Source organism: Phyllobates terribilis, unplaced genomic scaffold, assembly GCF_046119375.1.
Source record: "Phyllobates terribilis strain yellow unplaced genomic scaffold, ASM4611937v1 Scaffold_11__3_contigs__length_659146591, whole genome shotgun sequence".
NCBI lineage: Eukaryota > Metazoa > Chordata > Amphibia > Anura > Dendrobatidae > Phyllobates > Phyllobates terribilis.
Genome location: NW_027362771.1, coordinates 345735391 through 345857286, shown reverse-complemented (window position 1 = coordinate 345857286; position 121896 = coordinate 345735391). Strand labels below are relative to the sequence as shown.

At 41.9% G+C, this 121896-nt stretch overlaps 1 protein-coding gene across 1 annotated transcript; it reads left to right on the top strand.

Annotated features, from left to right (window-relative positions):
- Positions 1 to 4119: 4119 nt before the first annotated feature.
- On the top strand, positions 4120 to 77955 carry SNX1 (sorting nexin 1). Its single transcript, XM_073652840.1, has 15 exons — positions 4120 to 4332; positions 33901 to 34003; positions 37376 to 37497; positions 38010 to 38076; positions 38656 to 38699; positions 41016 to 41157; positions 41632 to 41710; positions 42100 to 42175; positions 57106 to 57219; positions 59077 to 59170; positions 61641 to 61846; positions 68766 to 68909; positions 71712 to 71792; positions 74181 to 74252; positions 77278 to 77955. Exons 1-15 carry the CDS (start codon positions 4222 to 4224, stop codon positions 77326 to 77328), a joined length of 1506 nt encoding a protein of 501 aa, XP_073508941.1. The 5' UTR covers positions 4120 to 4221; the 3' UTR covers positions 77329 to 77955.
- The last annotated feature ends 43941 nt before the right edge of the window (positions 77956 to 121896 follow it).

Sequence of the window (121896 nt, the reverse complement as noted above, 5' to 3'; positions counted from 1 at the left end):
TTCAGTGATTCTTAATACAGACTTATGGTCTATGTGAGATTGCAGCTTGCACTTGCCAGGTACAGATCGCACTAGTGCATGTCACTGGCAGCCGCTGTGCACACGACTTGTGGATATGTGACCGGCACTTTCCGCAGGTGACCACTGCTGCCAACATGTTCATATAGACATTTTTGATTTCTTTAAAACAATACTATTCCAGAACTTCCATGGGAGAGACTGGATGTCTTACCATCCTATCAGTTTGGGCCACAGTCGTCTTCTGCGGAAGCTACCCGCTCCAAGCTGTGACTCTAGGGCACCGAGGACACAGGGATAGTAGCATTCTCTGTCAGCCAATCACAGATGTGCTTATAAAGCAAATTCTGTTTTTGGCTGACAGGCAATGAGGCACAAATGTCACTGTGTGCAGTGCCTATAACTTTATAATAGCGTATGAAGGGGTGCTCTGGAGACCCCTCTTATAGTGATCAGAACATGATTAATGTCCTGCTTCAGCGATCTCCTCTCCCTCCCATAACCCGAGCATTCTCACCGAAAGGGTTAACAACACACGCTCGCTCATCACTACCGCAGAGTTCAAAGATGTGAATTAGAGCAGAGTTTAGAGTTGCACAGTCTAAATATATATATCAGACAAAATAAGTATGGACCGTCCATGCTACAACCCACTCGCTAGATATATATATAGATGGCCAATCGTTGAAAAACTATACATAAAGGAGTGCCGAAGCAGAAAACAACGATCACATTGCCATAATGTGAAAAATGTGTATAAACTTTATTGAAAAATTCTTTACATACAAAGTAGAAAATGGAGCAAAATGTCCAGGGAGACAAATGAGTACCAAATCAACATACAAATCGTTAAAACATAAGTAAAAACAGGCAGGCGGCATAAGAAATGCAGGAATCTCGTCTCACAACTACCATACTCCCCATTATCATATGCTTAGGAGACTCTAGCAAATATGAAGGGACACCATGGCGAAACATCAATATATATTATAAATAGCCATGTCCCAGGGGTAAACATTTCTATCCTCACATAATCAAAAGGTCATGCATAATTACCTAGGTGGGAGACGGAGAGCCTGCACGATGCGTGCTTCCCCGACGCGCGTTTCGGCGCTATTGCCTTTCTCAAGGGGACTGCTGTGGCTCAATAGACAATCATTTAAATATATAGCGCGAAAAAGGGCTGGCCAATAAGACGGCACACCGCCCACACCGGAAATAGCAACTCACGTGTGTGTAGTCATAGTGATGAGTGACGCTACCCAGTCAAGCCCTGCGACTTACCGGAAGTGACGCAGGGAGCAACGCCGTAACCAGGACACCAGGCTCCCTCGGCATCGCGGCAGGAAACTACCCAAGGATGCCGAAAGAAGTCAGGTATGTAGGGACGGCGATGCCCCTGCGTACCAAGACGCGGGCATGTGTGCATGTCGCACAATCTAGCAATGTAAACATGTTTGTATATGCACCGAAAGAAGGAAGGAGAGCCCATACCTTACGGAAAAGAGCTGCGGACACCAGAATGCCACCCCCCATGGAGCTAAACCATACTGTAACAATGAACATAGATAGAAGTGGATACATTATGGTAACAGGGATGTAAATATACAGGATATTTGTATATATTACGATACAATAATCAATGAATAGCACATATTGAATAAATATACAGATTGACACTTTTAAATGTGGCCACCACTCACATAATGTAAATGGTCAACAGCCATATAATTATAAAGTCAAAACCCCATAGATATACATCATCATAGGTCATAAATAATTCACATATACAGACCTACTTTAGAAGAGAGGGAGTGCCACATACAGTGTATAACTATAACATACGATGTAAAAATACAAATATATGAAATACAAGGTATAACAATTACATGGTATGCATTCAACTGTTTCCACAGTCATCTTGTCCCAAATGGAGTCTCCCGACACGGATGGCAACCTTGTTTTATATAGATGTGCACAAATGATGGCCACATAAATAATACATATAAATGATCAAATATTCAGCCTCAGCCAAAGTCAATAAGCCTGCTAAAGAAAAATAAAAAATAAGAAACTTAAAAAATAAGAAACTAGTTAAAAATAAGTATTGTATGAATACATGGTACAGCAGAGTTCAGCAGCGTCTGCAGACGCTTCTATGTGGAGCCTAAAAAAAACTCAAATACCTCATTAAGTGCAAAATCAAAGCTTTTCTGCACTACAAAAAGCACCTTTAAAAACGAGGCTTCACATCTGCACCAAAACACGCCAAATAAAGGGGAGAAGATTGTTCTTGTGTAGTTTGGTGCGAACATCTGCAGGATGCACAGATGACGTCGCGCCGGAAAATAAGAGAATTGCAGCCTCTCTCCAGCCGCCAGTTAGCACTGATCTGGACACTGGGGCAGAGACCTGGGAATCGATCTGCTCATCTCTAGTCCCAACTGTCCGGGATACAGTGGACAGTCCTGGATTTGGATCTGCACCCTGCAGTCTCTGGACTTTGCTGAATTTCCCTCACTACCAGCGCCCCTCTAACAACTCCTCCTGCCAGGGGAAAAAGATAATGGTAAATGTGTGTGGATTGGCGTGTGGCCAGGGGCGTGGACAAAATTTGCCGTGCCACCCTACGCGCGCCGCATAGTTTGTCCCTCTTTCTGTTCTACAAAAGTTGGGAAGTATGCATACAGGATAACACTACACACTTATTATATACAGGCTAACACTACACACATGTACTGTATACAGGCTAACACTACACACATGTACTGTATACAGGCTAGCACTACACACATGTACTGTATACAGGCTAACACTACACACATGTACTGTATATAGGCTAACACTACATACATGTACTGTATACAGGCTAACACTACACACATGTACTGTATACAGGATGACACTATATACATGTACTGTATACAGGATAACACTACATACATGTACTGTATACAGGCTAACACTACACACACGTACTGTATACAGGATAACACTACATACATGTACTGTATACAGGCTAACACTACACACACGTACTGTATACAGGATAACACTACATACATGTACTGTATACAGGATAACACTATATACATGTACTGTATACAGGATAACACTACACACATGTACTGTATACAGGCTAACACTACACACATGTACTGTATACAGGATGACACTACACACATGTACTGTATACAGGATAACACTACACACATGTACTGTATACAGGATGACACTATACACATGTACTGTATACAGGATAACTCTACATACATGTACTGTATACAGGATGACACTATACACATGTACTGTATACAGGATAACACTACACACATGTACTGTATACAGGATGACACAACTACACACGTGTACTGTATACAGGATAACACTACACACATGTACTGTATACAGGATAACACTACACACATGTACTGTATACAGGATGACACTATACACATGTACTGTATACAGGATAACTCTACATACATGTACTGTATACAGGATAACACTACACACATGTACTGTATACAGGATGACACAACTACACACGTGTACTGTATACAGGATAACACTACACACATGTACTGTATACAGGCTAACATTACACACATGTACTGTATACAGGATAACACTACACACATGTACTGTATACAGGCTAGCACTACACACATGTACTGTATACAGGCTAACACTACACACATGTACTGTATACAGGCTAGCACTACACACATGTACTGTATACAGGCTAACACTACACACATGTACTGTATACAGGATGACACTATATACATGTACTGTATACAGGCTAACACTACACACATGTACTGTATACAGGATGACACAACTACACACATGTACTGTATACAGGATGACACAACTACACACATGTACTGTATACAGGCTAACACTACACACATGTACTGTATACAGGATGACACTACACACATGTACTGTATACAGGATAACACTACACACATGTACTGTATACAGGATGACACAACTACACACGTGTATTTATATACTGGATAACAAGCTGCACATTTCCTGTTCCCTCACACTGTCAGTACCCGGTTTCCACCACACGAGGGCGCCGCTTCGCATGTGTTATGTTTTCCTCTGGTCCTGACGTCAGCTCGCCATCGCCCTCAGTCCGCCGCTGTCCGGAGTTCCTGTGTGATCCCCCCGCTTCCGGCAGTTCCAGTGATGGCGGATGAAAGTGGAGTTTTACAGCACGGTCCCCCGGAACTGGATGAAGATGAGGAAGCACCGGGCGCTGACAGTGACACAGAGGGAGAGGACATCTTCACCGGGGCGGTGAGTAACACTGAGAAGTGACAGTTGCAGTAAAGTAGCGGCGCAGGTAGTGGTGTCATGTCCTCTGATCTCACCCCATGTCTGTAGTGTGGGCTGTGCCGCCATGGTCCGCTCTCATGTCTCCGCTCTTCATGTTTCACATTAGTCTGTAGCCTAAGCCCACAATATCAGCGGACTCCGTATATAAAGGCAGGGCGCCGCCATATGTCTACATACAGACCCCCGTGTGTGAGGAGGGGAGCATCGCTGCCACAGACCCCCCCCCCCCCGTGTGTGAGGAGGGGAGCATCGCTGCCACAGACCCCCGTGTGTGAGGAGGGGAGCATCGCTGCCACAGACCCCCGTGTGTGAGGAGGGGAGCATCGCTGCCACAGACCCCCGTGTGTGAGGAGGGGGCATCGCTGCCACAGACCCCCGTGTGTGAGGAGGGGAGCATCGCTGCCACAAACCCCCCCCCCCCCTGTGTGTGAGGAGGGGAGCATCGCTGCCACAGACCCCCGTGTGTGAGGAGGGGAGCATCGCTGCCACAGACCCCCGTGTGTGAGGAGGGGAGCATCGCTGCCACAGACCCCCGTGTGTGAGGAGGGGAGCATCGCTGCCACAGACCCCCCCCCCCTGTGTGTGAGGAAGGGGCATCGCTGCCACAAACGCCCCCCCCCCCGTGTGTGAGGAGGGGGCATCGCTGCCACAGACCCCCGTGTGTGAGGAGGGGGCATCGCTGCCACAGACCCCCGTGTGTGAGGAGGGGGCATCGCTGCCACAGACCCCCGTGTGTGAGGAGGGGGCATCGCTGCCACAGACCCCCGTGTGTGAGGAGGGGGCATCGCTGCCACAGACCCCCGTGTGTGAGGAGGGGGCATCGCTGCCACAGACCCCCGTGTGTGAGGAGGGGGCATCGCTCGCTGCCACAGCGCCCCCCCCGTTTGTGAGGAGGGGGCATCGCTCGCTGCCACAGGGCCCCCCCCCGTTTGTGAGGAGGGGGCATCGCTCGCTGCCACAGCGCCCCCCCCCCCGTGTTTGAGGAGGGGGCATCGCTTGCTGCCACAGCCCCAATGTAGTGCTTAGTGCCTACTCACCTAAAAGCCTGAGTACCCCACCACACTGCACGGTGAATTAGCTCGGTGCCTATGTAGCTTTACCATCTGAAGACAAAAAGTTTCTGAGGCCAAGCGGGTTTGCTCTGTTTCAAGCCACAATGGTTTCCTTGCTGTGAAAGCTCGTATGCCATGCAGGTCTTACCCTGAAAAATGCAACCTTGCTCGTCAAAGGAGTTCAGTGGTCGCACAGGTCTATACCGTGAAGAAGCCTCAAGGGCCACTCAGCTCTGCACACACAAAGAGCTCAGGGGCCATGCAACTTTGCATTTGGGAAAAAAGCTCTGCTCCCCCCCCCCCCCCCGCCCTCTCTGCTCCCCCCCCCCCCGCCCTCTCTGCTCCCCCCCCCCCGCCCTCTCTGCTCCCCCCCCGCCCTCTCTGCTCCCCCCCCGCCCTCTCTGCTCCCCCCCCGCCCTCTCTGCTCCCCCCCCCCCGCCCTCTCTGCTCCCCCCCGCCCTCTCTGCTCCCCCCCCGCCCTCTCTGCTCCCCCCCCCGCCCTCTCTGCTCCCCCCCCCGCCCTCTCTGCTCCCCCCCCCGCCCTCTCTGCTCCCCCCCCCGCCCTCTCTGCTCCCCCCCCGCCCTCTCTGCTCCCCCCCCGCCCTCTCTGCCCCCCCCCGCCCTCTCTGCCCCCCCCCGCCCTCTCTGCCCCCCCCCGCCCTCTCTGCTCCCCCCCCGCCCTCTCTGCCCCCCCCTCTCTGCTCCCCCCCTTCTCTGCGCCCTGCTCCCCCCCCTTCTCTGCGCCCTGCTCCCCCCCCTTCTCTGCGCCCTGCTCCCCCCCCTCTCTGCGCCCTGCCCCCCCCTCTCTGCGCCCTGCCCCCCCCCTCTCTGCGCCCTGCCCCCCCCCCTCTCTGCGCCCTGCTCCCCCCCCTCTCTGCGCCCTGCTCCCCCCCCTCTCTGCGCCCTGCTCCCCCCCCCCTCTCTGCGCCCTGCTCCCCCCCCTCTCTGCGCCCTGCTCCCCCCCCTCTCTGCGCCCTGCTCCCCCCCCTCTCTGCGCCCTGCTCCCCCCCCCTCTCTGCGCCCTGCTCCCCCCCCCTCTCTGCGCCCTGCTCCCCCCCCCTCTCTGCGCCCTGCTCCCCCCCCCTCTCTGCGCCCTGCTCCCCCCCCTCTCTGCGCCCTGCTCCCCCCCCCCTCTCTGCGCCCTGCTCCCCCCCCCTCTCTGCGCCCTGCTCCCCCCCCCCCTCTCTGCGCCCTGCTCCCCCCCCTCTCTGCGCCCTGCTCCCCCCCCTCTCTGCGCCCTGCTCCCCCCCCTCTCTGCGCCCTGCTCCCCCCCCCTCTCTGCGCCCTGCTCCCCCCCCCTCTCTGCGCCCTGCTCCCCCCCCCTCTCTGCGCCCTGCTCCCCCCCCCTCTCTGCGCCCTGCTCCCCCCCCCTCTCTGCGCCCTGCTCCCCCCCCCCTCTCTGCGCCCTGCCCCCCCCCCCTGCTCCCCCTCCCCATCTCTGCGCCCTGCTCCCCCTCCCCCCATCTCTGCGCCCTGCTCCCTGCTCCCTTGCAAGTCTGCGCTTACTTAGGGCTCAGCACATTCCTTACACGTAGAGCCACTATGTGCTCTGCAGATTGTTGTGTCAGCATGTTTCTGGTTATTTGTACGTGTCTCCTACTTTTTCGGGTATGTAAATACATGAGTAGGAAGCAGCGATTTCATTTATAACACCTGGCAGAACTTATCTCCTCGCTGTCTGATTTCTGGTTTTTAGATGCAAGATATGGTCATAAGGATTGTGTTTGGGTTCCTGGTGAATATGAGCCATCTGTTTATGAGAAGTTAGAGATGATATTGTCCCAAGCCCTTGTGTGTAATTAATCTACAGACTTGTTGATAACAGATTCCTCAAAGGGGTTGTCCATTACTTTAAACTTAACTTTAATCAACCCAGGGTAGTGTAAGAAATTGAAAAATTAAATTAAAAATAAATAAATATATATATACACATACTCACATTTACAAATTTTTTCTTTTTAAACTATACTCACTGGGCTGGTGCCACATATCCACATTTGGTACGTTGTGCCCCGCCGGTCCAGAGAGAGGACGTTTTCTAGTAAGATGCAGCACGGGTCTGTCTGTGCCTCTGCTTCTCCGCCTGCCAATCTCCATAGTCTTCAGTAGGCAGCTGTAATCCTATCACTCAGTGTGCTGGTGGTTTGTTTTGATCTATTTGAGCTGCATTTCAGAATGAGTAATGAGTTTATGGGGCAAAAGAAGCATGGTAGACTTTGTTGATATTTTATGAAGTTTTTACACTTGTACTATTGATTTATGCTAAATGTGTTAAAATGACAGTGACCATTTATTGTAAAGCACTGTAGTAAATATTGGTGCCAAATAAAGGTTATTGCTATTTCAATATACTGTTTGCCATAAAACGCTATGTTGCTTAAAGGGTTCCTAGGATTTGAAAAGTGAGTTTACTTCTCTATGGGCTGTGTATAATGTAGCCTAGCGCAGTGTATGCATATATTCAGAATACATTTTCACCTTCATCAGATCATTACATGGGGAGGGGGTCAACAACCACATCTATGATTTGCTAGAATAAAACAGCCCATGGTAGTCCATCGACTGATACTCCTATTCTGCTTTTGGCTAGAACTGTATGATCTCTAATTTTGTAAGCTTGCTCAGATGATTTCTTCAAAATGTGCCCACCTGGTTGATCCCATCATGATCATGAGTCCTGCTCTCTGCCCCTAACCCCCCCACCAACAAATGGCTGATTCTGCGATAGGAAGCTGCTGTCAGCCGGGCATGTGAATATTGCGTGTGGAAAAAAGTTTCAACTGTTTCCATCAGTTCTGGAAACGTTACATCATTCTTAAAACCTGTAACTCAAAGGGGTTGTCCAGGTATTAGGCTCAAGACTGCAGTCACTCTGTGACTGTAGACTTGCGAATCCTCACAGTCCTGCTCTCAGGATTTGCCGGCAGCGGGCAGACATGTGAACGCAAGTATGTGATTTGCATTCTTCCATCCACATTTCAACTAGACTTGTTCAGCAGTGCTCAATTCATTGGTATTGAGCGAGGCCGAGCATGTGGGATGTGTGCAAATCGCATATGTGTGGCAACACATCCACCCGCTCAAGGAACCAGCACTAGGGAGTCCTGACAGCGCGTAGTGTGCGTGCTGTGAGGATTCTTAAAGGGAACCTGTCACGTCCTAGCTGCCCTCTAGACTGCCCCCATAGCGTTGTTCGTGATGCATTGTGCATCACTAACCAGCTGTTTTCATGAAAATTGTTGCAGCTATAATGATTTTATAACGTTTAATATACTTACACTACCGTTCAAAAGTTTGGGGTCATTTAGAAATTTAATTATTTTTGAAAGAAAAGCACTTTTTTTTTTCAATGAAGCTAACATTAAATGAATCAGAAATACACTCTATACATTGTTAATGTGGTAAATGAATATTCTAGCTGCAAACATGTTTTTATTGCAATATCTACATAGGTGTATAGAGGCCCATTTCCAACAACAACCACTCCAGTGTTTTAACTTTTAATGGTACATTGTGTTTGCTAACTGTGTAAGAAGGCTAATGGATGTTTAGAAAACCCTTGCACAAGTATGTTAGCCCAGCTGAAAACGGTTTGACTGATTTGAGAAGCTATAAAATTGACCTTCCTTTGAGCTAGTTGAGAATCTGGAGCATTACATTTGTTTGTTATATGAAACTCTCAAAATGGCCAGAAAAAGAGAACTTTCATGTGAAACTCGACGGTCTATTCTTGTTCTTAGAAATTAGGGCTATTCCATGCGAGAGATTGCCAAGAAACTGAAGATTTCCTACAACGGTGTGTACTACTCCCTTCAGAGGAGAGCACAAACAGGCTCTAACCAGAGTAGAAAGAGAAGTGGGAGGCCCCACGACACAACTGAGCAACAAGACTAGTACATTAGCGTCTCTAGTTTAAATAGTACACGCAAAACGCCAGTGTCAACGTCTACAGTGAAGGGGCGACTCCGGGATGCTGGCCTTCAGGGCAAAGTGGCAAAGAAAAAGCCATATCTGAGACTGGCTAATAAACGGAAAAGATTAATGTGGGCAAAAGAACACAGACATTGGACAGAGAAAGATTGGAAAAAAGTTTTATGGACAGACGAATCAAAGTTTGAGGTGTTTGGATCACACAGAAGAACATTTGTGAGAAGCAGAACAACTGAAAAGATGCTGGAAGAGTGCCTGACGCCATCTGTCAAGCATGGAGGAGGTAATGTGATGGTCTGGGGTTGCTTTGGTGCTGGTAAAGTGGGAGATTTGTACAAGGTAAATGGGATTTTGAATAAGGAAAGCTATCACTCCATTTTGCAACGCCATGCCATACCCTGTGGACAGCGCTTGATTGCAGCCAATTTCATCCTACAACAGGACAATGACACAAAGCACACCTCCAAATTGTGCATGAACTATTTAGGGAAGAAGCTGGCAGCTGGTATTCTATCTGTAATGGAGTGGCCAGCGCAGTCACCAGATCTCAACCCCATTGAGCTGTTGTGGGAGCAGCTTGACCGTATGGTACGCAAAAAGTGCCCATCAAGCCAATCCAACTTGTGGGAGGGGATTCAGGAAGCATGGGGTGAAGTTCCTCAAGATTACCTCAGCAAATTAACAACTAGAATGCCAAAGGTCTGCAATGCTGGAATTGCTGCAAAGGGAGCATTCTGTGATGAAAGCATTGCGCAGGGAATATAGTGCGTCATAGCGCAGTGAAGCTGGTAATCACACAGCCTCACTGCGCAGGCGGCCGGACATATACAAGTGCGCCTGCGCCCCACAATATCAGCGTTCGCCGGGAGCCGGATTCAAATACATGGGAGGCACCAGCAGTGAGTGAATGCTACGCCCGCTCATGACTGAATATGACAAGCACTCCCCTATGACTGAAAACTCATGTAGGATCGAAGTATATTAAACGTTCTAAAATCATTAGAGCTGCAACAATTTTCATGAAAACAGCTTGTTAGTGATGCACATTGCTTTACTCTGGAGACTGGTCACAAAACTGATGAGCAGGTGAACATGAGATTTCTAAAAGATTGACTGTTTTAGGTTCATACTGAAAATGCTGCAGACTAAGGCTAGGAACTGACAGGTGTAGTTCAAGGTCCATATGCAAACCGCAGTGTCTTGCTGGCCCTAACTTACAACCTCATATTCGTCTACAAGGCTGTAAGTTTGGGTCGGGAAACCCGTGATTAATCCGAGCATTGCAGTCCGTAAATGAACTATAAAAAAAAAAAAAAAAAAAAGCCGAGCTGAACCCGGACTAATAAAAAGTGAAGTTTTTTTGCTCACGTGACCTCCACAGGTTGGAAAAATTCTCTGCAGATCTGGGAATTTGTGGCTGAATTCACATGATTAGAACTAAAATTTACACTGGTGTTTCCATGTACAAAACTGTAGCATTCCCGGCCATTTGGATGTACCCTAAGCCCAGATTTGGAGGGTGTGTTGTAAACTTTCAGGGCATATTAAAAAATGTAAGCAGTGATGTGATCAATGGCTATGGGCAGCCGCTCCGATTTTATCATTTGTATTGGGGACAGTGCCTGTAAGAAACACATACACCGCCTCACCTTCTGACTATTTGTGGACTGTACACATCTCTATTGTTTCTATATAATCTGTATTTTGGCAAGGTGACAGGATATTTTGCTGATGGAAAACATTTCAGTAGGCTGCAGGAATTATCCGACAAGCTCCACATTCACCATCTGAACCGAATAGTCAGCTTTTCATTCACCTCCCACAACACATGACTTGTGTGCAGCATCCAAATATGACTCAGGAGCCAGGAACTCTGATGGAAACTGGAGACATCTCAGTAGGTTCTCATGAGGAAACTGCAGTTATAGTTCCGATTGTCAGGAAACAATTTTGTGGGATGACCTGTGCGTTCCTTAGAAATGTCAGCCCCCAATTTATCCTTTAAACGCTATCATGTGATGAAGAACAGGAAAGGGGTTATTGTGAAACATCAGCCTGTCTGAATGCTAGGCATGGTAAATGATAAATAAGATTGTCTATTTGTGGTTCAACCTGAGAGAGAGGTTGTAAGGAATGACCAGAAAGGGTAGCACTTGTCTTTTGTGTCCTTTAGATTCTCAGCAAGGTAAATTTCATCATACATGGTGCTAATACACAGCAGATTTTTCCCTTCCCTATGACTTCACCATAGAGAGTTCATCCGCCCCCAAGGACCGGAAACCTACAGATTTAACCCCTTTACCCCCGAGGGTGGTTTGCACGTTAATGACCAGGCCAATTTTTACAATTCTGACCACTGTCACTTTGAGGTAATTACTCTGGAACGCTTCAACGGATCCCCCTGATTCTGAGATTATTTTTTCGTGACATATTGTACTTCATGATTGTGGTAAAATTTCTTCGATATCACTTGCGTTTATTTGTGAAAAAAACGGAAATGTGGCAAAAATTTTGAAAATTTAGCAATTTTCAAAATTTGAATTTTTATGCCCTTAAATCAGAGAGATATGTCACACAAAAGAGTTCATAAATAACATTTCCCACATGTCTACTTTACATCAGCACAATTTTGGAACCAAAATTTTTTTTTGTTAGGGAGCTATAAGGGTTAAAAGTTGACCAGCGATTTCTCATTTTTCCAACAAAATTTACAAAACCATTTTTTTAGGGACCACATCACATTTGAAGTCACTTTGAGGGGCCTTTATGACAGAAAATACCCAAAAGTGACACCATTCTAAAAACTGCACCCCTCAAGGTGCTCAAAACTACATTTAAGAACTTTATTAACCCTTCAGGTACTTCACAGGAATTTTTGGAATGTGGAAGAAAAAAATGAACATTTAACTTTTTTCACAAAACTTTAGACCCAATTTTTTTTTATTTTCGCAGGGGTAACAGGAAAAAATGGACCCCAAAATTTGTTGAGCAATTTCCCCTGGGCACGCAGATGCATCTAAATAGGTTCCTTGAGGAGTATAGTTTCCAAAATGGGGTCACTTGTAGGGGAGCTCCACTGTTTAGGCACATCAGGGGCTCTCCAAACACGACATGGTGTCCGCTAACAAATTGAATGGAAAATCGGCTCAAATTGTTAGCGGACACCATGTTGCCTTTGGAGAGCCCCTGTGTGCCTAAACAGTGGAAACCCCCCACAAGTGACCCCATTTTGGAAACTAGACCCCCCAAGGCACCTATCTAGATGCATAGTGAGAACTTGGATCCCCCAGGTGCTTCACAAATTGATTCGTAAAAATGAAAAAGTGGAAAAAAAACACTTTTTCATTTTTACGAATCAATTTGTGAAGCACTTGCATAGTGAACACTTGGAACCCCCAAGTGCTTCACAAATTGATTCGTAAAAATGAAAAAGTGTTATTGGTGCCATTTTCAGGCACGTGACATTTTTTGATCGCTTTCTATTCCTATTTTTGGGAGGCAGAATAAACAAAAACCAACAATTCAGGAATTGTGTTTTTTTTACATTTTTTTATTCTGCTCCGGGTGTGGTAAAATTGATAAGGTAGCTTTATTCTTCGGGTCAGTGCGTTTACAGCGGTACCACATTTATATCGTTTTTTATGTTTTGGCGCTTTTACACAGTAAAAGCTATTTTATAGAAAAAATTATTCTTTTGCATCGCTTTATTCTGAGAGCTGTAACTTTTTGATTTTTCGGATGATGGAGCTTTATGGTGGCTTGTTTTTTTGCGGGACGAGATGACGTTTTCAGCGATACCATTTTTATTTATATTCGTCTTTTTGATCGCGTGTTATTCCATTTTTTGTTTGGCGGTATGATGATAAAGCATTGTTTTTTGCTTTGTTTTTTATTTTATTTTTTTACCGTATTCACTGAAGGGGTTAACTAGTGGAACAGTTTTATAGGCCAGGTCGTTATGGACGCGGCGATACCAAATATGTGTACTTCTATTGTTTTGTTTTTTTCATAATAATATTTATTGATGGGTACATTATATTTTTATTTTTAGTGGATTATTTTTTTTTTTTTTTATATTTTTACAATTTTTTTTTTTTTTTTCACTTTTTGGGAGTTTGTTTACTTTGTCCCACTATGGGACTTTCACTTTTTTTTTATTCTGATCGCCTGCACAGCATAGGGATGGAGCACCATCCCTGTGCCATGCAGGCAGTCAGCACTGGACAGGGAGAAGATAGTTTGGAGATGCACTACGCATGTCCAAACAATCTTCCTGCTGTCTGGTGACCCGGATGTTGTCATGACGACATCGGGTCGTCATGGCAACACCCGGGAAGCCGCGGCAGACAACGCTGGAGGCCGGAAGAGGAGGTGAGCATTGCGATCACCTCCCCTTGCCTCCGCAATGCTGTGATCGACTTCGATCGCAGCATTGCGGGGGTTAATGTGCTGGGAGCGGTGAGGGATCGCTCCCTGCACATAGTACCGGGTGTCAGCTGTGACGTACTAATACGGGTCAGGCTCTTAAAGCCCAGGGCACTGACGCGTATTAGTACGTCATGGGCTTTAAAGGAGTTAAAAGGCAGAACCTCTTTTCCAACTGCAGTGGTTTATAGAGCATGAGAGGACCTCCTTTAAAGGGGTTGTCCACTACTTTCACATTTATGCCCTATCTATAGAATAGGGCATCAATGTATGATCAGCCTAGGTCCCGCATGCGGCACCCCCGCCGATCAGCTGTTATCGGTGCAGGTGGCGGCCGCCGGAAGTCCTTACATGCGGTGCTTGGCCGTCAAGTTGTAGTGGCTGGCGCAGTGTACTGCACATCTGCTTCCCATTCAATTGAAGGGCATCAGTAGTACGCACCACTTCGGAAAGGCCGGTTCAGCGGGGGCTCCGGCGCTGAGCCCACACTGAACCAAGCACATGTCAGCTGATTATTACAGCTGACATGTGCCCGCAACAGCCACGGGTGGAATCGCGATCCACCCGCGGCTGTTAACTAGTTAAATGCCGCTGTCAATCTCTGACAGCGCCATTTAATAGCGCCGCGCCGGAAGCGCGTCACTTACCCCGCCCATCGGTGACCCAGTCACATGATAGCGGGTCACTGATGGGTGGGCATGACAACCCTGGGTCTGCAGCAGACTCCAGTGGTTGTCATGTAAAGATTGCTCTGAACGCCACCTAGTGGTCAGCACTCATAGCACAGGAGCATTTCTGCTACATAGAGGTGATCTGCTGATCACCTCTATGTAGCAGAGGCAATCGAACAGTTGCTGCTTCAAGTCTCCTATGGAGACTATTGAAGCATGCAAAAAGTGAAAAAAAAAAAAAAGTTTTAAAAAAATCACCCCCCTTTTGCCCCATTCAAAATAAAATAATATTAAAAAAAGAACCCCACATACACACATTTGGTATCGCCGCGTTCAGAATCCCCCGATCTATCAATATAAAAAAAATAATTAATCCGATCCTTAAACGGCGTAATGAGAAAAAAATTCCAAACGCCAGAATTCCTATTTTTGGTCACTGCAACATTGCAATAAAATGCAATAACGGGCGATCAAAACATCGGATCTACCCCAATATGGTATCAATAAAAACGTCAGCCCGGCGCGCAAAAAATAAGCCCTCACCCGGCCCCAGATCCCAAAAAATGGAGACACTGCGGGTCTCGGAAAATGGCGCCATTTATTTATTTATTTTAGCAAACTTTGGAATTTTTTTTCACCACTTAAATAAAATAGAACCTATACATGTTTGGTGTCTACGAACTCATAATGACCTGGAGAATAATAATGGCAGGTCAGTTTTAGCATTCAGTGAACGTGTAAAGAAAAAAAAACATCTGTGGAATTGCATTTTTTTTTTTTTTTTTTTGATATTTCACCTCACTTGGAATTTTTTTCCCGTTTTCCAGTACACGATATGGCAAAACTAGTAATGGCGTTTAAAAGTACAACTCGTCCCGCAAAAAATAAGCCCTCACACTGCCATATTGACCGAAAAATAAAGAGTCTTTGGCTCTGGGAAGAAGGGGAGCAAAAAGCGAAAACGCAAAAAAGCGGAAAATGCTCCGGTCATGAAGTGGTTAATTAGTCAGGCAGAGAACACATATATAATATGTTATATGAATAATACTTCTCTTCCCTCTTCAGTGGTTTCCTGTCTTTGGAGGGAGAGCTAGGGTCCCTGATGATGCCAGGGATGTTCGGGAAGGGGAGGATTCTATAGGCTGGAGCAGTCGTAGGGATTCTCTGCAGAACGCCCAGCTGAAATGATGCAGCCTGCAGACTGTCAAGACAGTGTCCAGTGGTTCCCTGGCTCAGCAAGATATGGTGAAGTCACCCCTTCCTTTCCCGACTACCGCAGTGGTGGTTTTCGGGGTAATTTGTTTGCAGATGAGAGAAGATAGTGACCCGGAGAATCTGATGTTGTGTCCGATGGACGCAGCCTAGTGGGTGCGGCCATCCAAGCGGCGGGAGATTTGAAGAAGGGCACCTCCGGTATTATAAGAAGTTCACTCCCTATACCGTTTATCGCCTGCAGAATGGAGGAAGAAAGCCAAACCAAGAATCCTGTGGAGGAACCAGCCCCTCCGTGTGTGGTAGTTTCTGCTACTGGCGTGTGTAAGTCAAATACCCTTTCTACTTCAGGGCTAATTCTGTCTCCCCTTGAATGTGTTTTGTTATAGGACAGACCTAGGAAACCACAGAATAAAACAAAGAATGTGCACTTTGAGAGCCAAATTATTGTAGTCATATGATAAAAGGTTGTGCCAACATTGCATTGAAAAAACATTGGCAGAAGAATCATCCCTTATGAAGAACCTGAAAGCGATAGTTATAACAGAAGTTTGGAATTCACTTAAAGGGAACCTGTTATGTCCTTTTGTAGTATCTAAACTGCCCCCATTGCGTAAACTGCCCCCATTGCGTTGTTAGTGATGCAATGTGCATCACTAACAAGTTTTTTTTTTCATTAAAATCGGCGCTATAATCGTGTATAAAGCACATATTCATCGCATTTAGTCAGGGTTGGCGTAACCCACGCCATTTGCATTCTGGTGCCTGGATGTCACCAGTATGCAGTCCTTGCGCAGTGTGTATACCGGCCAGCCACGCTTGTTGATCTGGGAGCCGCGCATGCGCCATGACGAGCGGCTCCGGCTGCCCACAGTGAAGCTGGGAACTACACATAGCTTTACTGTGCACGAGCGGCTCCCAGATCAGCAAGCGTGGTTGGCCTTGACATACTGCACAAGCGCGACATACTGCACAAGCGTGGCATACTGGTGATGTCACTGCAAACCAGGCACCAGAATGCGAATGGCGTGGGCGGCACCATCCCTGACTAAATGCGATGAATCACACCCCTATGACTAAACGAGCAGGTATGATATAAGTGTATAAAGTGCTTTATACACATGTGCCAATTTTAATGAAAAAAATGTTGCATCACTAACAATGCAATGGGGGCAGTTTAGATAGTACAAAGGCTATGACAGGTTCCTATAAGAAATTTAAGAATAGGACCCCTTATGTTCTTACTGATAAGCAGGATACAAGTTCCGACGAGGACTTGGAAGATGGAAATTAGAAGGATTCTATTCAGATGTTTCTTCTTCATCTTCCTCCTTAGATGATAATGAAGGTCATCCTTGTTTTCCAGCATAAATTCGTGAAGGCAGTTGGGGCTAGTGTTGAGCCTTGTTATCTGCTTGACACTGTGGCAAATCAGGGATGTTCATGGGCGGAGCCGATTTTTTTTTTTTTTTTTTTTTTTGGGGGGGGGGAGCGAACAAGCTGGAACCCCAAACACGAATTTGAAATGCCGAACAAATTTGCTCAACACTAGTTGGGGCCACAATGAAAATTGAGGACGTTAAGGATCCCAAAACAATACAGGATGTGATGTTTGGAGTTGAGGAGAAAGCAGAAATGCTTTCCAGTGCATAAAAAAATGTTTCCTCCCTAGTAAAGGAAGAGTGGAAGAAGCCTGATAAAAAAAGGGTTAAAAGAAAATACCCCTTTGAATCCGGTATTTGTGAGTGGGGAAAATGCCCCCAAAATCGATCCAGCCAGTTCACATGTATCCTGCAAATCTGCTTAGCCCTTTGATAACCAGGACCTCCTGAAAGATCCCTTGGGTAAAAAGCCAGAAAGTTTCTTCAAAAGGGCCTATGAGTTGGGACAACAGCATTTAAGCCAAACATTGCTGCAACATGCACAGAGAGATCTCTAATTGTTTGGTTAGATCAGCTGCAATTAGATTAAAAATAAATGTCCATGGGATTCGATTTTAGCCAGTTTTCCAACCATCCAAAAAGCAGCTGATTTTTAGCTGATGCTGGTGTAGTAAGGCTCACAAACTGCTCATACTCTTTATCTAACCTGCACTCGCCAGGCTCTTTGGTTGAAGATTTGGTCAAGGGATCTTCGTTCCAAAAGTAGTCTGTGCAGCATTCCATGTCGGGGAGAATTCCTTTTCGGACCAGTTCTGAATGAGATCCTGGAAAGGCTTCCCTGCTAATTCCTTTCGTCCTTCTGGGAAGAGACACCTGCTAATTCCTTTCGTCCTTCTGGGAAGAGACAGTTTGTGTCCAGAAGGACCAGAGATCCAAGATGGAAGGTCACAAGAGCTAAGGGGAAAAGCTTCAATTATGACCCCTTTCCCACTGATCCTCCAAAATGATCCAGAAGACAATGACGCCAGGCCCCCCCGGGTAGGTGGAAGGCTAAAAAAGGTTTCTTCCTGACGGCTTAGAAATCTCAAGAGGTACCGTAAATTCAATTTAAAATACCATAGATCATGGTTTGAAGCTAAAATTCAGCTCCCGGCCTCCAGAAAGATTCTTAGTTACAGAAATAGAGTCCTCGAAAGCAGGGCAACAGGCCTTCGAACAGGAAGTCTTGTCCGGGTCATTCCATAATTCTATGTCTAGTGAACCAATGAATTTTCCCTTTTATATTTTTAATTCTTTTGAGATTTTATTCTCTGGTAATATTGTTAGAGAATGCAAAATGTGAAGAAAAAAAATATATATATATATAAAGTCTGATGACTTGTTCTGATCTTAAACCAGGCAAATCATTAGATAAATCTATAGTGGATACAGTGAAAGTTTTTTTTTTTAGTGATGAAGTGAGCCTAATTATACCTGGCAAGAATACTCATGTCTATAAGCGGCTGGTACTTGCCAATTTGAAAGAAACCTATGAATTTGTTTTTTTTTTTTTAAATTCAACTTCTACCAAAATGTTCTGACCTGCGACCTAAGAATTGTGTCCTGGCTCGTGGTAGTGGTGCACACTCAGTATGCATATATACAGCACACCAGAACACTAAGCTTAGGATTGAAGAAGCTAAGCTAAAAGATACTCAGATTGGCGAGTCCAACCTTGGTGATTACAAAGTATGTGTCTCAAATAATGTGTCCAGAAAAGAGTTCAAACTATTACCAAATATCTGAAAAAAATGACCTCCAGTAACTGCTCTCCAAGAAAAAATATGACCTCATCTCGAAGAGGCTATGGTAGATGGCATAACTTATAAACAGTGGATATCTGAAAGATGGACTTTTGACAAGGTTTCTAAAAGTGCAGAACACTTTGTAGAATGTTTTTGTGACCAAACGTCACAAAAGGGTTAGTCTGAAACCCAAAAGAAAATTCCAATTGATACATTTTTAAAAACTTTTGTAATTCAAGTCATGGTAAAATTCTCTACCATTCACTCTGTACTGCAACTTAGGGTTCTGTGTATATTACCCACTTCCTATGACGATTCGTTTGAGAATCCGAGTGCATGATGGGATACTCGACTGTCATCTGCTGGCACAAACTGCTGTCACTCCCCTTTCCGCCTTGAAATGAAGCGTCATCGAAGGGAGGGGGCTGGGACATCCCAACACTCCCCTTGCTTTGTTTGCCGCCCTAAAACGAAGCGTCATCAGTGACGCTAGTTTCAGGGTCTCCCTTGTGCATTGTGTTCCCCAGCGCGCCCTGTGCGATGAGCTCAGTGTCCGATTTGCTGTCTGCTTAGCTGAATAGTAATAAGCCTCCTTTGCTTACAGTCAGAAATAAAATACAAGTGTAGTTCTGATATCTGAGTGCTTACTTCATGATTCAATAGCTGTTCATTTGTTCCAAAAAACATGATTTCAATGAAAAACTTACCTCCTACCAAGTTTTAGCAAGGTCTACTTCTTCTCGGATGGCTCTTCTGAACAGTATAGAAATAGGAAAAACTTTATAAATGTATGCCATTATGATAAAGATTTTGGAGTGGAACCTGAATGGCACTTAAGGTTTAGGAGTCATTGTGAAACGCCTTGAAGCTCGAGCTAGCATCCATAAGCCATATTCACACCAAATCTTAACACCCAAGCTTTTCAACTGGGACTATGAAGAAGAGGAGAGTTTGTTAAAACATGGGTTTCTGGAAGCAGAACCCATCAAAGGGACTCTGCAATACCACATTTCATTCCATGTTATGAAACAGAAATAAAAACAAGATTTTTTTTTATTCAGCAACGACAGTGAGCTTATGAAGTGATTGAAGGTGGCACAAGATTGGCAACAGATAACATAACTGGTTATGTGACCTGTGAATATGATCGGCACTGGTGGCCGGCTAATGGGCTCTCCAAAGATTATGATAATGAAGAAGTAGATGTGACTTTTTTTTGCACCTTCTGGTTCTTCACCGTCCTTTGTGTATCCAAGAAAAGCCGACATTATAAAAGTAACGAAAAATCAGATATTAACCCCATAACAGCCGTACCTACTGACACAAGGGAACAGCCATTGTTAGTAAGAGATTGTGGACAAGATTACATTTCACCCAGTAGAAGGGACAAATTGATGATAAAAGGTCTGTGTAAAGACTTGCTGTTGATTGTTTGACTAGTTCATATTGTTTTATAACTTGATGATTTAACTACTGTACTATTTTTAAAAGCTTGAAAAAGGACATGTCTAGTGACCTAATAGTAAAAAAATTTTGTTACATGTATATTTAAAAAGGTGTTACAAATATGGATTCTTTTTAATTTAGCATGAGACTGTATTTAAAAAAATCATGTTTCAAAATATGATCCTATGGAGATCCCAACTTGAATCCCTGAACAAATGTAACCAAGAACACAAGTAACACACATGCATTTTTTGAAAAATTTAACATATAGTTTTTCCGAAATCGCCCATCAAAATTTAGAATTTGACTCCTCGAAAACACTATCAACAAATATAGTCTTGAGACATATCAAATTAAAACCTGTACAATTCTGAACAAAGTGATGCCTCTCCCATCTCTGTCTTAATTTTAGCTCGAGATATGATAAGTGTAAAGTCATACAAGTCCAAAATTCAGTTTTTTTCAAAACTTTAGAAATCTCTAAAACATTAACTAATGAAGATAAAACTTCAAAACTTTTTTTTTTTAATTCACTAAATGAGCACTTGAAAAACACCAAACAAAATAAATATCCTAAGATATCAGGTAAAAAAATATTCAAATTTGGATCACTTGAAATGGAATTACCGTCCTTGGTGCAGAAGGGGGTCCTTACTCAGTTTCCGGAATCCGAAGAAGGGAGAGGATTCTATAGTCTTCTCTTTTTACTGAAAAAAAAGACCTACCCTTGAGAACTTTTGTGAACCTAAAAGATTTAAATCTGTTTAACCCCTTACTTACCGGGGACGTATTAGTACGCATATTTGCGATCCCCCGGTTCAGTGAGGGCTGCTGCGCTGAGCCCTCACTGAACGGAGCACATGTCAGCTGATTCTTACAGCTGACATGTGCCCGCAACAGCCGCGGGTGGAATCGCGATCCACCCGCGGCTGTTAACATGTTAAATGCCGCTGTCAATCTCCGACAGCAGCATTTAACGCGCGCTTCCGGGTAGCGCGTCATAAGCCCCGCCCACCGGCGACCCCGTCACGTGATCGCGCATGACAACCCAGGGTCTGCAGCAGACGCCTGTGGTTGTCATGATCTTGTCGCTATGAGCGCCACCTAGTGGTCGGCGCTCATAGCACAGGACCATTTCTGCTGCATGCAGGAGACCTGCTCGTCCCCTGTATGTAGCAGAGGCGATCGGATAGTTGCTGCTTCTAGTCTCCTATGGAGACTATAGAAGCAAGCAAAAAGTAAAAAAAAAAAAAAGTTTTTAAAAATATAAAAAAAAATATAAAAGTTTAAATCACCCCCCTTTCGCCCCATTCAAAATAAAATATATATAAAAAAAAAAACCCCACATACACATATTTGGTATCGCCGCGTTCAGAATCGCTCGATCTATCAATATAAAAAAAGAATTAATCCGATCGGTAAACGGCGTAACGAGAAAAAAATTCTACACGGCAGAATTACGTTTTTTGGTCGCCGCAAAATTGCAATAAAATGCAATAACGGGCGATCAAAACATTGGATCTACCCCAAATGTTATCAATAAAAACGTCAGCCCGGCGCGCAAAAAATAAGCCATCAACCAGCCCCAGATCACGAAAAATGGAGACGCTACGGGTCTTAGAAAATGGTGCTTATTTTTTTTTTTTTTTTACCAAATTTTGGAATTTTTTTTCACCACTTAAATATAAAAGAACCTATAGATGTTTGGTGTCTATGAACTCGTAATGACCTGGAGAATAAGAATGGCAGGTCAGTTTTAGCATTCAGTGAACGTGGTAAAAAAAATAAATAAAAAAACAACTGTGGTATTGCACTTTTTTTGCAATTTTACCGCACTTGGAATTTTTTTCCCGTTTTACCATACAGGATATGGTAAAACTAGTAATGGCGTTGAAAAGTACAACTCGTCCCGCAAAAAATAAGCCCTCACATGGCCATATTGACCAAAAAATAAAAACGCTATGGCTCTGGGAACAAGGGGAGCAAAAACGAAAATGCAAAAACGGAAAATGCACCGGGGCTTAAGGGGTTAAAAGGCAAACATTTCAAAGTGGAAACAATAGGAATAAAGGTAAAACTTATTTTTCCAAAATACTACATGACAATATTAGATCTTCAGGATGCATATTACCACTTAACTATCCTTCAGAAATTTGTGGTGGCAGTAAATATCCAGTGAGGCTATCATCAGTTTCAGACTCTTCCCTTCTGGTTGTCCATGGCCCCAAGAGTGTTCACAAAGATAATTGAGAGATGTCGGCCCATATCAGAGAAAGAGACGTATTGTTCATCCCATATTTAGATAACTTCCTGATAGTTGGAAAGACCAGGCTGGACTGCAGTCAGGCGGTAAAACACGTATCCAGTATCCTAGCTTCCTTTTAGGATGGCTGGTAAATGCGAAAAAATCAAAGGTGATTCCGGAGCAGAGACAAGTTTTTTGGGGAAGTCTTCTGGATTAGTGTAGAGATCTTTTCTTCCAGAAGCAAAAGTAGACAAAATAACTGGCATTGTTTCCAGTCTGATCGGGAATCCAATAATCTCGCTGAGGGGAGTTTTGTGCATTCTGGCACTTGTATGAGACAAGCTCATTTCAGAACGCTTCAGTGGGAGGTTCTGGAAGCAGAAAAAAGATGCAGGCGACGCCTAGACAAGAGAATTAAAAAAACACTCGGGAGTCCCTAGTTTGGCTCTGTCAGGAGAATCTCTTACAAGGAGTTCCTGGGAAATCTTGAATCTATCAGTTATCACCACAGATGCGAGTCCTTTCGCTTGGGGGGCACATCTGGAGGACAGAACTTTTCAAGGTTATTGGTCACTGGCTCTGAGACAAGCATCCTAAAATCTGAAGGAACTAACCACTGTTAGGTTGGCTCTGGTAGAAGCCCTACCTGGACTAGAATGTGAAAATTCTTTCAGACAACAGGACCCGTAATGTTCTATATAAACAAGCAATGGTCACATGGTTCAGGTCTCTGATGACCGAAACAGGGAAACTCATGGCGGTGGCAGAGGAAAATCTTCTATCGCTATCAGCAGATTATCTAAAGGGAAAGGACAATATCAAAGCAAACTATCTAAGCTGCCTCCAGTTAAGTCAGGATAAATGGTCATTGAACCATGCAATAGTTAAGAAAATAGTCTAATTATGGGGTCAGTCTCTGATAAACCTTTTTGCAACCATAGACGGCCATCGGAAGGTGCCAACGTTTTTTCCCTAGATCCTAAGGAATCCCCCTGTGGGTAAAATGCTTTTCTACTCAAATGGTTTCAGGGCTTAGCTTATGCCTTCCTGCCAATCTCCCTGATTCCATTAGTTTTAAGGAAGATTTGGTCGGACCAAGCCGAAGTAATCTTAATGGCACCCTTTTGGCCCAAGGGAACATGGCCGTGGGAGATTCATAGGTTCTGGAAATTCCTGGCCTCCTTTCTCAGGGTCCAGTCTTATACCCCGTTATAAGAAATTTACAACTGACAGCGTGGCATTTGAGTGGCAGCTCCCTAAATCAAAAGCATTTTCCAAAAATCTATTTTCTACCCTCATGGGGTATAGGAAGACGTTAACAAAAAATATGCAAGAGTCTGGAAAAGGTTTTTAAATTTCTCAAATGTAAATCCCTTTGTGAATGACCCAATATCATGGACTAGGATTTTTGAATTCTTCCAGAAAGTCCTGAAATTATGACGGTCTTTAACACCTTTTAAGGTACAGATATCAGCCTTGTGCATTCTTTTTGACCAGAAAATTGCTGACCACCCATGGGTAGTGAGGCTCATACTGTCAGTGGACAGGTGTAGACCCGTGGTTCCACCATGGGACCCCAAGTTAGTCTTAGATGTTCTAACTAGATTCCCATTGAAGCCGCTAGCCGAAACACAGCTTAAAGTTCTAACCTTTAAAACTATCCAGAGTGGTGATTAGACCGGCCTCAGCTTTTCTCTCTAAGGTGTCCTCAACCTTTCATAGGTCTCGAGATTATATTACCCTCTTTTTGTAATGACCCCAAGAATGAGAAGGAGGAGAAGAAAAAAGGACACTATGGTTGGTGTTTACGATAGGCCACCTGGACAGACTGAAGATATGGATGAACTCTTTTTTTACATCAGATGTATTTGTTCTCAAAAAATAAGTATGATGTAGTGATCATGGGAGATTTTAACTATCCAGATATTTGTTGGGAATTTCTCTCAGGCAAAATAAATGGTTCCAGAAAATTATCTTCTCTCGCTAACAACTTTATATTTCAAGGAGTAGAAGAGAGAACAAGAGGATTGGCCATCTTGGATCTAATCCTTATAAACAGGGAGTAAATAATTGAGGAAGTAAAGGTGGCTGGGAATTTAGGAGGCAGCGATCATGCTGTCCTCGAATTTTGGATTACAAGAGGAAGAAGACCAACGAGGACTCAGACTCTAAGGTTGGACTACAGAAAGGCAGATTTTAATGCACTCCGAAAGAGGGTATGAAAGGTCCAATGGCTAAATGCTCTAAAGGACAGAAATGTTCAAGAAAGGGGGAGATTTTGCTAAATGAAATTCTCAATTTCACAGTCAGTAACAATCCTGAAAAGAACGAATCGGAAGCATTTAAAGAGACCAGGATGGATGACCACAGAAGTTAAACACTTGTTAAAAAGGAAAAAAGAAATGTATATTAAATGGAAAGAGAGGGGCATATCTAAAGAAGAATATAATGCTGTCTGCAGGGAATGCAGGGCAAGCGTTGGCAAGAGCTAAAGGCTGTAATGAAGTGAGGCTTGCAAGGGAGACCAGAAGCAATAAAGGATTTTAGGGGTATGTCAAAAGCAAAAGAAAAGTCAAAAATGCTATAGGATTTTTACAGGATGAAAAGGTTGAAGTGGTCAAAAATGATGAGAAGGCCAAACTTCCTATTTTGCATCTGTGTTTTCTAATAAAGCAATTATAACATCAACTGATCTTCATGGTGCTATCGAATAAATAAAAGCATCCACAATATCTATAAACTGAAAGAGGGTGACTGAACACTTAGCTAATTAAATGAATTTGAATCTCCTGGTACAGATGAATTACATCCTAGGGTACTGAAAGATATAGCTGAGGAAATTGCAGAACCACTAGCCAGAATGTTTGAAAAATCCTGGAGAACAGGAGAAGTCCCAGAAGATTGGAGAAGGGCAAATGTCCCTATCTTCAAAAAAGAAAAGAAGATGGAGCCAGAAAATTACAAGCCAGTAAGCCTTGCTTCTATGCCAGGCAAATCTTTAAACAAATTATTAAACAGCATGTGTGTAAGTACTTGTTTTAAGAATACAGTAATTAACCAGAGCCAGCATGGGTTTGTAACAAACAAGTCATGCCAGACTAATCTAATTTCCTTGTATGATGGAATCACTGACTGGGTGGATCAGGGAAATGCCGTAGATATACTATATCTCGACTTCAGGAAAGCATTTGATAAAGTATTTGACAAGGCTACGTTAGGTGGATTCATAACTGGCTCAGTGATCGTACTCAGAGTGGTAATAAATGGTTGCTCATCCAATTGGAAGACTTTTTCAAGTGGGGTACACAAGACTCTGTCCTGGCCCCAGTGTGGTTCAATATTTTTATAAATTATCTAGATAAGGAAACTGAAGGTAAACAAATCAAATTTGCAGACGAAGCAAAGCTAGGACAGATAGCTAACACTAGAGAAGACAGAGAAAGGATTCAGAAGGATCTAGATAAGCTTGAACAATGGACAGTGACTAATAGAATGGTATTTAACAGGGAGAAATGCAAAATACTACATTTGGGCAAGAAAAACGAAAATTACATTTACAGAATACAGCTAAGCAACAGCACTTATGAAAAAAGACTTTGGTATACTAATAGATCACAGACTGCACATGAGTCAACAGTGTGATGCAGCAGCAAAAAAGGCAAACACAGTTGTGGGATGCCTAAAGAGAAGCATAGAGTCTAGATCACATGAAGAAATTATTCCCCTCTAATAATCCTTGGCCAGGCCTCATCTGGAATACTATGTCCAGTTCTGGGCACCACATTTAAAAAAAAAGACATTGAAAAACTGGAGCAAGTTAAAGTGGTATTCCCATCTCCAAGATCCTATCCCAATATGTCGTAGGTGTAATAATAATATTTGCAAATATCTCCAATTAGAAATGTAGTATTTTATTTTTGATTCGCTATCTCTTACCTCATGTGCAGGCATCACAGGACCTTAGGCATCCATGGTTATGTCCACTGATAGTTAGCTAATTGCTAGTGGTCGTAACCATGGATACCTAAGGTCCTGCAATGCCTGCACATGAGGTAAGAGATAGTGAATCAAAAATACTATACTACATTTCTAATTGGAGATATTTGCTAATATTTTTATTACACCTACTGCACATTGAGAGAGGATCTTTGAGATGGGAATACCCCTTTTAAGAGAAACTATGCCCTACAAGGAACGGTTAAAGGATCTGGGAAAAAGAAAGCTAAGAGGAGACTTAATAGCTGTCTACAAATATCTGAAGGGCTGTCACATTGTAGAGGGATCATCATTATTCTCATTTGCACATGAAAACACGAGAAGCAATAGAATAAAACTGAAAGGGAGAATAAACAGATTAGATATTAGAAAAAACTTTTTGACCAGTGAGGGTGATTAGTGAGTGGAACAGGCTGCCATGAGAGGTGGTGAGTTCTCCTTCAATGGACATCTTCAAACAGAGGCTGGACAGACATCTGTCTGGGATGGTTTAGTGAATCCTGCACTGAGCAGGAGGTTGGACACTATGACCCTGGAGGCTCCTTCCAACTCTTAACATTCTATGATTCTAAGGAGGCTAGATTCTATTCTTTAGATGTCAGTAGGTGTTTGATTCAATGCTTAAAAACATGTCTATATGGTGGAAAACTGCCTCTTTTTTCTTTTTCAGTGTCCAAAAAAAAAAAAGTCCAGATGGCATCTAAAGGGACCCTGGCTAGATGGGTTAGATCGGTTAGATCGGCAGTTTCATTAGCCTATTCTTAAGGCTCCTGAAAATTTAAAAGCTCATGCTACAAGAGCGGTATCTACCTCATGGGCAGAAAGGGCCAATACCTCTCTCTTGAACAAATTTGGACGGCGGCAATTGGTCTTCACCATCCACCTTTTTTAAACACTACCGGTTGGATTTGGGTGCTTCTGATCCTTCCTTTGGGAGAAAGGTTCTTCAAGCAGTGGTCCCTCCCTAAGGACTTCTTTGTTATCTCTTTATTTGGTGCTGTCATGGGGATGGGAAAAATGATAATTACTTACCGGTAATATAATTTTACGCAACCCACATTTGCACCCTTCCTTATTCCCCCTTCTATAGGTTTTGGGGTTTCGTTTATTCTTCCCACTTCACTGGGAAGAATAAATGAAATGATCATTTTCCACATGCAGCTCCACGACAAAGTCTGCATGTTCGGTCAATGGAAATACCCTTAGGTTAGATTCACATGACAGTATAATGGCCATCATTTATGATTCATGGGGAATGCTATCATCATAATATGAACCATTTAAATAAGTTTGAGTTTTTGTTTTTTTTTTTTCCTTGTTTTGTTTTTTAGGTCACAATCTTTATAGAAATGCAAAATTAGTAATCGAGCATTTCAACTTGTGAAGAGGAATGTCCCTACACACATTCTGTTCAATCAGTGCTGCCAGTGTCACACTGTAGGGACATTCACGATTGACAAGAGTACAGCAAAACACAGTTGTCCAAATCATATATACAGTTCCCGATTACAAATTTTTGCTCTATAGCCTTTTATGGGGAGCCTGAACGAAATGCATGTGAAAAGAATTCGATTGCATTTTCAAGTGCCGAGTCAAAGATTTTCTGTAATAAAAACACATTAAAAATGCTTCTTCAAATCTGCATCCAAAGCGCATCAAAGGGGAAAATGCTGCAACAGCACATTAATCAGAGAAGATTGTTGTTGCATATTCTAGTACGGAAACCTGCAGCAGATAAAGTGCAGTATTTACCTTGCGTATGAACATGGCTTTTGGCTTGATATAGACGTCAGAATAATGCAGGTGATCTTCTTTATATGGAGACCTTCTGGCTGTCCCTCAACTCCAGTCTGGTCGGAGGTAGATGGATTGGACATGTTGATTTTTACCATGTCCATTTTTTCTGGCAATACAGGTCTCTCTTTTTCCTTTAGGAAAGGTGAAGAAGAAAATGATGAGAGTACTGAATACATTTTTGTTTTATTTTTGCATCCACAAGGGTAATGCAACATCTTGTACGTCTGATTTTTTTTCTTCCTTCTGTTGGAAATGCTATATAAGCTCTGTGGGGACATGCGCATCAATAGCTAGCAGATTAAAATTACATTTTTTCCCCCATAAAAAATAAATAAAAGCTTTCCTTACAACATAAAGTAAAAAAAATCTCTACCATAATTGTAAAAAGTTTTTTAGAACGTTATTTTAAAACCACGAGCTTGAATGGGAACTACTGGAGATTGAACATCTGATGTTCATGACATTTGTGTTTGCAGTTTTACCAGATCTGTCAGAATATTTGTCTTTAGTACACAGCAAGGTTTATTTTTCCTCCTGTCTTTATAGGCTAAACGAACCATGCAGGCATCTCCGGTGGACTATGAGAGGGCGTTCACACTGTGTGGGGGAGATTTGTAAAACTGGTATAAAGAAAAACTGTCTTTCAAGAGCAAAATCAAAATAGAAACCTGTGCTGTGCTAAGGGCAACATAGAAAGCTTTCTTTTCACCAGTGTTATAAGTTTCCCCAATTCTATAGTGTGCACTCCCTCATAGTCCACAAAGATACTTGCAGTTTTGATAAATCTTCCCCATTTTTCTACATCCTTTCAGTCAGTGGTTCTCTAGGGGGTCAGAGTCTTGGAGTCCCTCATTTAGCTCCAATCCCTTTAAAAAAATATATGTATCCCCCAATTCATCAAAGTGTTTACACCAGAAATTTGGTGTAAAACTCTTAGAAAAGTTGAAATATTTTTGCCTAATATGACGTTGTGCCCAAATTTTTGCGACTTTTGGAGTTTTTGTGCCAGTTTCAGCCAGCTTAGCTACGCCAAGTGGTGGAGCTGGGACGGGGCTTGGCGACATCCACTTGCTGTAGGCTACGTTCACATGTTGAGTATTTGGTGAGGTTTTTTTTCACCTTAGTATTTGTAAGCAAAAACCAGGAGGGGAACAGTCAGAGGAAAAGTATAATAGAAACACGTCCCCACTTCTGTATTTATCACCCACTCCTGGTTTTGGCTTACAAATACTGATGTAAAATACTGAATAAATACTGAACGTGTGAACATGGCCTAATTCATGATAGGCTGTGGCGTGCTTTACACCTCAAGTCTGACTGGAGCAAGATTTGTGGCAAGGCGCTCGCCACTTTTAAGATGTGCCTGATTCGTTCAGAGTTGTGATTAATGAATCAAGTGCCTCTAATTTCACAACACCGCCTCACCAAGCTCAAATGTTGTGTTTTTGCTTTGTGTTTTTTTGCATTCTGTGCAAACCTGGATGTGGCCTCCCTTCCTAGAGCTGGATAATACATTTAGAAAGCTTTCCTAGGCTGGTGTTCATAGTTCGGGACCCAGTCCTTTGTATGCCCTTATTCACACGGAGGTCAACTTTGACATATGGTAAGGTTTTTAATATTAGACAGTGTAGGACCATCCCGAACGGGTTCACCTTGTCGATGGTGGGATGGCTTTTATACTATTTTTGATCAAAAACAGTGTTACTACTTATTAAGAACCCTATTTTATTTAAATGCACTTGCTTTTTATTTTTTTACAGCAGGGCTTATCTTCATTTTGCTTCTTGTAGGATTTTCTGAATCATGGCCATTGTGAAACATGCATTTATGTGCTGCATGTATACCAACTTTAAACCAAGCTCAAATTTTGTGTTTTTTCTCATCAAGACCGTAGTGCCATTTCTGTGACCACTCAAAAACTCTTCTGATCTTCAACAATTAATAAAATGAAATGGGAAAAAGTTGATGCTCCCTATTGAGGAAGGATAAGGCCACAGTGACTTTTCTTTCACGACATTTCATTTAACGAAATGAACATCCCAACACAGCTGTTAGATGCTATGATCCAGAGGTTTCAGCATTATGTGCCTGTTGTCACTATGGTCTATTTGGTGCATTTAAACATGGCAGACCATAGAACGGAGACCCATGAGAAATTTATAGCAAGGCTGTATGACACAGTATTTGAGGAGTCTTTTGGAGCAGGTCCACTCAAAAAAATACCTGACAAATTGCTCAAAAACGCCTGAAAGACTTCCGATTCATCTCTAAAAAATTAATTGCTGTTCATTAGTGATGAGCGAGCATGCTCTCCACTGCTCGGTACTCGCCCGAGCATCTCCGTACTCGAGATGCTCGGAGCTCACCGAGTACTTTCGAGATGCTCGGGCGGGGGCTCGGGTCCCCGTCCTGCATGTTTGCCACTATTTAGAGCACCAATCATGCAGGGATTGTCTGCCACTCACTGTAATGTCACAGCCATGGTGGTTGTGGCATTACAGTGATTGCTCAAATTGATGGGAACAGTGCTCACAGTGAAACATGAAAAGCCGGCAATTCATCAGCGACATACACCGGTACCCGACAATTTAGAACAGAAAGAATAGAGCATCACACATAGCTTAGATAGATAGAAACATGTCGGTCACATATATAATAAGTACAGTGACAGTGTTGGTTACTGTACTTGTCATTTAGTGTTAAAATAAAGGATTTATAAAAAAAAAAAAAAATTGGCGTGGGGTTCCCCCTAATTTTAGTCTCTAGCGGAGGTTAAGCAGACGGCTGGGGCAGATGTTTGAAGCCTGGGAAGGCGGCCGGCTTTTTTAAAGAGACTGGTGCATGAAAATCGGAGGGCACTAGTGTGTTCCAAGTGCCCTGCTATGTTTTTCATGCACCCTCCTATATACCCTGTCTGCCTATATATTCTGCCTGCCTGACGTTTAATTGAGCACCGTTCCCATCGATTTGGGCAATTTTTGACCTTCTGCAGACCGCAGGGGGGGACCGCCAGAAAAATGCTCGAGTTTCCCATAGACTTACATTGGGCTCGTTGCTCGGGTCGAGCACCCGAGTATTCCAATGTGCTCGACCCAAGCTTCGAGCACCCGAGCATTTGTGCCCGCTCATCACTACTGTTCATACGTTCAGTTTTCTGAAATTTTTTTTTTATTAGCTTCATGTTTTTTAAAAATGCCAAGTTATAAAGGAAGTGAACATTCATCAGGCGTTTTCCATTATGGATCCACGCCATGCTGTACAATAGAAGTAAATGAGAAGACTGGAAGGACACCACAAAGTTAGTATCTTTGAGTGTTTTGCTTAATGGGTTTAAATAAAATATGATAAAATTGCTCATGTGAAAAAGCGTTAAAATGTTTACAAAACATTTACAGATAGCGCTTCGGAAAATGTTAATCAAACCCTTCAAGAAGCGATACCAAAAAAACGCTTCTGGTTAGAAAAAAAGCTACATGGAAGGAGCATTTTTTTTAAAACCGTTTTTGTATGGAAACACTCATTGTTTTTGAGTGCCTCAAAAAAACTGAGGGTTACAAACACAAAGAGAATTAGGCCTCATTTGGAAGCCTGCGTTTCACTTGCTTCTTCTAGGGCTGTTTTTCATGGATGGATCACGGAACCATTATATTCTATAGGGCTGTTGACATGACTCTGTTTTGCGGATTGAATATGTGCCCAAAAAAAAAGAAATCAGACGTGTCCAATTTTAATTTGATTCACAGGTCAAAATCACGCGTTCAAATCTAAGGGGCCATGAAAAACCTGGACAGCACATGGATGGCATCCTAGTAGAAGCCTAATGCTATGCGTTTTTCACTAACTGATAGCAGAAGATTGAGAAACAGCATGAGAGAAAAACTGATTAATAGTGAGTGGATGTCAGAGGCCTAAAACAATCTAGTGGCCAGTGTGTGTCTCTTTAGAGACAGTGCCTTATAGCAAGGCTGTGGAGGCGGTAAGCCAAGCCACCGACTCTTCAATTTCCCTGACTCCGACTCCACAGCCTCACTGCTGAGCGTGTACATAAAGTGCAGCACGGATTCATCTCAACTAAAAGCCGAGATCCTTAGATCAGAAACAGAACAGACATTTATAGAACATTTCATAATTTTCCCAAATTCTTATGAAAACATTTACATCACATACTGCATTGTACTAATAAACCCAATGTATTATATATTTTAGGAGTCTGAGTCGATCCATTTTATACCGACTACCAAAATGGACACAGACTCTCTGACTCCACAACCCTGCCTGATAGAAAAAATAAAATATATAGATTAAAAACTCTTTTTGAATTAAAATGGATCATGAAAAAGTAATCAAGTATTAAAAAAGACCTAACAAAACACATGTATTGTGAGTATCTGTGACCAATATTGCCAATTAGGTTTTGTCACTCTTTGCTTTTCGGGGTATGTACACGTGGTGTGTTATAAATGCCAGTCTACCAGCAGAGGTTCTGAAACAGAAGATGCTTCAGGAGAATGCCAGCTTTTTTTTCTTGTGTGCACATACCCTTTTTTAGCAAATTATAATTTATTGTCCTGCAATTGTATAGGTCTTTGTCATCCAGATATTAAAGGGGTTGTCCGGGACTTTTATATTGCAGCTTCGCAACTCAGCACATCCCAACGGTATCGGGAACAGTTGATATGAGAAGGTGCTGGGTGTCGCGACCCCCACCAATAAAATATTGATGACCTATCCTATAGATAAGCCATCCATAAAAAAATGTTATATAACCCCTTTAACTTTTTCCTTCTCGTTTCCCAGCCTTACATTTATTCATGTCATGTGGTGTTTTTAAAGTTAAATATAATTAATTATTTATATTTTCCGCTGCTTTCCTAATAATCAAGTACTGTATGTCAAAGCCACATGCATTTTGCCGTGCATTGTTGCTCTTCCGTAAAATGTTTTAGCTTTTTCTTTTTTTTTTTTTTTTTTTTTTTTTTTTTTATATAAACGGCAGTTAAAAAATGATGGAAATTTACAATAAAGAGTCTGTATGTAAATATGGTATGTTTTGGATCCGTATTTCATCAGTGTTTGGCCAGTGTTTCAGTAATTCATCAGTGTTATTTTTTTTTGTCTCGTATTCAAAAAGTAAAATTGCAAAGATTCTTCTATCCATTATAATGTTAAAAACAGACTTCACGTGGATGGGACCCATAGACTTGTATGGGGGATTTTGATCTGTGTCTCGGATCAAAAATAGACTTGTTTCCATGATTTTTTTTTTCTTTTGTGGACACAGAGCCTGAAAAAAACACTGACCTAGAAAAGCACGGTTTGAATGCGTACATGAAAATCAGACATCTAAATGAGCTTTTAATCCATCTACTTGGTACTTGTGGTTGTATTTGGTGAGCACTTAGCTGTTTTAGTTCTTTAGTAAAGCGTGCTTCTTCCTCGTTGGCTTGTCTAACCAGTATAACTGAAATGTAATACTGGATACATCCTAGAGCTAATATGGAAAACCTGCTACTCAGATCCTGTTTGTAACCTTTGTGTCTATAAACGTGATACCTTCCTTTATTTGGTCTGTTTCCTTCAATGTTTTAGAGCAAAGAAGTGATTACTCCAGTCCCCCAGAAGGAGGTGGTCCAAGAAATGTCAAAAGAAAATGGACTGTTCCTGGATGATGAGGACCAGGATTTGTTTGCAGGTATACATACGAGTTTTGTAGTACTATAGCACTATACTGTATATTCCTGAAAAGGGATAGTACTGCACATTGCTTTCTTATATCTGCTAGTTGGCCTGGTATGGGTGCAGAATGAGGGAATTTCAGTCTATCATCTGAATATGGCAGTTTATGGTCAAGTAAAGGTGGCCTTACTTTTGTCCCCCACCCGTCTGACCAGCTTATTAGTGGCGCACCAAGTTGTGTACCGCCCTGATGTAGACAAGAAATTCTGCGCAAACCTTTATCGCACCAGAAGCCACAAAAATACCCAGATTATATTATATGTGCTGTTCTTGGACCAGTGAGAGATTTCCCATGAATAAATATGCAATTACAAACTTGTGATGCTTTTGGAAGATTGCTACTAGCATTGAAAAATGTTTCAGCATTACAATAATACTGCTATTTTCCATTATAAATTCAGTTGTAGAAGTGCACTACAATAGGAAATACTGAAAAACGGACATTTAACAATTCTCCATTTCATGCAAGACCCCCTCCCCATACAGGCACTGTACAGGGAATTTCTGTGACCTCTCTGTGGGGCCACAGCGCTAAATCTGAAATTGGACCCCTTTCAATCATTAGTGATTGCATAGTAATAAACCTTCCCTTTATAAGACTGGAATACTCCTATTAAGGGAATCTGACATCTGATAACAGCACTATATAAAGAACAATGAGAGCAGTGTAAATGTTTGTAGGGTGATTGCAAAACAAGTGACAGATCAAGCACTCAATCAGGAGACCAATAGAGCCATTGCTGAGCAGATGGATAGGCACTGCCCATGAAGAGGCTGCCTTCTGGGCACTCAGGGCTGCTGTGCCTTTGTCATTAAAGAGGCATTCTCAAGTTGTCTCATGAGCAGTTCAGAGCAATGCAATTTCCTTTTCTTAGCAGGGCAGCTCTCCTTCTTGAGTGACCGCTCTGGTGAATAGAACTGTAGTATTGGTAGAGCTATAAAGCCCAATACAAGTTCTACTATAACACCTTCAGCTATCATTGGTTTGTTCTGAGTCTACACGGTTATACCTGTATTTACACAGAGATTAAAAAAGCATTTGAACAAGCATATAGGTCAGACTGCAAGAGCAGTGATTAGGAGACCAGCTTCCAGGGAGGTGATTTAGAACTGCATCTCTTCAGATGAAAGGGAGAGGAGGGATGAGGGGAATGAGCTGCTTACTGCTGCATAGAAATCAAGATACTTGAGAGCGCTAACTGGGATGCTAAGAGTTAACCCCTGTCCTGAAATGTAACTACTGCATGCACTTGGCCAGGGTCTGGAAGCCATGCTCCATGGAAACCAGCTGTACACTATATAAAAGATTAAATCAATCCCTCATTGCAGGAGAACAACAGCAGATAGAATAAGCAAGTCCATTGTAAACCTGCTTATTTTCATGGTTTCTAACTAATTAAAGCAATTTAAGAACTTGATAACACCCCTCTAAAACATAATTACTTGGTCCTGCAACCTACATGACCATCTCCCCAGATATGTTTACACTGCTCTCCCTGCACTGTGGGGTCACTGCCTTAAAGTTGTGTTGTTGCCAATTTCTTCCTATTGAATAAGGTGACTGCTATTTATACAGGAAACTATCCTGGAAGAGCGCACAGAGCAGTGATGTGTTTTGTTGTGTTGCCCGTAGGTGATAGATATTTTTCTGAGTCCTTTAATCAATCTAACTTCTATTGGCTTTCCTTCAACATCTGCTGTTGTGGAAACCCATGGACCCATAGACTTTCATAGATCCATTTATCCGATCCGTAAGACTCAGGGCATGTCCTTTCCTCATCCATTTGGCGGATTAGACTCCTCCATTAAAGTCTATAGAGATCCACATAAAATGGATAAAAAATTGAAGGCACTGAACTTCAGAGTTCCATCTAAGTTTCAAGAAATTGTAAAGACAATGGATAAAAAAACAGGGCTGTGGAGCCAGTGTGCTTTTTGGTGGAGTCTGTATAAAATGGACCGACTCCTAAACTATGGTATATAATAAATGGGGTACAGTAGTACAGTGCAGAATGTGCTGTAAATTTTTTCATAAGAATTTGGGATAGATATGAAATGTCCTGTAAATATCTGTTCTGTTCCTGATCTGAGGATCTTGGCTTTTAGTTGAGATGAATCTGTGCTGCACTTTATGTACACGCTCAGTAGTGAGTCGGGGTCAGGGAAATTGAGGAGTCTGAGGTTTGTCTTACTGACTCCACAGCCCTGAAAAAAATGGATGTAATTTGGGTGTCTGTTTCCCTCAGATGGTAACATACGGATACTGAATGTAGCCTTAGGCTGAGTTCACACGATGCGTTTTTAATGCGTTTCCACGGCGTTTTTGCAGCTGCGTAAACGCCGCGGAAAAGCATTAAAAACGCATGGTAGAAGGGCAGCAGTGTTCCCCAATTGAAATCCGCATGTGCTGTGCCCATGATGCGGATTTTTCCGCAGCGTAAACGCTGCGCTCAAAAATCCGCAGCATGTCAATTAATTTTGTGTAAACGCGGCGTTTTCGCCGCCATTGACTTGCATTAGAACGCGCCAATTCCGCAAGACTGCATTTGTACTTGCGTTATTGGCGCGTTCTAATGTGCGGATGGTACCCGAGTGTGGAGAAGATGAGACTCTCCTCCACACCCAGGTACCATTTAAAAAGCTGTAAAACAAGAATAAAATAAAAAATAAAGATATATTCACCTTCTGACGGCCCCCGGTCTCCTTCCCTCTGCTCGCGTGCAAGACTGAAGGACCTTCGGTGACGTCACAGTCATGTGACCGCAGGCCCTTCAGCGCAGTGTCTCGCGATATCCCGGCAGCCAGGAACAAGCCAGGAACGAACGCGGCAGCACATGCCGGGCCATCGGAGGGTAAGTATAGCTTTTTTTTTTTTTTTTAAACATTCTTATATGGTCACACTATATAAATCCATGGCGGTTGCATGGATTTATATAGTGTGACCAAGTTGTCAAGCACTTTCCAAGTGATGCTAAAATCGCCTGGAAAGCGCTTGTCAATCCGCATGCCGAAACGCATGTGAATCCGCATGTATTCCGCAGGAATAACGCATGTACAATCCGCATGCATTTTTTCTGCCAGGGAGATGCAGAAATGATGCAGAAATTTTCTGCTTCATTTCTGCATCGTGTGCACATACCCTTAGGTAGGACCCTAGGCTGATAGCTTCTGATCATTGCCTAGATTATAATAGAGTACAAGCTGGTTCTTCTTCTTGTGTGGTAAAGTGATTGCTACTAATTCCTCATCTACAACAGGCAGATATAATGAAACTAAAACCTTGAATTTAGTCCCTTTTTTTTCTGTACGGTTATATTTTTGTCTACAGAATCTACTGTCAAGCTTTCCGTGGACAGCTCACGTAACAATCAGAAAAAGGAGACTCCTCTTAGTACCCCAGCACTTATTGCAGCTGCGTCTGCTACCTCCAAGCAAAAAACATATGACGAGGTAATCTGCAACAGAATCATGTGCCTTTATCCCAGAAGCAACAGCCACCATTACACACGCTTACATAAGGCAGAAAATAAAGAAAGCTAAAAAAAAAACTCCATCATTAAATTGATTTTCTTCCTTTTTCAGCAGCCTGTAAGATGCTGCAACATAGAAATTTGCTGTTTCGCCATCGTATAGATCAATCTGTCACTGTGTTGGTCTGATCTTACTAATCTGACAGTGCAGAAATAAATTCCACTTTTGGTAGATTATCCCTAACCCTAGAAAAATAAAATATAAGCAAACAAAACATTTAACTGAAATTTGCTACCTTACAAAATTACTCAAAATTATATAAATGGATACCTTGTTAAAAACAAAACAGAATTAAATCCATCATTTTTTGGACACTGCTACAACTTTTTGCGTGTTTTGGTCATCTGAAATAAGTGATAACTCAAGAGGCAGATGGGAGGAAGACATGGCACGGTACTCTGATTGCTTATTGACTTTCTCCTTGCTTTTAGTTAGAAGAGGAAGAACAGGAGGATCAGTTTGAGCTAAACATCAGTATCACAGATCCAGAGAAGATTGGTGAGCGCTTTTGTGTTCTCTGCCCCGGAAGACTGTTAATTATATTCTATGTAGTTTGTGATTAGTAAAAATTCCCTGGAGAACTGATTGGATACGGTAGATATACAAGCATGTGTTTATGCTGGGAGCATAGGTCGTGTAAAAACAAAATTAAACCTACTCACCTGCTCTCATCCCTGTGGATTGAATGCAGGCATCTCCTGTGGTCTCCACTGGAACAGTAAACGAAGAGGCCTGTGATTGGCTGCAACTGAATAGAAATGGCATGCTGTTTGAATGTTTCTCTGATGGCACGCTGTTCTTGCAACCTTACGGCCGATCATAGGCCTCAGCAGTCCTTTGACTGAAGAATGGTAAAGTAATTTCCTCTATAAGTGACCTGACCTGCCCTGCAGCCACAAGGGTGATAATAGGTAAGTTTGTCTGATTTGTTATATTTATCCCAGTAATGTTTTTACATAGGCTGGACAACACCTTCAATCATGTTGGCTACTGATCTTGTGCTATGATACTTAGAGCATTGTTTAATGTTATCAAGGTTAATTAGCAATGTTGGTAATAATTATTCCTTTCTTTTAGGTGACGGTATGAATGCATATGTAGCTTATCAAGTATCAACTCAGGTAGGTAATGGCTGCTAGTGAAGTCATTACATTTTAGTAAATCCGTATTCAGTAATGCCTGTGTGAAATGGGATTGGCTTAGTTTGTTCCAGCAATGTAAGCAGGATCTACTGTATTTTTAGGTATTGTGGGTGCTTAATGCCTCACATACACACATAGTGAGTGCTCCCTATTTGTCTCACCTACAACCCCTGGCAAAAATTATGGAATCACCGGGCTCGGAGGATGTTCATTCAATTGTTTAATGTTGTTGATAAAAAGCAGATCACAGACATGGCACAAAACTAAAGTAATTTCAAATGGCAACTTTAGGGCTTTAAGAAACACTAAAAGAAATCAAGATTAAAAATGTGGTACTCAGTAAGGGTAATTTTTTTCAGACCAAGCAGAGGGAAAAAAATTATGGAATCACTCAATTCTGAGGAAAAAATTATGGAATCACCCTGTAAATCTTCATTTCCAAAACTAACACCTGCATCAAATTAGATCTGCTCGTTAGTCTGCATTTAAAAAGGAGTGATCACACCTTGGAGAGCTGCTGCACCAAGTGGATTGACATGAATCATGGCTCCAACATGAGAGATGTCAATTGAAACAAAGAAGAGGATTATCAAACGCTTAAAAGAAGGTAAATCATCATGCAATGTTGCAAAAGATGTTGGTTGTTCACAGTCAGCTGTGTCTAAAATCTGGACCAAATACAAACAACTTGGTAAGGTTGTTAAAGGCAAACATACTGGTAGACCAAGGAAGACATCAAAGCATCAAGACCGGAAACTTAAAGCAATATGTCTCCAAAACAGGAAATGCACAACAAAACAAATGAGGAACGAATGGGAGGAAACTGGAGTGAATGTCTGTGATCGAACTGTAAGAAACCGCCTAAAGGAAATGGGATTTACATACAGAAAAGCTAAACATAAGCCATCATTAACACCTAAACAGAAAAAAACAAGGCTACAATGGGCTAAGGAAAAGCAATCGTGGACTGTAGATGACTGGATGAAAGTCATATTCAGTGATGAATCGCGAATCTGCATTGGGCAAGGTGATGATTCTGGAACTTTTGTTTGGTGCCGTTCCAATGAGATTTATAAAGATGACTGTTTGAAGTGAACATGCAAATTTCCACAGTCATTGATGATATGGAGCTGCATGTCAGGTAAAGGCAGTGGGGAGATGGCTGTCATTACATCTTCAATAAATGCCCAAGTTTACATTGATATTTTGGACAGTTTTCTTATCCCATCAATTGAAAGGATGTTTGGGGATGATGACATTATTTTTTAAGATGATAATGCATCCTGTCATAGAGCAAAAACTGTGAAAACATTCCTTGAAAGAAGGCACATAAGGTCAATTTCATGGCCTGCAAATAGTCCGGATCTCAATCCAATTGAAAATCTTTGGTGGAAGTTGAAGAAAATGGTCCATGACAAGGCTCCAACCTGCAAAGCAGATCTGGCAACAGCAATCAGAGAAAGTTGGAGCCAGATTGATGAAGAGTACTGTTTGTCACTCATTAAGTCCATGCCTCAGACTGCAAGCTGTTATTAAAGCCAGAGGTGGTGCAACAAAATACTAGTGATGTATTGGAGTGTTCTTTTGTGTGTTTGTTTTTTTATGATTCCATAATTTTTTCCTCAGAATTGAGCGATTCTATAATTTTTCCCTCTGCTTGGTCTGAAAAAAATTATCCTTACTGAGTACCACATTTTTTATCTTGATTTCTTTTAGTGTTTCTTAAAGCCCTAAAGTTGCCATTTGAAATGACTTTAGTTTTGTGCCATGTCTGTGATCTGGTTTTCTTCAGCAACATTAAACAACTGAATGAACATCTTCCGAGCCCGGTGATTCCATAATTTTTGCCAGGGGTTGTATAAGACCCCCCCCGTATATATTAGACTAACTTTGGCCAACAGTCCAATTTGTATGTGGCCCTGGACAGATGGCTGTCGTGAGAGTTAAGGATATAACGTGTCCTATTTCAGACTGACAATCGTTTTGGTTCTCCATGATGAATTTCCACCAGGGATGTCTTACAGTGACTCTCATAGAGAACATAGGAAAGCTCTGCAGAGCGAGCATTCCTGTACATGGGAAAGATGGCTGCCGGCAGAACAATCACCCGAACCATCATTGAGCAGTCAGCGATCTAAGCTGTATTGGGGGGCTCTAGCTTTTCCAGATGAGTCATGCAACAAGTGGGGAAGTTTCAGATCAAGGGTCTAAGTGAAAATATGGACAGAATTGGAAATATGCAATTTGTGGCACTTATTTGTCAGTTATTTGTCAATTTGGCCTCTTTTGTCCCAGACCAATTTGCCAATGTTCAGAAGCAAGCATTTCACTGTGAGGAGACGGTTCAGTGACTTTCTGGGCCTTTTTGAGAAGCTTTCTGAAAAGCATACCCATCAAGGCGTCATAATCGCTCCCCCTCCTGAGAAAAGCCTCATAGGTGAGTAGTAATAGTACATGAATTCTTTGCCTAGTTCTTTTTACATGTATTATATACAAGGTACACACTGGCGGACAGACAGAAGAGGCCCCTGTACAAGAACAATATATGGGCCCCTTGCAGTCCAAAAGCAAATCATACTGTACATTTCTACTTGGTTTGGAGGTGGTTGTGGGCCCCCTTACCTCTTTGGCCCCTGTGTAGCCGCACAGATTGCACCAATGATATGTCCGCCCCTGATGGTACATATGGAAGCAGGGAAATCGTCAAATGTTAGTATCTAGTTTTTTCTCTTGGTAAAAATAAAGAAGGATCTGGCTAGGTGATGTCACGCAGCATTAAGATCTTGGTGTCACATTGCATCTATTGATTTCCTAAGGTGTTGTATTGCACCCTACGTCCTCGCAGATGTAAATTTGCGTCTTTTCTTACTTGAAAAATGCTGCTTATGTGATGCATGTGATTTTTGTTCAGGTATGACCAAGGTGAAGGTGGGAAAAGAGGATTCTTCTTCAGCTGAATTTCTGGAGAGGAGACGAGCTGCTTTGGAGAGGTAGGAGGCAAAATGGTGCCAAATGCAATCTCATGATAGGTATACAGTTCAGAGAGCGGACATTATACTAACTGATTTCCTCTGTCTTGAATAATTGTCATGGGCTGTGATTAGCTGCTTACATTTGTATAGAGGTTTGACAGCAGGTTCAGCAATGCAGCATCTCGCATTGACAATTCAGTATGCATTTTTTAATCACATTGAGGACTACACCTTCAGTCAGTGTTAATGTCGTCTCCTGTTTTTTTTTTTTGTGGTATTAGGATTTGACTAATTTTGATTGATTTAAAACTTTTAGATTAGATCTTACATTTCATCAATCATTTATTACACAATTTGGTTGACTGCTGTTGACTGGTAATTGTACACCGCTTTCATGTTTGATACAGATACCTTCAAAGAGTTGTTACCCACCCTACTCTGTTACAAGACCCAGATGTCCGTGAATTTTTGGAGAAGGAAGAGGTGAGTGTTAAAGCTTCAAATGTATATTATGGTACATACGCACATCCGTGTGAAATGCCCGAGTGCTGTCTGATGTTTTATCGGACAGCACTCTGACCCATAGCGTCACACACATCCATTCACACATCCGTGAAAATTACGGATCTGAGAATGAGATCGTTGAAACTCAGAGCATGTCCTCTTCTGATCCTATGTTGAGGATTGGAATAGCATGTACCCAGTGGGTCTGTGTACTGTCCAATAAGAAACTGAGCAGCACACAGACATTCACTTGGATGTGTGAATGCAACCTTAGAAGTTTATTAGAAGTGTTTTACATAACTGTGATTGGGGGACACTGGAAATTATGAGTGAAATCTGCTGGCACCAGGAGGCTATGCTTCTCCCTATCAGGCTAGACTTGGCCTGCCGACACCTAGCTATTCAGTTTAGCTTGGTGTTATGAAGGAGTAAGACCCAGGCCAGTGTCTGCCACCTCTTTTTACTTGTGTTTTTTTTTCCGGCAGATTTCTAAACTTTTTTCTTTAGGTTTACGTAACAGAGTGGGATAGGCCACTAGCAACAGAGCCTGCAGTGGTCAGCCTGTGTCCTTTCTCTTTGGGATGGCAGGACCATAGTACCTTGACACAGTCCACAATCAAGTACCTGGGCAGATAGTCCTTTTCCTTTTTGAATTCTGCCCGCCCCCCCCCAGAGCGTAATGCGTTGAATGGAGCAGTAGATGGTTTTGGGATTCCCAGGACCAAGCCTCTTTAGGACCGTTAATAAAGCCAGTCTTCCTCACTGGCCTGTGGTGCTTCTTCTGTCTTATGGCGGCTCGGAACATTCTAACAAGTAAGTCAGAACGTTCAAAAGACCTATTAGCAATGCGTGTTGTTTTAGCAGTTATAGCTGTACCCTTTCTGTATGCTAGATTTCAGTAGCGGACCAGGTGGGATTCTTATGACGACCCCTTGGTACCCTTTCTGTAGGGTAGATTGCAGTAGCGGACATGGTGGGATTCTTAGGACTTCCCAAGGGGCTGGACCATAAAATTCCTTTTTCTAGCTGACAGATCACTCACAGTTCTCTGTCCATTCTCTCCCAAAGGAAAAAAAGACGTTGAAGCTGGTAGTAAGAAGCGCTAGGATGTAAAAATGAGGAGCAAACAATCCATGAGCTAAAATTTAAAAAGTAAGACTAAGCAGCTCACCAGTAACTCCAAAGGGGTGAAATGTGGAAAATGCAAAAGGTAAAAGCTGGTGATAAGAAGCGCTAAGGCATATAAAATTAAGCAATTACTACCTTTAATAAAGTCCTTGTAAAAACACAACGCGTTTCGACAGCATGCAAGCCGTCTTCATCAGGCGATACAAGGAAATGACCTCAGGAATGGTATATAGGATCAAAAAACAAACCGATTGGACCTCTCATTAATGACATAATAAAAATCAGTAATTTAACCCCCTAATATTGTCTGCAAGCCAGCGTGTGAAAACACAAACCAGCATATAGGATATCATGAATCATATTATATTTCACAAAAAAAAAACACTTCTATTTAAAAAAATAATTAAAAAATTAAAGTATATCTATATATACATATATGCACACACATAAACACACGCATGCGTGCACATGCATGTATATATAATTTAAAATTAATAAATGTAAAAAAATGTTAAAAGATGCATTTTAATTGTATACGCTAAAAGAAGCTATTATAAAGCTCATTTCATTATATTCTCAATAGTAAGATTATGTCCTTCCGGCGCTAAAGTGCCCAATTTAAAAATCCAGAAGCTTTCTTTCTTAATAAGATTGCCCAAACAATTTTGCATACTTTTATCTATATGATCAATAATTGTAAGGGTAATTTGACTAGGGTCCCTTTGATGCACAATATTAAAATGCCTTGATAAACTATGCAATTGATACTCATTTCTAATATTCTGTCTGTGCTTGTTTAAACGGGCATGCATGGTCTGTACCGTGCGGCCCACATACTGAAGACCGCACGTGCACTCCAACAAATAAACCACATAGGTGGATTGGCATGACAACCTATGTTTGATGAAAAAGCGTTCACCTGTGGTTCTAGATGTGAAACTCAGAAAGTCCCATTGATAATACTATGGCAACACAAGCACCTAGGGATACAGCATTGGTAACAGCCCACATCACTAGAATCCTCAATGTGTGTTACTATTTTCTTACAGGTTGTGTTACTGGGGGCTACCAAATTTCGTAAACACTTATTCTTCCTATATATTACCATTGGTTTATCTGGGAGAACATCTGAGAGAAATGTATCTGCCTTCAAAATATACCAATATTTACGCAATAACTTATGAATAATCAGACGGGGCTGGCAACATGTGGTTATCAAACTCCATTTTGATAAAATCACTAGATTTACAAACAGATGACCTGGAATCCAAAACCTTATTTACACAGGATTCCTGGGTTAGTTGATTTTGTTTTATTAAATGCATCCAATAAAAGTTTTTTCGGGTAACCTTTTGCAAGGAACCTCTTTTTTAATATACGGGATTCTCTACAAAAATCACGATCACGTGTGCAATTTTTACGGATTCGCCAATACTGACCGTAAGGAACATTACGAATCCAGCTTGGGAGATGTCCGCTGTCGAATCGCAAATAACTGTTCACATCAACGGATTTAAAAAAGGTCGATGTGAACAGCCCCCCTGCATCATCTGTTTGAATTAACAGTTCTAGAAATTGGATGGCTAAAAAAGATGAAGAAGCCGTGAAGGTCAGGCCCCAATGATTTCTATTGAGTTCCTCGACAAAAAGAGTGGCCTCCTCCTCAGTACCATCCCACAAAAAAATGAGATAGTCTATGTATCATCTGTAGAGGGTAATGTGGGAACCCGCTGTGAGGGACTGCGCAATGAAGACGGACTCAAAAGCACCCATAAAGAGATTAGCGTAGCTGGGTGCAAATCTCGTCCCCATTGCGCAGCCCCTCAACTGGCGGTAGATGGATCCCTCAAACGAAAACACATTGTTATCCAAAATGAAAGCTATGGCAGACAGAAGAAAATCCCTTTGTTGCACAGGTAACAAATCATCTGATTCAAGATAAGACCCTACTGCCTTGAGGCCCAGTTCGTGGGAAATGTTGCTATACAATGCCGATACATCAAGCGTTAGAAGAAGGCGACCCAATTTGGGGGGTATGGCTTTCAACTCATTAATTGAGTAGAATCCTTAAGATAGGATGGTAAAAGAACTACATATTTCTGTAAAAATAAATTCACGTAGTGGGACAGATTGCAGGTAATCGAACTTACACCGGATATAATGGGACGACCGGGAGGGTTTTTGGAGTCCTTATGGAGTTTGGGGAGGAAATAAAAAAAAAAAAAAAAAAATAGGCATTCTATACTGAGCAATGTCTAAAAAACGTTTTTCTCTTTTGTTCAAAAGACCCGCAGTATGAGCTTTCTTGATAAGCTTATTATATTCCAAAAAAATGGAGATAGATGGATCCTGGGTGAGTGACTCATAATAGTCTTGATCACCCAGGATCCGCCTACCTTCTCCCAAATACCAGTCTCTATTCATAAGCACAATACCCCCCCCCCTTTATCTGCACTTTTTATAATTAGATTTTCATTTTTCCGTAGGGAGGTGATGGCCATCCTCTCCCCCCATGTAAGATTATTTCTTAACCTGGGGGGAATCAAGGAGTGGACCTCCTTCAATACCAACTGCTGAAAGGTCTCAATATGAGCCCCTTTGTGATGTATAGGGTAGAACTTACCAGATCGATCTTTAATGTCCACATGGACAAAATTCGCCTCCTGGGCCATGGGCTCCACGGATTCAACCGCAGAGGATTTAATATCTATATGAACAAAGCTCGCCAACTGGGCCATAGGCTCAGAGGATACAACCGACGGGCGGGCAGCATTGAATCTACCTCTTTCCTTTAAAGCAAAATGCCACTATATTGTAATTTTTCTAAAAAACTCATTAAGATCTAAATAAAGTAAAAAAGGATCCAAAGGGGACGTGGAACAAAACGACAGTCCACATGCCAAAAGCGTAATTTCATCATTGGTAAGAATGTGATCCGACAGATTGAAAATGCCTGATTTATTACATATATTCTGATTTTGTGGAATATCAACTTCTAACCTTATTGGGCTTTTGTTCTTTTCTGAGAGAACGGTGTTCCGGGGATCGAGGGATCTAATAGATCTGCGATCCCCTCTACACCCCCGTTTCCTCTTTTTCGTTTTGGTTGTCTCCCCGGTACAACCTGAAAAAACTGAGTGATCTTAGTGTTCCTAGAAGTAGAACCACTACTGCTGGGGGGGAGGGATCAAAATATTGAAAACCTGGTCTCCAGCTGAAGTAGTAACATTAGAGTTAGACATGGTATTAGTACCCAACGGTACACCAAGGGATGGGGGCCCTAAAAGATGAAGAGAGAACCTCCACATTGGAGGAATCACTCAATATGGGCATAATTTCCAGTGCTACATTATTACTCCAATTTGGGGTGGTATAAGCAGAGTTTTTACCCTTAGATAAGTCCTCCTGAGGCAGGACAGGTAAATCCACAATCTGCCTCACAGATGAATCATCACCAGTTTTAAGATTAACCTTAACCATAGATGGAGCCAACTGGCTCAATATCACAGATTCATCTGACATAGGGGAATCCCCAAGGATCTCATATTGAATCGAAGTCTGTATATCAGTGCTATCATGGACAGTGAAGGTAGAAATATTTGGAAAATTTGAACCCACCTCAACCTGTGTTGATGTAACAGCCTGAATCGTTGTCTTGGAAAAATCCCCAATTATATCCTCCTTCCCATTTTGGGTATTACTAACAATCAAGGGACCAGTAGTTTGATTTGTCAATCTTGTTACCAAAGGGACCACATCCAACACCCTAGAAGCGCACGGTGTATCACAAGTAGAATTATCAACATTTGCTGGTACAGGGTCCAGACCCACAGTTGATAAAAAATCTTGAACCACAATAGAGGGATTACTAAAGGTGGGCAGATTGGATGATTGATTAGCCTCATCTATCGATATAGAATTAGTCCCAACTAACTCCATGCAGCTTATTTTCTTTTTACTTGAATTTTTACTATTATTGCTAATGTTTGGCCTTCCAGTTTTTAACTTATTTCGATGCTGATCATAAAATACTTTTTGCTAATCAGATTTCAATAACAACCGAGAGTTTTGAGGAGTTTTAGCAGGACAACCATTGATCCGAGATTGAGAATTGGATATCAATTCAGAATTATTCTCATTTAGGGGTTTCAACTACATCCATTTCCTCAACCCTGGGATTGTTATTATCATTCCTATCTCTAAGTAATTTGGATACTTTCTTTTTTTATTATTTGTTCCTCATATTTATCCAATCTTGATCTTTGATATTTATTTATCCAATCTTGAAATCATCTTTTCAGCAGGATTCTATTTTTACTAAAAAATGGGAAGATCATTCTCTTCAGTGTTCCTTTGGTTTTATGAGGTTACTAATAGAGAAGAGGAATACCATAGCCGATATGGCCTTGCATGATCTCATGATTGCTAAAAGCAACCTTGATAAATATTCACATTCATTAGAGTATAAGGAGTTTGATCTTAATCTTAGATCAAGATTGGATAAATATGAGGAACAAATAATAAAAAACAAAGTATCCAAATTACTTAGAGATAGGAATGATAATAACAATCCCAGGGTTGAGGAAATGGATGTAGTTGAAACCCCTAATGAGAATAATTCTGAATTGATATCCAATTCTCAATCTCGGGTCAATGGTTGTCCTGCTAAAACTCCTCAAAACTCTCGGTTGTTATTGAAATCTGATAAGCAAAAAGTATTTTATGATCTGCATCAAAATAAGTTAAAAACTGGAAGGCCAAACATTAGCAAGAATAGTAAAAATTCAAGTAAAAAGAAAATAAGCTGCATGGAGTTAGTTGGGACTAATTCTGTATCGATAGATGAGGCTAATCAATCATCCAATCTGCCCACCTTTAGTAATCCCTCTATTGTGGTTCAAGATTTTTTATCAACTGTGGGTCTGGACCCTGTACCAGCAAATGTTGATAATTCTACTTGTGATACACCGCGCGCTTCTAGGGTGTTGGATGTGGTCCCTTTGGTAACAAGATTGACAAATCAAACTACTGGTCCCTTGATTGTTAGTAATACCCAAAATGGGAAGGAGGATATAATTGAGGATTTTTCCAAGACAACGATTCAGGCTGTTAAATCAACACAGGTTGAGGTGGGTTCAAATTTTCCTAATATTTCTACCTTCACTGTCCATGATAGTACTGATATACAGACTTCGATTCAATATGAGATCCTTGGGGATTCCCCTATGTCAGATGAATCTGTGATGTTGAGCCAGTTGGCTCCATCTACGGTTAAGGTTAATCTTAAAACTGGTGATGATTCATCTGTGAGGCAGATTGTGGATTTACCTGTCCTGCCTCAGGAGGACTTATCATCTAAGGGTAAAAACTCTGCTTATACCACCCCAAATTGGAGTAATAATGTAGCACTGGAAATTATGCCCATATTGAGTGATTCCTCCTATGTGGAGGTTCTCTCTTCATCTTTTAGGGCCCCCATCCCTTGGTGTACCGTTGGGTACTAATACCATGTCTAACTCTAATGTTGCTACTTCAGCTGGAGACCAGGTTTTCAATATTTTGATCCCCCCCCCTTAGCAGTAGTGGTTCTACTTATAGGAACACTCTAAGATCACTCAGTTTTTTCAGGTTGTACCGGGGAGACAACCAAAACGAAAAAGAGGAAACGGGGGTGTAGAGGGGATCGCAGATCTATTAGATCCCTCGATCCCCGGACCACCGTTCTCTCAGAAAAGAACAAAAGCCCAATAAGGTTAGAAGTTGATATTCCACAAAATGCTGCCCGCCGTCTGTTGTGTCCTCTTAGCCTACGGCCCAGTTGGCAAGCTTTGTTCATTTAGATATTAAATCCTCTGCTGCCCACCCATCGGTTGAATCCGTGGAGCCAATGGCCCAGGAGGCGAATTTTGTCCATGTGAACATTAAAGATCGATCTGGTAAGTTCTACCCTATACATCACAAAGGGAACAATATTGAGACCTTTTCTGCAGTTGGTATTGAAGGAGGTCTGCTCCTTGATTCCCCCCAGGTTAAGAAATAATCTTACATGGGGGGAGAGGATGGCCATCACCTCCCTACGGAAAAATGAAAATCTAATTATAAAAAGTGCAGATAAAGGGGGGGGGGTATTGTGCTTATGAATAGAGACTGGTATTTGGGAGAAGGTAGGCGGATCCTGGGTGATCAAGACTATTATGAGTCACTCACCCAGGATCCATCTATCTCCATTTTTTTGGAATATAATAAGCTTATCAAGAAAGCTCATACTGCGGGTCTTTTGAACAAAAGAGAAAAACGTTTTTTAGACATTGCTCAGTATAGAATGCCTTTTTTTTTTTTTTTTTATTTCCTCCCCAAACTCCATAAGGACTCCAAAAACCCTCCCGGTCGTCCAATTATATCCGGTATAAGTTCGATCACCTGCAATCTGTCCCACTACGTGGATTTATTTTCACAGAAATATGTAGTTCTTTTACCATCCTATCTTAAGGATTCTACTCAATTAATGAGTTGAAAGCCATACCCCCCAAATTGGGTGGTCGTCTTCAAACGCTTGATGTATCGGCATTGTATAGCAACATTTCCCACGAACTGGGCCTCAAGGCAGTAGGGTCTTATCTTGAATCAGATGATTTGTTACCTGTGCAACAGAGGGATTTTCTTCTGTCTGCCATAGCTTTCATTTTGGATAACAATGTGTTTTCGTTTGAGGGATCCATCTACCGCCAGTTGAGGGGCTGCGCAATGGGGACGAGATTTGCACCCAGCTACGCTAATCTCTTTATGGGTGCTTTTGAGTCCGTCTTCATTGCGCAGTCCCTCACAGCGGGTTCCCACATTACCCTCTACAGACGATACATAGACGATCTCATTTTTTTGTGGGATGGCAGTGAGGAGGAGGCCACTCTTTTTGTCGAGGAACTCAATAGAAATCATTGGGGCCTGACCTTCACGGCTTCTTCATCTTTTTTAGCCATCCAATTTCTAGAACTGTTAATTCAAACAGATGATGCAGGGGGGCTGTTCACATCGACCTTTTTTAAATCCGTTGATGTGAACAGTTATTTGCGATTCGACAGCGGACATCTCCCAAGCTGGATTCGTAATGTTCCTTACGGTCAGTATTGGCGAATCCGTAAAAATTGCACACGTGATCGTGATTTTTGTAGAGAATCCCGTATATTAAAAAAGAGGTTCCTTGCAAAAGGTTACCCGAAAAAACTTTTATGGGATGCATTTAATAAAACAAAATCAACTAACCCAGGAATCCTGTGTAAATAAGGTTTTGGATTCCAGGTCATCTGTTTGTAAATCTAGTGATTTTATCAAAATGGAGTTTGATAACCACATGTTGCCAGCCCCGTCTGATTATTCATAAGTTATTGCGTAAATATTGGTATATTTTGAAGGCAGATCCATTTCTCTCAGATGTTCTCCCAGATAAACCAATGGTAATATATAGGAAGAATAAGTGTTTACGAAATTTGGTAGCCCCCAGTAACACAACCTGTAAGAAAATAGTAACACACATTGAGGATTCTAGTGATGTGGGCTGTTACCAATGCTGTATCCCTAGGTGCTTGTGTTGCCATAGTATTATCAATGGGACTTTCTGAGTTTCACATCTAGAACCACAGGTGAACGCTTTTTCATCAAACATAGGTTGTCATGCCAATCCACCTATGTGGTTTATTTGTTGGAGTGCACGTGCGGTCTTCAGTATGTGGGCCGCACGGTACAGACCATGCATGCCCGTTTAAACAAGCGCAGACAGAATATTAGAAATGGGTATCAATTGCATAGTTTATCAAGGCATTTTAATATTATGCATCAGAGGGACCCTAGTCAAATTACCCTTATAATTATTGATCATATAGATAAAAGTATGCAAAATTGTTTGGGCAATCTTATTAAGAAAGAAAGCTTCTGGATTTTTAAATTGGGCACTTTAGCGCCGGAAGGACATAATCTTACTATTGAGAATATAATGAAATGAGCTTTATAATAGCTTCTTTTAGCGTATACAATTAAATGCATCTTTTAACATTTTTTTACATTTATTAATTTTAAATTATATATACATGCATGTGCACGCATGCATGTGTTTGTGTGTGCATGTATGTGTATGTATATATAAAGTACAGACCAAAAGTTTGGACACACCTTCTCATTTACTGATTTTTCTGTATTTTCTTGGCTATGAAAATTGTACATTCATACTGAAGGCATCAAAACTATGCATTAACACATGTGGAATTATATACTTAACAAAAAAGTGTGAAACAACTGAAAATATGTCTTATATTCTAGGTTCTTCAAAGTAGCCACCTTTTGCTTTGATGACTGCTTTGCACACTCTTGGCATTCTCTTGATGAGCTTCAAGAGGTAGTCACTGGAAATGGTCTTCCAGCAATCTTGAAGGAGTTCCCAGAGATGCTTAGCACTTGTTGGCCCTTTTGCCTTCACTCTGTGGTCCAGCTCACCCCAAACCATCTCGATTGGGTTCAGGTCTGGTGACTGTGGAGGCCAGGTCATCTGGCATAGCACCCAATCACTCTCCTCCTTGGTCAAATAGCCCTTACACAGCCTGGAGGTGTGTTTTGGGGTCATTGTCCTGTTGAAAAATAAATGATGGTCCAACTAAACGCAAACCGGATGGAATAGCATGCTGCTGCAAGATGCTGTGGTGGCCATGCTCGTTCAGTATGCCTTCAATTTTGAATAAATCCCCAACAGTGTCACCAGCAAAGCACCCCCACACCTCCTCCTCCATGCTTCACGGTGGGAACCAGGCATGTAGAGTCCATCCGTTCACCTTTTCTGCATCGCCCAAAGACACGGTGGTTGGAACCAAAGATCTCAAATTTGGACTCATCAGACCAAAGCACAGATTTCCACTGGTCTAATGTCCATTCCTTATGTTCTTTAGCCCAAACAAGTCTCTTCTGCTTGTTGCCTGTCCTTAGCAGTGGTTTCCTAGCAGCTATTTTACCATGAAGGCCTGCTGCACAAAGTCTCCTCTTAACAGTTGTTGAAGAGATGTGTCTGCTGCTAGAACTTTGTGTGGCATTGACCTGGTCTCTAATCTGAGCTGCTGTTAACCTGCGATTTCTGACGCTGGTGACATGGATAAACTTATTCTCAGAAGCAGAGGTGACTCTTGGTCTTCCTTTCCTGGGGCGGTCCTCATGTGAGCCAGTTTCTTTGTAGCGCTTGATGGTTTTTGCAACTGCACTTGGGGACACTTTCAAAGTTTTCCCAATTTTTCGGACGGACTGACCTTCATTTCTTAAAGTAATGATGGCCACTCGTTTTTATTTACTTGGCTGCTTTTTTCTTGCCATAATACAAATTCTAACAGTCTATTCAGTAGGACTATCAGCTGTGTATCCACCAGACTTCTGCACAACACAACTGATGGTCCCAACCCCATTTATAAGGCAAGAAATCCCACTTATTAAACCTGACAGGGCACACTGTGAAGTGAAAACCATATCCAGTGACTACCTCTTGAAGCTCATCAAGAGAATGCGAAGAGTGTGCAAAGCAGTCATCAAAGCAAAAGGTGGCTACTTTGAAGAACCTAGAATATAAGACATATTTTCAGTTGTTTCACACTTTTTTGTTAAGTATATAATTCCACATGTGTTAATTCATTGTTTTGATGTCTTCAGTGTGAATGTTCAATTTTCATGGTCATGAAAATACAGAAAAATCTTTAAATGAGGAGGTGTGTCCAAACTTTTGGTCTGTACTGTACTTTTATTTTTCAATTATTATTTTTTAAATAGAAGTGTGTGTTTTTTTTTTTTTTTGTGAAATACAATATGAATTATGGTATCCTATATGCTGGTTTATGTTTTCACACGCTGGCTTGCAGACAATATTAGGGGGTTAAATTACTGATTGGACCGCTCTTTAATGACATAATAACAATCGGTTTGTTTATTGATCCTATATACCATTCCTGAGGTCATTTCCTTGTATCGCCTGATGAAGACGGCTTGCATGCCGTCGAAACGCTTTGTGTTTTTACAAGGTCTTTATTAAAGGTAGTAATTGCTGAATTTTATATGCCTTAGCGCTTCTTATCACCAGCTTCTACCTTTTGCATTTTCCATTCTCTCCCAAAGGGCTCAGATTATTAGGCAGAGTGTAATCAATAGGACATAAGTTCGTAAGCGAACTTGACTATTTCCCTTGAGTGGGTATGAGCTTCGAGCAGTGTTATATTTCAGTGTTAAATCATATCGCACAAGCGAGTGACAGACACTGTACTTAGATCCCTTCACAGGGTATTTCAGATCAGCAAGCAATGGCCTTCTAGCTGGGTGTATCGCCCATGCGAATCAGTCTGTACTCTGACCACTCTCCTTAATAAGTCAGAATAGCAGACTGAGACCTCTCAGCAGGTTGTATAGTGGAAGCAAGCCAAGCGGTGCACTTTCCACTTCCCTCAGCTAGCCATTACAAAAAGTAAGACCTTTTGCAGGGTGTATCATACTAGCAGACTACGGCCCCACTATCAGTATTTGGTCAGTATTTTTTCTCAGGAGTGGGAGACAAAACTAGGAGCGGGTGATAAATGCAGAATTGGTGACTTGTTTCTATTATACTTTTTCTCTGATTGTTCCGTACCTGGTTTTGGCTTCCACTCCTTAGAAAAAATAGTGACCAAATACTGATAGTGGGGTAGGGGCCTTAGGCTGAGAATCTGCAGCAGGAGGTAGCACACATCTGATCCTATCAGGACTCTGATCATCTCCCAGGGTGAGTGCCTCTTCATAGATGAGTCAGTCAAGCTGAGACCTGCCATAGGGCATATCGCACAGGTGAAACGGATAGTACGCTGACCATTTTTTCTCTCAGCAAGTCAGTACAACAAGGAAGATTGCGCACGCCATCCACATGGTATTCTGACAACTGTCTAAGGTATTCTGACAACTGTCTAAGGTGAGTCAGACCATCTAGCAAAGACTGCTTTGTAGGTCATTTTGCACACAAGGACCAGAGGGTACTCTGGCTTCATCCCTAGCTGAGTCAGTCCAGCTAACTGAGACCCCTCAGTAGGGGATATTACACAAGCGAACGAGACAGGTTTTTTTCACTACGTCCATGAATAAGTCAGACCTGCCAACAAGGACCTTTTGGTTTGGTGAAGTCCCATGCCGCCTTGCCTGAATACCTATGTTATACAGGCCTCTAACTTCTTGCCTGAATCTTTCTCTTGAAGACATCTCTCAGCTAAGCACAGCCCTCAAGCAGTCCAGGTAGACTGCTCCATCCTTTCATGCTGGAGGAGGGAATCTTCCTTTCGGTTTGTGATTCTGACCTTTAACAGGGACTTTTCCTGTAATTCCAGAATCAGAACCGACTGCCTCACTCATCTAGCCTCTTTTTTTTTTTTTTACCTTGCACTGAGGGATGTTGGTATAGCCAGTAAAAGTCCTTTGTCATATCTTGGACCATAGAGCATATACACCAGGAGTGACGTTCCCAGAAGCCTTAGGGTCAAGTCACCTCATATCCTCTGGACCATCTACACTTCTAGATAGTGGGTTTAATTTTTGGGGGTCCTCCCGATTCTTTTCCCTTATGTCAACATTGTCCCTGGGTGGGGTGCCAAAGTATCTGCAGTAAACGCCTGGTCAGGACTATCCTTGAGGCAACTAGCTAGCCTCAGACTATCTCGGTCTTCAAGGTGATTTCCACGTTATCCTAGTCTTTTCTCCCTAGACTCCTGTATGGCTCGGTCAGATAATACTATCAGTGGTTACATCTTCTCACCTCTCTCGTGAGCACTGGCCTGGTCCATCTCATTTGAGATTTAAAGCATGTCATTCAGATGATCGGCTTTTGTTGTATTGTCTGGACTGCCAGGGCGTTTGGTGATTTTACATCCCTGACTTTCTACATTCCTAGGGAATCTTGTTTTTCCTTACCAGGATGAGTTCTTTCTTGCCCCATTTTGGATTGAGAACTTTGAATGCCAGCTATACCCTTAGCATCCAGATAGATTTTTCCCAGGGACTCCTCTTCCACCCGAATACTTAGTCGTTTAATATACTGGCAGGACTGTAAAGGCTTCGGGCATTTCTGGGTCTGACTTTGATTAGTACATGAAGGCCTTAGATGTCATATTTCTACCATTACATTCAGAAGGCCTCTTTTCTGTAGTTATGAATCTAACAGCAGAGCTTCTAGGTTATTCTCCTTTGAATTTTTGCATTCCGGTCTTGAGCCAGGGTTGGCTCCTACGGGCCATTTTTCTACCTTGACTATTTTTTTTCTAGCGGAAGCTGACTTCTAAATCTGAGAGTAGTACATTCCGCCAGGGCAGGATGAACTCTCAGCCACCGAATTGGTCCCCCTACATCTGTTGGACCTCAAGCTGGTCTTGGACGTTTTTCAGTCCCCTCTTTTCGAGACAGACACCTCTTTCTGCTCTGGCTTTCTGGCAAGGTGTTTTCTTTTTCTGTTACCTTAGCATTCTCTTCCATCAGGTGAGAAGCAGAAAGGTGTCTCTCACCTGTCACTCTCCTTCTCCAGGGCAGGGTGGTCCTGTGTTCAGCACCCTCATTTCTCCCTAATGTGTTTTTTTTCCCTCCATCTTAATGAGGAGATTGCTCTCCTTCCTTATGCGCTTCACCTGTCATTTCCCTGAGAGGTCCTCACTAGTGATGAGCAAGCATCCTCAACACTTGGTCATGCATCTGAGTGCTTGGGTAGGCATCGAGTATCGTGGGTTCTAAAGCGCCTTGCTCAAGTCCCCGCCCCTCATGTTTCACAGCTATTAGACAGCCAATAAACATGTGGGGACTCGAGCATGTTGCTTGAGCACCTGCAAAACTCGAAGCATACCCGAGCACCCCAATGCACTCTCGCCCATAACTAGTCCTTACATGATCTGACATGGTTAGAACTGAGGAGCTTTACCGGTCTCTCTCGGCTCCATTCAGATTATCGGATGCCTTGCTTGTCATCCTGGTATGCCCTTACAGGGCTCTGACTTTAAGGCTGCCATTGCTTGCTGGATTCATCATTCTGGAAAAGCAGGCCAAGCCATGGCACCATGAGCTTGGGCCCTGCTCACTCCACCCAGATGGTAAGAGCCTCCTTGGGGGATCATACACTTCCAGGAGTCTGTTCTTCTCTGTAAGACTGCTAACTTTAGTCTTCAGTCCACATCTTTTCAGAGCTCTCATCTTTGTGTCGGCGGATGCAGAGCTTGGCAGAAGGGTATTGCAATTGCTAGTTGCCCGCATGGTAACCTGAGGGATTGCTATTCTTCTGCAATATTATTAGTTTTACCACCCCAGGAACTGCTTTGGGACATGGTTTCCTGTGTCCCCCAATGAGGCGCTCAAGAAAAGAGGATTTTTTATAATCACCATAAAATCTCTTCCTTGTAGCCTTCGTTGGGGGATAGATGACTGTCTCTTCTTTGGATAGTCTTTGTTTTGCTTTTCCTACTTCTTTTGTATTAACTGAATATTGGGTGTTGGCAGACCAGGAGTAGCCTGTTAGTGAAGAGCTGCCATTTTTTTAAGATGTATTCTTAGTGTCATTTGCTTTGTGGCAGCAGATTCCTTTGTCCCCCAATGAGGCTACGAAAGAGATCTATGGTGTGTACCAAAAATCCTGTTTTGTTTGTTATACTTAATTGATGCTCCATTTTAACTACGCGTTATTAATGTTTACAATAAAAAGCATTAGACATTACATTATAGGACTGCATTATGACTTCATAATTCTTCAACCAAAGTTTTGCCTCTTGTAGCTGCCCCGTGCCGTCAGCACTCAGACTCTGAGTGGAGCTGGTCTCCTCAAGATGTTCAGTAGAGCCACTGATGCAGTCAACAAAATGACCATAAAGATGAATGAGTCCGACATTGTAAGTGCTGGATGCTGATTTTTAAGCTTTTCGGAGCAATGTCAATTCTTGACAATTTTTCTCTTAAAAGCTTTTGTGTTGTGTCGTCAATAGCCATGTCTTTTGCGAATTGTTTCATGGCAATATGTACAGCTTATACCATCACATAAAGCATTTTGGCTTTGTTCAAAGAACAGCATGAATTGTATGCCTTAATGTAAACTGTAACCATGTTAGCAATTTACGCATATGGCGGGAATGCAACAAAAGGAAGGCTGTGAATCCAGCATCCTTAGCAAAATTAGGTAAGTAGATTAAAACATCTCTACAAATCTATTGATACTGTTAAAACCAGGAAAACAATAAAACATCATGGGGGAGAGAGAGACACTGGGTCTACGCGTTTCGAGCACACCTCTAACCAGCGGTGAGCTTGAAACGTGTAGACCTTGTGTCTTTGTCTCACCCTTTTTCTTTCATCATGTATTTATTTTTTCAAGGTTTTAATGGTATCAATAAATGTGATGTTTTAATCTACTTACCTAATTTTGCTGCAGATGCTGGATTCCCTGGCTTTTGTTGCATTCATCACCCAGAAGCCGATCTGGAGCCTCCGTGCACTGCACCCTAATAAAGGCATTTTCCCGTACTGTGTGAGCTGATATCAGTGCTTTGTTCTTTTTTGATATGGTGAGAATGCCTCTTTAGAAACAGTATAAAAGTCGGGTATCTATCTGCATAACCACATACTTGGGATGTGTCTCTTGTGACCGAGATATGTCTTTACACTGCTTGCTTAGTATAGGATTACCATCATACAGCCATGGACTAAATGATGCTATAATAATAAATAATAATACACCCTTCCATTTTGTGGATGGCTTTTTAATAGTCCATACATAGAATGTAAACCAACACATCTGTACGGCGCGGATCTTGATTTGTTCACTTTCATTTTGGACTTCATAAACTCTTGGTATTGAATAATAGAGCTACTTTGTCATTAATCCCTCACACAAATTACGTTTACATTGCATAATCTACCTATTGCTCCAATTCTTTCTACAATCTGAAGAACTCTAATTGATTACGCAGTATACTATCGCCACCAAGTGGTGGTAAACAGTGTTCTTTGTTCTTGCATGGTAATAAAACTTGTTTTTTTTTTGCAACCTGCTGCAGGGTAGTGAGTAAACTGATATTTGGCTTGGTTAAGAAGTGAGAGAGAGAGCGTTTTAAGTTACAACATTTTCATTAGTTGGGCCTAAAGATAACTCGTGTGATTTTGTGTGTGTGTGTGTGTGTGTGTGTGTGTGTGTGTGTGTGTGTATATATATATATATATATATATATATATATATATATATATATATATATATATATATATATTTTCTGAAATGAATCTCGATATTGTATTATTCATTCAGTGCAATAAAACCGAGAAGTAAGAAAGTATTGTGCTTGTTGAGACACATCATGCCACAACCATAGTATAATGATAACAACCTGCCCACAACTTATCACAATACCATCAATTCTAATTGATGAACATGGGGCACTAATTGTAAGTTGAGTCTTTGCTGTGGTAGGCCCTCACTTTTACCCATCCTTTACAATGTCTTCTTTAGTTCTCTATAGCAGCATGATTTCTACTTTTTTTGTGTTGCATATGAAGAACATTTATTTTTCCATACTTCATGCAATTTACACTCTGTCCCGCTATCAAGTCCTTTTAGATACAATAGATGTAAAACCCTATGTAATTTTGCCATAGCCATTCGTAAATAAATAGCGGTTTTGATTGAATTGATCTTTATTTTTTTACATTGCTTTTCTCATGGTCACAGGTACTGTCATTTACTATTTTATTCTATTTAGTGGTTTGAAGACAAATTGCAGGAGGTGGAATGTGAAGAGCAACATCTTCGTAAACTTCATGGTGTGGTGGAGACTCTAGTAAACCACAGGAAAGGTACTTTATTGCACTTGTTTAGTATTTAATTGTCTGGTTGCTTTAATTTACCTGGATACTGAAGTATAGTCACACTGCTGATTTTTTGGAGCAAAATATCCATTGCGGATTTGCAGTTTCATGTGGCACACATCTACATTTGGCTGTAATCTGTGTATGGCTACCCAATGCAGTTTCCGCATGAAGACCGCCTCAATACATGACTTGTCATTTATTTTCCCCTAACATGGCTTTAAAATCTGCAATGGAAAAAAAATAAACTGTATGAACTATCGCACCTATTACTTATGAAATGAATGGGAGGTGGATTTTAATGTGGGATACGCGTTATCTTTTCTTTTTGGGAAATGCACTTTATATCTGTATTTATTGATCCAGAAGACGATCATATTACAGATCAAATTGCATCAGTGCTTGACTCTTTTCAGACTGAGTCTTTTGTGTGCATTCCTAGCAGATCTAGCCCTTTATTCTCCAGGTGATGGCCTTGTTAGCCTCCATTTGGCTATAAGTATTGGGGTTTACATATTATTGCATGTGGAATAGCACAGTTGGCTGTGCTTTTCCATTTGGTGGCTTCCAGATAAAAAAAACTTATACCACATAAAGTCCTCTGGGTGATACATTACACCTTACAGCATTTGTCATAGCCTTCCATTAAATGTATACATCACAACTTTTCCATCCATACAGCTCTGGCAAGAATTAAGAGACCACTGCAAAAGTTTCATTTTCTCAGATTTTTCTCTTTTATAGGTTTTTTTTTTTTTTTTTAGTAAAATGTACATTATTGTTTTATTCTATAAACTACTGACAACATGTCTCCGAAATTCAAAGCTAAAAATGTTGTATTTATTTGCAGCAAATGAGAAATCGTCAACATAATAAAAAAGAAACAGTGGTTTCAGACCTCAAATAATGCAAAGAAAACAAGTTCTTATTCATTTAGAAACAACAATACTCATGTTTTAACTCAGGAAGAGTTCAGAAATCAATATTTGGTGGAATAACCATGATTTTTAATCACAGCTTTCATGCGTCTTGGCATGCTTTCCACCAGTCTTTCACACTGCTTTTGGGTGACGTTATGCCACTCCTGGCACAAAAATGTAAGCAGTTCTTTGTTTGATGGCTTGTGACTATCCATCTTCCTCTTGATTACATTCCAGAGGTTTTCAATGGCGTTCAGGTCTGGAGATTGGGCTGGCCATGACACTGTATTGATGTGGTGCTCCTTCATCCACACATTGATTGACCTAGCTGTGTGGCATGGGGCATTGTCCTGCTGGAAAAAACAGTCCTCAGAGTTGGGGAACATTGCCTGAGCAGAAGGAAGCAAGTGTTTTTCAAGGATAACCTTGTATGCGGCTTGATTCATACGTCCTTCGCAAAGATTAACCTGCCCAATTCCAGCCTTGCTGAAGCATCCCCAGATCACACATCCTCCACCAAATTTCACAGTGGGTGCAAGACACTGTGTCTTGTATGCCTCTCCAGGTCTCTGTCTAACCATTAGACGACCAAGTGTTGGGCAAAGCTGAAAATTAGACTCATCAGAGAAGATTACCTTACTCCAGTACTCTATGGTCCAATCCTTATGGTCTTTTGCAAACTTCAGCTTGGCTTTCCTTTGCTTCTCATTGATGAAAGGCTTTTTCTAGCTTTACACGACTTGAGGCCTCTAGGAGCCTGTTACAAACTGTTCTTGCCGTTCACTTCACCCCAGCTGCCATTCCTTTTGTAGGTCACTTGATGTCATCCTGCGGTTGCTGAGTGACATTTGAATAAGATGACGGTCATCCTGGTCAGTGGAGAGTCGCTTTCGCCCTCTGCCGGTCTGTAGCTTTGTTGTCCCCAATGTCTGCTGCTTGACCTTGTTGTAATGGACCGCTGTCTTCGAAATTTTAAGGATGGAGACAACATGACGCTCACTGTATCCCTCTGCTAGTAAAGCCAGAATTGAGCCCTTCTTTTCCTCACTCAAGACTTTTATTTTCAACTCCTTTGGCATGGTTAAAAGTTATTTTTTCATTCAAATTACTTTTGGGCTATTCCCAGCACTTGTTTTGCCATCCAGCTTGTCCTATTGCAAGAGGATTGTGAAGACCACAGCAGTGTTTTTTTATACTTTCCCTTGTTACATAAGACTTGGTTCAGGTGATCACCTAATCAGAAGCACATTAAGTAGAATGAGGTGGACTTTGGTTGGAATTCAACTGACACTGGAATGGAATGGCTGTCAGACATGTAGAGATGGGGATTTTTAGAAAACTGTTCAGTGGTCTCTTAATTTTTGCCAGAGCTGTATATGTGTGTGTGTATATGTGTATATATATATATATGTGTATATATATATATATATATATATATATATATATATATATATATATATATCTCTTAGTCTGGAAAGAGCCTTACTGATAAAATATCTCATGCTCTTATGTCCACTGTTGATTTGCTATTTTTGCAGAACTTGCTGTGAATACTGCTCAGTTTGCCAAAAGCCTGGCTATGCTAGGGAGCTCGGAGGATAACACGGCACTCTCCCGGGCACTGTCCCAGCTAGCTGAAGTAGAAGAGAAGATAGAGCAGCTACACCAGGAGCAGGCGAATAGTGACTTCTACCTTCTGGCCGAGCTGCTGGCTGACTATATCCGCATCCTATCTGCTGTCCGGGTGAGTGGCCATCACTGATCCACAGAATTTATGTGCTTCATCATAAAAAACATGGACATTAAAATAAATTTTAGGTAGTAGGCTGCTTTGCTAGACTATGAAATTATTTCCCCTTCACTATTATGGAGTGAGGTACAAACTAATATGGATGTGAAGAACCCAGAAGTCATTTATTTTAGCACTCAAGAATGATGGCAGGAAATCTGTTGCTCGGGTAAATTTGGAATCCACAATCAACACAAATATAACGTTCAGCCTGGACAAATTCTAACATCCTGCACTCAAGTGTAGTTTTAAAAAGAGTCTATCAGGTGAAAGTGGCCAATTTTTTCCTTGTTTTTTTTTACCACTTAACAGCATATGACGTACTGCCGAGCCAGCATCTTTGCCAGCAGTTGATGGCTGATCTTCCTCTAACAGCTGTGCGTAGAGCTGAGCTCCGACCGCGGCTGTTAACCTGTCAAAATGCCACTGTCAATGTGTAACAGCAGCATTGACATCTCGCTGTTCTATGTGACAAATTACATACCCGTGACATTATCGCTGGGTCAGTGGTCTGCTGAGGACCTGTGCGCCTGTCATGACAGTGCCCCTGTGAAAGCCAGCCTGTAGCTGATATTCATAGGAGACTGTGATTTTTGCTACCTAAAGCAATACTGTGGAATTACTGTATATAGTACAAGCGATCAGACAATTGCAGGTTCAAGTTCTCTAAGGAGACTAACAAATACTGTGAAAAGTAAAAAAATAAATAAAGTAAAAGCTCAAATCGCCGCCTTTTTTTTTTTTTCTTTTGAAAATTAAGAAATAAAAAAATACACATTTTGTATTGCTGTGTTTGTAAAAGTCTGATTTATCAGAGTATCAAATAGATTAATCTGACTGATAAATGGCATAACGATAAAAAAATAATCAAAATGCTAAAATTACCGTTTGTTTTGGTGGACGCAACAACACAAAAAAGTGTAATAAGAGTCGATCAAAACATCGTATTTACCCCAAAATTATATCAATAAAAACTTTGGCTGTTGGTGCAAAAATACAAGCCCTCACACAGCCCCATATCCCGAAATTGGAAACTTTCCGGCTCTCGGGAAATGGCGTTACGATTCTTTTTTTTTTTTAACAACATTCTGAAATCTTTTCAGCACTTAAATAAAACTAAGACGATGCATGTTTGCTATCTATGTAGTCGTACTGTCCTGGAGAATCATATCGGCAGGTCATTTTTACTTCAAAAGGAATGCTGTAAATAAAAAACTTAAAAAAAAAATAATAATTGCAGAACGATGCTTTTTTTGCTATTTCGCCACAGTTGGAATTTTTCCCCTGCTTTCCAGTAAATCACATGATAAAATGGATGGTGTCATTCAAAAGTAAAACTCGTCCTGCAAAAATCAAGCCCTCGTCTGGCCATGTTGACAGCAAAATAAAAAGTTGTGGCTCTTGGAAAAAGGGGAGAAAAAAAATCGATAACGCAAAACGAAATATTGCCCAATCCTTAAGGAGTTAATTTGCTATTTAATTCTTTTTTATGTACTGCTGTTTTTTAACCAAGGGATCATCACCAGGATTCTCTGGTGGCTTGTACTTAGGCTGCTCAGGAGAAAAAAATCCCCAGTATACACACTAGTTGTTGTATGTGTATGATGGATAATCATGAAACTCGCTGTATGTAGACATTGATATTTTAGTGACATCTAGTAGTACAGAATGTGCCAGTGTGCCAAGTATGTATCATAACTAGCCACTTACTGTCTGTATTCTGTGAATTGCTACGTCCCCAATGAGCTTTATTGCTAGAAGGGAGATAAGCAGCTGCTGACATGCCAGATGCGTGTCCCCCTGTGCTATCACACCGCACAAGAGAGGCCAGAACACTAACTGTCAAACGTTCACATCATGTGCTATAATCTTACAGAAATGTCCTTACTACAAACTGCTGCTGCCCTCTCTGCACACCTCTATCAGGTTGGCAATACACTAGAGGTTTTGGGTTCAAAAAAGGCAGATGGCGGCTTTTTCTTTAGACCATCATCACCTTTTTGTGACCCATGCCGATTAATGGCAGATATCTGTCAAAAAGTTGATCTGTTTTGTTTGAAATTTTTTGGTCCTTGTTAGCTGCTGTAATTAAAGGGTGATTCATGGTGAACCATAGATCAGCATTCTGTCAATGGAAGCCAAGATGAAGCCATAGATCACTGCAGAGATTGATCCATGTTTTGTCGTTTTAACTTATGGCAGTGGTTTTCTGGGAATAAAAAAAATAAATACAAGTGCTTCTCACAAAATTAGAATATCATCAAACGTTAATTTATTTCAGTTCTTCAATACAAAAAGTGAAACTCATATATTATATAGAGTCATTACAAACAGAGTGATCTATTTCAAGTGTTTATTTCTGTTAATGTTGATTATACCTTACAGCCAATGAAAACACAAAAGTCATTATCTCAGTAAATTAGAATTCTTTATAACAGCTATTATAACGATCTATTTTTTTTTCTTTTATTGTGTGGCGATGATGATTTATCCTTGTTCTAAGTTTTTGCCCTGTCTCCCCTACATAAAGACAGGGGAGACGGGGCAGAAACTTAGAACAAGTAAAAAGAATAGATCTGCCTGTAGCCTAGCATTTTTGTTCCCCTGATCACAGCATAAAAGAATATGAAATTACTAGTATTAAAAGGTAACTTCAAATCTCAAAGAGAAAGAAGAATATCAGAATATAAACTGATGATGACCTTTAACACTTTCAGAGCAGGAATGAATGTGTCACATGGATTTATGTCATTCTACATCAACTAAGGAATGTGCTCCTCAGAATTGTGAGGCCATCACAACACTGGACCTGGTCACAGGACAATAAAACCTTCACACTCCTTATCTATTAACTGCTAAAATATTTATAGCCAGAACTGTTTATCTCTTCCATAATAACTCTGCTTCTAATCACCAGTCTTACCTATTGCATTTTTTTTTCTTGTGTCTTATTGTGTATAAATATGTGACTCTTCAGATTTTGTGGTATACTATGCCTGATGAAGAGACCTGATTAGTCTCGAAAGCTTGCAATTTGTTACCATCTTTTCAGTTAGCCATTAAAAGGTATCAACCACTGAGGACTCTCAAATCGAAATATTTTTCTATCTACTGGCTAACACGGTACAAGAATATATATTTTCCTTTCATCTGAAAACACCTTGGACCACTGAGCATCAGTCCAGGTCTTTTTCTCCTTGGCCCAGGTAGGACGCTTCTGGCGTTGTCTATTGGTCATGAGTGGCTTGACACAAGGAATGCGACACTTGTAGCCCATGTTCTGGATACGTCTGTGTGTGGTAGTTCTTGTAGCAATGACTCCAGCAGCAGTCCACTCCTTTTGAATCTCCCCCAAATTTTTGAATGGCGGGCTGCGGTTATCCCGGTTGCTTGTGCACCTTTTTCTACCACACTTTTTCTTTCCACTCAACTTTCCATTAATATGCTTGGATACAGCACTCTGTGAACAGTCAGCTTCTTTAGCAATGACCTTTTGTGGCTTACCCTCCTTGTGGAGTGTGTCAATGACTTCCTTCTGGACATCTGTCAAGTCAGCAGTCTTCCCCATGATTGTGGAGCCTACTGAAACAGACTAAGGGACCTTTTTAAACGCTTAGGAAGCCTTTGTAGGTGTTTTTTTGTTAATTTATACTAATTTACTGAGATAATGGCTTTTGTGTTTTCATTAGCTGTAAGCCATAAACATCAACATTAACAGAAATAAACACTTGATATAGATCACTGTTTGTAATGACTCTATATAATATGTTTCATTTTTTGTATTGAAGAACTGAAATAAATTAACTTTTTGATGATATAATAATTTTGTGAGAAGCACCTGTAACTAAAAGGAATCAGTTTCAATTCCTAAATATCTTTTAAAGTGAACCTTATTGCTGATACCGGCATCGCAGTCCATGGGTAGCATATGTCAGGCACTGGCTGTATGATCGCAGCCAGGTGTATTTTGATTCGCACAGTGCTGGAGACTATTTGTTCAGGTGGGTCCCCAGCAGCTTATCCCCGCCTGCTGCCGATGACTGACAGGTTTCTGCCTACGTGCACTTAAAGGCAGCGACCTGTCAATCCCAGGTAGCTGCTGGGGAGAAGCCTGCTCTATCCCCAGCAGCTTTTAATATATGTTTTTTCTCTGAAACACTGCAGCATTTCAGAGTCAAATATACCTGACTGAGATTATACAGCCAGTGCCTTATTCATGCTGCCCATAGATTGGGCAGCATTTATCAGTGGTCAGGTTCTCTTTAATTAGCAAATCATACTCATTTTATCTAGGGAGATAATTACTATGCTGTTAAAATAGACGCTGCCATGTGACAGAAACCTGTCCTAGAATATTATGACAGGTGCTTGTGAGCATGTGGGAAAATGTGATATTCTGAACTAAAACTGCTCACACCACTGTCCACCATGTTCTTCTGATCTAATACTACAGATAACAGGGGTGCTGAGGTAAGAGGCTGCTCACACCACTGTCCACCATGTTCTTCTGATCTAATACTAGAGATACCAGGGGTGCTGAGGTAAGAGGCTGCTCACACCGCTGTCCACCATGTTCTTCTGATCTAATACTGGAGATACTAGGGGTGCTGAGGTAAGAGGCTGCTCACACCACTGTCCACCATGTTCTTCTGATCTAATACTAGAGATACCAGGGGTGCTGAGGTAAGAGGCTGCTCACACCACTGTCCACCATGTTCTTCTGATCTAATACTGGAGATACTAGGGGTGCTGAGGTAAGAGGCTGCTCACACCACTGTCCACCATGTTCTTCTGATCTAATACTAGAGATACCAGGGGTTCTGAGGTAAGAGGCTGCTCACACCACTGTCCACCATGTTCTTCTGATCTAATACTGGAGATACCAGGGGTGTTGAGGTAAGAGGCTGCTCACACCGCTGTCCACCATGTTCTTCTGATCTAATACTAGAGATACCAGGGGTGCTGAGGTAAGAGGCTGCTCACACCGCTGTCCACCATGTTCTTCTGATCTAATACTAGAGATACCAGGGGTGCTGAGGTAAGAGGCTGCTCACACCACTGTCCACCATGTTCTTCTGATCTAATACTGGAGATACTAGGGGTGCTGAGGTAAGAGGCTGCTCACACCACTGTCCACCATGTTCTTCTGATCTAATACTAGAGATACCAGGGGTTCTGAGGTAAGAGGCTGCTCACACCACTGTCCACCATGTTCTTCTGATCTAATACTGGAGATACCAGGGGTGCTGAGGTAAGAGGCTGCTCACACCGCTGTCCACCATGTTCTTCTGATCTAATACTAGAGATACCAGGGGTGCTGAGGTAAGAGGCTGTTCACACCACTGTCCACCATGTTCTTCTGATCTAATACTGGAGATACTAGGGGTGCTGAGGTAAGAGGCTGCTCACACCACTGTCCACCATGTTCTTCTGATCTAATACTAGAGATACCAGGGGTTCTGAGGTAAGAGGCTGCTCACACCACTGTCCACCATGTTCTTCTGATCTAATACTGGAGATACTAGGGGTGCTGAGGTAAGAGGCTGCTCACACCGCTGTCCACCATGTTCTTCTGATCTAATACTAGAGATACCAGGGGTGCTGAGGTAAGAGGCTGTTCACACCACTGTCCACCATGTTCTTCTGATCTAATACTGGAGATACTAGGGGTGCTGAGGTAAGAGGCTGCTCACACCACTGTCCACCATGTTCTTCTGATCTAATACTAGAGATACCAGGGGTTCTGAGGTAAGAGGCTGCTCACACCACTGTCCAACATGTTCTTCTGATCTAATACTGGAGATACTAGGGGTGCTGAGGTAAGAGGCTGCTCACACCGCTGTCCACCATGTTCTTCTGATCTAATACTGGAGATACTAGGGGTGCTGAGGTAAGAGGCTGCTCACACCACTGTCCACCATGTTCTTCTGATCTAATACTGGAGATACTAGGGGTGCTGAGGTAAGAGGCTGCTCACACCGCTGTCCACCATGTTCTTCTGATCTAATACTAGAGATACCAGGGGTGCTGAGGTAAGAGGCTGCTCACACCGCTGTCCACCATGTTCTTCTGATCTAATACTAGAGATACCAGGGGTTCTGAGGTAAGAGGCTGCTCACACCGCTGTCCACCATGTTCTTCTGATCTAATACTGGAGATACCAGGGGTGCTGAGGTAAGAGGCTGCTCACACCACTGTCCACCATGTTCTTCTGATCTAATACTGGAGATACTAGGGGTGCTGAGTTAATAAGAGGCTGCTCACGCTGCTGTCCACCCTGTCTTTCTGAATACTGAGCGACTGCTGTGACCTTTAGATAACTTCACAATACATGGTATGAGTTATTTCCATGTAGCTGCAGAGCAGTTTCCTACTGCACATGCTCACAGGTACATGACTGGTTCACATTCTAGTGGGGTTTTCTTTCAGTGTAATAAGACCGCGACCATTTTAATTCTCTAGTGATTACCTCCCTAGACAAAACAAGTGTGATTTCTTAATTTAAAGATATTTAGGAATCGATCTATACTGACCCTTTCTTTAGATCCCGTACTTATTTTTTCCCTATTCCCGGAGAACCCCTCTTAGGACGACACCCTCCATAGACCAACCATATTTACGACAAGGTGTTCAGAGAATTGCTATCTGAAATCCTAATTTATGGCCAGATTTATTCTATTACAGTAGATTTGCACCAACAATCAGGTGAGAAGATGTCAAGTAAAGGTTCCTTACCAGGTATTAATGGTTTTAATCCAGTTTACTCATTTTTTTAGAGCATGGTTTTTCTAAACATTTGTGTCAGATACAAATTCTCCGAGTCGTCATTCTGCAGTATAGTGTTTGTTTCACTAATTCATTGTGTCCACTACAGGGTGCATTTGACCAACGCATGAAGTCCTGGCAGCGCTGGCAAGATGCCCAGTCAGCCTTACAGAAAAAGAGGGAGAATGAGGCACGTCTGTTGTGGGCCAACAAGCCAGATAAACTACAGCAGGCAAAGGATGAAATTTCTGAGGTTCGTGTGAAGAGAATTTGATTTTTTTTTTGTGTTTTTGTTTATGTATAAGTGAATTGACTTCTTGTATGCAGTGTGGTGTGTATATGGATGTATATGAGGTGTTACCTGAACACTGCTATGAGGCTATGATGTATGTGAGTGGGGGAGTGTACACTGTATTACAACATTAGAGAAAGATTTAGAAGTAGTTTCCAGCCATGATAATAGGTAGAAGCCTGAAAGAGCTACTTAAGGGTATGTGCACACACGTTGTGTTTATTCTGCATGTTTTCTGCACCAAAATCGGCATGAAATCTGCTAATAACTTTTCTCTAGCAGGAGATTAGCAGGTTTAGCTGCGTTTTTTGTTGTGTTTTTGCTGCGTATTTGCAGCGTTTTTTCACTGTCCTTCTGTCTCTATTTAGTAATGCACAGAAAGTTCTGTGAAAAAAAAAAATACTCCCATTCTATTTTGCCATCAAAAACGTTGCAAATACGCAGCAAAATACCCAGGTGCTTTTTTGCTGTGTATTTGTAGCATTTTTTCATCCCCCCCCCCCCCATTACTTCCTATGGGTGAAAAAACGCTGAAAAAACATGTCACTTCTTTCAGCATTTTTCTAATCACTTAAAATTCGCGGCAAACAAAAAGCAACATGTGGGAACAGTAAATTCCGGTTTCCCATACACTTTGCTGGTACTGCAAGACGCAGCTGAAAATTTACATAAAAATCTGCAGCAAATACGCAGCAAAACACAATGTGTGTGCAAATACCCGAAGGGAATGTTCACATATTGCGCTTTTGCTGCGGAAAAAAAAACAACGCAATATTTTACAGTATAAGCAAAGTGAATGAGATTTCTGAAATCTCATGCACGTGCTACTTATTTTTTTCCTAGCAGATTGGAAGCAGTCTCAAACTGCAGCATGTCAATTCTTTCAACGTTTTTGCAGCATTTTTTACCCATTCAAACGAATGGTCAAAAAAAATCTGTATTTTCCAGTGTTTTTCCTGACAACACTGCAGTGTTTGCAGCAGATTTTTCTGTTGAAAACACTGAATACGTGCACATACCCTAACACTAGGAAGAAACACCAGCAACATGGAGATGACAAAGTTCTCGAGGTGAAGATATACCCCTTAAACACTTTCTCAAAAAGCCCACTTTCCTTTTCATGAGTATTATAGTGAGTTTTTCTTTTTGCAGGTTTTCTGCATATTAGGTAAATTAGGTTACTTGTTTTTTTAACTGCATTTTTGAGTGCGTTTTTTATATATATGTATTTTTATCTAATTTTTGATGCTGCGGTTTTTGTATCATTTTGGCATGTCATTTCCTGATATCTGGGTTTGTCAAAATATTGTTACAGTTGTGTGCAGATGACCTGCTTTTTAGTATGTTTCTGCAGTGGATTTTAGTATGTTTCTGCAGTGGAAATGCACTAAAAACTCATGTGGTTTTTTTCTGTGCGGATTTTCCCCATCTAATGTAATTCTTGGGGAAAATTCCCACAAGTCTGAGGGTACCCACAAGGAAAATTGATACGTTACGAATTTCAAACATGCACCACGGGTCCGTTTACTCTGCCTAAGTAAAAAGCACAGCGGATATAAGATCTCTATAAATCCCATCAAATTTGCAGGAACTATAAGACATTACATTTTTTTCACAGCGTTAAAAAGTCACTCTTTTGTGCCTTAGTGGTGGCAATATTTTTTGTTTTTTCTATCACTGCATCCTAAGAGCAGTGTCCTAAGTTTTTTTTTTCTGTTGAATGAGCAGTATGAGAGCTTAATTTTTGAGGGATAAGCTGTACTTTTGATTGGTATCATTTTTGAACCAATTTCTATGACCATTTTAGGCCCAAAGCACCATTCCTCTGCATATTGGTCACTGTTAATTGTGGCACGTAGAGGTTAAGTGGCCCAGATCAGAGTTCTCTCCAATCCCAGCCTGTGCAGCAGACGGATAGATGGAACATTCAGCTGACACCTGTTGTGGATGGTGCAGGCTCAGCAACTGCTCAGCTCAATGCCATATTTAGTTATTTCTATAAAATACCATTGGTAAAACATTCTGTTATTTGCTTGAATGGTTTCTCTTTTTTCTTTTACTTTTGAAAGTGTAACTGTATCATTAAATATACACATTAGAGCCTATTCATGATGACTGGCATTACGCACACTCACGCTACGCCAGTGTTGGAGTATAGGAGGCACTGAATTCATTCAGAGGTGCTCGCCACTTCATGAATTCGATGCACCTGCTCAGGGTGTGCACCCCCATGCACCATGCCAGAAATACCGCTTCTGTCACAAGCCTCTGTCCATTCTGGCGGAGCTGATACAAACTGGCATGAACATGTCAAAAATCGCAAAACTTTTGCGCAACTCCGTATTGCTTAAAATTTGGAAATTTCCAAAGCTTTTTTTTGCCACTTTTGTGATGTGAAAGCTAAGGCTATATTCACATCACGTTTTATCCACTCATCAGTGGTTCTGTCGGGGCTTCTGCCTGAAGCTCTCAAAAACCGGATTCTGTTTGCATTGATGGGATCATTGATTTTAATGATGCAAACGGAGTGACTATAAGCTCTGTCGGACATAATTTTCAGCAGCATCCACCTATTCGAGGCAGGCTCTAAAATGCACACCCTGTAAAAGTTCACATAACTCCTTTAACCATCTAATGTCAGTAATCAAGTGCTTTGCATCCTGGCATTTTTGGTCAGTCTGAGCCGTGCAATTAAAATGTGTTTTTATAAGAGAATTTTTGTAATTTTGATGCTGCATAATCCATTTCTGTGATGTTTTCTAGTGGGAATCGAGGGTCACACAGTACGAGAGGGACTTTGAAAGGATTTCTGTGACTGTTCGAAAGGAGGTCACAAGATTTGAGGTACATATAGGTGAAATGCTACATACTTGTATATCATATGAAGGAGAATGTGTTATTTTAGTCCATAACCAGCTGTATGAAATAGTTTCATTTAAGGGGTTGTCCAAGACAAAGATATTGATGATCGATCTTTACTAAATGGGAGCTAAACGACCACTACACACAGAGCAGAGCTGTGCTGTTCCCGCGCTCTGTACACTGTACTCCTGGTGACTGTAGGGCCTGGTAACAGCTATTGGGGAGGACATCAGGCGCCAACCAAGCCCCCCCTCCCCCCACCCACGATTGATATTTATGACCTATACTAAGAGTAGGTCATCAATATCTCCGATCTAGGCAACGCCTTTAAGGCTTTATTAGCACAACCAAATTTGTTATCTAAATGTAATTTTTGCACTGTATTGACATACTGTGCTGATGTAAACCAATAGCCAAGCTGTTCACATGAACATTATTTTCATGTCTTTTTTTCAAATGTCTTTTTTTTTCAATGTTGATTAGTTTTACAGATATTATGCACCCATTAAAGAGAACCTGACCGCTGATAAATGCTGCCAAATCCAAGAGCACTGGCTGTATGAACTCCGTCAGGTATCTTACTTTTAAAATGCTGTTTTATTTCAGATAAAAACATATTTTAAAAGCTGCTGGGGACTGAGCTGCGCTGAAGACTGACAGGTGGGTCCCCGTCGGCTTCTCCCTGCACGCTCCACTGGATTGACAGTTCTCGGTCTATACATCGGGGATCTGCTTGTTCGACTAATCTCCAGAGCGCCTCTATCCCAGGCAGCTTTTAAATTATGGTTTCCTCTGTCAAAACATACCTGGCTGAATTCATACAGCCAGTTCCTGATACATGTAGCCCATGGATCAGGCAGCATATATCTGCTTTCAGGTTCACTTTAAGGTCTATGGAAAGTGCTTAAAATACAGATGCATCAGTATTACATTTATTCTTGCGCAAACAGATTAGTTTTTGCCAAATATGAAAAAAAAAAGAAGCAGTGAATGAAAATGCTGATGCAAATTGATGCGTCCTGTTTCACTGCACGTCTGTATGGTGACTCCATTGTATGGATGCATCGCGTGCGCTCTTGTGAAAGCGGTGTAAAGAAAACCAGTTGGATACAAGCGGAGTACAGAAACTCAAAGTTGCCTGGAGCATATTTCTCCTGACATAGTTGTGTATGCTAAGCAGTAAAAGAAGCTACACAGAGATGCAAGCTACTACATTAACTTTTATCTTCATTTTTGCTTCTCTTCAACTACTTCCCAACAAATGTAAATTTCTACGTTTGATACATTTTAGTGGACAGTGTCCTTTTAAAGGCGTTGTCCACTACTAGGACAATCTCTTCTCATTCCTCATATTTGGCCTCGTTAAAACACCTATACGCTCCTGAGCCAGCGCCGTTCAAGTGTTGTCGGCACTCACGTTCCTGGGGCTCATGTGAGTTTCTTGCATCACACAAGCCCTGCGACCAATCAGCTCTGGCATCACTGTCCCCGCCTTTGGACACATTGACCATCAAGAGGAAGTGAGTGCTGTGGCTGATCTGACTTCCTCTTGATGTTCGATTTGTCCGAAGGCGGGGACAGTGATGCCAGAGCTGATTGGGCGCTGGGCTCATGTGACTTCATTATTTATTTATATAGCGCCATTGATTCCATGGTGCTGTACATAAGAAGGGGTTACATAAAAAATACAGATATCACTTACAGTAAATGACTAACAATGATAGACTGGTACAGAGGTTAGAGGACCCTGCCCTTGCATACATTCAACTTTATAATGGGGAAGGAGACAGTAGGTTGGGGGGTTGCAGTAGCTCCCGTATTGCGGTGGCCCCAAGCAAGGTCATGGCAGGCTGTAAGCTTGTTTGAAGAGATGGGTTTTCAGGTTCTGTCTGAAGGATCCAAATGTGGAGGCTAATCCGACGTGTTAAGGCACAGAACTCCATAGGATGGGGGATAATCTGGAGAAATCTTGGAGGCGATTGGGTGAGGAATGAATAAGTGTGGAGGAGAGAAGGAGGTATGTTTTTATTTTTAACTCGGCCAAACATGAGGAATGAGAATGGATTTCCCTAGTAGTGGACAACCCCTTTAAATATTTATTTCTTGAGTATAAACGTATATCAAAAATACAATTGTGGCATATCGATAATTTAATATATCCGTCTTCTTGAAAAATGCCCGTTTTCTTACTTAGGCTGGCATTAATGGTGAGAATTTTTAACTTTGCAATAAGATACAAGAGAATGGTTTACATCTACTGGTGACATCTATTTCCGGTGGAAATGTTTTTACATTTGATCCAGTGCATGTTTTACCCCCAAAAAAGCAATAAGTAGAGTTTATACCTTAAACTGTCTGTTCATTTTCTAGAAAGAGAAATCCAAGGATTTTAAAAGTTACATAGTGAAATATTTGGAAACACTCTTGAATTCACAGCACAAAGTAAGTGTCTGGCCTTATACTGTATTATGTAGTACTATTATATCACACTTAATCGGCTATGTGAAAATTATAGATTGAGGGTAATTACAATATTGAAAAGTAACGTTAAAGTACCTGCACATCATTCTTTTACGTATGACGTAATCACACGACAGTCCTTGGCACCCCTCGGATGGTACACTTCTGATTCTTGTCTCTGTAAAGCGTTGTGTGTGCTATTGGTCCAGTCATCAATAGGTTGGCAGCACATCCTTAGGAAATAACATACCATGTATTGGGTGCTAGTTACTTTGGAGCCAACTACTAAGCTCTTGTAAGATTATAGCAGATAGGACGAAGGAACTGCACACCAAAATGTACGAAGAGATGCTTTAAAATAGGATTTATTATGAGAAAATCATATCCACTGATTTTACTACAGTAGGTACAGAAATAAGTAATGTTTCGGTATAACACCCTTCATCAGACATGTAAACAATGGACACTGCATATAAGTGAGAGAGGTCCAAGGTATGGGGTTCGCTTCCCCCAAAAACGGCAACAGGGCACAATCTTGCATTCAGTTTGCGGTGTTTCTGGACCTACTGCGGTGTGATGAGTGGGTATGAGATATTCCTAATAAATCCTACATAAAGTATCTCTAAATGCCTTTTGGTGTGCAGCTCCTTCCTCCTATCTGCTATTACTATTTGTCTGTCTCAAAAAAAAAATCACGATTAGCCTAGGAGCTTACTGAAGAATAAAACAAATCTATAACCCCCCGTAATAGTGTAACCTGAAATTAATCGGCACGGAAATAGACAGAAAATAAAAACTGCTCTGAGATCTGTTTTTTAGTAGAGGTGCGCCTACACAATCGTATAATCTGCTCAGTGACCAGCTTTAAAGTGATGGTAAATTTCAATTAAATGTATTATTGGTTTGCTGTCCCTTTAAAGAATGAAAAGTGTCCACCTTTCTTAACCCCTTCGCAACCCTGGGATTTTCCGTTTTTGCCTTTTCGTTTTTTGCTCCCAGAGCCATAGCTTTTTTATTTTTTGGCCAGTATGGCCATGTGAGGGCTTATTTTTTGCGGGACGAGTTGTACTTTTCAACGCCATCACTAGTTTTACCATATTGTGTACGGGAAAAAAATTCCAAGTGCGGTGAAATTGCAAAAAAAGTGCAATACCACAGATTTTTTTTTTTTTTTTACAACGTTCACTGACCTGCTATTATTATTCTCCCAGGTCATTACGAGTTCGTAGATACCAAACATGTATAGGTTCTTTTTTATTTGAGTGGTGAAAAAAAATTCCAAAGTTTGGTTAAAAAAATAAATAAAAAAAAAGCGCCATTTTCTAAGACCCGTAGCGTCTCCATTTTTCGGTATGTGGGGCCAGGTGAGGGCTTATTTTTTGCACACAAAGCTGAAGTTTTTATTGATACCATTTTTTGGGTATATCCGATGTTTTGATCGCCCGTTATTGCATTTTATTGCAATGTTGCAGCGACCAAAAAACGTAATTCTGGCGTTTAGAATTTTTTTCTCGTTACGCTGTTTACTGATCGGATTAATTCTTTTTTTATATTGATCGGGCGATTCTGAACTCTGCGATACCAAATATGTGTATGTGTTTTTTTTTATTTTTATTTTGAATGTAGTGAAAGGGGGGCGATTTAAACTTTTATGTATTTTAATTTTTTTTTTTAAATATTTTTAAAAACATTTTTTCTTCACTTTTTGCATGCTTCTATAGTCTCCATAGGAGACTAGAAGCCGCACTTGTCTGATCGCCTCTGCTACATACAGATGATCAGCAGATCACCTCTATGTAGCAGAAATGGTCCTGTGCTATGAGCGCCGACCACTAGGTGGCGCTCATAGCGACCAGCTCATGACAACCACTGGAGTCTGCTGCAGACCCAGGGTTGTCATGCCCACCCATCGGTGACCTGCAATCACGTGACGGGGTCACCGATGGGCGGGGTAAGTGACTCGCTTCCGGCGCGGCGCTGTTAAATGCCGCTGTCAGAGATTGACAGTAGCATTTAACTGGTTAACAGCCGCGGGTGGATTGCGATTCCACCCGCGGCTGTTGTGGGCACGTCAGCTGTAATAATCAGCTGACATGTGCCCGGTTCAGTGCGGGCTCAGCGCCGGAGCCCTCGCTGAACCGGGGGATTACAGCCTGTGCGTACTAATACGGCACAGGCTGTAAAGGGGTTAAAGAGGTGTTCTCAATAGTGATGAGCTCAAGTGCTCGTTACTTGAATTTGCCTAGGGTGCTCAGGTACGCACCGAGTATCGCGGGTGCTCGAGTGACATGTTCGAGTCCCCGCCCCACATGTTTCGTGGCTGTTAGTCTCAAAACATGTGGCCACGGGGACTCGAACATGTGACTCGAGCACCCTCGATACTCAGTGCAAACTTGAGTAACGAACACTTGCGCTCATCACTAGTTCTCACCTTTAGCCATATGTCATATTCACAGGCTATGCCATAAATGTCTGATAGATACAGACCCCACCCTCCGGCCCCGCGTCTAACTTTACAACAGGGGGTTCTTGTTTGGCTGCTTTCAGTGTTCCCATAGAAGTGAATGGAGAGCTCACAAGCGCAGCTACCTCTCCATTCATTATCTGCCGGCAGAAGCCTTGCTAGGCACAGGGAAACGTGTCCATATAAAGATAGTGAGGTTAGAGTGTTGGCTCCTTTGGGGACAGCTGTAATTTCTGTGAAGGTTTGCAGAATATGTTCGTGCAATAGATGCAGAATTCTGGGGATATTGTGACTATAGGATACAGCGGATTTGAGTGTGTCATACAGAAAGCATAACATGAAGCAGATTGATTCTGCTTTCTGTTCCACTATTGCTGTTGTGGTTATCGTATCCCACCTCCTGCATTACAAGACTCCTGTTTAGAGACGGTACACAAACCAACGTTAATCCCCATTCACCTTTTTAGCCCACCATGTATACTTTTGATTTTTGTTTTACTATACCAAACCACATAATCCTACGTTTTTTTTCTATTGTTGCAGCTCGCCAAGTACTGGGAAGCATTTCTACCAGAAGCAAAGGTTATATCCTAACTTCCATGGAGCAGAATTACAGCCCAAACTATGCTACTTCTGCCATTTTTTAATACATATAAATATTATACCTCTTGCCTTTTAGAGACCCTTGAATCACAATCTCGATTTGCTTCTCCATCTACTTTGATGCTGTCTCTCTAATTCCATCAGCGCTGAGCGAGGTCTGTTGCGCGTTGCTGTGCAGAGCGTTGATGGATCTCTACTGTTACAGCCTAGTGCCTCATGTATGGACACGCATTCAGCATGATCTCTTGCAGCTGATCAGCCAGGAGACGTTGCCTATAACTTCAGACTGGTTTGGCTGGCGAGAGTTAACCTAGATATGGACAGTTATGTCCCAGCACTTAAGGACACACCTGCATCTGTTAACATTTCTTGTGTATATTTTTCATTTAACTTCCACATATATTTTCTTATTAACTATACAAATTGATAATTTAGGGCTTTCTGTGAAAAAAAAAACAAACAAACAAAAAAAAAACTGTTTAGTGGGACTTTCTTGGGAGGGTTTATTAATATAAATATATAATGTATATTTTTTTGGCGGTGACACAGACACAAACAATGGAGTGTTTCTATTCTACAAGAACCACACAGTTATTCAATAAAATGAGTTAAAACGTTCTTGTGTATTCCCATGTGTTTAGGGTGTCTGGGGGTAGTGACGGAAGAATATGTTGTTGCCGTGGCTTTGAATCTGGCCTGGTACCATATGCATAGAGATTTTCTGTTATTAAACTTCCTCTACTATATATTTTTCAAAGTATTTTTTGGATTATATTTCTGTGCAAGTGTTATTTTGGTCACCAAGTAATTGCTTGTCTAGTTCATTCCAAAGTTGTTTCAAGGGTTTGAGGTCATCCTTTGTTTGGTCCAGTCAAGTTCTTCCACAGCCATCCATGTCTTTTACGGGCCGTGCTAGTTTCATTGTGACAGTCATGCTGGAACAGTACAGGACCTTCCCCAAACTGTTCCAACAAAGGTATACAATTGTCTAAAATGTCTTAGTATGACATCGCATTAAGATTTTCTTGAGTGAACCAAGGAGCCAAGTCCAGCCCCTGAAACGCAAGCACATAGCATTATACCTCCTCCACAAAGCTACAGTTGGCACAATGCAGTCAGACCGGTAATGTTCTCAGTTTCATTAAACCCATACTCTTCCATCTGACTGCCAGATTGAGAAGCGATGATTCGCCACTCCACAGAATACGTTTCCGCAACTCCAGAGATCAGTGGCAGTGTGTTACTCTACGTCAGGGGTGGGGAACCTTTTTTCTGCCTAGGACCATTGGGATATTTATACCATCCTTTTTGGTTGTACAAAATTATCAAATTGAAAATGATCCTCCTATTTGGTAAAAGATTTAATTACCTGCACCTAATGTGATGGCTGGAACTGTTTTCCTTTGTTGCGGCTGTGATGTTATGTGATATGAATGATGTGGCTACTCGTAACTACTTTTCCAGATTTGCGTCGGTCTGGAGCGCAGGCAACTCTTTGCGATAAGTTTTTTGTAAAGAACTCACAGCAGTAAGTCATACCAAATAATAATCTATATTACTCTGCATGTCTCCTCACAGTACTAAATTCATATACTCCACCTAAGAGACACTGAGAGAGTTGTATACATCACATAGGAGATACCAAGACTTATTGCATACATCACATAGGAGACACCAAGACTGTTGTATGCATCACATAGGAGACACCGGAGCTGGACTATATACATCACAGGAGACGCCGGGGCTGCGCTATGCGCGTCGCAGGAGACGCTGGGACAACCACTGCGGTCTCATGTAGGACAGCAGCGCATTGCGCACTAACTCTGCTCACATAGTATGTCCAGACCCTGTCACTGGCTGGTGTCCAGACTTAATCTTTCATTGCATGCTCGCGCAGCGTTCAGAAGTGACGCAGCGTGCACATACTTTCAGAGCAAGAAGAAGGTAAATGACCGGCAGCCTTCAAAGTGCCAGCGCTGGCCCCAGCACTGCGGTCCCCTGGAATCCGCCCGTGGGCCGGAGAGAGGGCCTAAGGCTCCCCACCTTTGCTCTACTCTGACACTTGGCATTGTGCTAGGTGATGTAAGGCTTCCATGCAGCTGCTCAGCCAGGAAAACACATGCCGTGAAGCTGACTGTTTTTGTACAGATGTTAATGCCAGAGTACGTTTGTAACTCTGCAGCTATAGTTTCAGTGGGGGTTGGCAACTTTATGCACTATGTGCTTCAGCACTTGCCACCCTGCTCTGAAATTTAACAAACTGACTTGAAGCAACGGTGGCATCCTATTATAGCACCAGACTTAAATTCAGTGAACTGTTTAGAATGACCTATACTCTCAAATGTGTGTAAAGGCATTCTGCATAGATTTGATACACTTTTGGCTGAGACTGAAAATTTTGGATTCAATGATTATGGTATGTGTATCAATACTTTGTATATTTATTGTATTTATTAAAAAGGTTGTCTTCTTGTCAATCATGCATGTGTTCTGGCAACACAATGTCATCATCGTCGCTCACTTCCTGATGCAGAAGTGAGCCGCGCTGAACAACCCCAGTGATGTCTGCACTGGATCTTCCAACATTTGTGTGACATTGTCACGTATGTGCTGTAGGCAATCAGGTCGCTGATCGGCTGTTGCTGATCAATATGCTGTCAGAGCAGTCGTCCGCTTTGAGACAGTAGAAGCTGCTGATTGTCATTGGCTCTCGATTGGCTGCAGCAATGACGGACATAACAGTGTCACATGAGTGTCAGGAGACTCTGGGCCGACATTGCTGGAACAGTGTCTGTGCAAGAAGTGATTATTTGCTTTTCTTATTGTACTCGGGGTACTTTTGGCATTTAGCAATCCAAGAAAAGCACTCACATACTCACATAAGAATAGGGTCCATCAGGACCACAAAACCAGTAGAAAAAAAAGACTCTCCCAACACAATATGTAAAATAATTAGAAAAACATTATTAAACAGACATTACATAAGTTTAAATTAAAGGAGTTTTCCCACGAACGAAATTTCTTTTTAATCAATAAATCTTGGAATAATAATAACTTTCAAAATTGGTTGTGTTTCAATAAAATGTCCCTGTGCTGAGATAATCTTATAAATGTGCCCCTGCTGTGTACTGTGTAATGGCTGTGTCTGACCGTACAGGAACATGGTCTGATCATACCACATCTCCTGGGCAGGGGAGGATGCAAAAGAGTATACAGACATTACAGCGCAGGATCACAACTGATACTTTTTGTGAGGTAAAACGTTTCTCTGCCTGTTTTTAAACAATGTTTTACTTAAAAGAAAGAATCATTTGCGATCCCCTGCTGTAATGTCTATATACTCTTTTGCTTCCTCCCTTGCCCAGGAGCTGTGGTATGATCAGACCATGTTCTTGCACGGTAAGACACAGACATTACACAGTACACAGCAGGGGCACATGTATAAGATTATCTCGGCACAGGAACATTTAATTTAAATACATTCAATTGTGGAACTTATCATTCCAAGAACTATTGATTAAAATGAACTTTTGTTTGTGGGAAAACCCCTTTAAGAAATAGTCATGATGTAAGTAAACAAGATAGTCTGAGAAAAATATATGATCCTTGGTAGGAGATACAAAAAAAACCTTTAACGGTAAGTATTGTAAAACTGCGAGCAAAACCGTAATACACAAAAATCCCCTCAATATGCTAGTTTGCATTGGATGGTAAGAACGAAGCCTGTAAATAATTAACAGTAAACTGGGCACCCTATGTTCTAAATAGCCCAGAAAAAGACAAGACATTCAAAATCACACAAAATAAGTGACTTACAATAAAATAACCTACAAAGGTATCAGGAGAAAATGGACCATATTATTTGTTGTGCAACTTCTCCTGAGTCTGCCGATACCCTATATGTGGGGGAAAACTACTCTTTGGCCGCATGGCAGGGGTCGCCATTTGACTTTTAGAGTGCAAAATTGGCTGGCATAGGTAGCGGATGCCATATCGCGTTTGCAGAGCCCCTAAAGTGCCTAAGCAATGGAAATCCCCTCACAAGTGACCCCATTTTAAAAACTACACCCTTTAAAGAACTTATCTAGAGGTATGGTGAGCACCTTGAACCCACAAGTATGTCACAGAATTTTACAACAATGAGTTGGGAAAATGAAAAAAAAAATTACTGCAAAAATGTTGCTTAAGCCATAAAAAAAATTTTCACAAGGGTAACAGGAGAAAATGAACCATACTATTTGTTGTGCAATTTGTCTTGAGTACACAGATGCCCAATAGGTGGTGGAGAACTACTGTTTGGGCCCTCGGAAGTGAAGGAGCACCATTTGAATGAATTCTTGAGCGCAGTTTTTGCTGGAGCAGATTTCAAATGCCCGACATGCCAAAACAGCAGAAACCTCCACAAGTTACCCCATTTTGAAACTACATCTCTTGAGGAATTCATCTAGCGGTGTAGTGAACATTGTTAAGCCTCAAGCGATTCACAGAATTGTATAACATTGGGCTAAGTCAATGGAAAATTACCATTTGTTTTCAATTTTCACAAGGAATGATAGAATAAAATGGAACCCAAAATATGTTACTCAATTTCTCCGGAGTACATCAATATGTCATATTTGGTCGAAAACTACTTTTGAGGCACAGTGCAAAGTGTAGAAGGTAAGGAGCGCCATATTGTAGTGCACTTTTTGTTGGAATGGTTTGAGGGTGTCATGTCACATTGGTAGAGGCCCGGAGGTGCCAGAAAAGAAGATCCCCCTCCCCATAAGTGACCTCATTTCACAAACTACAACTCTCAATTCATCTAGGGGTACAGTGATCATATTGACACCACAGGTGTGTCACAGAACCTTACACTATTGGGCGGTGAAGAAAAAAATAATTCAACTTTTACCACAAAAAATTTTGTTTTAGCCCCAGATTTTACATTGTCACACTGAGAAATGGGTAAAAATGGCACCAAAATTTGTTACACAATTTCTGCTGAACGTGGCAATACTCCATATGTGGCTGTACAGTACTGCTTAGCCACACCGCAAGACTCTGGAGGGTAGGAGCGCTATTTGACTCTTGAAGAACAAATTAAATAGAATAGTTTGCGGACTCCATATATAGAGTCCCAAAGTGCCAGAAGAGCATAATCCCCCCCCCCCCCCCACTCAAGTGACCCCATTTTGGAAATTAAACCCCTCTGGGAATTTATGTACAGGTGTGATGATTTTGACTCCTTGGGTGCTTGCCAGAAACAAGCAGCAGTGAATGTTGCTGACTGAAAATTGTAAACCTGCTAGTGTAGTGCCCATATATTGTAGTACCCGTACATTGTGAACAGCTCATGCTTCCAGAGATATTCACTTGTAAATCAAGCGGGCTCTCATCACTACAGAAATGCCAAACATGGATGCTCTCTGTGGAGCTCAAAAGGGTGGGGGGCATTTGGATTTATGAGTGCAGACTTTGCTGGATTTCTTTGGAGGGCAAGGAAGCCATAGTACAAAGGCTCTGGAAAAGCACTATCAGAAATGTGGAAGCCCCCTATAATTCCATTGACAGATGACTGACCTAAGTGGGGTCTTTCTTTTTTTCTGGATTAAGTTTAAGCTTTTTTTGGGAACATTTTACTTAACACTTTAGATCACATTTATCCTGTGCTCTACGCTGAGCGCTTATATCCGGGTTTCTATCTAAATTTCTGAATGACGTGATTCAGCTGAAACCACTGATGAATCCATTCACTATAATGAGGCAGCAGAGTTACTCTGGATTCTGTCTGGCCTCTGTTCAGCGATGTGCCTCATTGTAGGGAATCTGTCTGTATCACGTATTTCAGAGATTTACATGGAAACCCCGGTGTAAGCGCTCAGAGTAGAGCTCAGGCTAAATGGGAGTCAAGCCATATTGCGATCTTTGGGAGACAGGATGAACAAATCAACAGCAGGTGAAGAATTGGTTTTATTTATTTTTTTTACACCATTCCTCGTACGGTATAAGTGATTAGATGACTTTATTCTTTTGGTCAGTGCGATTACAGCGATATCCAATATCTATATCTATATATATATACAGTACAGACCAAAAGTTTGGACACGCCTCATTTAAAGATTTTTCTGTATTTTCCTGACTATGAAAATTGTACATTCACACCGAAGGCATCAAAACTGAATTAACACATGTGGAATTATATACTTAACAAAAAAGTGTGAAACAACTGAAAATGTCTTATATTCTAGGTTCTTCAAAGTAGCCACCTTTTGCTTTTCATGACTGCTTTGCACACTCTTGGCATTCTCTTGATGAGCTTCAAGAGGTAGTCACCGGAAATGGTCTTCCAGCAATCTTGAAGGAGTTCCCAGAGATGCTTAGCACTTGTTGGCCCTTTTGCCTTCACTCTGTGGTCCAGCTCACCCCAAACCATCTCGATTGGGTTCAGGTCTGGTGACTGTGGAGGCCATGTCATCTGGCGTAGCACCCCATCACTCTCCTTCTTGGTCAAATAGTCCTTACACAGCCTGGAGGTGTGATTGGGGTCATTGTCCTGTTGAAAAATAAATGATGGTCCAACTAAACGCAAACCGGATGGAATAGCATGCCGCTGCAAGATGCTGTGGTAGCCATGCTGGTTCAGTATGCCTTCAATTTTGAATAAATCCCCAACAGTGTCACCAGCAAAGCACCCCCACACCATCACACCTCCTCCTCCATGCTTCACGGTGGGAACCAGGCATGTTGAGTCCATCCGTTCACCTTTTCTGCGTCGCACAAAGACACAGTGGTTGGAACCAAAGATCTCAAATTTGGACTCATCAGACCAAAGCACAGATTTCCACTGGTCTAATGTCCATTCCTTGTGTTCTTTAGCCCAAACAAGTCTCTTCTGCTTGTTGCCTGTCCTTAGCAGTGGTTTCCTAGCAGCTATTTTACCATGAAGGCCTGCTGCACAAAGTCTCCTCTTAACAGTTGTTGTAGGGATGTGTCTGGTGCTAGAACTCTGTGTGGCATTGACCTGGTCTCTAATCTGAGCTGCTAACCTGCGATTTCTGAGGCTGGTGACTCGGATAAACTTATCCTCAGAAGCAGAGGTGACTCTTGGTCTTCCTTTCCTGGGGCGGTCCTCATGTGAGCCAGTTTCTTTGTAGCGCTTGATGGTTTTTGCAACTGCACTTGGGGACACTTTCAAAGTTTGCCCAATTTTTCGCACTGACTGACCTTCATTTCTTAAAGCAATGATGGCCACTCGTTTTTCTTTACTTAGCTGCTTTTTTCTTGCGATAATACAAATTCTAACAGTCTATTCAGTAGGACTATCAGCTGTGTATCCACCAGACTAGAATACCCAGAGAGGTTGTCAAAATTAGGCCTATTTACGTTGGAAAAGAGAAGGCTTAGGGGAGACCTCATAAACATGTATAAATACATCAGGGGGCAGTACAGAGATCTCTCCCATGACCTGTTTATACCAAGGATGGTGACAAAGACGAGGGGGCACACTATGCGTCTGGAGGAAAGGAGGTTCCTGCACCAGCATAGAAGGGGATTCTTTACGGTCAGAGCCGTGAGACTCTGGAACTCTCTGGGAGAGGAAGTGGTGATGTCCAACTCACTTAATGAGTTCAAGAGAGGCCTGGATGCCTTTCTTGAGAACAATAAAATTACATCTTATGCTTAGTGATAGTTAATTAATCCAGGGATTTAATCTGACTGCCAGATTGGTGTCGGGAAGTGAATTTTTCCTCAATGATGTAAATTGGCCTATACCGCATGTTTTTTTTTTGCCTTCCCCTGGATCAACGTTGCGGAATAGCTGCAGTGCACAAGAAATAGGCTGAACTGGATGGACGCTTGTCTTTTTTCGGCCTTATAAACTATGTAACTATGACTTCTGCACAAGACAACTGATGGTCCCAACCCCATTTATAAGGCAAGAAATCCCACTTATTAAACCTGACAGGGTACACCTGTGAAGTGAAAACCATTTCCGGTGACTACCTCTTGAAGCTCATCAAGAGAATGCCAAGAGTGTGCAAAGCAGTCATCAAAGCAAAAGGTGGCTACTTTGAAGAACCTAGAATATAAGACATATTTTCAGTTGTTTCACACTTTTTTGTTAAGTATATAATTCCACATGTGTTAATTCATAGTTTTGATGCCTTCAGTGTGAATGTACAATTTTCATAGTCATGAAAATACAGAAAAATCTTTAAACGAGAAGGTGTCCAAACTTTTGGTCTGTACTGTGTATATATATGTATATATATGTGTTTGTGTATACAGTACAGACCAAAAGTTTGGACACACCTTCTCATTTAAAGATTTTTCTGTATTTTCATGACTATGAAAATTGTACATTCACACTGAAGGCATCAAAACTATGAATTAACACATGTGGAATTATATACTTAACAAAAAAAGTGTGAAACAACTGAAAATATGTCTTATATTCTAGGCTCTTCAAAGTAGCCACCTTTTGCTTTGATGACTGCTTTGCACACTCTTGGCATTCTCTTGATGTTGTTTCACACTTTTTTGTTAAGTATATAATTCCACATGTGTTAATTCATAGTTTTTATGCCTTCAGTGTGAATGTACAATTTTCATAGTCATGAAAATACAGAAAAATCTGTAAATGAGAAGTTGTGTCCAAACTTTTGGTCTGTACTGTATATATATATATATATATATATATATATATATATATATATATATATATATATATATATAAGAATATTTTTAGTTTGCTGCTATTACACACTAAAAGATGCTCTTTTTGCAGAAAAAGTTTTTGCATCGCCATATTTTGAGAGCTCTAATTTTTCTATTTCTGCTAATCGTGTCATGCAAGGGCTTATTGAGATTTTTATTGGTACCATTTTTGGTCACATAACGTTTTTTGATCGCTTTCTTTTCCGATTTTTAGGAAGCAGAATGAACAAAAACCAGCAATTCAGGAATTGTTTTTGGTATTTATTTTTTTTTTTATTTTTGCTGTTCACCGTGTGGTAAAAATTGTAAGACTACTTTTATTATTTGGATCAGTACAATTTTTAAAATATTATTTTTAAACTTTTTACCTTGTCCCGGATGAGACATCAACTTTCCCTGCCCTGATTGCTAATTTGATGCTCTGCAATGCTTTTGCATTGCAGGGCATCAGATCAGCGTCCAGCGACAGGGAGGAGGCGTGTGAGCTCAGGAGCAGGAGCTTACAGGCCACCGTCTCTGGGTCACCCCACGGCCATCTTTCAGCCCGGAGTTAACATGGAGACAATTGGCACAACAAGATCGCAATCGCGTTGTGCCAATCAGAACAGAGAGGGAGCTCCCTCCCTCTGCGATGCCTATCGATGTCCGTGTCAATATTGACAGCGGCATCAAAGGGGTTAAACGCATGCGATTGGCTCTAGCGCTGATCATGGGCGTTGCTGCAGGGTGACAGCTCTCATATTGAGCTGACACCCGCATTTGATCATGGAGCCACTGGGCGTGAGCACACATACATGTATGACAGTTTGTGGGAACGGACCTTCCGCTGCGCCGTGTATGGTGCATGTCGTAAAGGGGTTAAGCGACAGGTGGGCCTTTGGGGTTTTGATAAAATCCCTGTTTTCTCTGCTGCAGATTTAGCAGTTCCCAGATTTGTGAGTTCTTTATAACCCTGCCCACACCACTGATTGGTAGCTTCCTGTGTACATTGTCAGTGAGCTGCCAATCGGTGGGGGCGAGGTTACATTGATTAGCTGGACAGTCAGGCAAGTGACAACTAGTCCTGCAGTAATAATCTCCTGCTCATAAAACACTGATTGAAACTACAGCAAGTTGCTGAGCAAGTGACACATCATTGGAGTCAGAGCCTCTGCCCCTACATTATGCTGATTTTAGATTACATGGCAAAACCTGCTGACAGATTCCCTTTAAAAGCAGAGGGCTGTATGATTGATAACTGAGCATAAAACTGTGTTCTCAACAGAACGCCCATCATGTATTTGTCTTTTCTCTTTTGGATGGAATATTTTTGTCTTTGCGTAAAATTGACAGTCATAGAGTATTCTTATGCCTGAGGAGTGTTATCAGATTTGGGAGTGAAGTATAGTATGAAATACTTTTTTAAAGCTAGACTCATATGGAGCTAAGCATGGCCATTTTCATTATTAAGTTCTAATTATGGTATTTTTCCAAGATCAGAAAAAAATGTGCATCGCGAGTGTTTAGATTCTGTTTTATGCAATTGCAATGAGGTAAATGTTTTTTTTTCCTTGTCAGTAGAGTGTGGTGAAACATGCTTTAATAGGTTGTATCCTGGAAAGTCTATATTTACCAAGGATTTCTTAGACATGCAGAAATATACATTTGCAGTGACAGCATTTTTTGTATTTTCTCAAACTTCAAATATGAAGCCTATATATGGTAAGATTATTCATAGACTCGCTTTATCATTGAAGACAAGTGCAAAGCAAATTTTGCCTTGATCAGCAGATGATCTTGTAGAGCACATGCAAGTGGGCCTGACTAAGGATAGAAGATGATCATCTTCATCAGGAAACAGCTACTTTCTGTTCCCTCTTAAAGAAAAGAACATTTCCTCTTGACGGTAAAATGCAATTATGTCAAATGCTCGAGGACTCATCCATATTCTAAACGTCCTATATATCAGAATATGTTAATTTTTGGCATTAAATGGCTCTACCAATACTGCAACTTGCTGTTCGCTGTGGGTCCAAAAAAGAAGTGTGAGTGGGAGCGGTGGTCTAGTATGAGCATGGCCAATGAATTCCAAGTATACTAATGGAGATGACCGAGAGCTGTAGGTGACCATCTCTGTAAGTCCCATAGACTTTGAGTGGAGGGCAGTTTGCAAACTGGACCATGGGTTTGCTCATTCTGTGGGATACTGAACCCCTATACTCTATTTGTGTAATGGTAGGACCCCCAGCCATCTGCATCTTACCACCTATCTTGTGGATAGATGCACCTTATCAGGGCATGTGTACACAATGTCTTTTAGATGTGTAAGAACCCGCCGTTGTTTTCAAGAAGATGTTTTAGGACATGTCGGCGTCTTTTTTTTTTTTTTTTTAATTAACGTCTTTTCTTGAGAGCGTTCTGCGACATCTTTGGCCACTGTTTTTTAAATGCATATGTTCATGCTTTTTAGCATTTATTTAGCGCTTTTTTTTAGGCGGGTTATGGAGCGTACCTGACTGAAATAAATGATGTGTGCACATACCCTAAGATCACGTTTCCCACCTGTGATTTAATTGATTTGTTTGCAATCAGGAAATTGGTGTGTGCGCATATTCAGATTGTTTTTAATCTTGTAAGTTCACGTGGATGGTATCTTGACAAAGAGCGCTTGCCGCTCGAAATGCGTCGAAAGATGCCTGCATTCTCTCTTTTGTGAACACACAATTTTAATCTTTGCTTCATGTACCTTGGAAAATAAATGCACTTTTTTGACTTTATCTGTAAACTGGATTGTTCTGCTGTCTCTATTGGATGTTGTGACCTTCCTAAGTGCTATCCGTGCTCCAGAAGTGTGGATCTGCAGGTGGTGAGCTGGATTTATTTCTGTGACTGAACCCCTATACTCTATTTGTGTAGTGGTAGGACCCCCAGCCATCTGCATTTGCCACCTATCTTGTGGATAGATTCTCCTTATCAGGGCAAGTGCACACAATGTCTTTTAGATGTGTAAGAACCCGCCGTTGATTTCAAGAAGATGTTTTAGGACATATCGGCGTCTTTTTTTTTTTTTTCATTAACGTCTTTTCCTGAGAGCGTTCTGTGACATCTTTGGCCGCCGTTTTTTAAATGCGTATGTTCATGCTTTTTAGCATTTATTTAGCGCTTTTTAAGGCTGGTTACGGAGCGTACCTGACTGAAAAAAATGATGTGTGCACATACCCTAAGATCACATAATTCTTGAAATATATGGTAAACTGGCAGTGGCCTCTTAAAGCATACCCTTCAAAAGAAAAATATATGACTGCAATGCTAAATTATCCACATTCATTGATTGATTTAAACTTGATGGTCTTCTTTTTTTTGCTTTTTTTCAGAATCCCCAAGTTGTTCAGGTTTTGGGCCTGTAATTTTAAGTGATGATGATATTTTAATAAAGTATCAACGTAGACGTAAAGTGTTACAGGTTGTCCACTACTTGATCAATCTTAAGGTCATCAATGATAATCAATGTCTGATCGGTCGGGTTCTGACACCCGGCATCCCCGCTAATCAACTGTCCTCGGTGTTGGTGGAAGCGGCCGTAAATGCTCAATTGCGGAGCTGCTCCATCTTCTGATAGTGGCTGCGGTTGGATACTGCACATCCTCCTATTCAGATCTATAGGAGGCGGATGTGCAGTACCCAGCCGCAGCCACTATCAGAAGATGGAGCAGCTCCGCAATTGAGCATCTTCGGCCGCCAACATCGAGAACAGCTGATCGGCAGGGTGCCGAGTATCAGACATGGATGACATATCCTAAGGATAGGTCAAGAATGAAAAAGTAGTGGATAACCTCTTTAAGAAGCTGGGAATATTTAGAATGTTTTTTTTTCTGTTTGAGCTGTTTTACTTTTAATCTTTCTGCTTCTATTTTGTCATTGGGTGGAATTTTCCTGTACAACTTGATATTATATTTTCTTGTTTTCTAGGATATACAACAGCAAAACGGCTCAAGGCAAATATTCCCTCTGTATAAGTAGAGCATGCTGTTTTATTCTAATTATCTATATTTTTTGTGAAGCAGTTGGGGGAGAGAGGCAATAAGACTTGTGATTACTGCTTTATTCTTTCTTATATTGTAGTCTCGCCAAGTAAGAGAAAATTCTGCAGATTCTTGTTCTCAAGATATTCTTCATTGTGACTCTGTAGCATCATGTGGCTCGCACATGCAAACTGACCATAAAGCACACACATCCTTAACCCTAAACAGTGTGAATTTGGATCTTATACCAATATGTTAAATCTGACCTAAAACTAGTCTTTACAATTACAATCTTGTTTCTTAACTTTTAAAGGGTGTATTTCCATTGAATACATTCATTTCATATCCAAAGTCAATGCAACAAATGGCTAAAAGTTACAAGTCCCACCTCTGGAATCACAGCTATTTACAGAATGGTAAACCCCTGACCCCAGCTGTGCCTGGTGAGGCAGCCACTTGCCACCACATCCAGGCAGGGGATAATACAGAGGTGTATGTGGGTCTTTCCATTCATTTGTATATAAATTATAGTGAAGCAGCCAAGGACCTATCTTGATTCAGAACATACAAAAGTATGGGGGCCTCTATTTTCAATCAAAGCAACAAATCTGTAAACAGCAGGTGAAATATGTATTGAACTTGTTATCAGTTTTCTAAGTATTATATTTCTAAAGGTGCTATTGACATGAAATTCTCACCAGGTGTTTATAACAACCCATCCAATCCACACAGGCAAAGGAATCAAACCTGAGATATCCATAAGTTAAGTTATGTGTAATAATGAGAAATGACACAGGGAAAAAGTGTTAAACACGCTTACTGAAATTAATTTAATACTTCATGCAAAAGCCTTTTTTGGTGATGACTGAAGCCACCTACATGGAGAAACTAGTCGCATACATTGCTTAGTTGTGATTTTGGCTCATTCTTCCACACAAACACTCTTCAAATCCTGAAGGTTCTCTGGGTTCCTTCTATGAACTCTGAGCTTTAGTTCCTTCCATAAATGTTCTATTGGATTCAGGTCAGGTGATTGGCTGGACCATTCTAGCGGCTTTGTTTTCTTTCTCTGAATCCAATTGAGAGTTTCCTTGGCTGTGTGTTTGGTATCATTATCTTGCTGAAATGTTCACCCTTGTTTCATCTTCATCATCCTGGTAGTTGACAGCAGATTTGTTTTCAAGAATGTCCCAGTAGATTTGTCCATTCATCCTTCCTTCAATTACATGAAGTATAGTGTTCCTTCAACTACTGTTAGTATGGTGTTTGGGGGTGATATGCAGTGCCTTTTGGCCTCCATACATGGTGTGTATTATGGTATTAAAAGAGTTCAGTTTTGGTCTCATCTGATCAGACAACAGTAGCAACCAAATGTTTTGCTTTTTTTTTTTAAAGTGTGATTACTTCTGTCTGGTTGTTGTGAGGCCATTTCCCTGGTGATGAATTGAAAGTGCATGAAGTTGTCATCATCCAAGATCTTAATTTTAACAAAAATGCTTTTGAATATAGGTATGGTCATTTATAGTGCTGCTCACCATTATTAGCACCCCTTCATTGTTTTTCATAGACTGTACAATATCTTCAGAAATAAATATGGAGGAGTCCTCGAGCATTTGACATAATTGCATTTTACCGTCAAGAGGAAATGTTCTTTTCTTTAAGATGTGAACAGACTGCGCAGGTACATTGCATGTACAGTCTATAGAGGCTTCAGACAGACGGACACATCTCTGATTATATTATAGATACCAGTCATGAATTCTCATATAGACTGAACAGAGCCGTTTCTAGGAGAAGAGGAGGGGCATGTGACCTGGGTACAGCCGCCAGGGGGTGCCTTCGGGCCACCTCATGTGGTCAGAGGTGTCTCACAAGCAGCTTCATGTTGCCGGCTCTTACTGTATATAGGAGGCTATGAAGGCTTAAACAGTGCATAGGGAGATATGTGGGGCTCATACTGTATATAGGGAGCTATGTGCGGGCTCATACTGTGTGTGTATATAGGAGGCAATGTGGGGGCTCATACTGTATGTAGGTGGCAGTGTTGGCTTATACTGTATATAGGAGGCCACGCAGGGGCTCATACTGTATATAGGGAGCTATGTGGGGCTCATACTGTATCTAGGAGGCTATTTAGGGGCTCATACTGTATATAGGAGGCTATTTAGGGGCTCGTACTGTATATAGGGAGCTATGTGGGGCTCATACTGTATATAGGAGGCTATGTGGGGCTTATACTGTGCATAGGGAGTTATGTGAGGGCTCATACTGTATATAGGTGGATGTCGGCATACTTAATTCTGCTCAATATTAAGTCATACAATTAATATAATTTTTTTTTATTATTTTGTCAATATTGAGCAGAATTAATTTCAGCCTATTGGCTCGGCCTCTACAACAGTCATGGTCTCTCATGTGGCCCCTCGGGAAAATTAATCTCCCACCCTGCTCTACTATATATAGTGCTATGATAATAGATTTCCTAAAGGAGAAAAACGTGGCTCTATCTAAGCGTAGTAAGATTTGATCATTTAAAAGGGTGAGTATCTATAGGAAATTGCTCACCTGATGCGGTTGTGCAAGCAGAGGCACAACTCCCGCTTATAGTATATGTAGCGTCGGCGTCCCTGCCTCCTGCCAGGCAGGGACGCTGTTCCCCTCACCTCTCCGTGCCCGGCGTCTTCCTCCCGCTCTGCTGGCAGCGCGCGCTGCTTCCCGGCCACTGTGCTTAGGGACCGAGCGCTCCCCCTCTCTTAAAGGGGCCGCGCGCGCCGTCCTAAGGAGTCCCCGGCCAGTGGCCGGAGGACCTCACCATATATAAGGCACCTCCTCCAAAATGGAGGTGCCCGAGCAATGTTGTTGCATAGCCTATCACTCTGCTTCAGCCCTCAGATCCCGTAACCAGATACCTGCCAGTTACCTGCCAGATTCCTGCTTGATACCTGCCTGATACTTGTCTATCTGCTTACATTCCTGCGGTCCGACAGTCTGCCTACCAGCCCTGGCAGTCTGTCTATGGATCTGTTTGCCCGCTCACCTGGGAGCGCTCATCTGCTACCTGCCTGCTAGCCTACCTGGAGGCTCTGCCGTCACGTGCTGTGACCACCTGCCTGTCCAGAGACTCTTACCCGCTCACCTGGGAGCGTCCGCCTGCTACCTGCCTGCTAGCCTACCTGGAGGCTCTGCCGTCACGTGCTGTGACCACCTGCCTGTCCAGAGACTCTTACCCGCTCACCTGGGAGCGTCCGCCTGCTACCTGCCTGCTAGCCTACCTGGAAGCTCTGCCGTCACGTGCTGTGACCACCTGCCTGTCCAGAGACTCTTACCCGCTCACCTGGGAGCGTCCACCTGCTATCTGCCTGCTAGCCTACCTGGAGGCTCAGCCGTCACTTGCTGTGACCACCTGCCTGTCCAGAGACTCTTGCTCGCTCACCTGGGAGAGTCCACCTGCTACCCGCCTGCTAGCCTATCTGGAGGCTTAACCGTCACTTGCCGTGACCACCCGCCTGTCAAGAGACTGTCCCCGTCACTTGCCGTGACCTCCTGCCCTTCTACCCAGAGACTGTCCCCGTCACTTGCCGTGACCTCCTGCCCTTCTACCCAGAGACTGTCCCCGTCACTAGCCGTGACTACCTGCCCGCCTACCCTGGGAGCCACCCGCTTCCTTACAAGGACTGCCCCTTTGTATAGTTGCTCAGAGGTTCCACCTCCCAGACCCGTTACAGTATGGATGAATTTGCAAAAGACTGCGGCTGACCTGGTGAGGTGGGATTTAATCCTGAGACAGGAGTATCCCACAACGAGGATGCCAAAAGGGAGAACCAGGTGATGTCTTTGCCACCAGGTGGCAAAGACAGCGCCATCACCTGGTTCTCCCTTTTGGCATATATAGCGCTATGTTATGTATAGGGTTGTACATAATGGAAAAAAATTCTGTCATTTTCCGTCTATAGATGTGAACAGAACATCTGTGTGTTACTCACATGACCTATCACGTGATCAATCAATGAGGATCATGTGACATGTCATGTGATATATCGGGTACCTGGGAAGGGGGGGCCCACGCCTTCTAAACTGCCCTGGCTACTCTTTAATCCACCCCTGGTGTATATAATTATCTATAATTGTATGTGTGTGTGTGTGTGTGTGTGTATATATATTATTATTTCATTTGTAACTGAGCGGTCTTATGATATATATGATATGATATATACAGGGTGGACAGAAAGTGTAATAAAGATATGCTTAACGAAATTGAAGAAAATCCAGTAATTTTAGATAACATTATGTGGAGTGATGAAGCTTCTTTCAAACTATCCGGCCATATTAACAGATGTAATTGTATTTACTGGTATAATGAGAACATGCATTTAACATTAGAGCAACAACTAAATGAGCCTGGTGTCAATGTTTGGGGTGGTATTTCTAGTTTTGGTGTTTTAGGACCAATATTTTTTGATGGAACAGTCACAGGAGATAAGTATCTCGAAATTCTAATGAATCAAGTTGTTCCCCAGTTACAACAACAGCCTAATTCAAATGACCTTTATTTCCAACAAGATGGGGCCTCTCCACATTATTCAAGAGTAGTCCGCAAGTATCTTGATGAAACATTTCCTAATAAATGGATTGGCCGAAGAGGCCCACTTGATTGGCCGGCACGTTCACCAGACTTGACCCCAATGGATTTTTTCTTTTGGGGAGTACTCAAGGACAAAGTTTATAGTCGAAAACCAAAAAAGTGTCAGTGATTTGAAAAATTACATAAGAGATGCATTTCAAGAAATGAATACCCAAAGAGACTTGTGCAAAAAAGTTTGTCGAAGCGTAAGAGGCAGACTTCAAAGCTGTGCAAATTGTAATGGAAAACAGTTTGAGCACCTGCGTTGATAAAATTTAAGGGCTTTTGTATTATTGTTCAGAGTAAAATTTAATTGGCAATGTTATGGTTGTGTTAGTAAATATAATTTTATATATAAATCAAAATAAATTATTTTCTGGCCACCTACTTTTGGACCACCCTGTATATAGATATATACATTTACCTTCAGATATTGATTCTGGGTTCATAAATAGGCTGAGTTAAGTGAACCTGACCTCCAGGGGCAGCATGTATCAGGCACTGGCTGTATGAACTCAGCCAGGTATGTTTGACTCTGAAACACTACGGCGTTTCAAAGAAAAACATAATTTAATTGTCACCGGGTACCGAGCCTTGTTTGAGACTAGTCGGACAGGCAGGTCCCGGCAGGTTCTCCCTGCTTTCTGATCTGGAGTGACAGGTCTCTGCCTATGTGCACGCATGTACAAGTTTATTGGTCTGTGAAAATTACAGACAGCACATGGATGGCATCGGTGTACAATCTGTGTGCTGTCCGTGATTACCATTGCAATGTTTGAGAAGTCTTGTAGTTTATTTTTTTTTTAAATGTAAAAATCACTAATGAAAAATGATGGTAATGAGTGACACATGGACCAAACACTGATAAAACTCAAGATCCAAAGCACTGATGAAATGCGGATGTCAGAATGAGGCCTTAGCTACATAAATGTTCATTATCCTGCAAAGAAGCTTTATTTGCATAAATCCCCCCCAAAAAACATAGATTAACAATTTCATATTTAGAATCGTATACTTTGTGTGCTAACATCTTTATTACAGTTTTCATCTACTCTATTAGATGAACTGTAAGAATTTTATAGAACAAAAGGTAAATTTGCCACCCAGTTACCTCCACTATTCGGCGCCCCCGCCACTCTAAATAAACTGCTTACTTTGCATGCTTTGAACTCTGTTAAGCTTTGGTTCTGTCATTTTTGGTCTGTGCTGATGCAGCATTAAGAGCTTATGACTTTATCTGGCTGAGTCATGAGCTCTGAAGCAATTGACCCTGTGACTGGCCTATGGTCTGAGTCAGAGACCAGTGCCGAATATCACACCTTGTATTATACACAGATAAAAGTAAAAAGATAATTCCTCTAATACAGGCCTGCACAATATATGGCCCACGGAACTACCTGGGAGACGCCGCTCCCTCCTTCCTAACTTCAAATGTATTTGCGTCTTTCAGATGTGAATACATTTGAGCACTGCGGTGCTGGGACAGGAGCAGCGCAGCTCACGTCATCCTCAGCCCCGATGTGCTTCGGGGTGATGAGGTCAGCACGCTGCTGCTGGTGCTGAGCCGCGGGGATGTTTGTTTGTTGTTCCTTTCCAGGGGACATTAAGGAGCAATGGGGGACAGTATGGGGGCCATTATGGGGTAATGGGTGACACTATGGGGAAATTATGGGGCAATGAGGAACATCATGAGGCAATGGGGACATTATGGGGCAGTTTTGGACATTAGTGGGATTGTGAAAGGGGACATGGTATAGTGTAGAATAAGGGGACTTAAAGCAGAGAAGCAGTGTGGGGGAGACATTATGGAAAGGTGCAGTTTGGGGGGGGACATTATGGAAAGGTGCAGTTTGGGGGGGACATTATGGAGAAGGGGCAGTGTGTAGGGGACATTGTGGAGTGGGGTAATAGTGAACATTATGGAGAAGGGCTGTATGTGGAGGATATTATGGAGAGATGCACTGTGAGGGGACATTATGGAGAGAGGCAGTATGGGGGATACTATGGAGAGGGGCAGTGTGAGGGGGATATTTTGTGCAGAAAACATAGTGAGGGGAAATTATTTATTCAGGGGCGCAGCAAGGGATATATTTTTATTCATGGGACAGTATAATGATACGTTTATTTCTAAGGGCACCTTGTTGGGAAGTGCTGCTGAAGACAGAGAAGAGGGAAGTCTGCAGAGACTTGAGACTAGCTCTGGGTCTGAAATCTCATCATGGTGTCTGTACTACATGGAGACAAAGGAGATGGGAAAGACATGAATCAGAGAAGATGTAACCTATAAGGTACCTGGATGTAAATGTTTATTTGTGATACTGCCTGCGTCTCATCAGTGCTGTGGTTCCTGTATGATCCGCAGTCTGGTGATGGCTGATAACAACTCCCATCATCTTCTTACTATTGTTAAGGACATACTGTGAATTGTAGGTTCAAGCAATACAATTATATATGGGGCTGACCTGACATTACAATTGATCAATGTATACATGTACTGACGCTGGTTCCGACTCTGAATTCATGTACTAACAGTGGTTCTGATGCGGCATTCATGTGCTGATGGTGGTTCTGGCGCTACATTTATGTGCTGACAGTGGTTCTGATGCTGTATTCATGTACTGATGGTGATTCCGATGCTACATTCATGTACTGACTGTTTTTCCTAGTGCTTCATGTGCTGACAATGGTTCTGCCACTGCATTCATGTGCTAACAGTAGGAGAAAAGGGGAGTGGTGGCGCTAATAGGTAGAACTTTGATCTTCTGCAAGGGAGACAACTACCACAGTTGTCTAGTGGGTAAATAAAAGACGAAAAATATACAACCCCTGGCAAAAATTATGGAATCACCGGGCTTGGAGGATGTTCATTCAGTTGTTTAATGTTGAAAAAAAGCGGATCACAGACATGGCACGAAACTAAAGTAATTTCAAATGGCAACTTTAGGGCTTTAAGAAACACTAAAAGAAATCAAGATAAAAATGTGGTACTCAGTAAGGGTAATTTTTTTCAGACCAAGGAGAGGGAAAAAATTATGGAATCACTCAATTCTGAGAAAAAAAACTATGGAATCACCTTGTAAATTTTCATTTCCAAAACTAACACCTGCATCAAATTAGATATGCTCGTTAGTCTGCATCTAAAAAAGAGTGATCACACCTTGGAGAGTGTCAGGAACATAATATCAGGAAAATGTTCTTCCATATCTGCCTGACATAGATGTTCACCCCCCTCCCTTATTCCCCTTCTGCTCAGCACAAAAGCCCCAATTAGCCCACGCCTGGTAAATAGTTTATGCAAACACGGCCAGCCAAGGAGTGTTATAACTTCGTTAAGAAGTAAGCATTTTGTCTCTGAAAGACGCAGGAGGTAATTAAAACGCATGCTGGCACTAATTTGCGTGTAACTGTTGAAGCTGCTTCTTGAGCCTCAAAGGGAAATTTCTAGACGCACTGACTCCGATATGAAATCTTGTGAGTTCCATAGGTCCGATAGTAACGGGACCCATATGTGTAGTGACTCAATCAGCCCAGGAATGTATAGGTAGTTTTCCAGGGTTGTAACCAAAATCAGGAAGCTGTAGCGCAAAAACACCAGAATGGCAGACTGCATTTATGTGATGTGGGATATCTAAATAAAGATAAAATCATAAGGGAAAAAATGGCATAGTTTGCAAGCTTCTGCGATCGACGAGCGATGAGTTTTCGCAGAAGTTAGTATTTTTAATAAAAATGTACAGGCTAGAGACCGGCCCACATGATGTCACCGCAAGGGGCGTGTGGGCAGACCTTCCCTTAGGTATAAGAGAACTCATGGACAGTACAGGAGCACTCATTACCAGGGGGGGATAAGAATTATAAGCAACGGGTCCTGTTCAATAACAGCATATTTCATGTGGAGAGCCCCTCCTCCACCTATATTGAATCGTCTCCACGATCGTATAGTAAGTTTCTTCTTTAATCCTTATTATTTTGTGTAACTGCCTATGTATTTTAATGTCCCCTTTGTAACATCCTTGTATATATTTTTCCTAAACACTGCCTCCCTTTTGGATTAAGTATACAATTTAATAGTTCTGTTTCTTTTGTTCGGTAATCGTTCCCTTCCCTGAAGCCATATACACTACCAAAACGCAGGCGTCCGGCCAGGCCTGTATTATATTTCAAACTCGGCCGGTGGTGGCAGATAGTATTAATAATTGGACTATCGTGAAGCTGACAGTGACCGTACGGAGGGCGTTAAACACGGATTCCAGTCTGTGGAACCCAGGGTGTTGCGCCATACGATCATTGGTCGCTTACCGATACCTACGTAGAGGGTAGTCTGGATCGCGTGCTCGCGACTCTGGACGAAATACGGACAACGCGTAACGGCACGGTGAGATATTGCGTGATCTCCCCGGTGTCATCCTGACTGTGTGTGGGTGGAATCCCTGACAACTTGGTGGCAGCGGTGGGATTCCCTGACAAATTGGTGGCAGTGGTGGGATACTGTATGATCCTGCCGGTGTCGTCCCTGACAGAGAGCTGTTGTGTTGAGGAAAGCCATAGGATCAAATACTTAATTAACCTCAAGACATAGGAGTTTGAGAGAAAAGACCCACAAAGTGTATTATTTCACCTTACATTAGCTTGTTTAGATCAAAAGATGGCTGCCATTTCCTGTTTCATCACACCATGCGCTGTTATGCAAGATGGCAACTGGACTTATGACTCTACATCCTGTCGTACAAGGAAGTTCTGGGAGGAAGCTGAATTCTATAGAAGGACTACCCAATCACAGAGCGATACATCACTTGGAGACACCCCCCCTGATGACCTCATGGATCACGCCCCCTGATGACCTCATGGATCATGCCCCCTGATGACCTCATGGACCAACCCACCCTGATGACCTCATGGATCTGCCCATGGACTAACCAATCAATACATCTGGTTACTCCCATTCTGGGGCTAACCGAGCCCATATAGAGAGTTTATATAAATCTATGTTCGAGTTGAATAAAGGACACTTGGAGCTGTGCCATAGCTGATCAAGGAGAGCTTACATCCGACTGTGTGTCTGAGGTTATTCTTTCTTGCATGCACTTGATCATATCCATTAGGCCAGGAGCAGGCAACTAGTGAACATATCAAAATGTTCGCCCTAACATTTTTGGCTGCCCAACGTGGGGCCAGCAGAGGAAGAAACACTACACCATGAGAACCGGCGAGTGGAACGGCTGGATGCACTGAATACCCCGAGCCAGGAGACTGATCACCTCCATAACCAAACACGGTAAGTCAGCTGATTTTTATAATCTGTAGTCTTTTCCTGTGTTCCTCGGGGTATCCTGTGCAGATTGCCTGACTGTGTCTGGTTTTTGAGGTATCTGTAAGACGGCAGAAGGGTCTCTCCGCTGCTGGCCATTTAATTGCGGAAGAACCGTGGAGTGAGTGACTTGGCCCGGAGCCTAGTAAATTGCGTTTCGGCATGTAGCCTAGAATGAGTGACTCGGCACGGGGCCTGGTAATTGGATTAATACGAGGTGTTTTATTTTTTTATACGGAAATCAGACAGGGACCACGTGGCAGGACGGAGACAGATAGAAAGTGTGTGCTGCAGACTCAGTTTTCCTTTAGAATCTCAGGTTTGAGTCATTCTCCCCCGTCTTATTGTTTGTTTTGTGTTTATCTTGGTCTATATAGAGAAAGATGGAGAAATTAATGTAGTTTTGTCGTATTGGCACCAAGCCAAATTCAGATGGCAAGTTGGACCCGCGTGCATTAGTCGCGACTCGTGAAGGGAAAAGTCATGTTAAACAATGTAAAAAGCTTATGAAGTTGTGCAGAATGCCAGAAGGGGGGAGGTTACAGCCCCTGGAGTGGAAGACTGTCTTAAAAGAGAGAAAAGGTACTCTAGAAGATAATGGATTGTTGTCTACTGCTAGGGCATGGGAAAGAGTCTCTGAAAGTTTGTATAGAGAAAATTGGGTAGAAGAGGAAAGGAAAAAGGACAGAGTTTTGAGTTATGTCTATTACAAAAATGTATCCTGTGAGCGGCCACCGCCATATAATGGTGGTGATGGTGGCACATTGCCATGTGCTGTTTCTGGTTGTGGCCATTTTGTGGATGGCACATGTGCGCCTTCTGGTGGCAGCCATTTTGTGGATGGCAAATGTGCTCCTTCTGGCGGCAGCCATTTTGTGGATGGCAAATGTGCACCGACCCTTTCCACTGTCACTTCCACTGGCAACTCAGCCGCACGTCCACACGAGTTACTTCAAGCAGCGACCTCTCCTCCGAACACTTCCGCTACAACAGCACTTTCACGCAGTCTACTTAACTCTATTCCCAATACCTCACAGTCTCTCTCGCAGCTGAGCGCACACCTGTATGGAACGGTGGCCACTGAATCAAGGAGGGGCTCAATCTCGGGGAGGGGGGGGGACACCAACATCACAGGAAGCACAAAGGGGAGGGAATGTTGGCAACCCATTTTTGAAAAAGAACTTCCTGAGGGACCCTTGTTAGTGGTGGGTAAGGGTGACATAACGACAATGGAAATGGACGCTATTGTTAATGCTGCCAACCCTCGGTTAGAGCACAATGGAGGTGTGGCTAGAGCCATAGTGGAAGCAGGAGGGGCGACTATTCAAACTGACAGTCGAATCATTGTTGAGTCACGTGGTCAGATAGCTGTTGGGGACATAGCGGTGACTAAATGTGGCAATCTTCCTTGTAGAATGATAATTCACGCTGTAATCCCTACTTTTGACCCTATTCATCCAGATGTCAGTGCTCGACAACTACGCGCGACAATAACTCGTATCTTAGAGTATGCGAATATTAGTGAGCAGATTGATACCTTGACAATTCCTGCCATTGGTGTTGGCATCTTCTGTTCATGCGTGTGCAAGGGAGATTGTTGGAATTATAATGAACAAGTGTAGCCCTCCAAGCATTTGCTGCCTCTCTGAAATCAGGTTAATTAGTAATGAGGACAGGACTGTTAAAGCTTTTAAGACTGCCTGCGTCACCTGGACTCTACCCCATGATATAGGAGCTGCCCAAATAGAGACCCTCATTCCAGGACTGTTACCTCCTCCTGCTCCTCATACACAAGTAATTACACCTGTACTTCCGGTGCCATCTCTACTCAGGTGCCACCACCAACCGTGCCAATGCCCACGTCTGAGGAGCCCACCCTTTGTCAAGTTTACATCCCAGCAAGCTGCTACTCTGCTGAACCAACTCCCAGATCCAGAAAAACAGCCGATGCCTTTCTATAGAAGCATGCTTCAGATCCAAAGGAATTACTCCGCCAAATGGCAAGATCTCATTTCCCTGGAAAATCTTAAAGCAGGTGATGCATATTGGCCTGTTATGGACCCTGCATTTAATGATGCCTCACTTGTTAGTGACACCACATGGGACTCTGGTGTTCAGTTCTGCCAACAACTTAAGCTCCGAGCTGTTAACGCGGCAACCGTACTAAAAAGTCCCATTGTGCTCAATCCACATACATTGTTGTCAGAAATACCATCAGATGCAAAACGTTTTACTGTCATCGAGCTGGCCAATGCTTACTTCAGCGTACCACTGCATCCAGAAGATTGGTACCTGTTTGCCTTCACTTACAGAGGATCACAATACACCTGGACGGTCTTACAACAAGGAGCACAGAACTCAGTCATTTCTCTCAGGCTCTTGCCTCTTGTTTACGGCTGTGGAAAGAGACTAGCCATCAAGTTGTCCTTCAGTAAGTGGATGATCTCATACTATGTTCTCCGGGTCAGGCGACAGCTGAAGAGTCGAGTCTCAGTCTTCTCTTTCATCTTGCACAACAAAACTGCAAGGTGTCCCTCAACAAAATCCAGTGGTGTCAGCCCAAAGTTATGTTTTTAGGTCACTGTCTCTCTCCAAACCTGAAACACTTAACGGGTCAAAGGAAACTTGCTATTGAGACTGTTCCTCTACCAAAAGGACCTAAGCAATTACAAGCTTTCTTAGGACTTATCACATATTGTCGCCAATGGATTCCAGATGCCTCAAAGCTGATGCAACCGTTGTGCGATGACCTCAAGACGTCAGCTTTTCCACTACGTCCCAAATCCGTGGAAGCCTTCTACGCTCTTAAACAGGCCACACAGTCTGCACCAGGTCTTGGAATCCCAAATTATCAACTACCTTTTTACTTGTTTGTCAGTGAAGTAGCAGGACATGCTTCCGGAGCACAGAAACATGGGGGAAGAACAAGACTCATCGGCTATTACTCTGCCCGCCTGGACTTGGTGTCTCAAGCTTCCCCGACTTGCCTTAGAGCTGTACATGCAGCACATATGCTTCTGGACAAAACTTCTGATATCATCTTAGGACATCTGGTTCTTTTAATGGTTCCACACAACATAAAAGCTATTCTTGACCAAACTCAACCTAAATACCTGTCGCTGCAGCGTCATATGAGACTCCAATGTTCCCTCTTTTGATTCCGGATAATGTCACTCTTGTCCGCTGCACCATCCTCAACCCGTCCACGCTACTTTCTCTTTCCAGTGGGAATGTGGATGATGATACTGATGCTCTAGGTGAAGATGCCTTTACACGCTCAGAGGATCATGATTGTCTCCAACAGATGCAGGAAGAAGCTGCCTCCAATAGAAATGTGTCTGAAGACCCACTCCGGCATGCTGACCTGACGTTCTTCACCGATGGTTCCAGATTTGCAGATGAAACAGGAAGATTCCATACGGGATATGCCGTGGTTACACATGACCAGGATTCCTTTAGAAAAGAGAAAGCAGCGGTGTACGTGTCTCAAGACACTGAAGGAGGGCCTCAAAGCTCTCTTATGAAGTTTTATCCATTTACATCAAGACAAGACACCGGATGATGAAAAGAAGTCGTGGCAAGAAGCAGGAGCTAAAAAGGATGTCTGGTGGAAGAACAAAAAGATCTGTCTACCTCGTAATCTGTACCAATCGGTAACAGAATGGGCACACTGTATCACCCATAGAGGCAAGAATCAGATTAATGACTTGATTTTAAAGACTTATATGCCACTGGGGATTTCTACTTTCACCCAAAAATATTGCAAGTCCTGCTTTGTGTGTGCAACATGCAATCCAGCACCGCCTCAGAAAGTTACTCAGAAACATTTGGCTAAACCACTCTATCCCTTTCAAAGAATTCAAATCGATCATATTCAAAGGCCAAAAGTAGGGAAGTACGAGTATGTATTGGTAGTGACTGACATGTTCTCGGGATGGCCTGAAGCCTATCCAGTAACCAACATGACTGCCAGAGTGACTGTTAAGAGGAACCGCATTCATTGCAGCACTAACTAAGGAACTATGGGCATTGCTAGGGGCCAATTTGGGTTTACATACTCCGTATCACCCTCAGAGCAGTGGTAAAGTAGGCTAAATGGCACCTTGAAAAGCAAAATACTGAAAGCCAGTCAGGAGGTCAAATTTCCTTGGACAGACATTTTGCCCATTGCCTTATATTCAGTCAGAAACACTCCGAGGGGTCCCACTAAACTCACAGCATATGAGATTCTTTTTGGGGGGCCTCCAAGGTTGGGTCAATATTTTCCACAATAGCTAGCCTTAGGAAGTGATACTCTTGTAAATTATGTCATTGCCCTTACTAAAGAATTGTCAATAACACATGGACGAGTTTTATCATCCATTCCAGATCCAGATTTCAGTGAAGGTACACTTTCCAACCTGTTGACTACGTGCTGGTAAAGAAGTTCACTAGAAAGACATCCCTGGAGTTGAGATTTGAGGGTCCCTACCAAGTGCTCCTGACCACTCCTACTTCAGTCAAACTTGAAGGAAGACCGACGTGGAAACACGCCTCCCACTCCAAGAAGTTTGTGGCTCCATCAGAACCTTCTACATAATGTTGCATATCCTTTACTTTGTGTGTTGTGCCATTCTATACTCATTTGTAGGAGCACAACAGGTCACAATCACCCAAGCAAGGGGGGTGATCACGTTCTGGTATAACACCACAGCACATGTTGCTTCTTTCAAATTCGATTATTGTGATGTAGTACAGTGTACTACTCAATGGGTTTCCTCACCCTCCGCAATGAGTCAACCGGCACAGCTGAGATCAGGGCAACAATATATATTATCATAATTACTGTATAAAACTCTCTACAGATTGTCTTCAGTCAATTACCTCTATCCAACTGGTACGTGCCCTTTACCAGGCACGTCTTCCTCTCTGTATCTCCCTGCACCCTGTATAGGACCATAACCACAGAGGTACATCACCTATCCTCCAAGTCTGGTATATTCCTAATTCATCATTTAACCAGAGACCATAAAAAAAGGTAATCCAACTATCCACAGCTCCAGGGGAACTCCAACACTAAACTGGACCAAAAACTATCCTTCTATCACTAACTCAGGTAAATATGCTTGCCATAAATTAGAGAATTAAGAACCTAAATCCTAAACATCTACTTTGATTTTTAGAACAGAATCGTCCCTCAAACTGATCCTCTACTGACCTATCATATCCCTCCAACCCCAATTTTTAGGTAAATATCTTCTTATAATTAGGCCACCTGCTAGAATACTTTTATTATCTTTCTTTCTTCCCATAGGATATAATTTCCATGTGGAACCAACCACTACAAAACTGAGAAGCACAACGCACTTTACTTAGGTTCATCAGGATTTGCCTATAACTCGATTTATCCTTTGCTCTTAACAAAATATTTTTTATCCGATTATTATTGTTCTAAATAAATTCGTATTTTATACAGACATCTCCTCTTTTATCCTTCAGAATTAAGCACTTATACGTTACAAACTTTGAGACTAGCGTAGGTTTATATATAATTCTATATATATATATATTTTTCATGTGCTAACAGTAGCTCTGATCTTTTACACATGTAGCAATCCAAAACATGCTTCATGGCTATTTTAAAACTTAAAAATCCTCAAAACTTAGTGTTTTGAGATTATGAAGAGGATTTAGCGAGATTCCGCTCAATTTCTGCTTCAAAAACTCAGTGTATGTTCACGTGAATGAAAAAGATAGGTGGCACTCACCGTTCCTCATAAAATACTTTATTATGTGTCCTTAAATCATGATAGCGGGGGGGGGGAACACTGTGTACGAAGATGGACAACTGTTTTGCACTTTGTGTTTCAACGGGTCCTATGGTGGGGAAGAAATGACGAGGATCCTTTAGAAATGTGGATATATTCAGTTGTTTGCATAATTATATGATTACACACCTCCCCTACAAAGTGACCATTAAAAAAAAATACATCACAATCTCTCTGCAAAAACTACATTAAAATATCACTGTTTATCAAACCATTATAAAAAAAACAGTAATATCAAATTTGTCATTAAAACCTGTGAGACCCTGTGCCCGTGTGCGCAGACTCCACCTGGCTTCTCTAGTCAATAGGAGTTTATGGAGATTTCCTCCCCAGGCTGGCAATTTAACTCTTTCGAGTCCTGTTGAAGCGCAGGAAGCGCGAAAGGGCCGTCGTTTGTATCCCATCCACATTGTTCCCCCGCTATTGTGTTTTAAGGACACGTAATAAAGGATTTTTATGAGGAATGGTGAGTGCCACCTATCTTTTTCATTCACATGGACATTGCTATTTAAATTGTTTTCTTGGTGAGCACCCGAGTTTCTCTGTTATTAGTGTTAATCCTCTTTCTGCTAATGAGCATTGTTTGACTACCTCAGGTGGATGTTGGTGCCGAATTTTTCTTTTTAGTGTATGTTCACACCTATTTTTGGAGCAAAAACTGAGCAGACTCTCTCTAAATCCACTTCAAATACTGAAAACTTGGTTCTGGTGATGTATTAATGTACTGATGGTGGTTCTGGTGATGTATTCATGTAAATACCCCTTTAATGTTTTTTACGGCCCTTGGCATTGGTTTAGCATAGCATTGCAGTCCTTGGACCAAAAAATGTTGTGCACCCCTGTTCTAACATATAGTGTGACAAAGCTGTGTGCTTGGAATTAGTAAATGTGCATTTTTATACAAGTGGCCTCTATAACACTGGTATACAGTGATTTTTGGTGCCAACGATGCCTGAACGGTTTTATATTAAGTTTATGGTGCTGATTAAGAATATGACTTCGGTTTTGCCAGATTGGCTATAGTTTCTGAGATATTTCATAGTTAATTACAGTAAAATTCTGACTTCAAAAAGTCGCTTTTATAGCATTGTAAGCCTACAAATTGAAATGCAAAATAATTATATGGGATATTTCATTACCTAAGACACCGTTAGAGTCAAAAGACAGATCAAAAGCTATTGCGTTTGTTATCACACACAAGTCGCATTGGGGGAATGCATTATTTTCATGGATCAATCTTCTCAAAAAGCAGAACCAATTCAGCAAAAGTAATGGGATTTTGAATTCAGCAGCACCCTCAAAATACCCTAAATCCATTCCAAAAACCTTGAAATTTTTTTGGGGGTAAACCTGTGTTTTTAAAATGAAGCACTTGTCAAGGAAAAAATTATATGTCACATTTCTACTGATTTTAGTGCACATTTGGAGGGTCAGATAGCATGCAGGGGTTTGTTGTTGTTTTTTTCTTTTGTGTAACAAGGAGCAGTAATTCTACGGACAAACATCACATTGTATCTCGAACTACAAATTAAATTCTATATAAGTGTGTGTGTGTGTGTGTGTGTGTGTGCATTTTTTGTTTTGGTCTTTTAAAATGGTCCTCACAATCCCTATACTAGAAATTTACCCTATGGCTACACTCACACAACCATATATTCGACCTCAATGCTATTCATGAAAAAAACTGACAACACACTTGGATCAATGTTCTTCAATAGGGCTGATCGGATCACTTTATTTTTTTTTCTGCTGCTTCAAAAACTCACCAAATACTCATTGTGGGAATATAGCCTTAAGCCCCCGTCTCACGCTGCTGAGTCACGGTTTTGGTGACTCACCAGCGACCTCACCAGCGATGTCGCTGTGTGTGACACTTTGCAACGATCAGGCCCCTGCTGTGAGGTCGCTGATCGTTGCAAAGTGTCCAGGACCATTTTTTGGTCGTTGGCCTCCCGCTGGCCAGCACACATCGCTGTGTGTGACCAGCGGGACCAACGATCTGGCTGGTAACTATGGTAAACATCGGGTTACTAGGGGCACGCGCGCACTTAGTAACCCGCTGTTTACCATGGATACCACTCTGCTACGGTGCACGGAGGCTCCCGCGCACCGTAGCAGAGTGGTATCCATGGTAAACAGCGGGTTACTAGGGGCACACGCGCACTTAGTAACCCGATGTTTACCATAGTTACCAGCCTGCTCCTGCTTGCAGCAGGCTGGTAACGGGAGCAGGACATCGTGGAACGATTCTTTCCACGATATCGCTGCTCCCCTGATCGCTGGTGAGCCTGCCTGTTTGACAGCTCACCAGCGATGTATTAGCGATGCAGCAACGATCCCTGACAGGTCGTATCGTTGTCGGGATCGCTGCTGCATCGCTTAGTGTGACGGGGCCCTTACACAGGCAGACCTTACTTGAAATGCACACTGAAAGATCTGTATCACATCGTTCAGTGCACATAGCCTGCCATTGTTCTTGGCAGCAAAGGTCTTGTTTACACAGGATGATGCGCTGCCAAAAATGATAGATGTTTTAAGCCTTTTGCTTGTCGGGTGGGCGTCAGCCTATTTACATTGCACTACTGACGCTGTGTGTTTTCTCCTTGTCAAAAATGCAGCAGTCTCAGCAAAGTGGATGGGATTTCTAGAAATCTCATGTCCACTGTGCTTCTTATTTACACTGATCTGCAGTGCGATTTTGAAATCCGCAGCATGTCGATTTCTTTTGCCAATACGTTGACTTATAGAATAGACTTACATTAGATGCGGAAAAGCCACAGGTAAAAAACGCACATGGGTTTTTAGTACGTGTCCGTGGCGGAAACGCATCAAAAACACATGTAATCCACACCTACGTATGTCAATAAAATTCAGTGAAATCAAAATACTAGAAAGTTTCAAAAACAAGCCAGCTTTATTTAAAGAATGACACGCCAGAGACAAAAACTGCAGCGTCAAAAATGCGATAAAAAGGCATGTTAAAAAACCGCAATGAAAAAACGCAATTTACCTAATAGGTGCAGAAAATCCGCAACATCGAAAAAGCACCAAAAGCTCATTGTGGGAATGTAGCCTTATTGGGAGAAGGGCGTTCCTAGGAACTCTCATTCCCCATAATTGTGCAGTGTGAAAGAATTTTTAACAATTTAGAAAGCTGATTAGAAAGGTTCAGGATCAGTAGTCCTTGTAAAACCCAGTTTGAACTTACAACTTAGCGCTTGTTCACATGTAGCATTTTTATCCCACGTGTCTTTACGCAGAAAAAAAATGAAGGGTTTTGCAATAGCAAATTTAATCAGATTTCTAAAATGTTTGTCTTTTTTTCTTGTGTATTTTGACCTGCGATGCTTTTTTTATTCAACAAGTCAGTTGTTACAGCACATTAACTGCAGTTTTTCCCCACTGAGAACAAAATGGTTTAGTAAAAAAAAATGACGCTCACCAAAGATTAATCAAAAACGCACCCAAATGCACAGAATTGTCTTTGTTCACACGTTGCGTTTTTGCTTCATTTTTTTTCTGCATCAAAACCTGCTCCCTTGGTAGTGAAGTTACTGCCTCAAAAAAGCAGGTTTTCTTGAGATTTTGGTGCGTTTTTCACTGCGGTTTTGTCAGTGTTCATTTGTCTCTTGTGCTTGCTGATAAAGTTTAGTGCCCAAAAAAATAACCTAGTTCAACTTCCTCAGGTTTTGGCATCAAAAACGCAGTGATACCTGTGTTTTTTTACAGCGTTTTTTCCACTACCCATTGCTTTCAATGGGTGAAAAACGCTGAAAGAAGTGACGTGCTCTATTGTGCAAAAAAAACATGCAAAGCGCAAACTACTGAGGATAAAAAAACCCAATGTGTGTGCATGAGATTTCTGAAATCTAAATGACTTTGCTGGTACTGTAAAATGCAGGTAAAAATTTGCATAAAAAAGCTAAATAAACGCAACTTGTCAAAATAGCCTTTCTGCTTCAGTTTTCTAGCCATCTGTGTTTTCTCATGCAGAAATAAAAGCTACTTGTGAAAATACCCTCAATGGTCATATATTAAGTTGACACTATTACACACCAAATACCAGGTTACGAACAGATGCTACAAAAAATAATCCAAAATTATTTATTAACTGCTATTCAAAAGAAATTTTCTGAATTTTCTTCAGTACATGAAAAATTTGTCAGAATTTTTTGTCACCATCTAGGCTACCTTATCAGGGAGGGCAGTTTACAGAGAAAAGGATAGCTTTTCATTGCGTTATTGAAGATTTCATTTGGCTAAAGGGAGTCTGTGACCAGATTTTTGCTACGCACTCTGAGAGCAGCAAGATGTAGATGAAGAGACCCTGATTCCAGTGATGTGTCACTTACTGGGCTGCTTGCTGTAGTTTTGATAAAAACCACTTTTTTTCTGCTGCAGGTGAAGCAGTTCTCTGAATGCTGAGCTCTGTATAACCCGGTCAAATCAGTGATTTGGGAGTTTTCTGTGTAGAGCATGCATAGGCAGAAAGTTGATAATTAGTGGGATCAACGTTATACAGTGCTTATGAATATGGGGGACTATATGGGAGCAGGTTTACTAGTCCTCCAATAAAAGTCTGCTAATAACAGTGATTGTATTGCAGCAAGCAGCCCAGTAAGGGACACATCTTTGGAATCAGTGTGTCTCTCTTTATGTCATGCTGCTCTTATATCAGGAGGCAAAAACTAGGTGACAGGTTCCCTTTAATGGTATTAGGTGAAAATATTTACTGTTAGGGCTCATGCACATGGTCGTGTTATCGGTCCGAGTGCGATCAGACAAAACATCAGACCGCACTCGAACCAATGCTATTCCAAGGGGCTGCAGGGCTGTGGAGTCGGTAAGCCAAACCTCCGACTCCTCAGTTTCCATGACACTGACTCCAACTCCGACTCATCAGAGTACGACTCTCTGACTCCCTCATACATGGCTCATGTTTAAGTGATAAATTTACTGCAGCACAGATTCATCTCAGCTAAAAGTCTAGACCCTTAGATCAGGAATAGGACAGACATTTATAGGACATTTCATAACTTTCCCAAATTCTTATGAAAAAATATTCCCCACAAACTACATTGAACTACTGTCCAAAATTTATTATATATTTTAGGAGTCGGAGTTGGTCCATTTAATACCGACTCTACCAAAATGTGCTCAGACTCCACGACTCCGACTCCACAGCCCTAAGGGGCTGTGCACGTCAGACTTTTTTGCTGGACATTTTTTGGATGACATTTGAGTGTAGTCCGATTTCCACGGACTGACAGAATGGAGAAGATGGAGAAATTCTTTTGGTCCATCTTCTCTTCCAAGAAAATCGGGTCACACTATGATCACAGGATCAAACTCAGATCACAGTTTGATCAGAGTGTCCTTTGCATAATCTCGGATAATTGCATAATGCATAAATTATGAATAAATTAAGAATGCATAATTCTCTCGGATGACAGAATACACAGTCGACCACACCTGCCCTTATGCAGGATGATTTTCTGGTCGCCAATCCATGCTAACAGGTATATTTGCCCCAACTTTAGTTGCAAATCAATGCCCTTCTTTAACTTGATAATATTCCTGACACTTTTTAATGCAATGAAAGATAGTGCTTATGTTGCAATTATGCATACTGTATAAAACAAATTTTGGAATCCTTTCGTTCTGCTGACTTTTTAGGTTTTCAGTAGCATTTTGATGGTCAATAGACCTACCAGATGCAGAAATTGGAAAGATCCTTCCTGAATAGGGAAACTTTTTTTTATATTCATGATAAAAACAAGCCCCCCAAAGTCCGTAGTTATAGTCTTACTAATTACATATTATTAATAATATGAAATTTTTTTTCTCTTTTTAACCCCTTAAGGACCCTGGGATTTTCAGTTTTTGCATTTTCATTTTTTGCTCCCCCTTGTTCCCAGAGCCATAACTTTTTTATTTTTGGTCAATATGGCCGTGTGAGGGCTTATTTTTTTGCAGGATGAGTTGTACTTTTGAACAACATTACTGGTTTTACCATATTGTGCACGGGAAAACGGGAAAAAAATTCCAAGTGCGGTGAAATTGCAAAAAAAGTGCAATACCACAGATTTTTTTTTACCACGTTCACTGAATGCTAAAACTGGCCTGCCATTCTTATTCTCCAGGTCATTACGAGTTCGTAGATACCAAACATGTATAGATTCTTTTTTATTTAAGTGGTGAAAAAAATCCAAAGTTTGCTATAAAAAAAAAAAGGCGCCATTTTCCAAGACCCGTAGCGTCTCCACTTCTCGGGATCTTGGGCCGGGTAGGGCTTATTTTTTGCGCTCCGAGCTGAAGTTTTTACTGATACCATTTTGGGTTAGATCCGATGTTTTGATCGCCCGTTATTGCATTTTATTGCAATGTTGCTGCGACCAAAATATGTAATTCTGGCATTTAGAATTTTTTTCTCATTGCGCCGTTTACCGGTCGGATTAATTCTTTTTTTTTACATTTATAGATCGGGTGATTCTGAACGCGGTGATACCAAATATGTGTATGTGTTTTTTTTTATTTTGAATGGGGCGAAAGGGGGGTGATTTAAACTTTTATATAATTTTTTTAATTTTTAAAAACATTTCTTTACACTTTTTGCATGCTTCAATAGTCTCCATAGACTAGAAGCAGCAACTGTCCGATCGCCTCTGCTACATAGAGGCGATGAGCAGATCACCTCTATGGAGCAGAAATGCTTCTGTGCTATGAGCGCCGACCACTAGGTGATCAGTACATGACAACCACTGGGGTCTGATGCAGACCCAGGGTTGTCATGCCCACCCATCAGTGACCCGCGATCATGTGACGGGGTGACCGATGGGCGGGGTAAGTGACGCGCTTCCGGCACGGCGATGTTAAATGCTGCTGTCAGAGATTGGCAGCATTTAACATGTTAACAGCCGCGGGTGGATCGCGATTCCACCCGCGGCTGTTGCCGGCACATGTCAGCTGTAATAATAAAAAATTTTGAGCGCAGCGTTTATGCTGCGCTCAAAAATCCGCAGCATGTCCATTAATTTTGCGGAAACGCGGCGTTTTCGCCGCCATCGACTTGCATTAGAACGCGCCAATACCGCAAGACTGCATTTGTACTTGCGTTATTGGCACGTTCTAATGTGCGGATGGTACCCGAGTGTGGAGAAGATGAGACTCTCCTCCGGACCCAGGTACCATAAAAAAGCTGTAAAAACAAGAATAAAATAAAAAATAAGATATATTCACCTTCCGACGGCCCCCGGTCTCCTTCCCTCTGCTTGCGTGCAAGACTGAAGGACCTTCAGTGACGTCACAGTCATGTGACCGCAGGCCCTTCAGCGCAGTGTCTCGCGATATCCCGGCAGCCAGGAACAAGCCAGGAACGAACGCGGCAGCACACGCCGGGCCATCGGAGGGTAAGTATAGCTTTATTTTTTTATTTTTAAACATTCTTTTACGGTCACACTACATAAATCTATGCCGGTTGCATGGATTTATATAGTGTGACCAAGTTGTCAAGCACTTTCCAGGTGATGCTAAAATCGTCTGTAAAGCGCTTGTCAATCCGCATGCGGAAACGCATGTGAATCCGCATGTATTCTGCAGGAAAAACGCATGTACAATCCGCATGCGTTTTTTCTGCCAGTGAGATGCAGAAATGATGCAGAAATTTTCTGCTTCATTTCTGCATCGTGTGCACATAGCCTTAGAAAGCTTGTCTTTTGTGTACCAAACTGTAGATTTTATTTGTACAGTTTTAGGCTGTGTGCCCACGTAGCATTTTTCAAGCGTATATGCTGCGGAATTTCCGCAGCCTAAACGCTTGAAAAACGCATGTATATCCGCACCCCATGGTCCCCAATGGCATTCCGCAATGTCAATGCCCATGCTGCGGATTTTTCCGCAGCGTATATGCTGCGGTCAAAAATCCGCAGCATGTTCATTAATTTTGCGGAAGCGCAGCGGAATCAATGTGCGGATGGTACCCAAGTCTGGATGAGAGGAGACTCTCATCCAGACCTGGGTACCAAAGAACCTGTAAAAAAAAGAATAAAATAAAGTTTATACTTATCTTCTGATGTTTTCCCTCCGTCGCGCTGTTGTCTGAAGGACCTGCCACGTCATTGAGTCATGTGACCCACCACATGACTCAATGACGTCACCGCAGGTCCTGCACACAACAGCGTGAGCCGCTCAAGCCTCCGGACGGGGCAGAGAATGCATCAGAAGGTGAGTATAAAGTTTATTTTTTTATTTTTTACCATTCTGAACAAGTTGTCAAGCACTTTTCCAAGTGATGCTTGGAGAAGTGCTTGATAACCCGCATGCGGAAATGCATGCAAAGACGCCTCACAAACGCTTCTACCTGGCGGGAAAACCGCATGTAATATCCGCATGCGATTTTCCCGCCAGGGAGAAGCGTAAAAAATATGCTTCAGGTCCGCAACGTGGGCACATAGCCTTAGGGTAATGTTTTGATCTGTATTGCATTTTAGAAAGCAGGTGCAGAAAAGTGATAATCGGCTGTTTTTATTTTTATTTTCTTTTTTCGGCCATTACCTTTTGGGTTAAATCATTTTATATATTTAAAAAACAGACTCTTACAGATGTCTCATACAGAGATAACGAATATGCTTTGTTTTTGTTTTTTTTTATTTATTCATTTTTGGATGGAGAACAGGTGAAAACTCAATGTTTTTTGCTTTTATTTTAATTTTATTTTTTTCATCCCTCTAGGGGATTTTGAACCTCCACTTGACGTATTATTATCTCTTGGGGCGAGAAGGGGTTAAGCAATAGCCCATTTTGTGAGGACACTTTCACTTGAACCCTTTCTCAACCGATTTTTTTTCCCCTCACCCATTTCCTAGAGCCATAACTTTGTATTTTTCTGTATACATACTTGTGTGAAAGTTTGTTGTTGTTTTTTTTCAGGACAAGTTCTACTTTCGAATGACACCTTTAATTTTCAATATCAAACTTGTTGTTTGTTTTTCTTTTAAATATTTTCCCAACATTTATTTATGGCGCATTTTGGGTGCCGGTGTATGAAGAGGGCACAGGAGCTGAGCCCGCACAATACTTTGAAGATGCCGGCTGTGTTGCACAGTCAGTATCTGCCTATAAGGCCACGGCCCCACTGTCAGTAAATGGTCAGTATTCGGTCAGTATTTTTTCTCAGGAGTGGGAGCCAAAACCAGGAGTGGGTGATAAATCAGAATTGGTGACTTGTTTCTATTATACCTTTTCTCTGATTGTTCCTCGCCTGGTTTTGGATACCACTCCTGAGAAAAAATACTGACCAAATACTGATAGTGGGGCTGTGGCCTAAGGCTATGTGCCCACTATCAGCATTTGGTCAGTATTTTTCCTTAGTATTTGTAAGCCAAAACCAGGAGTGGGTCAAAAATGCAGAATTGGTGCACTTGTTTCTACTATACCTTTTCTCTAACCAAATACTAATAGTAGGACCATAGCCTAACAGCTGCGATTGCATCTAAGCTCTGATTGCCACTGTCAATCTTTGACATTGGCATTTAGGGTTCGTGGTCTGGGGTGGCGCCATTTCAAGGGCCATCTGCCCCCCCATGATGAAATTGCAGGGTGCTGATGGTTTGTCATAGCAGACAGGGTCCTCCTGAAAACTTCCATAGCTGTCGTGTTGATACTCAAGTAAACCCTAGCTACAGGCTGAGCTTCATATGAGATCGTCAATTTAGCTATATACGACAATAGAATCATAGAATCATAGAATGGTAGAGTTGGAAGGGACCTCCTGGGTCATCTGGTCCAACCCCCTGCTCAAAGCAGGATTCACTAAATCATCCCAGACAGATATCTGTCCAGCCTCTGTTTGAAGACGTCCATTGAAGGGGAACTCACCACCTCTCGTGGCAGCCTGTTCCAGTCATTGATCACCCTAACTGTCAAAAAGTTTTTTCTAATATCTAATCTGTGTCTTCTCCCATTCAGTTTCATCCCATTGCTTCTAGTCTTTCCTTGTGCAAATGAGAATAAAGATGATCCTTCTACAATGTGACAGCCCTTGAGATATTTGTAGACAGCTATTAAGTCTCCTCTCAGTCTTCTTTTTAGCAAGCTAAACATTCCCAAATCCTGTAACCGTTCCTCATAGGACATGGTTTGCAGACCAGTCACCATTCTGGTCGCTCTTCTCTGAACTTGCTCCAGTTTGTCGATGTCTTTTTTTAAAATGTGGTGCCCAAAACTGGACACCGTATTCCAGATGAGGTCTGACCAAAGAGGAGTAAAGTCTGATAATGATTTCACGTGATCTAGACTGTATGCTTCTGTTAATACATCCCAGAATTGTATTTGCCTTTTTTGCTGCTGCATCACACTGTTGACTCATGTTCAGTCTATGATCTATTAGTATACCTAAGTCTTTTTCACATGTACTGTTGCTTAGCTCTATTCCTCCCATTCTGTATATGCTTTTTTCATTTTTATTGCCCAGATGTAGTACTTTGCATTTTTCCCTGTTAAAAACCATTCTGTTAGTTGCTGCCCACTGCTCCAGTTTATTTAGGTCTTTTTGAATCCTCTCTCTCTCTTCTCTAGTATTAGCTATCCCTCCTAGCTTTGTGTCATCAGCAAATTTAATCAGTTTACCCTCAATTCCTTCATCTAAATCATTGATAAAGATGTTGAACAATACAGGTCCCAGGACAGAGCCCTGTGGTACCCCACTTGAGACATTCATCCAACTGGATGTGAAGCCATTAACGACCACTCTTTGAGTCCGATCACTAAGCCAGTTATGAATCCACCTAACAGTTGCCTTGTCCATTCCATACTTGGTCATTTTTTCAATAAGGAGGGTGTGAGATACTTTGTCAAATGCTTTGCTGAAGTCAAGATATACTATATCTACAGCATTTCCCTGATCCACCCAGTCAGTGATTCTGTCATAGAAGGAAATTAAGTTAGTCTGACATGACTTGTTAGTTACAAACCCATGCTGACTGATTAATCACTTCATTCTTATCCAGGTACTTACATACATGTTGTTTAATAATTTGCTCAAAGATCTTTCCTGGTATAGAAGTCAGACTCACCGGCCTATAGTTCCCTGGGTCCACCTTCTTCCCCTTTTTGAAGATAGGAACAACATTTGCTCTTCTCCAGTCTTCTGGGACTTCTCCTGTTCTCCAAGAATTTTCAAAGATTATGGAGAGTGGTTCTAAAATTTCTTCTACGATCATCTTCAGTACTCTGGGGTGTAATTCATCTGGACCTGGAGACTTGAACTCATTTATGTTAGCTAAATATTCCCTCACAATCTTTCTGTTGACAGAAAACCTGGATTCTTCTATTCCTTTAATAGGACAGTGAAGATCAGTTGATGTTACATTTTCTTTCTGAGAGAAAACAGATGCAAAATAGGAATTAAAAAGTTCTGCCTTCTCAACATCCTTTCTTACCATTTTACCATTTTCATCCTGTAAAAATCCTATAGCATCTTTGACTTTTCTTTTACTTTTGACATACCCCAAAATCCTTTTTCATTGCTTTTGACATCTCTTGCAAGCCTTAATTCATTGTCAGCTTTAGCTAACCTGATACGTACGTGCCCTGCAGGTTCTGCAGACTGCATTATAATCTTCTTTATGCCTCCCTCTTTCCATTTGATAAACATCTCTTTCTTTCTTTTTAGCATGTGTTTAAGTTCTGTGTTCATCCATCCTGGTTTCCTTAAATGCTTCCCATTCTTCCTACTTCCTACATTCTTTCCTACAATACAGTTGTGTTGCAGTATATAGAACAGCCGATCAAGCAATTGCAGGTCCAAGTTCCCTAAGAGGACTAAAATAAAAATAAAAATGTATATATTTTTTTAAGTTCTTAGAAATATTTAAAAAAAATCTGAATCACTCCCATTTTCCAATATTTAAAATAAATATATTAAAAAATAACATATTCAGTATCACTACATCCATAAGAGTCAGATGTGTCAAAATATTAATTTTTTTAACCTGTTAGATAAACACAAAATAAATACTATAGAACTTCCATTTTTTCAGTCACTGTACCTCCTAAAAATGCAAACAAAACAGCTTTTACTTGTATACGACAAAATGGTACCAATAAAAACATTGGCTCCCCACACAAAACAAAAGCCATCACACAGATCAGTAAAGTTCAACTCGTTCCGAAAAAAAAAGCCCTTTTATGGCTATGTGAACAGAAAAAAAAAAACTTATGGCTCTTGGAGAAAATGGGAAAAAAAAAATAAAGGGCCAAAAAACAAGAATTTGATATGGTGTAAAAGGGTTAAAAAAAAATCTGAACTTTGTAAAAAAAAAAAAAAAATTGGTTTGTGTCCTCATTTTCTGAGACATAAATTATTTTTATCTGTTCGCTCATGCAGCTGTGTGAAGTCTAGTATTTTCATGTGGCAAGCTGCAGTTTTTATTGATACAATTTTAGGGTACAAATAAACGTTTTTATCACTTCTTATTGCAATTCTGGGGTTTGGATTACCGTATGGATTAATTAATTTAATTTTTTTTATATGACTTTTACGGATATGATGATACTAAATGTTTAATTTCTTTTTTTTTTCACATTTCATTATTTTTAAATTGAGAAAATAAGAGTGATTTAAATTTTGATATGCAAATTGCCTCTTTAAAGAAAAAGAGGACTTGAACTCTATAGCGCCACCTATTGGAAGCAGCAGTCCTACAAGTCACAATTGACCCTTTAACGAGTCGTGCAATATGACCTGGGATAGTAGCCAAATCAGAATCTCAATTTACAGACAATGTTTCGGGCTGTTGGCCCTCGTCAGTGCAAAGTATGAGAACTGATTTGGCTAGGTGAGAGGCTCTGGACTGAGGTCTAAGGGGTAATGTTTCTCCTTGTGGAGAATGACAATTTTTATATATTTTTTAAACTTTTTATTTTTAGATTCCCTAGGGGACTTGAACATGCGATACTACAGTATGGCAGTATATATTAAAATTACTGACCTCCTAAGAAGCCCAGCCTGTAGGTCACGCATCAGGAAGAAGTTAAAAGATTTGTCCCAAATAGTAAGTAACCTGCTATCCTAAAGGCCCCGGTCACACTTAGCGACGCTGCAACGATCCCGACAACGATACGACCTGTCAGGAATCCTTGCTGCGTCGCTATGTGGTCGCTGGTGAGCTGTCAAACAGGCAGGCTCACCAGCGATTAGGGGAGCAGCGACATCGCGGAAAGAATCTTTCCACGATGTCCTGCTCCTGGTTACGAGCCTGCTGAAGCAGGAGCAGGCTGGTAACTATGGTAAACATTGGGTTACTAGGGGCACACTCGCTCCTAGTAACCCGTTGTTTATCATGGTTACCACTCTGCTACAGTGAGCGGGAGGTTACCGCTCACTTTAGCAGGCTCGTAACCATGATAAACAGCGGGTTACGAAGTGCGCGTGTGCCCCTAGTAACCCGATGTTTACCATAGTTACCAGCCTGATCGCTGCTCCCGCTGGTCACACACAGCGATGTGTGCTGACCAGCGGGAGAGCAACGACCAAAAAATGGTCCAGGACACTTTGCAGCGATCAGCTACCTCACAGCAGGGGCCTGATCGTTGCAAAGTGTCACACATAGCGACATCGCTGGTGAGGTCGCTGTTGCGTCACCAAAACCGTGACACAGCAGCGATCTCGTTATGTGAGATGGGGGCTTTAGGATCGCTGGGTGTCTGACCATCTGATTTGAGTGGTTGCTTAACATGCTCATTGTCTATGAAGTTCTTTACCCGGCTTTATGCGCTTCTCCCTCAGACAATGAATGGAGTGGTTTTCTGCATGCTCAATTCCTGCTCCATCTCGGGATTGAAAATAATAAGATAATAATAATAATTTTTATTTATATAGCGCCAACATATTCCGCAGCACTTTAGTTATGGGCGTAATATATTGGGTGCAGAGCATTGTACCTAGGCCCTTGAACTTAAGGGCCCAAAAGGTCCAGTTGACCCATATAAGAAGATCAGTAGTTAGAGATTTTACATTGGGGCCCAGAAGCTTCAAGTTATGCCACTGTTTTTTAGGCCATTGTGCCCCCAATCCACTTCTCAGATAGTTTCAGGTATTGTTATAATGAAGTATGCTGTGGAAAATGAGAATTAGTCTCACTGATAATTTTGTTACCATGAATCCACCATGATGGTAAACATTTTTTCACCTCACAAGATTTATTCTGTTTGCGAATATGATGTAACATACTAAGCTAGAAAACAGTTGCAGCATTCTACCAGGGTCGGAAAACACTGGTGGGAGGATGGGGTAGAAACCTTTTGACCTCTCTCTGTTCCTCTCATTGCAGAGGTCAAGGGTTAATCTCCAGGAGGTGCCTCCATGCTGGACTCATGGAAAGCTTATTACCGGTGAGCCTAATTCTTATTTTTGCTCAACAATGTAGCTTTTTGAAAAATGTTTACTCATGACAAACATGTCAAAGGGAATCTGTCACCAAGTTTTCCCAATAGAAACTGTATCCACAACCTGTGTCTTAAATTGCACTCCAGCAACCCCTTCATAAGATCACAGATCCCCGGCATACCTAAGAAAATGCATTTTATCATTGTTCCTCTCCATATGCTTATCAGCAGGGTGTAATGATAATAGGTGCAGGGGTTGCAATCGCACCCAGGGCTGGTGCTTAGGGGGCCCAAAAGGTCCCTTTGGCCTATATGAAAAGACCCGCGATATTTGGGGGCTCTGTTGGAGCTTTTGCACTGAGGCTCACCAGCTTCAAGTTATCAGCGCTTCATGGTCCGATGGGCGTCTCTGGACTGTGCTCGGTGCATCCTCTTTTCCCGCAATCGCTTTTTCTCCAGCCTTGATTGACGTGGCTGACATCATCCAAAATGCCTATTGGACAAACAATCAGTAGATTCGGTTTTCAGTACCATCTCTATGCTGATGACACCCAATTATACACCTCTGCTCCGGACATCACCCCTGCATTACTACAAAAGACCAGTGATTGTCTTTCTGCTGTGTCTAACATTATGTCCTCCCTCTACCTAAAACTGAATCTGTCAAAAACTGAACTACTCGTCTTTCCTCCCTCCATTAATCTACCTGTGCCCGATATTGCCATCTCCGTTTGTGGCTCAACCATTACTCCCCAGCTACAAGCCCGCTGTCTTGGAGTCATTTTTGATTCAGATCTTTCTTTCACTCCTCACATCAAATCACTCGCTCGTTCATGTCATCTACACCTCAAAAACATCTCAAGAATCAGGACTTTTCTCACCTTTGACTCGGCAAAAACTCTTACTGTCGCTCTTATTCATTCTCGTCTTGACTATTGCAACGCTCTACTAATCGGTCTCCCTCTTACTAAACTCTCCCCTCTCCAATCCGTCCTGAACGCAGCAGCCAGGATCATATTCCTCGCCAACCGCTACTCAGATGCCTCTTCCCTGTGCCAGTCATTGCATTGGTTGCCCATCCAATATAGAGTTCGTTTTAAACTTATCACGCTTACCCACAAAGCGCTCCATGCTTCAGTACCCCCCTACATCTCCTCCCTTGTCTCAGTCTACCACCCTACACGTGCCCTCCGTTCTGCAAATGACTTGAAACTAAAATCCTCCATAATCCGAACTTCCCACTCCCGTCTCCAAGATTTCTCGCGTGCTGCGCCAATTCTCTGGAATGCACTACCCAGGACAGTTCGATTAATTCCCAATACCCACAGTTTCAAGCGAACCCTAAAAACACATTTCTTTAGACTGGCGTATCACCTAAACACACTCTGTCCATCCCAGCTTTCCCCCATATTAAAATCTTCTTCAACTTCAGGTTCAAACCAACCATGCACATAAAAGCCTCTGTCAGGACTGCACACATACTGGCTGGCGACCAGTCCATGTATTATTATTTATCCTATTCAGTCTATCAAGGCTGCATTATACAATATATGTACTTTTTACCTTTTGTGTCTCCCCCACTTCCTCATAGACTGTAAGCTCACGAGCAGGGCCCTCACTCCTTTCGATATGAGATATGCTTATTCTGTATTGTCTGTATAAGTCCCCCCTAAAATTTGTAAAGTGCTGCGGAATATGTTGGCGCTATAAAAATAAACTATTATTATTATTATTATT

Bases quoted from the DNA above. Each gene is read 5' to 3' on its own strand.
- SNX1 (XM_073652840.1), top strand. From the start codon at position 4,222: ATGGCGGATGAAAGTGGAGTTTTACAGCACGGTCCCCCGGAACTGGAT. The intron at 37,498-38,009 runs GTAATCTGCAAC...CCTTGCTTTTAG, and splicing joins AGCAAAAAACATATGACGAG to TTAGAAGAGGAAGAACAGGA. The intron at 61,847-68,765 runs GTGAGTGGCCAT...TGTCCACTACAG, and splicing joins GCATCCTATCTGCTGTCCGG to GGTGCATTTGACCAACGCAT.